Source organism: Anabas testudineus, chromosome 14, assembly GCF_900324465.2.
Source record: "Anabas testudineus chromosome 14, fAnaTes1.2, whole genome shotgun sequence".
Classification (NCBI taxonomy): domain Eukaryota; kingdom Metazoa; phylum Chordata; class Actinopteri; order Anabantiformes; family Anabantidae; genus Anabas; species Anabas testudineus.
In genome coordinates, this window is record NC_046623.1 from 13,128 (window position 1) to 118,187 (window position 105,060).

The following is a 105,060-nucleotide window of genomic DNA, read 5'->3' on the forward strand; positions in this document are numbered from 1 at the left end:
AACATAGAGTAAATGCAAGAATGTTTTATTACAAAATATATTAAACACAAAATCACAGCGAAAATGCTAACAAAGAAAGTAAATGCTGATTATCTGTGGGAGGTTAACTAGCTAACCCTGCAGAACTGTGTGTCTGTGTGTGTGTCTGTGTGTCTGACACTGTGGTCAGTAGCACAGGTGCTCCACAGGGGACAGTTCTGTCTCCTCTTTACCCTGTACACCTCAGACTTCAGGTACAACTCGGAGTCCTGTCATCTTCAGAAGTTCTCTGATGACTCTGCAGTTGTAGGATGTATTAGGGGTGGTGATGTCACAGAGTACTGTGGAGTGGTGGACAGTTTTGTTGACTGGTGTGGACTCAACCATCTGCAACTTAACATCAACAAAACAAAGGAGCTGGTAATGGACTTCAGGAAATCTGGGAGTCCTGTCATCCCTCTCTCTATACAGGGGGAGGAGGTGGAGGTTGTGTCCGAGTACAAATACCTGGGAGTGTACTTGGACAACAAACTGGACTGGACTAAAAACTCATCAGCATTGTACAGAAAGGCTCAGAGCCGGATGTACTTTCTGAGGAGACTCAGGTCCTTCAACGTCTGCAGCACCATGCTGCGGATGTTTTATGAGTCTGTGGTGGCCAGTGTCATCTTTTACGCTGTGGTCTGCTGGGGCGGCAACATGAAGGTGGCAGACACTAACAGACTAAACAAGCTGATTAGGAGGGCTGGCTCTGTTCTGGGGGTGGAGCTGGACCCTCTACATGTTGTGGCTGAGAGGAGGATGCTGTCCAAACTCCTCTCAATCTTGGACAATCTCTCCCACCCACTGCACAATGTGTTGGCTGGAAAAAGGAGCACATTCAGTCAAAGATTTATTAACATTAAATGCTCCACAGACTGCCACAGGAGATCTTTTCTACCTGTGGCAATCAATCTGTACAATTCCTCCCCCCTCTGTAAGGGGTGGGGGAAGTGAAACTGTCATATACTTGCTGTGAATATATTGACCTAATTTCATTTATCTGTTTTACATTTTCTGTGTATATATATTGAGTTTTTCGGTATTGATGTTATTGTGTATTTATGTTGGTGTTGGATCTTTCATGGTTGTGGTTCCTTTTCTTTCTGTCTGTTTTGAGAACAATGGTAATGAGGCAAAACAATTTCTGTACTGTAACACAAGTGTCATGCAAGCAAGAAAATTTCTGACCCATCCCACCATGGGCACAGTCTTGGCGCTGCTTCTCTCAGAGAATAAGCTGAGAGCGACCTCTAAGGTTTCTACCTGAACCAGGCTCAAAGAAGGGTACAACAAGACTACAACTGGTTAAAACAAAGTTTATTTTAAAAACTCAGGGAAGAGGGAGATTCAGGTCTGAAGTGGCAGGTTGTTTTGGTGTAACTGGGCCTAGACAGGAGACAAAGGGTTAGTATAGAATGTGGGTTGGGTTGAAATATCAAAGTGTAAGTAGCCAACTTACCGAAGGTGGTAAATGAGTCTGCAGACAAATTGTTACAGTTCCTCCCTGTGCCCTGGTCTGTGGGCTTTGTTTTGTTTTTGTTCTGTCTCACTCTCCTGCCACACGCCCATATCTGGACTTCCTCTGCTCTCCACTCTCACTCACCGGACTAATTGACTCATTCAGTTCAACTGTGCATCCCTCCACTTTATAAGCTCCCCTCATTCCTCTGCTCATTGCTGGTTTGTCACCCTGACTTTCACACATCACTCACTTCTGCTTCATTCATGCTCCACAATTCTGGTCAGTTTGTTCGTTCGTTCGTTCGTTTGTCCGTCCATCAGTCCATCAGGAACCTCTGTTTTGTTTGTTAGTTTGAATTGTTTGGCCTGCCTTTTGCAGTGTATTTTTTGTTGTTACTTTGTCCTGTTAGTTTTGTATGTTTGTTTCCGTCTATCCTGCCTACTGCAGCGATTTTGGTTTGTTACTTTGTACATCTGCTTTGTTCGTTAGTTTGGTCCACATTAGTGTGTAGTTTTCGTTGTTACTTTGTATGTCAGGTCTAGGGTTTTGTTTGTATCTTACCACTGTGTTTTTTGGGTCCCTTTTGGTTGATACTTTGTTAATATTTGTTAGTTCCCTGTGTCCCCTCTCCTTTTTGTTAATAAATATTTATTTTTGTTCTTACTCGTGCGTCCCATTAGTCTGTTCGTAACACTGATGGGCTGACTCAAGAGTCAATCCAGAGACAAAAAAGGTACTCTAAAGTTTTATTATTTCTTAACAATTTGCAACTAAATTTTTCATTAAGCATTTGAGAACATTATTGCTGAAAATGTAAAATGTCTGTGAACTATAATACTGTAGTACTGAATTTTAGACTTGAGACCAGGACACACCATCAGGCCAGTGGAGAGTGTATGTGGTGCTAGTACATGCGGTGTGCACACCCTTGGCAGAAGTGGGACCCCCCCCCATTTGAAGCACTTCCATTGATTCAGCATGTTGAACTAGTGGTGAACCCATCAATGAAAGAGACCACTCCAATTGATGATACGTTTAAATGTGGAAATAGAAGAGGCTAATCAGTGAGATGACCTACAGCAACAAAGTAAAGTCAGTGTTCTAGCCCTATATGGAAAGAGTTTGCAGATAATATTGAAGGTACAAAACTCTCTTCCATAAAGCTATTGCATTGGTGATATAAATTTTGTGGTGGGTGCATACCAGAAATAAAAAGGTTTGTTCCAGATTAACTTCAGCTCACCTGAAGAACAGATGAGAGCAGGTGGTGGCGCCATGGGGCAGAGACAAGATGAAAATGGACAGTTTTTAACTTTTCTAGCCGCATTCAATATGCCATTTGTGCTGAAAGTTACAAATACTCACATCCTGTTTGTTGTTAAAATGTTACCCAGGAGGTGGTGTATTTATGGTATAACCTGTAATGGAATGGCAATTAGAGACAGAGTGCTTTTGTAACTTGTTCTGCATAAATGTTACTCTAATACAGGACATTTTGCTTCTTTAAAATATGCAACAATATACAGTTAACAGTTACACTCTCTTCTTTCCCCCTCCCTGAACTGCCACCTTACTGTGGTGGAGGCGTTTGCGTGCCCGAATGACCCTAGGAGCTATGTTGCCGGGGGCTTAAGCCCCTGGTAGGGTCTCCCAAGGCAAACAGGTCCTAGCCGACGGGCCAGACTAAGAGCAGTTCATAAACCCCTTATGACGAGTGAAAAATCAAGGTCGGATACGTCGCCCGGATTGGCGTCACCGGGGCCCCACCCTGGAGCCAGGCCTGGGGTTGGGGCACGTAGACGAGCGCCTGGTGGCTGGGATCTCTCCCACGGGACCCGGCCGGGCGCAGCCCGAAGGAGCGACGTGGGGCCGCCTTCCCGTAGGCCCACCACCCGCAGGAAGGCGCATAAGGGGTCGGTGCAGTGTGGATTGGGTGGCAGCCGTGTGGAGGTGCCTCGACAACCCAATCCCTGGACAAAGAATCTGGCAATTGGGACATGGAATGTCACCTCACTGGGTGGAAAGGAGCCTGAACAAGGCACCAGGGGTGGATGAAATTCGCCCCGAGTACCTTAAGTCTCTGGATGTTGTAGGGCTGTCTTGGTTGACACGCCTTTGCAGCATCGCGTGGAGATCGGGGACAGTACCTCTGAACTGGCAGACCGGGGTGGTGGTTCCTCTTTTTAAAAAGGGGGACCGGAGGGTGTGTTCCAACTATAGGGGGATCACACTCCTCAGCCTCCCTGGGAAAGTCTATTCCAGAGTGCTGGAGAGGAGAGTTAGGCCGCTAGTCGAACCTCGGATCCAGGAGGAACAATGCGGTTTTCGTCCTGGCCGTGGAACACTGGACCAGCTCCATACTCTTGCTAGGGTGCTCGAGGGTTCATGGGAGTTCGCCCATCCAGTCTACATGTGTTTTGTAGACTTGGAGAAGGCGTTTGACCGTGTCCCTCGTGGCATCCTGTGGGGGGTACTCCGGGAATACGGGATTCGGGACCCTTTGTTAAGGGCCATTCGGTCCTTGTATGACCGGAGTAGGAGCTTGGTTCGCATTGCCGGTAGTAAGTCAGACTTGTTCCCGGTGCATGTTGGACTCTGACAGGGCTGCCCTTTGTCACCGATCCTGTTCATTACCTTTATGGACAGGATTTCTAGGCGCAGCCAGGGGTCGGAGGGAATCCGGTTTGGGAATCACAGGATTTCATCTCTGCTTTTTGCAGATGATGTTGTCCTGTTGGCCTCATCAGACCGGGACCTCCAGCAGGCACTGGGGCGGTTTGCAGCCGAGTGTGAAGGGGCTGGGATGAGAATCAGCACCTCCAAGTCCGAGGCCATGGTTCTCAACCGGAAAAAGGTGGCTTGCACCCTCCAGGTTGGGGGGGAGATCCTCCCTCAAGTGGAGGAGTTTAAGTATATTGGGGTCTTGTTCACGAGTGAGGGAAATAGGGAACGGAGATTGACAGACGGATTGGTGCATCAGCAGCAGTAATGCGGTCGGTGTACCGGTCCGTCGTGGTGAAAAAGGAGCTGAGCCGAAAGGCAAAGCTCTCGATTTACCGGTCAGTCTACGTTCCTACCCTCACCTATGGTCATGAGCTTTGGGTCATGACCGAAAGGACAAGGTCGCGGATACAAGCGGCCGAAATGAGTTTCCTCCGCAGAGTGGCTGGGCGCACCCTTAGAGATAGGGTGAGGAGCTCAGTCACCCGGGAGGAGCTCGGAGTAGAGCCGCTGCTCCTCTGCATCGAGAGGGGCCAGTTGAGGTGGCTTGGGCATCTGTTTCGGATGCCCCCGGGACGCCTCGTAGGGGAGGTTTTCCGGTCCTGTCCCACCGGGAGGAGTACCCGGAGAAAACTCACACAGACATAGAGAGAACATGCAAACTCCACACAGAAAGGCACGCTGCTAACTAGTGAATTTAAAACCGGGTCCTTGTGAACTGTCCCCTGACAGTTCTAACCAATAACCACAGCTAACCAAAATGTTTTTAAATCCTAGTATTTAGTTTTGTAGTGGCCTTTAAAGAATACTTTTTCTCATAGGCCCTAGGCATTTGTGCACTAAACCTTAGAATTCAACAGAATCGTGAGCGAGATGATGGGTTGCAATGAGTTCAGACATGGTTGCAATAACAGCAGGACAGAGACAACTAAAAACTATATTTGTATTTAGATTGCAGAAATCACAACTTTAGAGAAGAGCTTTCATGTGTTTCATGAATGTGGACAAAATGCTTCAATTATAAACTACTTTGCTGAATTTGTAGTTATATTTCACCAAGGCTGTAGATTTTCAGAAAGGTCTCAGATTCGGTCCCAGACACCCCCACATTATTTCAGAACAGAGAATACTGCAAATGTTTCAATTATTTTGAAACCTAATTTTATATACTGGTGATAAATTGATATTAAAATTTGCGGGGGGTTAACAACACATTTTCTTAAGGCATGACAATCTCAGATTATTTCAGTTATACTTTGACTTTAACAGAAACAGCACAGGATTAAGCCTATTCTAAGAGTAAATATGGCAAATGACGTTTTGCCCCTTTTAACACATAATTCCTCCTTTGGAGATGTCTGCTTGTCCTCACTAAATTTACATTTACTTTAATTATTTAGCATATGCTTTTATCCAAAGTCAATTGGATGCATGGATACCTAAATAAATTTTAACCATATTTTTATTTTGAGGCATGTTTTTCTTTTTTCAGACAAAAAGCAGCTGTGTGTTCTTAAAACGTGTTTATTTGTTTTTTTATTTCAGGTATGGTTTTCTTTTTTTCAAGACATCTTTTTAAAATATGATACCTGGTCTTATTTTTCAAGCACTATCTTAATTTGAGACATGATTTTCTCCTGTCAGGCAACCGTTTTATAAACTCATTGTCAGCATTTATTTTTCGAACAGTTTCGATATTACAGTGGAACCGTACAAGAGCTGTCTGTCATTTTTTTCCGCCTCCTTATTTTTTAGGAGTTTTTTCCTGAGTTCGTGACTCAAAAACAACAGAAGAGAGATACGTTAGAATCTGAAAACCTGACTCTTAAAGGGAAATGATCTTAGATTTTCCTGTTGTTGAAAAAACGCTGACACATTTGACAAAAAACAAGACAACCTTTGTCCTATTCAAGCCATTTGCCCTGTGGTATATTGTTCAAACCTATATACGTAGTTTGTTGTCGTAGGCTATTGGTTAGCTAGGATGGCCTGGTGCGCATATGTTTGGTAATAATTCGTTTAAAAAAAAAGAAGAAGAAGAAAGAGAAGGGGGAATTTCCCAGTGCATGGATTTTCCCTGCTCCAAAAAACTTTTTCCTCCAGTTTCCATTGGCTAGAAGAAAGTGGAGGGGGAGGGGGTATAGACATTCCTCTCATACTGCAGTCCCGGAGAAGGGGGGGGGGGCTTCCTGCAACTCCTCCTGTAACGTTTCCCTTTTCCACGGCTCAACATGAAATTTGCAGGGACGTACGAAAACTTTGTGGCCGCAAACAAGCTTCTTTTCACGGAGAAAGGCTTACAACACGCCGACACCGATGATTAGCCGGCGACCGCGTGTTCTGACATTGTAGATGGGGATTTTGTAAGGCGAAAAAAACTCGCTCTAGTATCGCAGGAAAGGAGAAAATTAACAGAAGAGGATGTTTTACCGAGCTTAATGGTCGAGAAAACGGAAGAAGCTCCCTTGAAAGGTAATACTGCATTTATTGAGGAGTAGTTACGAAGTTATAAACTTTAATGCAAGTGTTTAGGTCTAGTGTTGAACTGTTTTCTCTCTCCTGTTAGAGTTGTAGGATTGGGGTACTGGAAGAGATGGGGCAAGGTATAGCATAATCGAGGAGGACTGGTTGACGCAAAAAGTTAGGTTCATTTCAGGTCCTTTTAATGTCGCGGATAACGGACCTCGACACAACACCGATTTCCTCAATTTCTTGTTTTGCTATAATTATATAGTTAAAAAATAATGGCCGCCACAATTAAAACTCAGTTGTATGTTCCAGTATAGCTGTTCATCTTTTTCTTTTGTATCTTGAGGTCAACCAGATGAAAACCTTTAGATATGTTAAGATTCAAGATCGTGCTTTATAATCTTATCTAATACACATGCCAATCACACTGGTTTCATATGCCATTTGATGACAGTAAAATCATCACTTTGTTCACTATTCTTACAAATTCTGTAAGCTGTTCAACATGTGCTGTGTTTGTGACTGCATTCAGGTTCTAAAAGCCCTATTTCCAGATTTCCAGAATTTGATAAAATTTAGAATTTGACCCTATAAAATGTAAATAAAAGTAGAACACAGTGAATTGCAAATAATTTGAAACCCATTTTCTCTATAAATAGTAGAATGATAACATACTAAATGTGTACGTTGTTTATATATGGTCATTTTGAAAATGATGGACAAGGTCAACAGAAGACTGGGAAGTTCTATCTTCCAAACAAACAAACAAACAAAAAAAAACATATTTGAAATTTATAAAACAGGTCCACCTCTTGCAGAGAGGAAAACTGTTGTACTCTGAGAAGTCAAAATTAGATTTAAAAAAATAAATAAATAAAACTTAAGGACACTGGTTTTAAGGTTAAAGAAGAACCATCCTGCTTGATTTCAGGGAAGGCCTTCCTTCAAGACTGGAATCGCTTCAAGACTACTGCTCAAAAATCTTGTTTGTTTACTGGGTTAGCATGTTAAATGTAGCCACATCAGCGGCACAGTAATACTACAAAGCTGATGTGACTAATGTTAGCTTCTCTCAGACTTCAGAGCATGACAAGTCCAGAGCGGCACAGTCAAGATCGCCTAGAGACATTGTGTGAAACTTTTAAAACTATAACCTCAGCTCTTTCTGCTGCTACACCAGAATCTCAGTGATCCTGTTGCTGTGTCTGTGTGACTCAGTGTTTTTTTTCTGAACTTTAATTATGGCTGCTTGCTGTGATATACATGGTTTTCAGCATAAAAATGTATGAGCACATTTTAGGAACTTCAGTGCATACCTTTTAAGCCCCAAAATGGCATAATAGTGGCACAGAAGTGCTAAGCTACATTAAATAGATTTAAAATGAGTATTGACCAAAAGGAAATTGAAGAAGTAAATGAGTAAATATCTGGGTGTCACCTTGAAACTTAAACTTAATTTTGATGCCTATGTTAGAAAAGTCCTATTATTGGTAAATTATAGTAGTCCAGTCAAGAAGTAACAAATGCACTGATAAGTTTTTCAGCTTCATTTTGAGGATGTCACAGGATGCTCCTAATTTTAGCAACATTCCTTAGGTGAAAGAAAGTAGTTTTAGATATTTCTTTTATGTATGAGGTAAAAAGGAGATGGTATCTTGTCAAAGATAACTTAACAGTATTACCTGAGGCCAATGCTATGTCATCTAGACATCATGTCTCTGAGGGAATATCCTCTGTTTTGTCAAAATTGAGGAGTAGAAAATTAGGACATCCAGGTTTTTTATGTCTTTTAAGCTTGTTAGAAGTTTGACTAATTGATTTGTTTTTTATTTGGTTTAATTAATAAATATAGCTGGGTGTCATCTGCATAGCAATGGAAATTTATAGTGTTTCTTAATAATATTGTCTAAGAGAACTATATATAAAGTTAAAAGAATTGGTCCAAGCACATAACCCCGTGGGACTCTGTAAATAACCTTTGTGTGCATAGAAGACTCTTATTTAAAATGAAAAAAATGGAATTACATGTACATTTAGTCATTTGTATCAAGTGTCATTTGCAGACACTTTTAGCCAGAGGGATTTACAAGTGAGGTACAAGGCAAGCAAAATATCTAGAAAGATATCTGATGCTAAAGAAAACTGGTAGTGACTGCTGTTAGTGCTGTTTATGTACTATGATGTACTTTATGATGTATAGGTCATTCCTGCACAGGTAGTCACATAAGTGCTTTGAAATGACCTTTTTAAGGACTTTACAGATAAAAGCCAGATTAGATATTGGTCTATAATTTGCCAAAACCTTAGTCAAGATTAGGCCTTTCAGTAGAGGTTTGATTACAGCTACAAACCTGTGGTGCATAGCCTGTTTGTAAAGACCAAGATCAAAGCACCTCAAGTTTTTTATTGGGGGTGGGCAATATACTCAAAATTCATGTTTCAACCTTCAAGATTCAAAAACTTTTCAAAGGGAGATTTTTTTTCCTGTTACAGTTGCTCTCAGTCAAAAAGGAAAGGAAAGACCACAACCAGAAAATACCAAAATAACCACTGAAACACAAATACAAACCAACACCAATAGAAAAAATAAATCAATAAGGTCAAAGGGAATCTAAACTTGACATTGGTCTCTGGTTGAACATGTTTCTCTGTCCAGCCAGCACACTGTGTAGTAGGTGGGAGGGATTGTCCAGGATTAAGAAGAGTTTGGACAGCATCCTCCCCTGAGCTACAACATGTAGAGGGCCCAGCGTCACGCACAGAACATAGTGTATTTATTTAATTCAGACAGTTTGCACTGTAAAAAGAAGCAGTGTGACTATCTGTGTCTCTCTCCACTTTCCCCCGGCACACGTCACAAAAAAAAAAAAAAAGAAAAGAAAAAAAGAAAGCTGGACCAGGCTTTCAAAAACAATCAAAGGTAGAGCAGAAATCAGATTATTCATCTGTTGCATGCATACTTGGATTTCCAGTAACCTGGCTACTTAAATATATATAAACTTCCCAATCCCATAAAAACCTGGTGCTGCCTTCACAAAGCTATGTAAGCCTAAAAGTTGCTCTTAGTGATGAAATTCAACAAATTCTTAGAAATAATAAATTTCTTAGGAATACTACATTTCCCTTTAAAGTTAAGACTAACTCTTAGCAAAGATAAACATGGTTTACAAACCCCTTAAAAGAACTCCTAATGTGAAAACCTACGTAAGGAGGAGGACTTTTAGGAAGCTTGAGAGTTTCTTACACAGAGGACAAAATAGTGGAAGAACAGAAAAGAAGAAGAAATAATCTCCAAACACTGAATGACGGAATGGGCGATAACGCACAGTGTAGATCACGAAGGGGTAATGCGTGTGGTTGATCTCATTACAGATGTGCTGTCATAACACCTTTTTATGGCAATCTCCAAGACCCACATGAAGCCATTTTTGTTGTCTGCTATATATTATATGCTGATTACTGACCAGTCTATTTTAGTAGTTCTCAGTGAAAACTCACCCAAATTCTCCCCAAATGAAAGATGTTATGTTAAAATATCTTAATTTTCTGATCTTGGGGTGATGATAATAACAATAATAATGTTAACAATAAAGCAAGCACTAGGCAACGGTGGAATTGAAAAACTCCCTAGGTCTCCTAGGAAGAAACCTCCAGCAGACCCAGGATCAAGTTAGGCAGTCATCTGCCTTGACCGGTGGGGTGAGGGGAATATATAGGCAAGTAAAACTAGTAACAATAAACAAATATGACAACTATAATGAACTAAATACCCTTGGAAAATAAATGAGCTTTGTAAAGTAGCTTATCTTTACTAGGATTTAGTATTAACTTTACTTCATGAATACGTTTGACTATGGCCGCTGGAATCCCTAACTTCAGGTTTCTGACTATAGAGCTGCCAATTACAAGAGTTGGTTTCTCTGTGGTTGGAAATGTGAACCTTGGGTGAGTGTCACCCAGCTGCCCTACAGAATAACATCAATACAGAAAACTCAATATACTGTATATACAATAACAGCAATACAGAGTACATACAATACATCAATACAAAGTATGTTAAATGAATGAAAATAGGTCAAGAACTATAGTCTAGGTTGGAATGGCAGCAGTTGTCATGTTGTCAAGAAATTGTCAGTTCCCCCACCCCTTACAGAAGGAGGAGGAAAGACTGATGGTCACAGGTAGAAGGGACCTCTGGTGGAGTTCTGTGACACTTAATGTTGATCAGTCTCTGGCTAAACATGCTCCTCTGTCCAGCCAGCACACTGTGTAGTGGGTGGGAAGGATTGTCCAGGATTGAGAGGAGTTTGGACAGCATCCTCCTCTCAGCTATGACATGTAGAGGGTCCAGCACCAGCTCCACCCCCAGAACAGAGCCAGCCCTCCTGATACAACACGTGTTTACATATACTATAATTTATTGTCATTTATGTAGCATTCTTGTAATATTTTGATGTGATGTATGTAATGGAAAACTAAAACAATTTGAAGTCAAACAACTGCACCTGATGAGTGATCAACCATCTCATCACAAACTTACTATAGACCACAAGCTAAGTTGCTGACGAGCCATGCAAAGTTGGCCTAAGTAAAATTATTTTATTTTTGTCAGAATTTGTGCTTTTCATTTATGTGACCTATTTTACTTTTTACTATACTGTATAAGAAATAAAAGTGTGTGTGAATATATGTAAAAGACATAAATCAAAAAACAATTTTCTTATATAAAACTTGTGACAAAGATGCAAAATATCTGAACTGAGAAAAATGCAATGTCTCTATTGTCATACCATGTTGATACTTTAGGTGAGTTATAAGGTTAGCTGTCCTGACTATGTACTTAATAGCAGTAAACATTTTGCATCTGACTTGTAAAGTTTCTCTTCAAAAACAGAGCGTACTGTTCCCATGCTCAGCCTCATAAAACCACAGGACATGTCAACATAAAGTAGGTCTAATTCAAGAGCAATATAATATCAAAATATCAGATGTTTTATGAATTCCTCATTTGCCCCGGAAGTTGTTCAGCTCCTCCATCTTGAAGGACATCCTAAAGCCTCTTATTTCATTCTGAGGAGGGAGAAGCGATGTTTGAAGAGAGATAAGTGAGGATACACAAAACAATCCTTCGCAATTGTTTACCAGACTGTCACGCACATTTTTGGACACATGTTGGTGATTGGCTGCAGCTGATCACACAGATCTGAAACCACATCACAACACAGGCAAAGTTTTATACTGACATACAGTTACAACATTAGAACAGAACCAATATAAGAAAAACATGTTTTTTCCTAATTTTGTTTTTTAGATATTTCATCTGGATGTAGATATTTAGTTCTCTGTGACAAAAAGCTGTGAACAACTTTCTTTAGACTCTAAAATATCTCTCATTAACATCTGTAATTTACTATTATAAAACATCTGTGATTTACTATTTCCTTCCACCCCTCCATGTATCTTTAGTGGGATTGACTAAGATGCAAGGAAAAGATGCAAGTGAAGGAAACATGGAGGCAATTAAGAAAACTGGGATTCCCCCTTTAATGCATCACACAGGAGGGATTATACATTTTGGGGGGATACTGCTTGTGAGCTTAACTACAGGTCTTATTTATTTTTACCTACCTCTAATTGGTAAATGGTCTGCACTTATATAGCGCTTTTGTACCTAACTGGCACTAAAAGCGCTTAATTAAATTCTTTGAACTACAGTATATGCTATATATACTATATAGTGTTTATTTTTTGTCTCTTTCTCCTTCAATGTTATTATATATTATTATAAACACTATTGTTTTGATTGGATATTTAAGTTTTATTGATAGAGTGGTACAGATTAGCCTGAAACCTGCTTTTGACTGCTTTATCTTTTTTGTGATGTTAGCAGTTACCAGTTTGATGATCCTGAGGAGTAATGTTCTCAACAACACAACTTATACTACTGTTTGCACTAGTGTGTGTGTGTGTGTGTGTGTGTGTGTGTGTGTGTGTGTGTGTGTGTGTGTGCATGAGACGTTTTGCCATTAACCTGCATTTTCTTTATATTTAGCTCAAATTTATTTTTTATCCAAATACAGAATAGAAGATTAAAATTTACCCAACAGGACACCACCATCTTGTTAAAGTCACAAGCAGTGAGTAGGGAAGTTACAGTCTTTAGGATCCCATTGACGGTTGGCAGAGTAAATGTTGTAAAGCAGTTACACTAGCATAGAGGTATGAAGGAGTGGCTCAGTATTGAATGGTCTCTAGATCTACTTGTCTCCACCCAGCCTCACCTGTCAGAGTGAGGGAAGAGGAGTAGAAGGGGAAATGGGGTGGAAAATTGAAAGAGGGGGTGAGTTGCCTTTAACCTACAGAAAGCAGTTAGATGTTATTCTAACACAGACACTGAGTGAATCAAGACAAACATTGGATTACCTCCTTGGTTTCTCAAAACTGGATTTCAAAACGAACGAGAAACTACAGAGGTAGGAGCAATTGAAAAAGTAACACAATAATTCACTTCTATACAGTAATTGTAGAAACATGGTAGAATGTGTGATTAGAGGTATTTAGAATGCTCATGGGGAAAAAGTTGTATTTTCATGGTCGCCTGCATAATTGTCCTCTTCCAACAGAAAGAGATACCAAGAAATTATGCCTTAAGTATTGTATGTCTTTGAATAAGATTACAATGTTGTTTGATTTTGGTATATTCACTGTATTGTCCACTTTTTCTATACTTTATATATTTCTATGTCTTTCTCGCCATCATATGACAGTTTATCAATTTATAATCGCCTCTGCCTGCTCAGTAGACTGACCTAATTTTAAAAAACCTGCTGAAAACAGATCTCTTCCCATCCTTCTCTGCACTTAAATCTTAAAACAAATAATTAAATGAATCTTGCACTTACGCTTTATGAAACAGAAACAGTTCCTCATAGAGCACTTCTCTTTAAAGTTCTTCTCCTTGGCTTAGATATTTTGCTTGACTTGTACCTCATTTTTAAGTTGCTGTGGATAAAAGTCAACTGACTTAATGTAAATGTAAAAATACTAGGATTTACAGTTGCAAGAAAAAGTATGTGAACCCTTTGGGATTAGGTGGAGTTTTGCATAAATTGGTCATAAAATGTGCTCCGATCTTCATCTAACTCACAACAATACAAAAACACAGTCTACTGAAAATAATAGTACACAAACATTATATGTTTTCATGGTCCAACCAGTTGTCACAACCAAATCCTATTCATAATTAGCTGTCTCTTGCCTTAAATGTCTCTTCTATCCATCACATTTTCCACAGGTTTAGGTTGTTTATCCTTTATAATATCACATTTCTAATCTTAAAATGTGGTATGAATCAAATGTCTCACATAATGAGCAGAATAAAGTTCCATATTCCAATATTATTTTCTCCAGCAATTCCTAAACTAAAATGTTGACTAGTGTCTGTACACATCTACATCACCTTTAGGAACTGATGAGGTGGTAGGAATGCCATATCTCGTTAATGCGAAATGCATGTGTTTGCTCCACAGTGTAGGTGACTAGTTTGTACATTGTCTTGCTTGGAAATGGAAAACAGAACTATATAGAGCTCTGTAAAAGGATCCCACAGAGTCAGTCTTAGGGTGGACGGCCTTCTGCATTTGAGTTGGGTTGACTGTAGTAAATAGAGCATGTCCCATGTTTTAGGGGATTTACAGAACAAATTAATCTAGTCTAATAAGTTTTTACTAAACAAAAATTGATTGATCATTACAAATAATTACACCACTTGACCATGGGAGAAGGTGCATGACTGGGTATAAAGGAAGGAATTCACATCAACTCAGTTTTATTTATGTAGCGCCAAATCACAACAAGAGTCATCTCAAGGCACTATAATATAAAGTTATGTTTTTAGCGATGTTTTGACCTTACAAAAGGGAGCTCAGTGTACGACAGAGGTCCCCCCGCAAATCAAATAGAAAGTCTGAGAATTCAGTTAAAAACTCAGAGTAAGGGACAGGAGAACAGTACACAAGAACAAACAGAACTGTTTTTTGACTTTTCCAGTTTGGATCAACAATGAGGCTCTCAATTGAATTTAAAACTATGTTTAGATCTAAGTCTAGTTACTCCTAGCTACTCCTCCACCTAGACCTGTACTTCTAGGAACATTATAATTAATATGACTTGTGGAAGTTGATTCATTCCGACTGACTTATTCCTTCTGCTGTACCAAGGTTTCAGTAAGCCAAAACAAGTGTATTTGATGGTCACTTATCAAATCATTTATTAACAGGGCAGTGAAAACATCTTCTGCAGGGTGTCTGTGTCTATGAAATCTTTACCAGTGTGTGCATATCTACAGCACCTTTAGGGCCACAGAGACGGTAGAAAGACCATAACTTGGAACTGGATAACCTCCAGCTACAAGAATATCATCAACACTGCCTTCTCTCTTGTCAGACCTGCTGCAGCATCTCAACATGTACAGAGGATCTCCTGCCATTAATGCCCCTAGAGGAGCACAGTGAAAGCAGTCATACAGGTAGGTATATAAGGGAAGACCTCTGAGATCTGGGAAAGGCATTTAGGTAAATAGAAAAGAGGGAGGAGACGGCCTTTCCCAGAAGCAAGTAGGAAAGAGGGAAAACGGCCTTTATCATATATATATATATATATATATATATATATATATATATATATACACACACACACACACACACACACACACACACACACATATATATATATATATATACACAACTTAGATAATAGCACCTTTTTTTAGAACCCACCCATTTTAGCAAAAGTAATGGAACATGTGACTGACAGGTGTGATTTGTTGCTCAAATAAAAAACAATAAATGTCTACGCTCAGTTTCAGATTTGGGCTTTGCCTGGTCAGACCGCATTTAAAATCAGTCACGTAATGCATGAGGCATTGCACAAAGCCACATTGGCCATAGCCAGTACAAGTTGCTTAAATGATTCAGATGATCAAAAAATGTATTAGACAAATATAACCTGAATGAAATATTTTCTATATCTACACTACTGCTCAAAAGTTTTTGATCACTTAGAAATGTTATTGTTTTCCAAGGAAACACACACAAAATTAGTCTGTTCTAATTTTAAACTGTTCTCAGCTGAGCAACACAATTGCGAAAGGGTTTTCTCATAATCAGTTAGCCTTAAGATTAACTTGAAGTAGCAGCCATACCAGGAGATTAATGCAGAGAACTGACAATTGCTAATAATAGGCTTCTGTGCAAAAATGTAGATCATTCTTTAAAAATCATCTGATTAATTTTAATTGTTTGTGAAATTGTTTTTCTTTGGAAAGCAAAAAAATATGCAATTGCTCCAAACTTCAGAGCAGTAGTACATTTCTATGTATATATACTATATATACTATATATATTGCTCAAATTAGATTTTGGGAAGATAGATAGATATGTCTCTCCAGCTTGCAGAGATCTAATCATTTGTTGTCTCAAACTAAAGCTGATGATTATCTCATATGATTTTATTTACCTACAGATGTTACGGAAAAAAGCGTCTTCCTCCTTGAGAATGAGAAGAATAACAGAAAGTGCTAGATGTAACAAATTCCTTACTCTGTAATAAAAAAAAGTACAAATTAATTATCTTTTAACAATCAGTGCTGTCAAATGAAACCACAGCTCTCCCCAAACAAACTGGAAACAGCCCAAGTGTAAAACAACAAGTAATATTTATTTTTGTCAATTGTTTCTCAAGACTGGAAAGAAGATCATGTTACAGCTCTTGCTGAATTACTTGAGTTGAGTTACTTTTGGGGTTTTATTGGATCTAATAGAAGAGAGATTTCACTTACTAGGAATGTATCTTTGCAGTAAATACATCTCAAGTGGTTTCAACTTTGACAGCGCTGAATGTACTGTAACTAAAAAATTCTCCTTTCTTCTTTCTAATCAAATTTCTTAGAGCTGTTAGAAGATGAGTAGCACTTGGTTTTATTTTCTTGTCAGTTTGTGTAATTCTCTCTTTTGTGCCATAGTTAATGGGTTATCATCTAACAGATTAAAAGTAAAAATTATTTCTCTGCTCTTTGTCTCTTTGGCACTTATCCCAAGGTTCAAAAAGCATGTAATCTGCATGTTCAATACATCTATATAGCCTGACAGAAAGCTATGCTTTGTCACTAATTTGATGTCACCTTTGTGTTTAAACAACATCCAGAATTTAAGAGGACACTGAAGTATCTATGCTGGCAAAAACTCACATGCAAGAATAGAAAATGTATCATCCCGCCAACCTGTTTTTGGACTGACTTAACATGGCTGACGTTGCAAAATTTATTTTGAGTAAAATTACAAATGATTCTTTGTTTGCATCTTTTCTAAATTAAGAATTTTGTGTTGTTCTGTAGCTTCTTCCATTTATCAGACACAATTATATCCTGAATAAATAGCCAGAAGAATTTCTGTAAGCTGTTTATACAAACCTGATTTGCAGAAATTAGAATGACATCATATATTAAAAACACTGCTCAAAGAAAAGATGTTTAGTGTTTTCACTGAAAATTGATTAATCTGCTTCATTTGATCAGGTTAAGTTTGACACTGCAACACATTAAAAAAAGTTGGGACAGAGGAATGTTTACCTGTGTCTTTTAATTTTCCTTTTAGGCAGATTTTTAGATTTTTTAGGAAGTCAAGATGCTAATTGTGGTAGTTTTGCAAGTTAAATACTATTCTTGGATACAAGACTTTGACTTTGTGTCTTGACAAATGTGTCATACGTTCTTGACACTACGTGTAATATGGGATGGCTTGAAAAGCCAGGATGTTAGTGTAATATGAAAACTGGCATTGTCTTGCTGTACTGTTCACTAATGTAATAGAGCTTCCTTGCATAATATAGTTTTAAGATTGCATTTATGGATGTAGTGTTTTAAGTAGTTTTAGCTAAGTACTTAGCCTGTCTGGCTATATTCCTCATGGTAGCTTGACAAGTTTCTCGTCTTTACTTACTAAGATTTCCCTTAATCTTTTAACTTTTATGTACTGTAGATGGTATTCCTTTCAATTTGGCATAAAGTAATTTGGTTTTAACTGAAAATTTTCATTAAAAAGTCTGACCTGTCTTGGTTTGCAAAGACTCAATCTTTAGTGAGGCTCTATTATCTTTCAATTCAGTTTATTTATTTAGAAAGTCTAAGATCTTACAGAGAATAGCAGTATTTAGAATTATGTAGAAAACCTAAAAATCCCACTTTAGCAAGTACTAGGCAACAGTGGAGAGGGAGAACTTTCTTTAACGGAAGAAACTCCAAGGAGAACCAGTCTCGGGGTAGGTGGCCATCTGCCTCAACCGGTTATAGGGTGAGTAGAAAGACGAGAGACACAAGAATAACATGACTTAGATTTTGTTTGCTTGCCTTGTTCCTCACTTGTAAGTCGCTTTGGATAAAAGCATCTGCTAAATGACTAAATGTAAATGTAAACAACAACAACAAGCAGCAAAAACTCTGGGCAGGTTGGTAGGGCCTGTAACTGCACAATGAAAACATATAACTTATATAATATATAACAAGAGATCAGGGATATGTGTAAAGACGTACAGACAGGATGAATATGATTTGTCCCAAACTCTATAATTGTTCATCAGTGAAAACACTGGCAGTCTTTTCTTTGTACTTTTCACATATAAATAAAGGTTTGAGCAAATTGATACATTAAAGATTTTGGTTTACTTTTTACTTTTAGTTTAACTTTAAAAAGGGGCTTGTATTTATTCTTTCCACAGGCACTGCAGCCGTTGTTTAGTCTTCAAACCACAGAAGTCTTAGTGCAACCAAATACAAAACAGAATCAGTTCAGCATTATTTGCACTGAGACCTTTTCTTTTCAGTTTCACAAAGCTCAAGTAAATAATATTCAAGTTTAAAATGTTTTCAAGGGTTCAGGGTTGGTGGTTTGGCTCCTCTGTTTTTTTCAGAAATTGTCCTTCTTCCAGTCTTGTTCTTTTGTACCACCAAATATAACTGGATCATCCATTGCTTTGTTTGTCTGGGGGTGGTGGATGGTTCAGTATAATCTCTGATCTTATTTATTTTTGTACCTTTCCCTTTCCTCTTCACTCTTGTTTTCTGCAATAACAGTACTCTTCCTGCTGTTTCTGTCAGTATCTTAGATTGTTTCTCTGCCACTCCTTCACATTCAGTCATATAAAACAGGTTCTCATTCTTTTGATACTGCTTTTCTATCTTCTTTCTCTCCCTCTTTCTCCTACTTCTCCGGAGGAGTGTAGACCGTGGACGAAGCTTGTCCTTTCATGAGGTGCGTGGCCAACGTGAGACAGAGATGAGGGCTGCAGCTGAGGAGTCATCCAACAACAGTAACAGTGTGGGAGGTGGTGGCAGCACTGTCCTGCAGCGACTCCTTCAGGAGCAGATGAATCGGAATTATGTGCTGCAACAACAGCAACAACAACAAGGAGGGGGAACTGGAGGGGGAGGAGGTTACACAGGACAGGGACAGGTTGGCACCTCTGATGACCACTCAATGACGCCCCACATTGCGCGACAGGAGCCTCAAGGACAGGAGCTGCAGGCGGACAGTGGCCTAGAGAAGCTGGGCTCCACCAGAGTAGGGGGTGGAAGCAGTGTTGGAGGCGGGGGGTTAGGGACTGGAGGAGTAGGTAGTAGCGGAGGCGGTGGGGGTGGCCAAGGGCAATGCCCAAACCCTGAGGACCTCCCTACATATGAAGAAGCCAAAGTGCAGTCACAATACTTTCGTGGCCATGGCCCTCCTCCTCAGTCTCAGCAGCAGAGCAACCAGCCCCAGCAGCCTCCTCTTCCTTCCTCAGTGGGTACCACATTCTATGTCACTGGGGTAACCAGCACCAAGGTACGTACTGAAGGTCGCCCCACTGTGCAGCGAGTGAGTGGCGCAGGCAAGGTGCACCAGGATGATGGGCTGAAAGATCTGAAGCAAGGACATGTTAGGTCTCTTTCTGAAAGACTTATGCAGCTCTCCTTGGCTACCAGTGGCGTGAAGACCCATGCTCCTGTCACCAGTGCCCCACTCTCCCCCCAGCTTCCCTCTACAGGGTCTCCAGGTGACTACTACAAGCCGCACCATCGCGGCCCACCCCCAGACTACCCTTTCAAAGGTGTGGGCTCACCTACTAAGCAACAGGAACCTGGGGGCCATTTATACCAGGAACACAGAGGGAGGGAGCCCTCAAGGGAGGTGCCTCATGTTCGATACCAGCCCCCACCTGAATATGGCTCATTCAGGTAAGAATGCATGCATGCACACAACACATGTCATGTCATCATACATGTATATCACACCTCTGAGAACCCCTTGTGAGGTGAAATACAATGACGGTGAAGAGGCTCTGTTATCTACATCTGAAAATAAAATGCAAGTGGTTCCTGTAGTCTGCCACTTTTCTTGTTGTCCTTAATTACTCCTGCACCAGCTTTGGGGTTTCTGCCTCAAAATTGGTAGCAATATGTCGATAAAGATTCTCTGTCATCCATGTAAGGTTATCTGGAAGATGAGCCATGGACACTTGATTATCTTCTTTTTAGGTTAAAACATTGACCCTTCTTCAATCTGAAACATTTTGTTAAAGGACATATCTATCCTCCAGGTTAGTTTTATTTTACATGTGCCTGAATAGGCTCATTAGTAAATCAGGCCATTGGAGAAGTTAGTTGTTAGTTTTCTATTTTTTATATATCTATGTGTTGATAATCTTTAATGATGACTGCAAGAGATTTTTGATTGTGCTGAACTGTACTTTAATCCTTGGATAACGTTTTACTTTGACTTTACTTTTTTGTTCAGTATATTATTCTCATTTTCTATGAATATGTATTCCAGTATAAGAGGTGTAATTCGATTTTGGAGTTTAGCAGAATAGTTTTCTAGAAGACTGAAAAATTTGTACCTTTATTTGATAAAAATAGGCAAGTCAAAAGTGCAGGAACCATTCTTCAGTAATACTTGAATCCATGCCAACTGGGAGAGGAGTTGATCTCAGACCCTCAGACATAGAAGTTTCTTGATGGAGATTATTACTAAATCAGCACAGTGTTGTATAGAAATGACAAACGTATAGTACCCTAAATGTTGTGTTTAGTACCATAAATGTTAAGTCTTTAAATACATAGTTGCTAAGTAGAACTAAACAAGAACAACAAGAACTAAATTACTTAAGTAAAACTGAATTTATTTTGCAATAAGCAAGTTGAAAATAATAAAGTTGTAAAATGATACACTGCCTGGCCAAAAAAAGCCTTTTGGATAATCACAGCAATGATTAATATATTTCAACTGACGATGCAATGAGGTCAAGTCAATAACTGAATATATTGGATGACCAGGTTTTTCCATCACTGGTTAGTGTGGTGGTAAGATTACTGCCTTCCATGTGGTACTGCCTACCCTTGTAGGTTGCTTTGGATAAAAGTGTCTGCCAAATGACTAAATGTAAATGTAATGTAATTCCGTTTGTGAGTGGTGAGCGAGCATAAGATATAAATTTCACATATGGACTGGCCACCACAGTTCATTCAATTTATATAGCGCCAAATCACAACAAAAGCCATCTCAAGGCACTTTACATTGTAAAGTTTAAGACCTTACAAAATATAACTGTATATAGAATTATATAGAAAACCAAAAATCCAACTTGAGCCAGCACTTGTGCTAGTGACAGTGGAGGGTAAAACCCCCTTTAAGAAATATTTGTGTGACTTTTTTTCTTGCCAGGTAGTGTATTATGTATGAGCATTTAATGGTTTCCCAATAGCAGGTGGTGAGAACAGAGCCTGTTGGGCCTGTTTCACACAAGACTGTTTACCTCAGAGCAAATCAGATTCAAACAGACATGATTACTGCAGAATTTTGTTCATCAGAAGGGACAAGTTGGAACATGATCTGCTTGGTGTTGATTATACTGCTTTTTAGGCTAGGATGTTTGCTCTGCAAAAAGCCAGTTGATAGATGGTGTTTTTCCTGCTTACTCAAAAAGATGTGTCAAACAAACAGCAGATGAAACATACTTTGCTATAGCGTTTTTAGGTTAGGATGTGTTTATTTAACAATTTGTCACATTAATCACATTAAAATTATCGGATGTTGTCTCTTGGGAGACATGGAAACCTCATTATGATACCTATATATGCAACCAGGGTATTCTCAAGGTATTCTTCTGGTATGCCTTGGAGCTACAAAGGCTGCGTTTCAAAAAAAGCATGAATGCTTTTGGAGTTAATATTGGCATCTCTGTTTTCTGGGTAAATTACTCAAGGGATCAAGCTGACACATACAGAGGGTTATGGCCTGTTTCTTCTTTGATCTTTATTCAGCTTTGTTACTATCTGGGGTACTATAGAACATGCTTCTTAAAACGTGCTAAGGTTCATCTGTCTAATCAGAGATGTGAATTTTAGTTTGAACTGATCTAACAAAACCAACAAAAATTCTTTGTAAACAGTGGTCAAAAGGAAGAAGGACTAATATCACACTAAGACATATTGATCTAGCATGACCACTTATCCACTTCATGTGATATTGTAATAAAGGCAGATATTATAAAAAATCACGTTTCTTGACCAGAAGGTGGAACTCCATGTGTAGTCCCACCCTAACATGTACAAAATTGTGGTCCCGCCCCAAAACTTAAGGCTGCAGGCAATTGTGAAATGTTGTCTAAACAAACTTAGAATTACCACGTTGTGGTTGTATGTCTATACTAACCAGTGTAACTAGTGTAGTTTACATGTATGTCCAGACCTATATTCTAATAGTGTTATGCAGGAGCGCATGTTTGTGCGGGATGTAAAGAAATTCATTCCATGGGTTTCTGAAAGGTTGCATTGATGAAAACTTGACCTTTGACCAAAGATCTAATCAGTTTGTCCTTGACCCCAAAAGGCAATTTGTGCTAAATTTGTAGAAATTCCCTCTGGCTGTTCCTGAGACATTACATTCACAACAAGAACTGAATGAACATGAGGTGCCAGCGACCTTTTGCCATCAAAATCTAAACCGTTACTTGTGGTAAATTACATGCATTACTTAGATATTGCCTTCACAAAAATTTGGTGTCTGTTTAAATGGACAGATGAATAACCCAAAAATATAATGCATAATTTCTGTGCACATCACCTGAATAAAACAGGACAAAAGTGTTCTGGAGCACCATGCATCAAGCACACTACCATGAAGTCACGAAAGTAAAGCTTAACATGCAGATGTGATTTTATTAGTATTCTATGCTCAAATATGCTTAATGAATTGTAAATCAAATAAAAAAACACACAAAAATAAACAATAGCCCAGGAAATAGCTAGCTCTCTTAATCAGCATATTGAGTCTTTTGCTTTCTCTGTGTGCTCCCTTCTACCCAGCAGACCCTTGGGCATTTTATAACAAGCTTATTAATCAATGCATTAAGGAACAGATATACATTGATCATAAAAAAAATCTCAGTATCATGAGGTTTGAGTAGAATCATTATGAGGCTTTTCTCTCTATGAGAACAATTCATGAATTTAAGTGAAATTGATGAGAAGCAGTCAGGGTTGAGGACCATGTAACCAATTGATCTTTCCTCAGGTCCAGTAAGGAGGGTTCTGTTCACTACCAGAGGCCCATACATCAGCACAGTCCCACCTCCTCCATCACGTCTGTGGGCTCCTTGTCTCGTGCCCAGTCCTCCACACTCAGCAATATGCTCAGTGCCTCTCTCTCCTCCCATTCCTCCTTTCCTCACCAAAATCCCCATAGCCAGGGAGAATCCATCCCCAGCATGGGTCCACGCAGTCCGCAGGGTCTTGGCTCCCACCATGCAGGTGAGCCCATCTCCCCTGGGCCCATTTCATCAGCACCACAGAGAGGTCATAGTTTCCTTCATGACCCATATGGCTCCACCACAAGAATGCATCAATACCAACAACAACAACAGCCACAACAGCAGTTACAAGGACCGCCACTTTCTCAGCCCCAAGTGCCAGTCCAAGTTGGACATTTCCCCCTCCCACACTCCTATTCCCATCTGCAGGGAGAACCCTTTGCTATGATGGCACGCGCCCCCCAGATGGTAGACATGCTGTCAGAAGAGAACAAGATGCTGAGGCAGGAGATGGAGGTCTTTCGAGAAAAAGTCACCAAGCTGCACAAGGTAATATCTTCTGCAGAAGCCCTTTAAAGTATTTAAAATGTTCACTTTCATCACTAAACAAAAAGCTTATGTGTACATTGCTTTTTATTACTGTAATAGTTTCTTCTCTTCATATTAACCACAAAGAGGTTCCTTGTAAAAGTGATTTCTCTGTCCCAACATTTTTTGTTGGGACAGAGAAATCTCTACTTCTTTCTACCTAGCTGGTACTCAAAGCATTTTACACTGCATCTCATTCACCCATTCACACACACAAGCACACACACACACTCACACACCGATGGCAGAGCTGCTATGCAGCTGACCTGACTCACCAGGGGCAACTAGGGGTTCAGTATCTTGCCCAAGGACACTTTGGCATGTGACATGGCAGCCGAGAATCTAACCCCCACTCCTGTGATTGGCAGACAACTGCTCTACCTATTGAGCCACATTCCAAGTGTCCTTGGCAAGATACTGAAGCAAGTTGCCCCTGGTGAGTCAGATCAGCTGCATAGCAGCTCTGCCATCGGTGTGTGCGAATGGGTGAATGAGACAGAGTGTAAAGCGCTTTAAGTACCAGTTAGGTAAAAAAGCACTATATAAGTGCACACCATTTACCATTTTAAACCACTCTTCACTTTAGCAGTTAGCAGTTAATAGTACACTCTAGTGCTACACACAGCATAACAGCACTGCTACAAACAAGTTTGGGCAAACTCTGCATCTAATTAACAGGTTTAACACACATTTAAAACTGCACTCTTCAACATGTAACTATCAATATATTGACTTTTCTCTGTTAAGGTTCTATGATCTATTTTGTTGTATATATGATGTTAACTTCTTTGAAACAGTTAAAAGACAATCCATATGGTAAATGGTCGGCACTTATGTAGCACTTTTCTACCTAGCTGGTACTCAAAGCGCTTTACATTGCGTCGCATTTCACCCATTCACATTCACATTCACACACCGATGGCAGAGCTGCCATGCAGCTGACCTGACTCACCGGGGGCAACTAGGTATTAGAGACTTCAGTATCTTGCCCAAGGACACTTTGGCATGTGACGTGGCACCCGGGAATCAAACCACCAATCCTGTGATTGGCAGTCAACTGCTCTACCTATTGAGCCACAGCTACCCCCCTATGTTACCATTGCAGCAGAATCTTAGAAGAGGACATGTGGAATGTGGTAACTTTACAAAATAAGACAACCCCCTGTGTTTCCTAACAACCTGTCACACAGTTCCAAAGATCATTTGAAAAGTTGAAGACTGGGGCGACTTCCTTCGAGTAAGGATGGTTTACACCATCTGGATCTGGAGACTCACTGGTTTTCTGTTTTGGAAGAATCTGCTAACACCAGATGGTGAAATAAGAAAGTCAGAATACATTGTTGTTTGTTGTATGCCTTTCTGTAAGACTTGTTTTGACATATCAGTAGTATTCAATATTGAAATACAGCAGATAATATTTGCAGACATTTGCATTTAAATACGTTTGATACTTCACCTTCACCATTGTCACCCTGTTTCATTATCCTGTGTTTGTGAGCAGTTGGAAACAGAGATTCAGCTGGTATCAGAGGCCTATGAAAACCTTGCCAAGTCCTCCTCCAAGAGGGAGGCCCTGGAGAAAACCATGAGGAACAAGCTAGAGCTGGAGGTGCGTCGGCTTCATGACTTCAACAGGGATCTAAGAGGTGAGAGAGCAAGCATGTTGAAAAACATTTGGCATCCTGTATGTTTGTGTTTAAGTAGCTAGTTAAGCAGCTTCTTCTTAGTTGCAGGTTCTATTACAATTAAAGGGCTGCCCCCACAGGTTATGAGCCAAAATTAATGAATTGTAGAACCATTATTAAAAACAACTGTGCAAATGTGAATAAAGTGCACCTTTCTGTGTCTGAATGACAATAAAAATAAAACTGAAATCTTGCCAAGGCACACACATACAAGTTCATTCAAGATTCAAGATTAAAAAAACTTTATTAATCCCTGAGGGAAATAGTTTTGCCTTATAACAATTGTTCTCAACACATACAGAAAGAAAAGGAACCACAACCAGGAAAGATCCAACACCAACATAAATACACATAACCAATAACATCAATACAGAAAAAAATGTGTTCAAATGTATTTTTACTATAACTAAACTTCACTGAACTTCACTGAATTACACTTTTCAGTGTAAGGTTTAAGACCTTAAAAAATATAACTGTATCCAAAATTATATAGAAAACCCAACATCTTTGAGCAGTCTAGTTGGGATGGGGTCTAAGAGACATGGTTTAGATCAGGTGTGTCTAATCCCGGTCCTCGAGGGCCACTGTCCTGCTAGTTTTCCTACTATGTCTGCCCTACCCGCTGCTGATTACCTGAATCAGGTATGATTTTTTGTTAGGCTGGCTAAAGTGCTAAAAAGAAACCTAGGGTTATTCATATTTCCCTCTTAATTATGAAAATATGTGGTTTTAGGATTATAATGTTATGAAACTGGCTTTCCAGGCTAGTTCTCCTTTCCAGCTTTTGCAATGTCTGCTTAAAGCTATGGATTTGTGAATTGTACCATGGATTGCTCCATGAAGAGCTCCAGAGTACAGACATTTTCTACCTATTTTACTACCTTTATGGCTGTAAGGAAACTATACTGGCTCACAGAATTTTACAGTTATTGAGCAGACAGACAACATATTGAGAGAAACACAGATATGTTCCACTTTCTAAGCAGGTCGTTTTGTTAGTTTTCACTTTTGTACTACACAATCGGATATGTAACATTGTTCCTATATGTAACCAGTATTTTAGTGTATGGAACAAACTCTGAAACAGCTTTAAATCACCACAAGAATATTGGTACCTGTTGAAAAAAAGCATACTTAGCTAGTCAAGTTTTCAAATGACTAGCTGTATCAACATATATGCCATAATGTTGCTGCCGTTTTATCAGTAGTTATCCAAACATTCAAAAGTTGACAAAGAAATTCCAATAGTCAGTGATGATCAGACTCAGGTTAGTCTCTTGTGGCAAAATGTCCTCCAGACACATACAGAAAGAAAGAAAGAAAGTATGTAACTCAAGTGGTGCTCCCAGCACATATATCCCTAGCCTTATTCTGACTTTTAAAAACAAGGAGGCATTCCTCCATGATAAACAAAATAAGGATTTCTTATTTCATCCAGTCACTCCACTGATTTCCTTTCATTGTTAAAAGCTGTTAATGTGTACTGTCTACATGCCCAAAGAAATCTGTTTTCCAGGAGAAGTCTACCGGAATGAAAAAAAAAACTACTACTCTCTTTAACACTTATACTGAGCCTGCAACTAGTTGTTACTTGTTACACTACAGCAAGCTCAGTGAGGTGTCTGAACTTTATTTCTCCCGTAATGTCTGTTAATCACAGCAAAATACATATAAACACCACTTAATTTTGTCTGTGTTTTAAAGAGCGCATGGAAACAGCAAATAAGCAACTCGCGGCTAAAGAGTGCGATGGCTCAGAGGACAACCGCAAAACCATCTCCCAGCTTCTTGTACAAAGTGAGTACCCCATACAAATAGGCATGGGCTGGTTTTCAATTTCAAGGTATGCCAAGGTTTTGAAAAGCCACGGTTTCACAACCGCAAACCATTTCTGTTGTACCAGCTTTTTTATAAGATTTGTCAAAGGCAAAGTACTGTCTCTCTCAGGTTGTGTGCAGTGTACAGTGTAACATGGCCCCTGTCTATCCATTTGGTGAGAGGCGAAGGAAGAAGTGCTGCACTTTTCCCCTGTCCAAGTACACAAAATCTATGTACACATGTATGGGAATTTTTCAGGTACAAAAAAACAAAAGACAGCCACAGCATAGAAGAGGAAGGTCATCTAATAAACAAGACCATTTTGCTTAGAGTGGCTGACGTAAACATAAAAACAAGAGCAAAAGCATTATTTCTATGCATGGATTATTGTGCTTTTGTGTGTTCAGACAAAGAGACACTGCGTGAAAAGGAGAAGCTGGAGATCGAGTTAAATGCCCTGCGCTCCACCACTGAAGACCAGAGGAGACACATTGAGATCAGAGACCAAGCACTCAACAATGCCCAGGCTAAAGTGGTCAAACTGGAGGAAGAGGTATGACCTTCACCTGTGACTCCTACTGTAATTTTGTTTTTTTTTATTTGGGTATCTTGCTTGCTATATGCCATCACAGTCTGTTACTTATAAGATAAGATAAGATATGATATGATAGACTTTAGTTTATCCCACAATGGGGAAATTCTTCTGTAAAGTCTACAGCAGCAAGGTGACATTAAATAGGACAACAGTATAGAAAAGCAGTATTGAGTGGACAGCATCAATATTAGCTATACAAGAAAAAATTAAATAAATTGCAAGACATCCATCCATCCATCCATCCATTTTCTACCGCTTATCCGGGGCCAGGTCGCGGGGGGAGCAGCTTAAGCAGAGATGCCCAGAGTTCCCTCTCCCTAGACACCTCCTCCAGCTCTTCTGGAAAACCTCCCCTACCAGGCGTCCCGGAGGCATCCGAAACAGATGCCCAAGCCACCTCAACTGGCCCCTCTCGATGCAGAGGAGCAGCGCCTCTACTCCGAGCTCCTCCCGGGTGACTAAGCTCCTCACGCTATCACTAAAGGTGCGCCCAGCCACTCTACGGAGGAAACTCATTTCGGCCGCTTGTATCCGCGATCTTGTCCTTTCGGTCATGACCCAAAGCTCATGGCCATAGGTGAGGGTAGGAACGTAGACTGACTGGTAAATCGAGAGCTTTGCCTTTCGGCTCAGCTCCTTTTTTACCACCATGGACCGGTACACTGACCGCATTACTGCTGCTGATGCACCAATCCGTCTGTCAATCTGACGCTCCCTTTTTCCCTCACTCAACAGGACAACGTCATCTGCAAAAAGCAGAGATGAGATCCTGTGGTCCCCAAAGAAATCCTGTCCATAAAAGTAATGAACAGGATCGGTGACAAAGGGCAGCCCTGTCGCAGTCCAACGAGCACCGGGAACAAGTCTGACTTACTGCCGGCAATGCGAACCAAGCTCCTACTCCGGTCATACAAGGACCAAACGGCCCTTAGCAAAGGCTCCCGAATCCCGTATTCCCAGAGTACCTCCAACAGGATGCCACCAGGGACACGGTCAAACGCCTTCTCCAAGTCCACAAAACACATGTAGACTGGATAGGCGAACTCCCATGAACCCTCAAGCACCCTGGCAAGAGTATGGAGCTGGTCCAGTGTTCCACGGCCAGGACGAAAACCGCATTGTTCCTCCTGGAGCCGAGGTTCAACTAGCGGCCTAATTCTCCTCTCCAGCACTCTGGCATAGACTTTCCGAGGGAGGCTGAGGAGTGTTTTCCCCCTATAGTTGGAACACACACTCCGGTCCCCCTTTTTAAAAAGAGGAACCACTACCCTGGTCTGCCAGTCCAGAGGTACTGATCTCCACGCGATGCTGCAAAGGCGTTTCAACCAAGACAGCCCTAAAACATCCAGAGACTTAAGGTACTCAGGGCGAACTTCATCCACCCCTGGTGCCTTGCCACTGAGGAGCTTACTGACTACCTCAGTGACTTCGACCAGGGAAATGGACGAGTCAGCCTCTGAGTTCCCAGCCTCTGATTCCTCAACAGAAGGCGTGTCGACGGGGTTGAGGAGATCCTCAAAGAATTCCTTCCACCGTCCTGCAATGTCCCCAGTCGAGGTCAGCAGCTCCCCACCTCCAATGTAAACAGTGTTGGCAGGAAACTGCTTTCCTCTTCTGAGGCGCCGGACGGTTTGCCAGAATTCCTTGGGGCAGGCGATAGTCCTCCTCCATGGCCTCGCCGAACTTCTCCCAGGTCTGAGTTTTTGCCTCCGTGACCACGCGGGCTACGGCACGTTTGGCCTGCCAATACCCATCAGCTGCGTCAGGAGTCCCACTGGCCAACCAAGCCTGATAAGACTCCTTCTTCAGCTTGACGGCTTCCCTTACTTCCGGTGTCCACCACCAAGTTCGGGGGTTGCCGCCGCGACAGGCACCAGAGACCCTACGGCCACAGCTCGGAACAGCCTCATTGACAATGGAGGTGGAAAACATGGTCCACTCGGACTCAATGTCTCCAGGCTCCCTCGGGACCTGGTTGTAGCTCTCCCTGAGGTGGGAGTTGAAGACCTCTCTGACAGAGGGTTCCACCAGACGTTCCCAACAGACCCTCACAATACGTTTGGGTCTGCCAAGTCTATCCAGCTTCCTCCTCCGCCACCGGATCCAACTCAACACCAGGTGGTGATCAGTTGACAGCTCAGCCCCTCTCTTCACCCGAGTGTCCAAGACATATGGTCGGAGGTCAGATGACACAACCACAAAGTCGATCATAGACCTCCAACCTAGGGTGTCCTGGTGCCACGTGCACTGATGGACAACCTTATGCTTGAACATGATGTTCGTTATGGACAAACTGTGACTCGCACAGAAGTCCAATAACAATAACGGGTTCAGATCCGGGAGGCCGTTCCTCCCAATCACGCCCCTCCAGGTATCACTGTCATTGCCCACGTGAGCGTTGAAATCCCCCAGTAGGACGACAGGGGGATTTCCCTGTCATTGCCCACTTAAATTGCAAGACAATTAAATTAAATTACACACCGAACAACGATAATATAACCAGTTAACACCAGTATAAAAACAAATGACAGAAACAACAACAGCAACAGCAACAACGAATGAAATACACTGTGTAGGTACATAATTTGTCACTGTAGTACTGTGTTGTATAGTCTGATGGCTGTCGGGTGGAATGACCTGCGGTAGCACTCCTTTTTGCACTGTGGCCTGAGGCCATCACAGTGTCATAAAACATCCTTAGCAGCTGTCCTTCGCAGCGGTCTGCACACATCAGTAGACCTCAGTCTATCATAGGTAAAACAAATTCGGATTCAGAGGTGTGACAACCAAGCGCCAACCCTTACTGAATTTGATTAACAGAATGCATACAGTACTCCAAAATCACAGTGGTGTCTTAATTAAACAAGAGTGCCATTAGGTGCAGACATTCTGAGATGCAAAGTGAGAAACAGATAAAAGCTTCATCTCGGGTAAGGCGTACTTAGATACTACCTAAAGTTTAAGAATGATCACAACAACTTCCCCTCATTGCTGTAATTAATTTGAATTTGTGCATTGTGTTTCTATGCCTCCGCTACCCAGTGAGTTTTTAGTTTATGGTGTATAAACTGTGCAGACTTGTATTCTATTAAGTCCAAGCAGATGTTTGTGCCAGACCTTTACAGAGAAATTTCTTCCAGGCATTTCTGACGTATAGCATTACAGAAAATGACATATGGATGGTGTCCTGAGATATCTCCTCCCAGATCTAGACCCAGGGCATCACTTAGCTCCCGAACAGTGTGGGATGCAACCTGGCAGTGTTAATTTTGATCGAAATTTAAAATGTATTTCTGTCATATTTCAGTAATTTATTTTCTCTTAGTTTTAGTCAAAATTTAGTCAGTGAAAGTTAGTTTTTGTTTTAGTCATAGGTTACCTTTCATAATTTGTAGCAGGTAAAGGCATTCTTATTAAATATTATTGAGAATGAAAAATAAAAATAACAGAACCATTTTTTATCTTTACTAGCACAATTTTATCGTGCCACTTATCACTCTGTAGCCGGGCTGACAGCAGTTGGATATGCAGACAGATGATAAACACAAAGTCAGTTATTTTTGTGTCATTTTGCATTTCTAACCAGAGCTGACTGTGTAAGTTTTTTACACATCTGACTCGGCCTCATGCTACCTCTAGTGGAGATGGCACTAGCAAAGTGTAAAACTGACCAAAAATCTGCCAGAAGGGATAAGGACAGGAAAATGATCTGTCGCCACCACCTGCAGAACCATTCCTTTATAGGGGTTGTTTTACTAATAGCCTGTAAATTTCCACTTGTTGTCTGTTCCATTTGCACAACAGCAGGTGAAATTGATTGACAATCAGCGTTGCTTCCTAACTGGACAGGTTTATATCCCAGAAGTGTGATGGACTTGGACTTACATCGAAAAATTATGGGCTCTCTTTATTTTTTTGAGCAGTGTAAATTTTGTGGGGTAATTACTAATTGTGTTTTCTGTAAACAGCTTCACAAATGACAAAATATCCAATCTTGCAGTTCTACATTCAGTTTTGTGACCCAAATTTTAAACAATGTCAAAATTCAAATGTCAGTTTACACAACATCTAAATTTAATCCAAAACGCAATCTGTCTCTAACCCTAAGTACTTTTATTGCCTAAACCCAACCTGGCACCAGAATCTGGACTCGACCTTCGGGCTTCGGTTTGTCAGTCTCTGTACTGTAGCTGCAGAACTGTCAGAGAGACCATGCTGACACAGTTAATATTGTTTTGTGTTGCTGATTTTTGGATGTGTTAAACTAGATTTATCATAAACTGCACGTAAGCATTGTGGTGGGCAGTGGTGCAGATCCCGTATGTAGCTTTACAGGTTCAGGTTTGCAAAACTGGACCCAAGGGAAAGATGAGAAAGACACAGAGAAGATTTGTAGATTTAGGTAGATCCATGCAAATGATTTCTTAAAAAAGAAAACAATGTTTGGCCTTCGTCCTCAAGTGAGTTAGATAGGGGCTAGCTCCATGGTACAATTCACACATCTGTAGCTTAAAGCAGACATCAAGTAAGCTGGGAAGTAGTAATATGACTTTAATTTCTTTACAAATAGTCAAACTAATAGAGGGAAAAAAAATTATATCATCCCTGCAACTGACATGGGTGGACTCACATATACAACAGCTATAGATTTATTGCTAAGACCTCACTTGTACTTACATTTACACTTACAAAAAAAGATCCAAAACCTTAAAAAGCATCCAGTTAATCTAAAATGCTGCAGCCAAGGTTCTGACTGGAATTAGCAAGAGAGATCAGATTTCTCTTACAATAGCTTCTCTCTACTGGCTCTGTAAAAACCAGAATATATTTAAAGTCCTTCTTCTCAAATATAAAGCACTTAATAATTAAGCTCTATCATATCTTCATAAGACTTCATAGTACCATATTTTCCCAACAGCTTCTTCTCTCTGTCCCTCTTTGTACCTTTCTGCAAGTATCCCCAGCCTCAGAGCTGCAAGTTGGTCCTACCAAAATGTCCAGTGTTTGCTGCTTCTTGTCGTTCTTTTAATGCTGTTCTTTTCGCTCTCCTCTTTCCACTTACCCCAACTGGTTGCGACAGGTGGCTGCCCATCCTCAGCCTCTTTCTGCTGGAGGTTTCTTCTTTTAGAGGGAGTTTTAACATTGTCGCCAGTATTGTTCATTCAAGTGGGATTCTTGTTTTTTTTATATAATTCTGTATATGGTCATATTTAAGGTCTTAAACCTTACAAAATATTCACAGTACTTAACTTTTTCCAGATTTTGTCATGTTACAGCCTTATTCCAACAGATTTTTCTAAAAATTCTACAAACAATACCCCATAATACCACCATGAAAGATGTTAAGGTATTTTTAACTTCTTTTAAAATAAAAATAAAAAATTCAGTCTTTGCCATGACACTCAAAGGGTACAGAAAAATTTGTGCAGCATTAAAAGTACCAATGAGCACAGTTGTATCCATCTTCCAAAAATGGATGAAGTTTGGAGCCACCTGGATTCCTCCTAGAGCAGGCTGCCTGGCCAAACTGAGCAATCGAGGTCAGGGGCATGACTCACTCTAAAAGAACTCCAGTGTTTCTTTTTGAAGAGCCTCTTTCAGAAGAACAACCATCTTTTCAACACTCCACCACTCAGGCCTGTATGGTAGAGTACACGCTACGTCAGAAAACTGCGCCCACACTAATCCAAGCCATTACATAAATCATTAACACAAAACTCATAACAGGCTACTTTCCCAATTAATTTAAGCAGGACCAGATTACCCCACTCCTTAAGAAAACTACTCTTGACCCCTCCTTTGTGTAGAATTACAGACCTGTTTCTCGTCTTCCATTCCTACTCAAGACCCTTGAATTAGCAGTCTTCATCAAATGACTGACTTCCTTTCTAGTAATGACCACCTTGATGTCAACTAGTCTTGGTTCGGAGGTAGTCACTTCACAGAAACGACACTCCTGAAGGTCAGGATACATATGGAATATCAGGCTACAAAAACTGCTGTTCAGTCTTTATCTTAATTGATCTATCTGCAGCTTTTCACACTGTGAACCACCAGATCCTCCTGTCTGCACTCTCTAATTTGGACATCACTGGTTCTAGCTTAAGTCTTACTTGTCTGAATGAACCTTCAAGGTATCTTGGCAGGGCCAAATTTCAAACTCTAACTGCCTCTCCACTGGCCTGCGGCTGAGGGCAGGGAAGGGCTCAGTTCTTGGTCCTCTACTTTTTTTTCCATCTATACTTTATCTCTAGATTACATTAACCAATCTCCTCTCTCCTAGTATTTCCAATCATTGCTATGCTGATGACACACAGCTCTTCCTGTCCTTTCCATCAGATCACTCCACTGTCTCATTACAAAGTTCTGCATGTCCCTGCATGTCTCATGCTTCCTCCCCAAGATAGAAGTTCTTGACTTTCCAGCCAGACAATACAACACAACATCAGCGTCAACATTGGGTCTCCAGTAAGTCTGCCGGAAATCTGGGGGTCTGCAGCAAAGCTTACTGCTGGCAGCATCATGCTGTGGGGGATGTTTTTTGCAAATACTGTGAGACTAGTGAGGATAGAGGGAAAGATTAATGCAGAGACATTCAGAATTTACAGAGACATCCTTGACAGAAACCTGTTTCATAGTGCTCTGGACCTCAGACCAGGGTGACAGTTCATGTTTCAACAGGACAACAACCCTAAGCTTACAGCCAAGATAACAAATGAGTGACTACCGGACAACTCTGTAAATTCTTTGAGTGGCACAGCCAGAGCCTAGACTTGAACCCGATTGACATCTGTGGAGAGATCTAAAAATGACATGATGCTCCCCATCCAACCTGATAGACCTTGAGAGGTACTACAAAGAAGAATGGGAAAAACTGCCCGAAAAAAAGGGTGTCAAGCTTGTAGCATCTTACTCAAAAAGATTAGAGGCTGTAATTGTTGTTAAATTTAGCAAAGGCTGTGAATACTTATATGTCATTTTTTTCATTTTTTATTTTTATTACATTTCAAAGATTTCAAACGAACATCACGTCAATAGGGGGTATTGTTTGTAGAATTCTGAAGAAAATAATGAATTTGATCCATTTTGAAATAAGACTGCACCATAACAAAGTTTGGAAAAAGTCTTGTGAATAAGTGTGAATACTTTCTAGATGCACTGTAAAGTGGTTAACATCACTTCTGCCTTTTCCAGCTTGTGCTGATGCATTTGTCCTACACCAAACTGTCTAAAGATGGAAGAGAAACAGATGACAATACAATAAAGTACATTTACATTCATCAAAGTCAAAATTTCTTCAGCTTCTGTTCTGTCACGCCATCAGCATCATTAATTTGTAATTGTACATGCCCCTGTTATACTGTAAATACCATGCATATATGATTATATTTTAATATAACCACATAATACAACTGAACATATTCAGAAGTTTGTATAAAACATAACCTAATTGTTCATAAATCTGTATAATTTTATCATTAGCAGGCTATCGTATCATCACTTAAACATTAGTAGCAGGAAGGTCTGGATAGGATTTAGACAGATACCAATTAACCTCAGAATGAACAAACTGCCTGATTAACAGCAGTACTGTCAGCACAGCAAAGGTATGTTCACCTGCAGCTGTTATAGAACTGAAACTAAAAGCTGTTTTCTTCATGGACATTGGGCTGATTTTGAGAGCTGTAATTTCATATGCATTCATTAATGTTTATAATATCACTACCACCTGTATCAGAATGCTATTATTTGCCACCTCATGACATCTTCATGATATCTTCTTTGTTAATTCTAGTTTGTTTTAAACTGCTTATTCACTGACTATAGGACTCAGATTCAGAACATATACCAGTTATTTCTATGGATTTGGTCCATATTATAGCCTAATGTTTGCATATATAACCAGATCATATTTGACTCTTACATAATAGAGTAAATAAAACATGATCTCAAAAAAGTTTGAAAATGGCGACTTGTGTAAATATCCTTTGACAGTCTGTCCGGTGTTTGCTGAAGTGTTTAATGTAAGGGCTTTTGGTCATCAAAAGTTGTGTAACAGTGGTTTATTGGGAACCACTATGACTTCTAAAACCTTTATCTTAACAGTGCCATATTGTCCAATTATAACATTTGGCTGTCATACTGCAAGTCTACATGTGGTTTCCAGTTTCCAACAGTAGAATGGGAGGCAGGGCCTTTAGCTATCAAGCTCCTTTTGTAATCGGCACACACTTTGGGTTGTGAGATTAGCCCTGTAGTTGTGCTTCTTTATGTCTCCCTCTCTGTACATTTCTGCAGGTTTCCACTGTGGAGTAACTGCCCCTAACAACTTTGCCAGTGTTTTGTCTGTTGCAATTTATGGCGTTAGATCATTGCACTAGTGCATGCAAAAGCACAAAGTGAAAAAAATGAACACTGCAGGTTTTACATGTTGCACGCATAAATATCCCACTCAAGAGCAAAGATGTGACACTCGTGAGCACAGAATATAGAGTTGCTTGTTTATTATAATATTGTACTCAAATTGTTTTTCGCCCCTCTCAAATTTCCTTTTCCATCTCAATTAGATGTTTTTTCTTGCGCACCAAGTGGCTTACGCTCAGCTGTTCTCTGTGCTTGACTGACAGTTTTGGGCTTGTGGTTTAACAGAGAGGTGTGTATTGCAGGGGGGTGGGGGCTGGCCGCAGCCAATTTTATTGGCTGAAGGTTTTGTTGTGGGGTCTGCCTGGACACCGAAAGCTTCTCTCTGAGGACCAACACCACCTGTGTGACGATAAGAAATAACACTGCACTCTGCTACATGAAGACTATGGAAAATTACATGTTTACTGGCCTAATAATGGTAAGTGTTCAATTTGCATGACACAAAACAGATGCTCCTTAATAGTTGTGCTGCTAAACTAGCCAAGACTTCCATTTTAATGTTAAATTATGCCAAGCATTACGTTTGCTGCTTATCTCTGGATAGATCAGTTGTTAATAATGTTAAATATAAATGTGACTATGAATCTGTACATAGTAACAAAATCCAAACTTTTTGTTTGTTTGTTTCCCCTACAAGCGGAGGAGATTAGGAGTTGGTGACATGTTTGATCTTATGAATATAATACACCAAAATGTTTGCCAAATGTTTAATTGCTTACATATTACTTTATTAACATTGACATTCTGATGATGTGACCATATTGTGGACTGTGACACAGCTGGTCGGGTAGATTCAGATGCGGAAACATATTTTGAGTTTGGAACCACACACAATTTTCTGTATCACAACCCTCTTGCCACATGTTTGAGTAAACTGTACAGTATCTCCCACTAAACAACTTGCTGTAATGTTGATGAACTAGTGTTATATAAACAACGATAATTCAATTAGTTGGTGTTAGTGATTTACCTGACAGCCGTGGTCATCTCAGATCAACCTCCATGGTTTGGCACACATGAAACACAGAGTAGTTGCTGAGTTTAGCCACAGTAATGTGACATATACTTTTAGTGCCACTGTTGCTTCACAAATAGTAAATGAATAGGTAATGATCTATCTATCTATCTATACTGAGCTGCAGTAAAATGATTAAAAAGATGTAGTTGTGCAGTCACACGAATGGGTGCTGATGGTGACAGTAATTACCCTTGGTGGAACGTACTGTATCATTTAACATTTAACATTATCATATAATTATTAGTGCATTTTAAAAGAGCAGTATGTGTTAACTAATTGCTAAATGCTATAAACAAACTAAAGATAAAACTCACTCAATGCAAAAATAGACTTTAATCTCATAGTCATATTAGTAGTAGTAGTCATAATAGTCTCATTTGCTAAATGTTAAAAAATTGAGCAAGTTCTGGTGACTGTGTGTGACAGAAGCTTGTTTAAACTCCAATCAGCTCCTCCCTTTGCCAGATGCAGGCTTTCTGCTCAGCAGTGAATCGCATCGGCAGTGGAGAGGAACATTAATGAACAATAATAACTGATTTCCATTGACTTCACCCAATTCTTAATGTCAGGACTATTATATATTTTGATGTATATAGTAGTATACATCAAGTAATTATTTAACTTTATTCTAATACATTGTCAACAGAGTGTACCTAAAAATATAGTACAGTAGTTTTATTAGACATGCTCATGTTACAATTCCCCCTTCTGCCCCTGTCGGGTTGTTCTGTTTTGTTTTTGTTCTGTGTCTCACCCTCCTGCCACACACCCATATATGGACTTCCTCCACTTTCCACTGAACTCCCCGGACTAGGCTCAGTTCACCTGTGCACTCCCTCTGCTTTATAAGCACACCTCAGTCTTCAGTTCATTGCTGGTTTGTTGACATTATTCATGCTGTTCATCGCAGTTCTCTGGTTAGTTCGTTTTGTTTCTTTGCTCGCTCCATATCATCCTCCACTCTGCTCAGTTCGTGTGTTCGTTTGTGTGTCCGGAACCTCTGTTTTGTTTGTTAGTTGGAAGTGTTTGTTTGTTTGTTTGTTTGTCCGTGAGGCACCAGTCTGTTTCTGTTAGCATGTTTGAAATGTTTGGTCTGCGTTTAAGCAAAGTTTTTTAGTTGGTACTTTGTCCTGTTAGCTTTGTCTGTTTTGTTCTTGTTTTCCTGCCACGAGCAGTGATTTTCGTTTGTTACTTTGTATTTCTATTAGTGAGTTGTCGTTGGTAATTTTGTCTAGTGAATTATTAGTTGGTTCTTTTGTAGGTTTGTCAAGGTTTTGTTTGTACTTTGTAGCACCGTGTGTTCGGGTCTCTTTCTTTTGATACTTTGTTCATGTTTGTTAGTTTCCTGTGTCCACTGACGTTTTTTGTTAAAAAATATATCTTTTTTGTTCTTACTCGTTCGTCCCGTCAGTCCCTGTTCGTAACATGCTCATATCCTTATTGTCTACAAATAATATTTTAAAATGTATTTTAAAATCCTACTTATTTCTAATGTGGTGGTCATGCTCTCTAAAGATCAGCATTGGCCATGTCAGTTGACCTCTAATAATGATGACAGAGGAAGGTTGGTGGATTAAAGTCTTGTATGTACACAAGAAAGCCATATAAGCTCCTGAGCTTATCCTGCTTATCTATAACATTGCTGGATGGAAAGGAATAGAAAAAAGCCCTTTTTGAGGTGATGTTTCACCACTAGCTTAGTGATTGTGATCAGACTATTCAATAGTTTCACTCACACACACGCGCGCACACACACGCGCACACAAAACCATCAGCTTATACACACCTCAACTGTCAGTTAAGCACAGACAACAGCTGAATGTAATCCACTTGGTGCAGGAGAAAAACTATCAAGGGGTGAGGGAAAATGACATCTGAGAAGAGAAAAAGACAATTTGAGCCCAATATTATGATAAACATACATGGAATTCTATATTCTGTGCTCATGAATGTCACGTTTGTGCTCTATATTAATGCACATGTTAAAACCTGCAGTGTTATTTTTTTCACCTTGTGTTTTGCACACTCTAGCCATAAAAAGCAACAGACAAAATACTGGCCAAGTTGTAAGAGGTAGTAACTCTACATTGAAAACCTGCAGAAATGTACGGAGAGAGAGAGATACTACATTGAACAAGCTAACCGAGGAAACAAACAAGACAAAACTCTCAGTGCTGGTAACACTTACGTCTTCAAAAAGTGAGGTCTGTCCATGCTTTGCACTTTGCTGCTGCTGCTGTTTTGCTGTTTGCAGTGTGAATCTGCTGTAGCAAGGAAAAACTATATCGGACTGCTAGTTTGCCAGCTGTCATGGGCGGTGTTTGGACTGAGCCTGAGCAGAGATTGGGTCCTTGAGACTTGACAATATACAATTTGAGCGCAAACTTTGAATAGACCATTCAAGGACTGGTTTCTACTAAATCAGAAAATGTGATTTTTTTTTTTTTTGTGTGTGTGTGTGTGTGTGTGTGTGTGTGTGTGTGTGTGTGTGTGTGTGTGTGTGTACACATGCACAGCTGAAGAAGAAGCAGGTTTATGTGGAGAAGGTGGAGAGGATGCAGCAAGCTCTGACTCAGTTACAAGCAGCCTGTGAGAAAAGAGAACAACTCGAGCATAGACTGCGTACCAGATTAGAGAGAGAGCTGGAGTCACTTCGCATGCAGCAGGTAACAAACCATAAAATGTATTAAAATTAAAGACACTATGAGCATGTGGGGATGACTCTACCCATTTCAATATAATTTACAATACTGTATACTAAAGTTGTTACACTGTACCAAGTCAAGAAATGCAATACCAGCATGGAATAATTTGCAAATCATTTAAACTTTATATTTAATTAAAAAAATAATAGTGACAAAGATCTAAGAATATTTTTAGTCATCCTACTTATGGGGTGGTTCTGTGACAACTGGATTTGCTTAAAGTTCCTGAAAACCTTTACTACTTAGTTGAATCCTGCTTTTTGATTTAATTTATTTTTATTTATTAAATTTGTGAAAGTGTTATTTTCTAATTTTATTTTCTGTCCCTTCTGTTTATTCCTTTCAGCGTCAGGGAGGCTCCCAAAGCAGTGCTGCAATCCCATCCGAGTTTAATGCCACAGCGTTAATGGAGCACCTAAGGGAGAAGGAAGAGCGAATCCTAGCTCTGGAGGCTGACATGACCAAGTGGGAGCAGAAGTATTTGGAGGAAAGCGTAATGAGGCAGTTTGCCCTGGATGCTGCTGCCTCTGTTGCCACTCAGAGGTATGTGTGCATTTTGATCCAGACGACACAGCAGGGGAAAGTTGAGAAAACCTCCACTTTATCAAATATGCTATTACAATGTTTAGTAAAAACTGGGTGGGAACCATTCAGGAGCATCTCAATTCCCCCAGATACTAAAGCACAGTCTGTTTACTACATGACATCAATTACTTTTAAACAAAACAGACTTGTCCAATCTGTCACTTATATCTAAAATCCCCAAAAAAGCGGTTGTTGCGACTTGTAAAAGAAATTACTTGTATAAAGACTTCCAGTGAGGGTTTACAACATGGTATAAAAACAGCACTAGTCAAAGTCATCCTGTTAAAGCTTAAGTCTGCGGTAATATTATGAAAGACTCCATATTGAGTAGATGCACCTTTGGCGGCAATCACAGCATGGAGTCTGTGTGGATAGGTCTCAATTAGGCTTGCACATTACATGGACACTGGAATTTTATGCCATTCTTCTTTGCAAAACTGCCCGAGCTCTGTCAGATTGCATTGGGATCAGGTGTGAACAGCCCTTTTCAAGTCCAGCCACAAATTCTAATTCTAAGGTCTAGGCTTTGACTCAGCCACTTCAGAACATTCACCTTGTTGTCTCTGTGGCTTTCGCTGTATGGTATGAGTCGTTGCTAGAAAACAAATCTTCTCCCAAGCCGTAGTTGTCTTGCCAACTGAACAAGATTGTCCTCCCAGGATTATCCTGCCGCATTCATCTTACTCTCTACCTTAACAAGCCTTTCAGGGCAAACTGCCGAAAATCATCCCCACAGCATGATGCTGCCAACATCCTGGTGTATTTGTGGTGATGTGCAGTGTTTGGTGTGCACCAAACATAGCGTCTTGCTGATGGCCAAACAGCACCATTTTGGTCTCTCAAGCCTTGTAACTTCCTCAGAGTTGTCATCAGTGTGTTAGTAGCCTCTCTCACTTGCACAGTCACTCAGTTTGTGTGGACGACCTATTCTAGGCAGATTTAGACATGTGCCATATTTCTTCCATTTCTTGATGACTGATTTCATTGAACTCTGGGCGATGTTCAGTGCCTTGGAAATTTTTTCATATCCATCCCCTGACTTATGCTTTTCAATTACCTGTTCTTGCCCTGGATTAACTGCAAGTGACTTGGAGTGTTTTTTTGTCTTTATGGTGTAATGGTAGCCAGGAATACTGATTAACCAGTGACTGGACCTTCCAAACACAAGTGTCTTTACACTGCAATCACTTGAGACGCATTCAATTCAATTCAATTCAGTTTTATTTGTATAGCGCCAATTCACAACGGAAGTTATCTCAAGGCACTTTACAGTGTAAGGTTTAAGACCTTACAGAGAATATTCTTAGAAAAAAATTATACAGAAGACCCAACAATTCCATTTGAGCAAGCTTTAAGCAACAATGGAGAGGAAAAACTCCCTTTAGAGGAAGAAACCTCCAGCAGAACCAGGATCATAGTGGGTGGCGGAAAGAAGAGAGAAAAGAACAGCAGGCAATAAAAACAACAACAAGCAGCAAGAACAATGGGCAGGTCAACTGGATTCTGGAGATGGTAATCCCCATTTCACTAATTGTCGGACTACTAGCACCAAATATCTGGACCTCTGTTAATCAATCATTTTAAAGGGGGTGAATATTAATGTAAACACGGATTTCACCTTACATATTTTTATTTTTTATTTAATTTTGTTTGTCAAGGTGGCCAACTTTTATTGACCCTGATTTATTCGTAATGCCAATAAAATGATAAAAAATAACAATAGGCACTGTAACTCACCATTACAATCAGCTTCATATCATACAGTAGACTAGTTCAATGTTCCTCCCTTGCCAACAATTTTAAAATACACAAGTAATTCCTTTCTGTCATTTCCATTAACAATGGGAATGACAGTGTTTTCATTCTACTGACACTGAATAATATGAATTAGGTTGTAATAAAGTTATTACTGTGTGCTGCCATGACAGGGGTGTTATCTATGTAACTGAATGTCCTGATAAGGGTATGTACATTTTGTGGTACTGCAATCTAATAGAGACTCCATCCTGTTTTGCAGGGATACATCTGCAGCAGTGACAAGCCACTCTCCCAGCAGCAGCTATGACACGTCAGTGGAAGCTCGAATCCAAAAGGAAGAAGAAGAGATTCTCATGGCCAATAGACGCTGTCTGGACATGGAAAGCAGGTTAAGCACTTGCCATATACAGTACTTCACCTTTACTGGTCTTGGTTTTAATCATGTCACTATGACGTCTGGAACCTAACTGTAGAAAGATAATGAAATTGTCATGAAATTTCCCAGTGATTTGCTTTATGCTCTCAGGTTTTTGGTTCATCTGTGTGTCTCATGAACAATGTCCTGTTTTTTACATCATTTTGTTAAATGTTTTTTAATAGCATTAATTTACATCTACATTTACTGATTTGGCAGATGAGGAACAAGGCAAGCAAAAATCTAAGTCAAGGAGAAAAACATCAAACAAAGTGCTATCAAAGAAGTCTTTCTGTTTCATGAGATGCAAGTACAAGAGAGAGCAGAGGAAGATGCGGAAGAGTTCAGTTTAAGCAGTTTTTTAAATATTGAAAGTTAGGTCACTGAGCGTGCAGAGTTTGGCAGCTCATTCCACCATCATGGGATCATTTTTGGTCTTTGTTCTTCGTTCTTGTTCTTCTATTGAAAATGCAAGCATTTTCAATAGAAGACAATGCATACATTTTCCATAGAAGACACGACAGCCAGTCCAGCCAAGCACACACACTCTTTATCTACATGCACATGGTATGTAGCATATGCAGAATGAGGCCTTGCATTCAGCTCTAAAATGTGCCATAGTGTGCATTGAACAATGAGCAGAATGGCTTTTTAGAAACAGAGTGCGTTTGCTTGACTGGACTGATTGTCGTGAAGGGGCCATATTAATAGACATTCTTAGAATATTCTCAGAGAGCTCCTAAATTAGCCTAAAAAGTTCTAGCTAGTGGTCCTAGCTTAAGAGTGATTTGGGAAACTTCTCAGAGCAACTCTGAGCTAGAAAAGGACAAAAACCTTTATCTCAACAAGGAGGTCTGGTTGTCCCCATAGATGAATGGATGGGTGGATAGATAGATAGATTCAATTCAATTAAATTTTATTCATATAGCGCTTTTTTACAATTGACATTGTCGCAAAGCAGCTTTACACAACCAAAGAACTGTACATGAACAGTGGATGTGTATGAATCATAATAATCTGATTGTCCCTGATGAGCAAGCCGAGGGCGACGGTGGCAAGGAAAAACTCCCTGAGAAGGCAACAGAAAGAAACCTTGAGAGAAACCAGACTCAACAGGGAACCCATCCTCATATGGGTGATTATATGCTGTGTTAGGCAGCAGGCAGTCTAGTATAACAGTTAATGTCTTTTAAGTTAATGTGGAGTCCAGTTAGTTATTGCAGGCAGACTTGTTCCAGTGCTGGACTATCGAGCATTGAGTCAAGACCTCCGAGAAACAGCTTCTGATGTCTGCCGAGGCCAGGACCGACATCATAGTAGTGTGTAACCAACTTTGCAAAGGGCAAAGATAGATAGATAGAGAGAAAGAGAGAGAGAGAGATGGCTATTACCAGTTTGTAAGTCTGTATCTGGAAGTCCCACAGGATCTTAGCTCGGTCATTCTCAAGCACCTTTGGAGGTGTGTCCCACTTTGGGGCTTCCAGCCTGTACTTGGCACAGATGTTTCTGTTTCTACACTACCACTACCACTTGGTTATGGCGTTCCATGTATGCCCTGCCTGCTAGCATCTTGCATCCCGTTATGTGCTGGATTGTGTCAGGGGCATCTTTGCACAACTTGCACCTGGGGTCCTGCCTGGTATGGTAGATCCCAGCCTCTATTGATCTTGTACTCAGCTGCTAGGATTAGTGCCTCTGTGCTGTCTTTCAGTCCAGCTTTGTCCAGCCACTGGTAGGATTTGTCGACATCAGCCACTTCTTCTATCTGCCGGTGGTACATACCGTGCAGGGGTTTGTCCTTCCATGAGGGTTCCTCCTCTTTCTTCCCTTGCTCCTCTGGAGCCTGCTGCCTGAGGTATTCGCTAAGCACATCATCAGGGCTTAGTTGTTTAATCCTGGATAGTGGCTTTGACGCTCACTAATCCTCGGCCTCCTTCCTTATGCTTAGCATACAGTCTCAGGGTGCTTGGGGGTGAAACCCTCTGCGCATTGTAAGGAGCTTCCTTGTCTTCATGTCAGTGGCTTCCATCTCCTCTTTTGGTCAGCTTATTATGCCAGCGGGATACCTGATGACTTTTGAGGACTTTGTTCTTCCCATTCAGCTGACTTGTCAGGACTTGCCTTACCCTTTGGAGGTACTTAGTGGTTGCTGTTTTCCTTGCAGCCTCTTCGTGGTTACCATTTGCCTGTGGGGTATTTGTAGCTATCCTCAACATCTGCTATCTTGCCTTCTGGTTGTTCTATCCCCTCGGTTCTGACTACCTTTCCTCTCCTTGAGGTAAATGTTGTACTTTGCACTCCAACAAGATATTACAATTAAATCGACTGGACCTCTGGTTCGAGGTGGTGGTGGTTCAGCTGCCTTCGTCCGGGAAATGCCGCTTAACCTCCGACAGGCCGACAGGCAGAGCACATATACACAGGGTCACAAAGAGCCTGGACACCTCACTTATCTTTTTGTGTGTGTGCATGTGTGTGTGTGTTTGTATGTGTGTGTGTGTGTGTGTGTGTGTGTGTGTGTGTGTATTTATTAACACTGACAATATGTTCACATCAGACCACACAAGGAACCAGATCTTCTACAATGTTATGGCCATAATCAAAGGCACTAAACACACACACATATATACACACACACACATGTGATACACGTGTGTGTGTATATATTTTATTAGTTATATATATATATTAGCTTGTGTTAATATGGTTTGATGTAAAGAATTATCTTTACAGAATATATTATAAGCTGATACTGGTTGCTGGGCGGTCTATTTTGGCAGCAGAGTTGATTAGCATGTAGTCCACACTAAAAAACTGTCATTCTAATCAAATTAAAGATGTTATGTTAGACCAAAATATCATAACCTCTGATGCTGCGATGACCTGGTGCGTGTCCCATTAAATATATTTAGCACACTGGGGAAGTCTGCTTTGCAAGGTCTGAACATCCTTATACACAGCTATGGAAGTTTTATGTTAGTTTGTCTGATTACTCTTTGCTGATGGAAAGTTGAGACAGAGAAGTTATCACTGCTGCACTGTTTCATGCCACTATCATATTTTAGTTTCTGGTCTTACAGTGTTACTGTGTTTGGTGGGTGATATAAGCACATTTCTAATAAGATCAAACACAAGCATTATCCCGTCTGTCACTGTCACTCAGTGTTTGTAGAATATTTCTTTTACCTTTCTCCTTTCTGTCCTTTGATCATTTGGTCCTTCCACCAAAGTCCTTCTCTCTGCTCCTAACAGTTTTTTACCTTAGAATCTTTTTTAAAGGGTAAGATGCATTGTGTGTTATTTTTATCTTTGCTAAGATTTAGTCGTAACTTCAAGAGAAAATTCTTAGAAAACGTCATAATTCTAAGAATTTTCTTAGAACTCTTCCTGTCATTTTTACTGGAAGACTCCACTATCTCATTATGTATCACTGAATGTCTCTCTGACATCCCTGCTTGGAAAAGACAAAGGCATCTTCAACTCAACCTCTCCAAGACAGAAGTCCACGTCTTCTCAGCCAGACCTTTAATACAAGACAGCATCAGTTTTCAAAATCAGAAAGGTGAAACCATTTGGACAATGCAAAACAACTCATTGTGCATTGTCTTACTGACGGGGTTATCAGCATGCACTATCAAACCCCTCCGTGATCCAAAATGCAGCAGAATTTCTCATTTTTGATCAGCCAAAGAAGACACGTCACTACACTCTTCAAATCTCAGCACTGGCTTCCTGTAGCTGCCGGCATCAGGTTAAAAGAAAGTGGTCAGTACCTGCCTACCTGAATTCCCTCATCAAGATTCCACCATGGTGGATTGATCTGTCCGCCTCTGCATGCTCAGCAGCCTCACTCCTTACAATTTTTCAAAAATCTGCTGAAAACAGAACTATTTTGCAACTTTCTCTGCACTTAAATAAAAAAAACAATTTTGCACTTACAGCTCATGAAATAGAAACAGTTCTTCCTAGAGCAGTTAGAGCAGTTTTTCTCCTTGGCTTAGATATTTTTGCATTCCTTGTACCTCACTTGACAGAGACCCTGTTTGCGTGCTTGCCACATTAAAGACCTGGGGAATTTTAGATGCCTGTCAATACCCTGCATTCTTGCAGCATTTAATTATCAAAATCTAAATTATGCCATTATAACCAATTACTAATTGATTAACAAGTGAACTGAAGATAATATGTGTTTATAATATTAGATTTGCATTTCTAAATTAAAAATTCTAAAAATAATTTTTATTAGTTAGCACTGTTGCCTCACAGCTAGAAGTACCTAGGTTCAGATTCACTGGTCAGCCAGCTTCCATTCTGTCCTCCCACAGTCCAGAGACACACATTTAGGTCAACTGGTGACTCTTAATTACCCATAGATGCAAGTCTGAGTGTGAATGGTTGTCTGTCCCAAAGTATTTCCCCGCCTCACTATCAATGACAGCTGGGATTTGCTCCAGCACTTCTATACCTGTAACAGTCAAATTGGTTAGGATGATGGATGGATACAAGGTACAGTGTCTAGAAGGTACTGTTTTGCAGTAATTGCAGCTCCTCTCTGGTCTTCTCCTTTTGTCTGCATAATCCAGGATAAAGAATCTTCACGCCCAGATCATAGAGAAGGATGCTATGATCAAGGTGCTCCACCAGCGCTCTAGGAAGGACCCCATCAAGTCAGACCTGCCATCTGCCATGAGGCCCTCCAAGTCCCTGATGTCCATCTCCAATACTGGCTCAGGTTTGCTGTCTCACAGCCTGGGAGTCAGTAGCTCGCCCATTGCTGAAGAACGCAAGGACACCAGTTGGAAGGGCAGCCTGGGTAAGAACCAGAAAACTGGGGAAGACAGTCATTTTTAGCTGCTGTGCCTCCTTCACTCTTTTTGAGTAGTGATTTTTCTCTTTCTCTCTAGGGGTTTTGCTCGGTCCCGAATTCCGTACAGAATCTCTCAGGACAGAGTCAATTTCATCATCCCCCTCTCCAGTCCTCCCTTCCACCCCAATGACCACAGGCCATTCAAAGACGGGCAGCAGGGACAGCTGCACACAGACTGAGAAGGGCCAGAGTCAGGACACCAACAAGCCCAGCACTCCAGCACTTCAAAGCATGACACTGCCTGCCCGCCTCTCCAGTCCTAGCCCCATCTACATCCCTGACCGCATAGCAGGTCAGCTCATACTGTCTGTTAGACATGTCTGAGCTCAGATTAGTCAGTGGTTCTGCTTTCACACACACACACTGGAGCCATGAACTTCTCCAGACTTTAAATTGATGGGCTGCATGTAAGAGAGCAAATGTCCACGTTATAGAGAGATCTGAGATCATGCAAGCCCCCTAGTACAAAGTCCATGTAATATCCATGGCTGTTGCTAGCAAGTAATTGTCTGGAGTATTCACAGCAAACAGTCATACACATAACATACACAAATAATTTTCACAGTGTGCTTTTTTTAAAAATAATAATAATGGCACACTTTATTGGTCCCCTTAGGGAAATTGTTGGACAGCTGCAGTAGATGATGCTACTGTGGGGTGTCGGTGCTTTGTCCACGGACACCTCAACATGTAGCTAGGACCATAGACAACTTCCCTACTAATTGAGTTACATGTCACCCCATGTCTGTTTTTCACACAATTTCACACAATGTCCACATCTAATTCTCCAGATATAGTCTTCAGTGCAATGTGAAAACAGCTATAGAGTTTGCCTCCAGCTGGAAATTCGTATAATTTAGTATAATAATTTAATCAGTATATTGGGGTGTTAAATAACCAACTGTTCTCTGAGAGTCAACTATTTGACCACATCTAAATCAGATTTAGCAAGTGATTCTGATTAATCGGTGTGAGGTTTAATGTGACGTATAACACACTTCGGATATACAGATTAAGCCTAAAATCCGCAATGTTTGATGTGTGAATAGGCCACCTACACTGCATCTGCTCGTCAATTGTGCCACAGCACGCCATGTGTTACAGTATAATATCTGTAGCACATAGCTTCCACTCAAAGCACCCCTGTTGTAGCCCATGTCACAATGCATGGCTGTTGAGAAACAAAACAAGGTTTCAAGCTGCTGTCGACTGTGATTATTACTGTGTGTAGATATGTACTATTTTTAATTTATTATTTTTGCACCAGTAGTAGGCCTATTTAAATGTATGAATGTTCAGTATATGTGTCTCCAGCTGTTCACATTTTGCTGCTCAAAACCTAAGAACAAGGATCATTGTGACTCATAAAAAAAAAAAGTTATAATTAAATTTGGATTTTTTTTAAATCTGTCACTGCCACTTAGGCTGTGGCTCTTACAGCTCTGAGATTCTTGCTTTCTCTGCAGCCATTGTCATTATAAACATTGCTAAACTGTACAAACCAAGCTTTATGTTGCCATTTTTCAGGAAGATTTTACTGTTAGCCCTGCAAGTGAAAGCTTTCTAATGTAATATTTACAGCAACATAGACGAGTATTTGCTGTTAGATCCTGATTAATCATGTTGAAATAATAAATAAATAATTAATGAAGTTGCAGCTGATCAGGGAATATAGATGATATACTCTTATTTCTGCTGTTGTGTGATGAATCTACAGGCGTTTAATCAGAAAATAGCAGACATAGAATTAAATGCAATTAATTTATCAAGTGGAGCATTGCAATTTTTAACTTTCTTTGTCATCTCTGTGTAGATGTGGCAGTATTTCACAGCAGCACCCTGGAACGGAGGCACCCGGTCCAATTGCACACACAGCAACAGGCCCTTGCTCCAGCCCAGTCCACACAACAGGAAGTGGACAATGACATGGTGGAGATCCTCATCTGATCCAGTGACCTTTGAGGAAAAAAAAAAATTATCCGAACAAGATTGACAGCTCCGTCAGAACGACTGTTTGTGTTGACAGACACAAGAGACCTTTTACATTTTTATGTTTACATGTACATTCATTCAAACAAATGAAACAAAACAAACTGGAGTTTTCACACATTTCCTAATTTTTCTCATTGATTCACTATTTATCATTGTTTCAGGAAAACTTAAGAAACAAAAAGCAAACATTATCTCCATTTTTGCAGTTCTAAATGTATGTTAATAACTAGTGGTGACTGGAACTTATATACACATTCAGAGCCTTATATTTATTTTTCTGATGCAACCTTGTAAGATGCCTTTGGCACTTTCTCTCTCACTGTGATGGTGATGGATTTAACTTTGGCAACTTGTGTTTGAGTTTAAATGGATGTTAAGAAGCTTGATAACTTCTTGTAAAGTTGACAATAATAATGAGATGGAATTTACAAAACAACAACAAAAAACAAAACAAAAAAAGAAACAATTGAACAAATACAACCAAAATCCCATTAATGTTCCACATAACATTGAAGTCATTTATGAAACACCCCAGCTTGAGTACATCCAAACACTTGACCATGTCCATAACATAATAATAATAATGTCAGTGACAGAGAGAGCAAGATGGAGAGGATAAGTCTGTTCTTTCATCAGACTTTTGGTAAGGCTGCAGTAATTTTACACTATGCATAGTTAAGTGTGGGGTATTGACTGTGATTGCCAACTCATTATCTATTGATTTTGACCAAAGGTAAGGGAAAGGACTGTATTATGTTTTGTCGTCAAAATTCACAAAACTTCTAGTCTTTTGCAATAATCTTCAAGCGAGGTGAGGCTATTGGAATAAGTGATCATTTTTTCATTATAGCAATAATTATATTAGCATATAAATTGAGTGTACTATATAGTTTAATGCAATGTGTTGTGAATAACATATATGAGTGGTTTTATGGTGGTGACAGGTTTTGCTTGTTCAACCTGTTCCAGGTTGTGGCAGCAATCCAAAAAACTCCTATTATCAAGCCCCAAGGTCTAAAAATAGTAGACCCTTGCAAAAACAAACTAAATGAAATATGTTATGTGGTTACTTAAAGACATGGCCAAAATTATTGGCACCCTTCCCTTAAAGAAAGAAAACCAACAAAGATCACTGAGATAACTTGAAACTGACAAAAGTAATGATTAAAAAAAACTAATAAAATTAGACATTGCTTTTGAGTTGTGGTTCAACTCAAAACTGTTTAAAAACAAATGTTGTGGTGTGTTATGTAACTGGCCTGGACAAAAATGATGGATCCCCTAGAAAAGATGTTAAATAATTTGGTCATAGGGACATGTTAAACTAAGTGTTTCCTGTAGTTAGCATCACAAACTTGTAATCAGTCAGTCTGCCTATTTAAAGTCTAAAAAGTGGTTACTGTGCTGTTTGGTATCGTGATGTGAACAACACTCAACATGGACCACAGACCACTAAAGAGAGTGTTGTTTCAGGAGATTAGGAAAAAAATGACTGACAATATGTTAGTTCTACATCAAGTAGATTGATTTTCCAAGTTCAAGGACTATTGCTGAGAACTAATCATTAAAAAAAATGAAAATGGGAGAATGTGCTTTGGACAGATAAGACAAAACTGGAACTTTTTGGCAAGCTCTGTTTGGCTCAGCTCTGTGTTAACAGATGCAAAAATAAAGCATACAAAGAACAGAACATTGTACCTACTGTGAAACACAGAGGAGTCCTGGTTATGTTCTGGGGCTGCTTTGATCTATTTGGCACAGGGTCTCTTAAATCTGTGTAGGGTACAATGAAATCTTACAACTATCAAGGTTTTCTGGAGCAAAATGTGCTGCCCAGTGCCAGAAAGCTTGGTCTTTGTAGATGTATTATGGTTTATTATCCTGTTGGAGGACCATGACCTGTGACAAACACTATTCTGAAGTGGCCTTCTATGAGTCCTGATCTAAATCATACTGAATATCTGTGGAAAGACCTGAAACATGCAGTCTGGAAAAGGCACCCTTCAAACCCCAGAAAGCTGACGCAGTTTGCTCTTAAGGAATGGGCCAAAATGACTGTCAACAGGTGCAAAGTCACATTTAGAGTTACAGAAATCGCTTGCTTGCAGTAAATGCCTCAAAAGATTGTGCAACAAAATATATATATATATATATAAGTTAAGGGTGCCATCATTTCTGTCCAGGCCAGTGTCAGAAGTTTGTTTCAAAGTTATTTCCGTGACCTTTGTGGGTTTTTCTTTCTTTAAGGGAAGGGTGCCAATAATTTCAATCCACGTTTGAATTACATTTCAAGTCAGCAATATAGAATAAGTATGGGAAAAAAAAAGAAAAAATCAATCTTGTGCTTACAAGGTATTGACACCTGCCACTAGAAAGTATTTTGTGGGTCACGGCATTCAATTTCTGGTCAAGAGTCACTTTTTGGCAGGACACCTGAACAGTCTATACGAATTCAAAATTCACTTTTAGATGTCGTTCCTATACAATACACTAGCAAGCAAAGCTGCAGTGTCCTTAAATATCAATCCAAGCTTAAAATAAAACTGAACTAATTCCTGCATTGGCATTTTCACATAAGAAGATAGGAGACAGTGTGTGGAGAGCACTAGAAACTTTTTTTTCAATGTCCTTTAGGGGCTCCTTAAGTAAGAGTCCCAGTAAGAACCAAACAAATTGGACCAAAGAGCCTACTGTATGTGTCAGCTAGTGAGATAACTTACACTGACTCAGGGTCAGTGGAATTGTTTTAGTGAATAATGTCTTTCACTAGAAGAACTTAATTAGGGATGTACTGAAATGTTGTAATGTTTGAGTAAGGACTGATGACTTTGACTATTACATAAACTCAGAAGCCAAAATAATTGGCATTATTTTTCTCCACTAAATCTATGAGCATGTGAAATCACTCTAAAAAAGTGTCTTTGTTTCCTGGCATGGACATACAACACTGGTGTCCTTGGTCACATTAGTATTGATTAATTAATATGTTCAAAATTACAACTTTTTGCCATCATCAGTGCATTAAGTGCATTCTCAGTTACCAGTTACCTATACAAAATCCACTTTTTGTTCTTTTTTGTACAAATATAGGACTCTGTGGTGTATGTAGATACACACCAAGTATGTTAGAAGTGTAATCCCTCCTTTTTTAAACACTTTTCTGTTTTGTGGAAACATTTTGCACTGTTTGTGCTTGAAATTACGTTGATATAGTTTCTCCTCAGACTTGGCCCAAACACCACATATAAAAGCCTCGACCAAAAACCTGCAGTCCACCATTGTTTTCCTTCTTATAGCAGACTCACTCAGACAACAGCAAAATGGTAGCAGCAAAGCTGAAAGCACATGGCTCACTTGTTGGATGTAGGGATGAATGCAGAGGTCTCTCTTCTTACTCCCATCCTCACAGAATCTATAAAAACTTGTGTAAAGATTTGTGTGTGTGTGAAGTTCCGACTGTTCGTGGTTGCAGGATTCACTTCAAGGCTAAAGCTCAAAGATGGACTGATTCTGTCTGTGACCTTAACCTTGATGTCAGTCCAAGTTTAAAGCTGTAAGTGTTGCAACACCAAGAGTTTTGTCTTGGTTTGTTTACTTGGTCTTCTTGTTGAATGTACTATAGCTACATTAGCTGTACAGTAACACTACACAGCTAATACGGCAACCATTAACTTCTCCCATACTGCAGAGCAGGAGAAATATTTGGGCTAATTACACAGCAGGACAGTCAAGATGTCTTGTGAAACGTTTGTGAAACTATTTTTATGGCAGTAGTAGATTGGATGATAGTAAATTAGTATCTGTTTATCTGACATCATCATGACTTTGTATAGCTCAGCTTTGTCTGCTGCTAACTCATAGTGCGTTTGCATATGTCATGGATGTGTCTGCAAAGATGCAGGGCAGGAGGAAGCTCCTTCTCAAAAAGTTGTTTTTAAGAGGTTTTGTCCACACACATATTTAAACTTGCCGCTAACTATAATGTACAGGCACATTTTGGGACTCGGACTTGGGGACCTGTTTTTGAAAATAGGTTCTTTAAAATATATCTGAGCATTGTCATGTGCCTGGTTGAGCTCTGCTGAAATTTTGAAGATGATGGACCATGTGGGAAATATAAGACTTCTGGTGGGATCACTGCAGGTTTCTTGTAAACTGCAACCCTCACTAAATCCTTTCAAATTTTTCAGATTGAATACAATATGTTTTGCTTAGGTTTGTAATGGGTGTTATCAGCCATTACCATATGAATTAAGTCCTTTCAAGTAATTAGTATGTATGTTTGTAGGCATTTGTGAAAAATCTTGTAAAGAAATATTTTCACACTGGCACATAAATGAAGTGCTTTGTGACATTTTAGTATTTATCATTATAAAGTGCTGTTAGCATGACAGTAGTGTCAACAAGTAATTGCCTTTCAAAATGTTTTTCAGATAGAAGTGACCTTTTCTTGACAGTGCTGATGAGGTTTTTGAAACAGTTGGAGAGAATATTTTTGTAACAGATACATCTCTGATTTCATGAAACCATCTCTGAGCTAAAAAGGCCTCAGTTCTGCAACACCCAATCACAAACTTTTTTTTTTTTTTTGCAAATAAATAAAAAACTCTGCAGTCCTATTTGCTTTTTCATTTGTGGCATTAAAATATAATTGCCTCCACACCTGTCATGATTTAGATTGCCATTGTTTTGGACATGTTGAAACATTTGGTTTAGATTTCTTTAAAAAATTAAAAAAATGCCTTTAAAATTTAAACTGTGTTTATCATCTATGCACAAAGAGTAACCTTCAACATCAATATTGTGGTAATTCTTCTTTCACAGTGTGTTTCCTGTTCATATACATGCTACTAAATTTTGTCATTGCTGTACTATTTGTTTTTCATTGATCACATAGTTTCTTTTATTTAGTCATTGAGCTTTCATTCTGTATACCTTTTTTGACAAACTGGCATAATTACCAAATAATTGTGTCATAAATAAGTTAGTATTAATATAATTATTTTGTTAAATAAATTAATGCTACATACATAAGTTATTCATGTTTTAATTAACACTAATTAACATTAACATCACTGGAAAGTTTAACTGGATGTATCAGAGTCACCTGATCCGTTTGACTATAAGCTTAATAAATAAGGAAAGTTTTAGTTGGGTGTGGCTGTGGCTCAAAAGGTAGGGTAGGATTGGTGGTTTGATTCCCGGCTGCCATGCCAAAGTGTCCTTGGGCAATATACTCCAAGTTACCCTTGGTGAGTCAGCTCTGCCATCGGTGTGTATGTGTGCTTGTGTGCGCGAATGGGTGAATGAGACGCAGTGTAAAGCACTTTGAGTACCAATTAGGTAGAAAAGCGTTATATAAGTGCAGACCATTTACCTTTTAACTGTATGATCATACTGGAGGGTGTACAGTTGCATCTTTGGGATACAGAGATGTTGTACTGGATTCAGGACACCTGTTCCACAGCTGTTGTCCAGCTGTAGGACAGCAGCAGGTTTGGCCCTGGAGTTTAGGTATATTATTTAAACAAAAGCAATTAATTAATAAATGGTATAAAATTTAAATTCAATTCAACTTTATTTGTATAGAGCTTTTTACAATTGACATTGTCACAAAGCAGCTTTACACAACAAAGTAACTATGGAACTTTACATGAACAGTGAATGTGTATGAATCATAATAATCAGATTGTCTCTGATGAGCAAGCCGAGGGTGACGGTGGCAAGGAAAAACTCCCTGAGAAGGCAACCGGAAGAAACCTTGAGAGGAACCAGACTCAACAGGGAACCCATCCTCAGTTCAGTATAACAGTTCATGTCTTTTAAGTTAATATGGAGTCCAGTTAGTTATTGGAGGCTCTGATAGACTTGTAGGAAATTCCAGTTTAATGCAGATCCTATAATTTTATTTTTGTTGTATTTATCCGCCACACCTCAAAGACCGGTCCGTGAAAATATTGTCTGACATTAAACCCTTCCATGGCGCAAAAAAGGTTGGGGACCATTGCTCTACAGTCCTCACATATAATTGGTAGGAAATCTTTGGGAAGTCTTGAAACAACAAGTAAAATAACAAACAAACAAGTAAATAAATCCTGCTGAGGACAAAAGCTTTGTGTCAAAGAAAAGAACTTGGTAGATGCCCAAGTACACATTTATAATTAATAGTGTGTTTTGACTGTTTATTTTTTTTATAAATGTTAGTGTATGCATGCCTTTTATGCGTATGCATAATTCCAAGGTCACCTGCTTGACAAAAAATGTTTTTACAGTGGGTGCAATATCTTGGATCTTTCATTCTTTTTAAATAGGGTGGCAAAAATATAATCACATCAATACAGTTAAAAATAAACTGAGTAGTTATTGTCATGATTCCATCCTCCTTGCTGCCTGTCTTTCCCACATGCCCTTATTTTGACAACTTCCTGTTTCCTCCTCCCAGCCTAATTACCCTCACTCACCTGATTGACTGCACCTGGTTTCCCCCAGATTGCATATAAAGACCTGCTCACCTTCCTCCCCTGCCAGATAGTCTGACCTCAGTCCCTAAATAGACCTATCCAGCATTTCATTCGGACTCCCATTTTTGATATTTGGACTCTGCCTGCCCTGGGTCTTGCCTTCTTGCCTGGCCCTCTGGAACTGTGAGTTTTTCCCTCCTGCTCTGCGTTCTTCTTTCCTCCTTCCCCTGCTCACAGTACTGGACCTGTTCCTGCTCCTGCCTGTTTCCCCTTCCTGGACCTGGACCCCTCCTACTCAGTCTCTACCTGATTCCCCTCACTGACTGACCCTGCCTGACCTGATCCTGTTTCGTCCTTACCGTGAGTGTTTTTCCCTAATCTGTTCTCTCCCTCATTGTTCCCTTCCCTGCTCAAGCTGTTTGGATCTCCTTAGTGTTTTGATCTGGACTGTGTTTGCTATTGTGGATTTTGCCTGCCAGATCTATCACTGCCCTATAGTGTTGACCTGGATTGCTCCTGACCACGAATTTTAGCCTGCTGGATTTAATGTTGTTCTGCCCCTGTACTAATCATCAGACTTCGTTAGCACCCTGTGCATTGGACTGTGGATTCTGTCATCATAATCTTTATTTGGATTTGGACCGTTTTCCCCCAGCATACTTCTGCAAACTGTTATCTCCTGGACTCATTACACTGTTGCCAGCCGCCATTCCCGGCATTCACTGGCTCCATCTGCTCCACGTGCTCTCTGTTGGTTGGCCATATTGGCCGTGACGTCACATCACCAACTACTTCCGGTTAACCCAGACCTCCACACTCACCCTGCACTGACAAGTTTCCTACAAGTACTCATCTGACTGTTTCCCTTGTACCCTTGTTATTAATAAAACCTTAAACTCTTTCCTGTACTCTGTTATCTCTGGCCATGGAGTCCTTCATCCAGCTCCTGACAAGTTATAACCTTGTAAAAGAAAAATTCTGAGCAGAGCTGCTTAGATTTTTATCTAATAAAGGGGCCAGTGAGTGCAAGTGTCAATCCTGAATTGAAGTGAGGTTATAATCATTAATGAGCTGGTAAATTTCAAGATATTCTAAAGTGTGAGTTAGGGTGTTTTTTTTTTTTTTTTTTTTTTTTTTTTTTTTTTTTTTTTCCCCCAATCTGAAAGTCAAGTCATCCACACCTGGTTTCCATCACTTTCAATTGATCAAGCACTTCATCCATCTCTACATTAGGGGTGGCTGTGGCTCAAGGTAGAGCAGTTGTCTGCCAATCACGGGACTGGTGGTTTGAGTCCCGGCTGCCATGTCACATGCCAAAGTATCCTTGGGCAAGATACTGAACTCCAAGTTGCCCCCGGTAATTCAGGTCAGTGCCATCAAGGTGTGCTTGTGTTTGTGAATGAGATGCAGTGTAAAGCGCTTTGATTACCAGCTAGATAGAAAATACCATTTAAATTCTCTTTTAACCACTTACTATGTAATCTGATTTGGATGCTAGTTTAACCTTGACATTGTCAGATTCCATGGCCAGAGAAAACACTAAAGACAGAGTAGAGTTAAAAATGGTTTTATTGACAATAATATAATGCAATTGATAATTCAGGTGTCCAATGAGGCGGACGCTGGCTGGGAACAACAACAAGAGGGAATGGCAGTCTATGAAAGGAGAAAGAGTTAGCGTGAGGCTTGGATGAATGTTGATAGAGGGGACTCGAGGGGTGAGTTGAAAGTGAGGGATGAAGATGTCAGTGAGAGTGATGACCAGGAAAATACGTGCCACAGTAGTGGAGTGTTTCCGGTGCGGCTTCCATAGCAAAAAATTCAGAATCCAGGGACAGTCCAGGTCATAAACAAAGGGAGGTTCCAACAGGCAAAGGTTGCAAGACAATCCTGATCATACACAGAGACAGTTCAGTGAAAAGGTTCTGCAGAGTAGCAGAGGTTGAGAACACACTCCAGGTCATACACAGAACACAGATCCGAGAGAATTCCAGTAAGCAAAATCCACAGTAGATAACACAGTCTGGGTCAAAACACTAGGAGGTCCACACAGAATCAGAACAGGGAAGGGAACAATGAGGTAGGGGTCAGATCAGGAGATGCTTTATTTGCAATTCTAAATCACATTTCTGGTTAACATGTATTTGCCCATTAATGTTTAACATAGTATGGTTTAAAGCTGAACCATCAAGAGACTGTTCTGTCTCACATTCCCTTCCATTCCATCTCCGTTTTGTTTTATTTGTTTCTTTTGTTCCATGTTCTTCTTGTTCTTCATTTATTCAAATTGTTAAGAGAAACAGATGTCCTTGATAATTATTTACTAATGAACTTGCATTGTTCCTCATCAGAGAAGCGTGTCTTGATCTGTCACCTGGACCATGGGCCGAATTTATTGCCAATGATGTTAAGGGGAGAGAAGTGGCCAATCCTGGTCCTTGAAGGCCATTTTCCTGTTTTTTTCCAACCATCCCTGCGCTTACAACTTCTGATTGACTGAACACGCCTGATCCAGGTAATCAGCGGTGTTATACCCAAGTTATAGTTTTTTCTTGTTATGATATATAGCCAATCAACCAATCAATTTTCTTTTTTTTTTTTTTTTTTTAATTTACTACAGTGTCATATTTCTTAACATTTTTTGTGTGCCACTGGGATTGCCTAAACAAGGACTGTCTAACAACTGTGGAATGTTTGTAGTAATGGTAACACAGTCACTTCAATTGTCTGGGTTGTATTGATATAATCACTAGATTTTTCTCAACAGTATGCATTCTACTTTGTGATGGGAGTACCCTTTTGCTTCACAGAGGTAAAGTCACAAATAGAAGTCATTTCCATATCATGCTTCATGGTGGAGTTTATTTCACTAAATTTGATCTTGTGATATTCACAGATGGACATGATCAGGATCCACCAGCCAAAAGGATAATATAATATAAAATTATGTGTAAGTGAGTTTGAATTTCTTTTTTTTTTTTGCCAAGCTTCATGTGGTGATGACCACACCTATGCCAAGGGAGATAGGCAGATAGTGTTCCTGAGGTTAGACTCACTATTCATTGTTACTTTCATTTAGTTTTCATTGTTGTTGTTCTGTGTGCATAGATCTGTGTAAACTGAAAACTGTTTTTCCAAATGCTGCCTTACCATATACTTGAAGCTGTGCTCCAGGAGGTGGTCTTACAAACAGGGAGATCCAGGAAGTTTAATAAAAGGTAACTGTGGTTTTGAAACACGCCTAATTTTAAGTATGGTGTGGTCCATGAATACATTTTGGGAGTAGGGGGTTGTAGATAGGGGATATTTTCCATAATATGTATAACATTAGCTGAGATTGAATGAGCCCTTATTCACTCATGTTAAATTAGTTAAGCAGCTAAAACTAAATGTTCAAACTAATTTATGTTTAAATCCAAGACATTTTCTAAGGAGTAATTTAGCACACAGTGCAGCATTTACCCACATTCTACAGGTCCCCTGAAGAACAATTATGAGGTACTTGAAAACCAAATCCAAAAACCCAAAATCCATCCTTTCGACTATGCCTTTGGTGTGGTCTTGATAATATATTTACTATTATTATTGCATGACAATGACCAAGTTTCACAATGTAGCATAGTGTATAAAATGTTTAAATTGATTTGTTTGACATTAAAATTCATGTTGTAATCATCTGGACAGTTATTATTGTGTTTCTCTGTTATTGGAGTTATGAATTGCACCTGAGTTTGCATGTCTTTACAGCCTATAAAAAAATGCAACTCCTTTACATAACTCCTCTACATAACATCTCCATTGGCTTTCTGTCTTCACTATGTGTCAACTTATGTTGTCACACATGACATGTAAAAATAAATTGTATTATTATATACAATATATTATTATATATTGCTTTTGCAAAAGTAAAAACTTTTGGAAAGTTGTGCATTTCTCAAGTAGCTAAAATCAGCAGTTAAATTATTACTTTTACTATTTTGATCACACACCTGCATGGTGACAAACCTTGGGGGAAATCATCTAATTGTATATTTTCACCAGACAGAAGGGTTAGAGTTAAGGTCAGACAGGAGCAAAATGATGATGATTTTGTCTTGCTAAACCATACACATTTTTGGATAATTTTTTCCCACAGTACATATTTGTTGAGATCTTGTTGAAACTTTTCTGTATATTTATATTGTAATATACACTGGTTTTACTTTTACTGACTGGCTTTTCCAACAGTTTTACATAATTACTCAGCTGTCTTCTTCTTCTCTTTCGGCTTTTCCCATCAGGGGTCGCCACAGCGAATCATCCTTTTCCACCTAACTCTATCATGGGCATCTTCTACCCTAACACCAGCCAACCTCATGTTCTCTGTTAACACGTCCATATATCTCCTCCTTGGTCGTCCTCTTGCCCTCCTGCCTGGCAGCTCAATCTCCAACATCCTTCTACCAATATATTCACTATCCCTCCTCTGCACATGTCCAAACCATCTCAGTCTGGCCTCTCTGACTTTGTTGCTAACACAGGCCACGTGAGCCGTTCTAACCTGGTCACTCCTAAGGAGAACCTCAACATCTTCATCTCTGCTACCTCCATCTCAGCCTCTTGTCTCTTTCTGACTGCTACTGTCTCTAACCCATAAAGCAGAGCTGGTCTCACCACTGTCTTGTAGACCTTTCCTTTGAGTCTTGCTGACACTCTTCTGTCACACAACCATCCTGACACTTTCCTCCACCCGCTCCAACCTGCCTGCACTCGCCTCTTCAGCTCTTTTCTACACTCCCCATCACACTGAACTGTTGACCCCAAGTACTTAAACTCCTGCACCTTCTTCACCTCAGCCCCCTGTAACCTAACGTTTCTACCTTGCTCCCTCTCGTCTAGACACATATATTACATGTATTCTGTCTTACTACGACTGACTTTCATGTCTCTTCTTTCCAGAGCAAACCTCCACCTCTCTAGCTTCCTCTACCTGCTCTCTACTCTCACTGCAAATCACAATGTCATCCGCAAACATCATTGTCCAGGGAGATTCCTGTCTGACCTCATCTGTCAACCTGTCCATCAGCATAGCAAACAAGAAGGGACTCAAAGCTGATCCTTGGTGTAGTCCCACCTCCACCTTGAACTCCTCTGTCTGACCTACAGCACATCTCACCGCTGTCATACTTCTCTCATACATGTCCAGGACTACTCTGACGTACCGTATTTTCCGCACTATAAGGCACAATGCACACATAAGCAGCACCTTCAATGAATGGCCTATTTTAAAACTTTTTTTTTATATATAAGGCGCACGGCATTATAAGGCGCATAGAATAGACGCTACAGTAGAGGCTGGTGTTACTTTATGCAACATAAGATGGAGCTGCGCTAAAGGGTATGTCAACAAAACAGTCAGATAGGTCGGTCAACCTTTATTAATAGATTACAAACCAGCCTTCTGACAACTCCGTTCACTCCCAAAATGATGTTGATGATGTGCTCTGGCCGTGTCAGGCCTTTCAGTTCAAGTGATAAATGAATAACAATAAGTTGTGACAAAGGCAGCTAAAAAGTATTATAGTATTGTTCTTAAAATTTGTCAGAGTGAGAGTTGTGTATTTTAGTTGATCTTTGTTAAGATAATTAGTTACAGAGTGAGCGCTCTTTCCACTGTGTTCAATAGTACAGCTTTGACTTATTTTCTCCATCGGTAAATTAAGCTAGTTTCCACAGTAAAACCAACTGGTTCATGTATTTGCCGAGTGTGCTTTATACGGTTGTGCCTTGGAAAGCATTTGTCCTTGTAAGTATTAACATGTTTATTGTCATTAGAAGTATGTTAGTTGTTACCTGTTACATGTGACAAATTACGTGTGCGTGTTATTGTAATTAGCTTCATTCAAGTCAAGCTAGCGTGTGCGAGTGCAACCTGGCTTCCACTACTCTTTCCCACAGCTTCATTGTGTGGCTCATCAACTTTATTCCTCTGTAGTTGCTGCAGTTCTGTGTGTCACCCTTGTTCTTAAAGATCGGAACCAGAACGCTTCTCCTCCATTCCTCAGGCATCTTCTCACTCTCTAGAATCCTATTGAACAAACTCCACTGTTGTCTCTCCTAAGCACTTCCACACCTACGTCATCAAGACCAACAGCCTTTCCACTCTTCATCCTTTTCAGAGCCTTCCTCACCTCATCCTTTCCAATCTCTGCTATTTCTTGCTCCACAACATCCACATCTTCCTCCCTTCTTTCCCTGTCATTTTCCTCATTCATCAGTTCCTCAAAATACTCCTTCCATCTTTTCTGCACACTCTCCTAGGTTGTTAGCACCTTTCCATCTTTGTCCTTAATCACTCTTATCTGTTTTACATCCTTCCCATCTCTATCTCTCTGTCTGGCTAGTCTGTACAAGTCCTTCTCTCCTTCCTTTCTGTCTAACCTGTCATACAGCTCATCGTAAGCCTTCTTTTTGGCCTTTGCCACCTCCCTCTTCACTCTGCGCTGCACTTCCTTGTACTCCTACAGAGGGGGGAGGAATTGTACAGATTTATTGCCACAGGTAGAAAGGATCTTCTGTGGCGCTCTGTGGAGCATTTAATGTTTAGTCTTTGGCTGAACGTGCTCCTCTGTCCAGCCAACACATTGTGCAGTGGGTGGGAGGGATTGTCCAGGATGGAGAGGAGTTTCCACCACCAAGTGTCTTTACCTTCCTTCACATTTCCAGATGACACACCTAGCACCTTCCTACCTGTTTCCCTGATAACTTTTGCTGTGGTTTCCCAGTCATCTGGAAGCTCATCCTGACCACCCAGAACCTGTCTCAACTTCTGCCTGAATTCCTCACAAGTTTCTTCATTCTTTAGCTTCCACCACTTGGTCTTCTTTTCTGTCTTCCCTCTCTTCTTCTTCCTGACCTCCAGAGTCATCTTACACACCACCATGGGGTGCTGTCTGGCTATACTCTCTCCTACCACCACTTTGCAGTCACTAACCTCTCTCAAATGACCTCGTCTACATAGGATGTAGTCCACCTGCGTACTCCTACCTCCACTCTTGTATGTCACTCTGTGTTCCTCTCTCTTCTGGAAGTAAGTGTTGACTACAGCCATTTCCATCCTCTTAGCAAAGTCCACCACCATCTGTCCTTCCAGATTCCTTTCCTTTACACCAAACCTGCCCATCACCACCTCATCACCTCTGTTGCCCTCACCAACATGCCTATTGAAGTCTGCTCCAACAACAACTCCCTCTCCTCTGGGGATACTCTCTATGACCTCATCAAACTCACTCCAGAATCTCTCCTTCTCTTCTAACTCACAGCCAACTTGTGGAGCATACCCACTGACTACATTCACCATCACCCCTTCAATTTCTAGCTTAAGGCTCATCACCTTGTCTGAGACTCCACCTCTAGGACATTGTTCACAAACTCCCCCTTCAGGATCACTCCTACCCCGTTTCTCTTCCTATCCACACCATGGTAGAACAGTTTATATCCTCCTCCAATACTACGTGCCTTGCTGCCCTTCCACCTTGTCTCCTGCACACAGTACATCTACCTTCTTCTCTCCATCATGTCTGCCAGCTCTCTGCCTTTCCCTGTCATTGTGCCAATGTTAAGAGTCCCTATTCTCAAACCTATGCTCCTGCCTTTTCCCTTCTCTCTCTGACCACAAACCCTTCTGCCACCCCTCTTTCTTCGACCAACAGTAGTCAAATTTCACTGCTCCATTCCAACTTCAACAGCCAGGTATATTTGAATTGCATCACAAAACCAAAATGGCAGCTCCCACAAGCAGAGGCGGGGACATGTCATCCATCTTTATATACATGATGGGTGTGACTTTTAGATCTACTCAAAACTTGCCCTTCCATTGTTTGACCCAATGAGCCTATTCAGGCCAAAGGTGGAGGATACATTTTTAGTCTCTAACCAACTATCTGACAAAGCTACTTAGATGAGTAGTGAAACACTTCAACCTAACAACAGGGATGTCCAGTCGCCATGACTCAACTTCCAGGTTTATCACATTATATGTGTTACTTTTTCAGAGCTCTGTACATAAAAATATGGGCAGAAACGATTAACAGTTAGATTAACATTAACTGTAGCAATGTTCCAATTTAGAAATTCTGTAATTTACACCACCTAATGGTACAGTATGATGTTCTTGATTCTGGAGAACACTCCGCCAACTGTTGGCAGAGTTATTTTTTGACTTTTGTGACAATTTTGATGGTTCATGATCCATGCTCAATGATAGGGCAGTGTTTCCCATACATAGATTTTACATGGGTGAACTGCCTTTTTTAAAAACCTGCAAGACTGATGCCATCCATGATCAGTTATCTAGAGGATTTTTCCCCCCACGCTCTAACATGCCTGTTGGTTAGTTATTTGCTAACTGACTTTTATCTTAGATCTTTAGATCCAATTTTCCTTTAAACAATCATTCCTGTGTAGAAGAAGGATTGACATAACACAGACCTGCCTCCTGCCTCATCCAACACATACATAGTATAATTGTTTTGTGTTAGTTTCAAATGCTATTATTTCTCATAATTTACATCTTCATCACCATCTGACTCAAACTTTTTACAAGTACCACCTCAGAAAATATTTGGCTCTCCAAGTATCCCCATAATGACAGACATTAAAATACAGCAGCATAGTAGGCCTATGACTATGCACAGTTTAAAAAACGATTAATGCTGCAATGCTGAGTTCAGTGCATCTCAGGGGCTACCTGGATGCAAGCTGTACACTGTTGAAAACTTTTGTTTTCAACAGTGTAGGCACAAGGTGGAGTAGCAGCTTGCATCCACGTAGCCAAAACAAAAGTGTCCATGGAAAATGTGCCTTACTTACAAAGATGTGTAATCAACAATATTCACTCAATTCTGCCCTATGGCATATACTGTATATGTCTCATTCACAAGAATATAAGTGTGTAAAATGTTGCAAAAGTGTGCAATCTCTCTTATTAACTATCTTTAAAACATTGGGTAATAAAAGGCATGCAAATAATTGTGTCAAGAAAGCAGCACACAGCTGCATGAGGCCCGAGTGTCGAATCAAAGTGTAGGTTGTAAATAATGGTGACATCTTTTTGGAAGTAGCATCATATTTCTCCTACGTTAGCTTCTCTCCATTGGCTCCCTGTTAAATCCAGAATTGAATTTAAAATTCTTCTCCTCACTTATAAATCCCTTAATAATCAGGCTCCATCTTATCTTAAAGACCTCATAGTTCCATATCTTCCAAGCAGAACTCTACGTTCTCAGACTGCAGGTTTACTTGTGGTTCCTAGAGTTTCCAAATGTAGAATGGGAGGCAGAGCCTTTAGCTACCAAGCCCCTCTCCTGTGGAACCAGCTCCCAGTTCAGGTTCGGGAGGCAGACCCCCTCTCTACATTTAAGACTAAACTTAAAACTTTTCTTTTTTATAAAGCTTACAGTTAGAGATGGATCAGGTGACTCTGAACCATCTCTTAGTTATGCTGATATAGCTTAGTCTACTTGGGGACCTCTACTGATAAATTGAGCTCCTCTCTCCTTTCTCCTGTATCAATGCAAATGCCACCATTGCATGTCATTAACTTTGTGTCTTCTCTCTCTTTTAGTTGTGTTTCCTCCTCTCTGTCTCCTTTTCTCTGTACTTTTCTGCAGGTATCCTCGGCCTGGAGCTGTACATCTCCAGAATCCAGTTGACCTGCCCAATGTTCTTGCTGCTTGTAGTTGTTTTTGTTGCATGCTGTTCTTTTCTCTCTTCTCTTTCCACTCACCACAACCGGTCGAGGCAGATGGCCACCCACTATGAGCCTGGTTCTGCTGGAGGTTTCTTCCTCTAAAGGGAGTTTTTCCTCTCCACTGTTGCCTAAAGCTTGCACAAATGGGATTGTTGGGTTTTCTCTATAATTTTTTGTATAATTATTTTCTGTAAGGTCTTAAACCTTACACTGTAAAGTGCCTTGAGATAACGTCTGTTGTAAATTGGTGCTATACAAATAAAATTGAAAAAAATAAATAAATAAATAAATTGAATTGAATCTAAGAAAAACTTAACTCTGCTTGGGAGGAGCTCTGGGCAAACCAGAAGTATATTTAAATGCCTCTATGTCTGATTTTTAGGAAGAACTTCACAATTTTTGGCAATGTTAAGAAGAGAATTTTATCTTGTCCATTTCAGTCTGTTCTCTTGGATAAACGCATCTAGTATGTGGAAAATGTGCTTTACTGTAGGTCTGGTCAAGTGACAAGTGACTTGCAGAACATAGACTCCTCCTAAACCATCATTTTCATGTTCTCACATAACCCACTAAATAAAATAAAGATGAAAATTAAAAATTTCTATTAAATTCAATTAAAGTTTATTTGTAAATTGTCAAATGAAAAATATTACAGTATACAGAATTATATAGAAAACTGAACAACCCCACTTGAGCAACAACTAGGTGGCAGTGGAGAGGAATAACTATCTTTAGAGGAGGAAACCTCCAGTAGAACCAGACTCAGGTTGGGCAGCCATCTGCCTCAACTAGTAGGGGTGAGTGGAATGAGACTGATGTACAGCTCAGAGGCCGAAGATACAGAGAGAGGGAGACAAAGAGTAAGGAAGCACAACTAAAGGAGAGAGAAGACACAAAGGTGGCATTTGAGAGAAGAGAAGAGGGGAAGAGCTCAGTGTATCAGTAGAGGTCCCCCAGCAGACTAATCTATCTCAGCATTCAACTCAATTTTAATATTCTATATTTCATTGGGATTAAAGGAGAAGCTGGTCATTATACGTTTGTTTGTTTTCATTCCCCGAATTCCAGTTTATCTGTCATTTATAGAGAAATTGAATATAGTTTAAGGCAAACACAGTTAAATTGGTGGACATGGTTTGTATCTTAAATGACCATATTGATATTAAACTCTTTTGTTGACGACACTTGATGTTTTTGTAAGGTCATAAGTTGGTTTGTTTTGACTCTCTCTAGTTTTAAAAGAATGAATTTAAAAATTACTAAAAAGCTCTTCTAATGCAATTTTGCAATTTGTTTTTTGTCATTTAAAGAGTAGATTGAATATAATTTAGTGTGACTGAAACTGCCAGGGCAGCTTTAATGAATACCTGAAAGCCGAAGGATTTGCAAAATATTGCAACACTGAGTCATCAAACAGTGTCTTTTGCTGGATTAAGTCCTGTGTCAAAACCATGACATGATAACCTTTGATACCACAGTAAAGGCATCTCATTTGCTTTTGTAGATGGGTCTTGATAAGCTGTGGGATAGCAATGAATTAAACTCAACTTAATTAAACAGCTTATGTTAAAATATCTCTTACAAAAATCTGCAGCGTAAGTTGAACACCGACATGTGCACAAGAGAGTGTGTTGATGTACAGCAACATTTAGGCACACATAATTTGTTATCATTTTTAACCAGTCATTATAAAGGTAATGTGTATTGATTTCTGCCATAGCAGCCTCTCTGTTTTGTCTGCCTGCTGCTGCATGTCTGAAACATATGGAGAAAGGGTTGGGAGAGTAGTTACACAGTTAGGACAGAACATATAGAGTAACAGGAAATGGGGATCATGTCTCAATTGCATTGGCTAGAGAGAGAGACTACATCAGTCATAGTCAGAAGGTTGTGTATCTCAGTTTGTCACCTCTACAATGTCCCAGGTCTCCCAACTTGATTGGCTTAGTCAGCAACAGGTGTGGCTGTTCTGCTTTAAACAAGTAGGTAAATAAAAACTAAACAAATAAAACAATCATGTAATGAGATGCAACACAACTTTATATTCTGGATTTATTCAGTTCTAGTAATTAAACAGATTTTACTTACCTGAGGTATCAATAAAGTGCCGTCAGTTAGTCAATTAGTCATAACACAAATGTAGTATTCACATGTAGATTTTATGCAATTTTATGAGATACAAATGGAATACATTTCTTTTTTTGAAATACAAACTTGCTGGAATGTTTCTCAATTCCAGTGTGCTAGTCGATTCTGATCTTTTATCTAATGTAGAGTTAACTTTGCAGTATGCAAATTAATTAAATTCTACTCCAAAGTGTAAAATCAAACCACATTTATAAAACACTGTTTTATTTGACAAAATAGCAAAAAGCTAGTAAATTGAACGCTTAAATAATGCTTTGTAAAAGAAAAAGGTGAAAAAAAAAAAAAAAAACATTTAGATCCATTAAAAAACTTTGTTAAAAAAACTCTCTAACTTTGTTTTATATCGGTGAAGATTCTCAGTCGCCCAGGTGAAGTTATCTGAAAGTTGAGTCATGGCAACTGGACTTCCTTTAGTTAGTTGAAACGTTTCGCTACTCATCCAAGTAGCTTCTTCAGTCTGAAGATAGTTGGTTGGAGGCCACAAATGTATGCTCCAAGACTAGTTTCACTCCACCCCTTGCCCTGAATAGGCTCGTTAGGTGAAACAAAAGATGGGGGAGATGTGAAGGATGTAATGGTCACACCTCTGCCCATCCCCTCTTAACACCTACATGGGTCGTTAAGTGTGTCCAACCTGGTGCAGGTGTGAACTGGTTCTGGCCTTTTTCGGGATAGATGAAAGGGCAGCATGATAAATAGAAGACAGGTTGTGTCTAAGTCCTCCACCTCTGTTAAGAGAGGGAGTGTTGATTTGCACATGCAAAGCTTCCATCACCCCTCTCCCAAACCACTTGTCCTCTCTGTCCAAAATTTGAACATCACAGTCCTTAAATGAGTGTCCTTTGTCCTTAAGATGAAGGTACACAGCTGATTCAGGACCTGAGGTGTTACTCCTCCTGTGCTGTGCCACCCTCCTGTGTAGCGGCTGTTTAGGTTCTCCAATGTACAGTTCAGAACATTCTTCACTGCATTGGACCGCATACACTATATTGTTCATCTTGTGTTTTGGAGTCCGGTCTTTGGGATGTACAAGTTTCTGTCTGTGTGTTAGTGGGTTTGAAGTAGAAAGGTATGTTGGGTTTTCTGAAAATCCTTTTTAGCTTCTCTGAAATCCCAGCCATGTAAGGTATGACCAGGTTTTTGCATAGGACCTGCGACTTCGACTGTTCCCTTGTTCTTTTCCTGGAAAAGGTTGCAGCCTTGTTGAAGACCCACTTGGGATATCCACAGGTCCTGAGCGCTGTCAGATGCCTGTCTTCCTTCTTTTGGGCTTCTATGGAGGTGGGGACGTTTTGAGCTCTATGGTTCAAAGTCCTGATGACTCCTATTTTGTGTTGTAATGGATGATGTGAGTCGAACAACAGGTACTGGTCCGTGTGGGTGGGTTTCCTGTAAACCTCTATTTCCTGTCTTCTGCCTGTCCCAATGATGATCACACAGTCCAGGAAGGCCAAACGGTTATCTTTGGTGTCCTCTCTAGTGAAACTGATGTTGGTGTCCACTGAGTTTATGTGGTCTGTGAAAGACTGTACCTCCTGGATCTTGATCCTCACCCAAGTGTCATCCACATATCTGAACCAGTGGGTCGGTGTCGTCCCTGGGAAGGAGTTTAGAGCTTTCTTCTCCACCTCTTCCATGTATAGGTTTGCTACAATGGGTGACACTGGGGAACCCATGGCACAGCTGTGTCTCTGTTTGTAGAAGTCCCCTCTGTATGTGAAGTACGTGGTGTAGAGACACAGGTCTAACAGGTCCAACTATCTTCAGACTGAAGAAGCTACTTGGATGAGTAGCGAAACGTTTCAACTAACTAAAGGAAGTCCAGTTGCCATGACTCAACTTTCAGATAATTTGTTCTATGGTACATTTGTACAACAGCATTGCAGCAACATGCACTAGAACCCTGAACATATCTAGACATTACTCAAGTGGGCTGCATGTAAAAATGGTGAGTCAGATAGCTCTAAAGTTACCCAGACTAACCTGTAAGTCCCCCTATAAGCAAAGTCCAGGTAATGTGATTTCTGGTGTTTTCTTGTCATTTCTCCTAAATGTTCTATACAGGTATTGCTGCCCCTCATTAAATAAAGCTGAGTGTCTCCCCATGTGAGATATACAAGACATATGGATTCCCACTGCTGTCTCACCACAGTGATTTAATACTGCTATTTAAGCTGCATTCCACATTTCAGTGTACAGTCACAATGTGAAAGCCACCATGGGAACATGGTTGTGGTTAGATTCTGAAACAGCAATTTTACTTTATGAGACAACAAGCAAAATTGGCAGTGAATAAGCAACTACATTTAAGATACATTCCAAAAATCTGCAACCTTATAAGTGGCTTCTTTTAACATTGTTATTTCAAACCAGTTTTGATTGTTCAACTCATTCTATTGTCAAAGTAAATGTATTAAGCCCTGGTTCCATTGGTTTTTCAGGAGTCAGAATCTTTCAGAATCAGTCTTACCTTTCTCCTTGATTGGTTGGGCATTTTCTACCCTTTTATACAGAAAAAACCCTAATTATATTGACTCCTACAGTGAGGGAATTCCCGCTCTGTTATACTGTGAAGGCATTTTGTTGTCCCCTTAAAGGAAATATCTGTGTTGTGGACAGTATGGTACATATCACTCCAAATCCTCACACAGGTGTTTAACCTACTATACATATGAAACATAGGGTAATCCCACAGAAGAATTTTGCTTTTTGATTTCCAAACCTCATGTCAAAATGTACGTCACCTGCATTTCAGAGGCAAGTATACACAGTCACTTGCTTACTGTAAATGTTGGTGTAACAGATGATCAGTTGATGAGATGATCAGTTTATCAGTTTATACATGATCCGTTCAGATCACCCCCCATGGTTTGGCCTGCATATGTTTTACTTTTTGTATTGGTGGTTGATATGAAATGGATACAGAACTGGATATAGAAATAAATCTATTTCTTTGCTGCTTGGATACAGTTTTTTTTTTTTCTTTGCTGATTGATAGGAAAATTCTTGAATAAACCTTGCAGAACCACCAACAAGATTCAATGGGGCAATTTATTTTCTCTTGCACAAGGGAGCGTGCACACATCAGCAAAAGAAGTGGCAAAGAAACTCAAAGTATCTAAAACATACAGCCATCTTTATAGACTTTAGGTGGAAGGGAGATGTTTTTCTGGTTATGTTAAAGAAGTAACAAATGACAGTTGTGACATCTTGATTGTGGTTAGATTCTAGGTGAAATACCATGCTGGAATATTCTGTCTGTTCCCTAAGACAAGAATCCAGGTGCACTATCTTACAAGTGCATGCACAGTCACTTCATGTTATGCAGCCTCTCAGGAAGCAAGAATGTAAAAGGATAATTCTAATAATTTAAAAAGGTAATTTAAGTAACATTTAATTTAGCTTTTTTCTAATATTTTCCTTGTGTTTATACAAAAAAATCAAATAAGCAATGTATGAATATCAAATAATATATATATATATATATATATATAAACAAACTAAATGCAATATATATATTTTTGACTTTCTTCTTCTTCTTTTTAAAAAGGACAAAAAAAACAATTGTAAATCATAACATGATACTGTGTACTTCCACATTGCTATTAACATATTACACTCCTTATAGGTTTTCATAATACACGTCATCAGGTATTCATTTCAGGCTTGGCACTTATACAATAATAATAATAATAATAATGTCTATCGTTTTGTGCTTCTCTCCCTCAGGGAAAGCGTTTGAGAGTATAATAAGGATTTTGAATGGTTGGAAAAGCCTTAGTTGCTGCACAGATTCAGAAGCAGTTAGAAAGGAGTTTCCTGCTTATATTTAGTCTAAATGCAACATATTTGATGGCAAATAACCTTTTGTTTATAAACATTGCTTGTACACTACACTACACACATGTCTATGCTGAAGTGCTTCTCTTGACGAGAGAAAGCGTTTGCGAGCATAATAAGGATTTTGTATTGGAGAAAAGCAATAGTTGCTGCAGAGATACAAAAGGAGTTAGAAAGGAGTTTCCTGCTTATATTTAGTCTAAATGCAACATATTTGATGGCAAATAACCTTTTGTTTATAAACATTGCTTGTACACTACACTACACACATGTCTATGCTGAAGTGCTGCTCTTGACGAGAGAAAGCGTTTGCGACCATAAAAATAGCTTTAGTTGCTGCAGAGATACAAAAGGAGTTAGAAAGGAGTTTCCTGCTTATATTTAGTCTAAATGCAACATATTTGATGGCAAATAACCTTTTGTTTATAAACATTGCTTGTACACTACACTACACACATGTCTATGCTGAAGTGGTTCTCTTGACGAGAGAAAGCGTTTGCGAGCATAATAAGGATTTTGTATTGGAGAAAAGCAATAGTTGCTGCAGAGATACAAAAGGAGTTAGAAAGGAGTTTCCTGCTTATATTTAGTCTAAATGCAACATATTTGATGGCAAATAACCTTTTGTTTATAAACATTGCTTGTACACTACACTACACACATGTCTATGCTGAAGTGCTTCTCTTGACGAGAGAAAGCGTTTGCGAGCATAATAAGGATTTTGTATTGGAGAAAAGCAATAGTTGCTGCAGAGATACAAAAGGAGTTAGAAAGGAGTTTCCTGCCTATATTTAGTCTAAATGCAACATATTTGATGGCAAATAACCTTTTGTTTATAAACATTGCTTGTACACTACACTACACACATGTCTATGCTGAAGAGCTTCTCTTGACGAGAGAAAGCGTTTGCGAGCATAATAAGGATTTTGTATTGGAGAAAAGCAATAGTTGCTGCAGAGATACAAAAGGAGTTAGAAAGGAGTTTCCTGCTTATATTTAGTCTAAATGCAACATATTTGATGGCAAATAACCTTTTGTTTATAAACATTGCTTGTACACTACACTACACACATGTCTATGCTGAAGTGCTGCTCTTGACGAGAGAAAGCGTTTGCGACCATAAAAATAGCTTTAGTTGCTGCAGAGATACAAAAGGAGTTAGAAAGGAGTTTCCTGCTTATATTTAGTCTAAATGCAACATATTTGATGGCAAATAACCTTTTGTTTATAAACATTGCTTGTACACTACACTACACACATGTCTATGCTGAAGTGCTTCTCTTGACGAGAGAAAGCGTTTGCGACCATAAAAATAGCTTTAGTTGCTGCAGAGATACAAAAGGAGTTAGAAAGGAGTTTCCTGCTTATATTTAGTCTAAATGCAACATATTTGATGGCAAATAACCTTTTGTTTATAAACATTGCTTGTACACTACACTACACACATGTCTATGCTGAAGTGCTTCTCTTGACGAGAGAAAGCGTTTGCGAGCATAATAAGGATTTTGTATTGGAGAAAAGCAATAGTTGCTGCAGAGATACAAAAGGAGTTAGAAAGGAGTTTCCTGCTTATATTTAGTCTAAATGCAACATATTTGATGGCAAATAACCTTTTGTTTATAAACATTGCTTGTACACTACACTACACACATGTCTATGCTGAAGTGCTTCTCTTGACGAGAGAAAGCGTTTGCGAGCATAATAAGGATTTTGTATTGGAGAAAAGCAATAGTTGCTGCAGAGATACAAAAGGAGTTAGAAAGGAGTTTCCTGCTTATATTTAGTCTAAATGCAACATATTTGATGGCAAATAACCTTTTGTTTATAAACATTGCTTGTACACTACACTACACACATGTCTATGCTGAAGTGCTTCTCTTGACGAGAGAAAGCGTTTGCGACCATAAAAATAGCTTTAGTTGCTGCAGAGATACAAAAGGAGTTAGAAAGGAGTTTCCTGCTTATATTTAGTCTAAATGCAACATATTTGATGGCAAATAACCTTTTGTTTATAAACATTGCTTGTACACTACACTACACACATGTCTATGCTGAAGTGCTTCTCTTGACGAGAGAAAGCGTTTGCGAGCATAATAAGGATTTTGTATTGGAGAAAAGCAATAGTTGCTGCAGAGATACAAAAGGAGTTAGAAAGGAGTTTCCTGCTTATATTTAGTCTAAATGCAACATATTTGATGGCAAATAACCTTTTGTTTATAAACATTGCTTGTACACTACACTACACACATGTCTATGCTGAAGAGGTTCTCTTGACGAGAGAAAGCGTTTGCGAGCATAATAAGGATTTTGTATTGGAGAAAAGCAATAGTTGCTGCAGAGATACAAAAGGAGTTAGAAAGGAGTTTCCTGCTTATATTTAGTCTAAATGCAACATATTTGATGGCAAATAACCTTTTGTTTATAAACATTGCTTGTACACTACACTACACACATGTCTATGCTGAAGTGCTTCTCTTGACGAGAGAAAGCGTTTGCGACCATAAGGATTTTTGTATTGGAGAAAAGCAATAGTTGCTGCAGAGATACAAAAGGAGTTAGAAAGGAGTTTCCTGCTTAAATTTAGTCTAAATGCAACATATTTGATGGCAAATACCTTTTGTTTATAAACATTGCTTGTACACTACACTACACACATGTCTATGCTGAAGTGCTTCTCTTGACGAGAGAAAGCGTTTTGCGACCATAAAAATAGCTTTAGTTGCTGCAGAGATACAAAAGGAGTTAGAAAGGAGTTTCCTGCTTATATTTAGTCTAAATGCAACATATTTGATGGCAAATAACCTTTTGTTTATAAACATTGCTCGTACACTACACTACACACATGTCTTTGCTGAAGTGCTTCTCTTGACGAGAGAAAGCGTTTGCGACCATAAAAATAGCTTTAGTTGCTGCAGAGATACAAAAGGAGTTAGAAAGGAGTTTCCTGCTTATATTTAGTCTAAATGCAACATATTTGATGGCAAATAACCTTTTGTTTATAAACATTGCTTGTACACTACACTACACACATGTCTATGCTGAAGTGGTTCTCTTGACGAGAGAAAGCGTTTGCGAGCATAATAAGGATTTTGTATTGGAGAAAAGCAATAGTTGCTGCAGAGATACAAAAGGAGTTAGAAAGGAGTTTCCTGCTTATATTTAGTCTAAATGAACATATTTGATGGCAAATAACCTTTTGTTTATAAACATTGCTTGTACACTACACTACACACATGTCTATGCTGAAGTGGTTCTCTTGACGAGAGAAAGCGTTTGCGAGCATAATAAGGATTTGTATTGGAGAAAAGCAATAGTTGCTGCAGAGATACAAAAGGAGTTAGAAAGGAGTTTCCTGCTTATATTTAGTCTAAATGCAACATATTTGATGGCAAATAACCTTTTGTTTATAAACATTGCTTGTACACTAAACTATAACACATGTCTATGCTGAAGTGCTTCTCTTGACGAGAGAAAGCGTTTGCGAGCCATAATAAGGATTTTGTATTGGAAAAGCAAAGTTGCTGCAGAGATACAAAAGATAGAAAGGAGTTTCTGTTATTTGCTAATGCAAATGATGGCAAAAAGTAGAAAAGTGCTGCCGCGGGGTGGGGGGGGGAGAAGGAGCAAAGGGTACAAAGGAACATAGGGAGAAAAGAACTCCTATTTTTATGGCAGCACACACTACCGTTGTAGTGGTGCACACCAGCAAAAAGCGAACTCCGTTCTAACTCCTTGTGCTCGACTAGCAGTTTCTCAGACAAAACTATAGGTCGCAAACGCAAGCACACTTCAGCAAACATTTTTAGTGTAGTTACGCAATGTTTAAAACAAAAGGTTATTTGCCATCAAATATGTTGCATTTAGACTAAATATAAGCAGGAAACTCCTTTCTAACTCCTTTTGTATCTCTGCAGCAACTAAAGCTATTTTTATGGTCGCAAACGCTTCTCTCGTCAAGAGAAGCACTTCAGAATAGACATGTGTGTAGTGTAGTGTACAAGCAATGTTTATAAACAAAAGGTTATTTGCCATCAAATATGTTTGCATTTAGACTAAATATAAGCAGGAAACTCCTTTCTAACTCCTTTTGTATCTCTGCAGCAACTATTGCTTTTCTCCAATACAAAATCCTTATTATGCTCGCAAACGCTTTCTCTCGTCAAGAGAAGCACTTCAGCATAGACATGTGTGTAGTGTAGTGTACAAGCAATGTTTATAAACAAAAGGTTATTTGCCATCAAATATGTTGCATTTAGACTAAATATAAGCAGGAAACTCCTTTCTAACTCCTTTTGTATCTCTGCAGCAACTATTGCTTTTCTCCAATACAAAATCCTTATTATGCTCGCAAACGCTTTCTCTCGTCAAGAGAAGCACTTCAGCATAGACCTGTGTGTAGTGTAGTGTACAAGCAATGTTTATAAACAAAAGGTTATTTGCCATCAAATATGTTGCATTTAGACTAAATATAAGCAGGAAACTCCTTTCTAACTCCTTTTGTATCTCTGCAGCAACTAAAGCTATTTTTATGGTCGCAAACGCTTTCTCTCGTCAAGAGAAGCACTTCAGCATAGACATGTGTGTAGTGTAGTGTACAAGCAATGTTTATAAACAAAAGGTTATTTGCCATCAAATATGTTGCATTTAGACTAAATATAAGCAGGAAACTCCTTTCTAACTCCTTTTGTATCTCTGCAGCAACTATTGCTTTTCTCCAATACAAAATCCTTATTATGCTCGCAAACGCTTTCTCTCGTCAAGAGAAGCTCTTCAGCATAGACATGTGTGTAGTGTAGTGTACAAGCAATGTTTATAAACAAAAGGTTATTTGCCATCAAATATGTTGCATTTAGACTAAATATAAGCAGGAAACTCCTTTCTAACTCCTTTTGTATCTCTGCAGCAACTATTGCTTTTCTCCAATACAAAATCCTTATTATGCTCGCAAACGCTTTCTCTCGTCAAGAGAAGCACTTCAGAATAGACATGTGTGTAGTGTAGTGTACAAGCAATGTTTATAAACAAAAGGTTATTTGCCATCAAATATGTTGCATTTAGACTAAATATAAGCAGGAAACTCCTTTCTAACTCCTTTTGTATCTCTGCAGCAACTATTGCTTTTCTCCAATACAAAATCCTTATTATGCTCGCAAACGCTTTCTCTCGTCAAGAGAAGCACTTCAGAATAGACATGTGTGTAGTGTAGTGTACAAGCAATGTTTATAAACAAAAGGTTATTTGCCATCAAATATGTTGCATTTAGACTAAATATAAGCAGGAAACTCCTTTCTAACTCCTTTTGTATCTCTGCAGCAACTATTGCTTTTTTTCCAATACAAAATCCTTATTATGCTCGCAAACGCTTTCTCTCGTCAAGAGAAGCACTTCAGAATAGACATGTGTGTAGTGTAGTGTACAAGCAATGTTTATAAACAAAAGGTTATTTGCCATCAAATATGTTGCATTTAGACTAAATATAAGCAGGAAACTCCTTTCTAACTCCTTTTGTATCTCTGCAGCAACTATTGCTTTTCTCCAATACAAAATCCTTATTATGGTCGCAAACGCTTTCTCTCGTCAAGAGAAGCACTTCAGAATAGACATGTGTGTAGTGTAGTGTACAAGCAATGTTTATAAACAAAAGGTTATTTGCCATCAAATATGTTGCATTTAGACTAAATATAAGCAGGAAACTCCTTTCTAACTCCTTTGTATCTCTGCAGCAACTAAAGCTATTTTTATGGTCGCAAACGCTTTCTCTCGTCAAGAGAAGCACTTCAGAATAGACATGTGTGTAGTGTAGTGTACAAGCAATGTTTATAAACAAAAGGTTATTTGCCATCAAATATGTTGCATTTAGACTAAATATAAGCAGGAAACTCCTTTCTAACTCCTTTTGTATCTCTGCAGCAACTATTGCTTTTCTCCAATACAAAATCCTTATTATGCTCGCAAACGCTTTCTCTCGTCAAGAGAAGCACTTCAGAATAGACATGTGTGTAGTGTAGTGTACAAGCAATGTTTATAAACAAAAGGTTATTTGCCATCAAATATGTTGCATTTAGACTAAATATAAGCAGGAAACTCCTTTCTAACTCCTTTTGTATCTCTGCAGCAACTTCATAAAGCTATTTTATGGTCGCAAACGCTTTCTCTCGTCAAGAGAAGCACTTCAGAATAGACATGTGTGTAGTGTAGTGTACAAGCAATGTTTATAAACAAAAGGTTATTTGCCATCAAATATGTTGCATTTAGACTAAATATAAGCAGGAAACTCCTTTCTAACTCCTTTTGTATCTCTGCAGCAACTATTGCTTTTCTCCAATACAAAATCCTTATTATGCTCGCAAACGCTTTCTCTCGTCAAGAGAAGCACTTCAGAATAGACATGTGTGTAGTGTAGTGTACAAGCAATGTTTATAAACAAAAGGTTATTTGCCATCAAATATGTTGCATTTAGACTAAATATAAGCAGGAAACTCCTTTCTAACTCCTTTTGTATCTCTGCAGCAACTAAAGCTATTTTTATGGTCGCAAACGCTTTCTCTCGTCAAGAGAAGCACTTCAGAATAGACATGTGTGTAGTGTAGTGTACAAGCAATGTTTATAAACAAAAGGTTATTTGCCATCAAATATGTTGCATTTAGACTAAATATAAGCAGGAAACTCCTTTCTAACTCCTTTTGTATCTCTGCAGCAACTATTGCTTTTCTCCAATACAAAATCCTTATTATGCTCGCAAACGCTTTCTCTCGTCAAGAGAAGCACTTCAGAATAGACATGTGTGTAGTGTAGTGTACAAGCAATGTTTATAAACAAAAGGTTATTTGCCATCAAATATGTTGCATTTAGACTAAATATAAGCAGGAAACTCCTTTCTAACTCCTTTTGTATCTCTGCAGCAACTAAAGCTATTATTATGGTCGCAAACGCTTTCTCTCGTCAAGAGAAGCACTTCAGCATAGACATGTGTGTAGTGTAGTGTACAAGCAATGTTTATAAACAAAAGGTTATTTGCCATCAAATATGTTGCATTTAGACTAAATATAAGCAGGAAACTCCTTTCTAACTCCTTTTGTATCTCTGCAGCAACTATTGCTTTTCTCCAATACAAAATCCTTATTATGCTCGCAAACGCTTTCTCTCGTCAAGAGAAGCACTTCAGCATAGACATGTGTGTAGTGTAGTGTACAAGCAATGTTTATAAACAAAAGGTTATTTGCCATCAAATATGTTGCATTTAGACTAAATATAAGCAGGAAACTCCTTTCTAACTCCTTTTGTATCTCTGCAGCAACTATTGCTTTTCTCCAATACAAAATCCTTATTATGCTCGCAAACGCTTTCTCTCGTCAAGAGAAGCACTTCAGAATAGACATGTGTGTAGTGTAGTGTACAAGCAATGTTTATAAACAAAAGGTTATTTGCCATCAAATATGTTGCATTTAGACTAAATATAAGCAGGAAACTCCTTTCTAACTCCTTTTGTATCTCTGCAGCAACTAAAGCTATTTTTATGGTCGCAAACGCTTTCTCTCGTCAAGAGAAGCACTTCAGCATAGACATGTGTGTAGTGTAGTGTACAAGCAATGTTTATAAACAAAAGGTTATTTGCCATCAAATATGTTGCATTTAGACTAAATATAAGCAGGAAACTCCTTTCTAACTCCTTTTGTATCTCTGCAGCAACTATTGCTTTTCTCCAATACAAAATCCTTATTATGCTCGCAAACGCTTTCTCTCGTCAAGAGAAGCACTTCAGCATAGACATGTGTGTAGTGTAGTGTACAAGCAATGTTTATAAACAAAAGGTTATTTGCCATCAAATATGTTGCATTTAGACTAAATATAAGCAGGAAACTCCTTTCTAACTCCTTTTGTATCTCTGCAGCAACTATTGCTTTTCTCCAATACAAAATCCTTATTATGGTCGCAAACGCTTTCTCTCGTCAAGAGAAGCACTTCAGCATAGACATGTGTGTAGTGTAGTGTACAAGCAATGTTTATAAACAAAAGGTTATTTGCCATCAAATATGTTGCATTTAGACTAAATATAAGCAGGAAACTCCTTTCTAACTCCTTTTGTATCTCTGCAGCAACTATTGCTTTTCTCCAATACAAAATCCTTATTATGCTCGCAAACGCTTTCTCTCGTCAAGAGAAGCACTTCAGAATAGACATGTGTGTAGTGTAGTGTACAAGCAATGTTTATAAACAAAAGGTTATTTGCCATCAAATATGTTGCATTTAGACTAAATATAAGCAGGAAACTCCTTTCTAACTCCTTTTGTATCTCTGCAGCAACTAAAGCTATTATTATGGTCGCAAACGCTTTCTCTCGTCAAGAGAAGCACTTCAGCATAGACATGTGTGTAGTGTAGTGTACAAGCAATGTTTATAAACAAAAGGTTATTTGCCATCAAATATGTTGCATTTAGACTAAATATAAGCAGGAAACTCCTTTCTAACTCCTTTTGTATCTCTGCAGCAACTATTGCTTTTCTCCAATACAAAATCCTTATTATGCTCGCAAACGCTTTCTCTCGTCAAGAGAAGCACTTCAGCATAGACATGTGTGTAGTGTAGTGTACAAGCAATGTTTATAAACAAAAGGTTATTTGCCATCAAATATGTTGCATTTAGACTAAATATAAGCAGGAAACTCCTTTCTAACTCCTTTTGTATCTCTGCAGCAACTATTGCTTTTCTCCAATACAAAATCCTTATTATGCTCGCAAACGCTTTCTCTCGTCAAGAGAAGCACTTCAGAATAGACATGTGTGTAGTGTAGTGTACAAGCAATGTTTATAAACAAAAGGTTATTTGCCATCAAATATGTTGCATTTAGACTAAATATAAGCAGGAAACTCCTTTCTAACTCCTTTTGTATCTCTGCAGCAACTATTGCTTTTCTCCAATACAAATTCCTTATTATGGCTCGCAAACGCTTTCTCTCGTCAAGAGAAGCACTTCAGCATAGACATGTGTGTAGTGTAGTGTACAAGCAATGTTTATAAACAAAAGGTTATTTGCCATCAAATATGTTGCATTTAGACTAAATATAAGCAGGAAACTCCTTTCTAACTCCTTTGTATCTCTGCAGCAACTAAAGCTATTTTTATGTCGCAAACGCTTTCTCTCGTCAAGAGAAGCACTTCAGCATAGACATGTGTGTAGTGTAGTGTACAAGCAATGTTTATAAACAAAAGGTTATTTGCCATCAAATATGTTGCATTTAGACTAAATATAAGCAGGAAACTCCTTTCTAACTCCTTTTGTATCTCTGCAGCAACTAAAGCTATTTTTATGGTCGCAAACGCTTTCTCTCGTCAAGAGAAGCACTTCAGCATAGACATGTGTGTAGTGTAGTGTACAAGCAATGTTTATAAACAAAAGGTTATTTGCCATCAAATATGTTGCATTTAGACTAAATATAAGCAGGAAACTCCTTTCTAACTCCTTTTGTATCTCTGCAGCAACTAAAGCTATTTTATGGTCGCAAACGCTTTCTCTCGTCAAGAGAAGCACTTCAGCATAGACATGTGTGTAGTGTAGTGTACAAGCAATGTTTATAAACAAAAGGTTATTTGCCATCAAATATGTTGCATTTAGACTAAATATAAGCAGGAAACTCCTTTCTAACTCCTTTTGTATCTCTGCAGCAACTAAAGCTATTTTTATGGTCGCAAACGCTTTCTCTCGTCAAGAGAAGCACTTCAGAATAGACATGTGTGTAGTGTAGTGTACAAGCAATGTTTATAAACAAAAGGTTATTTGCCATCAAATATGTTGCATTTAGACTAAATATAAGCAGGAAACTCCTTTCTAACTCCTTTTGTATCTCTGCAGCAACTATTGCTTTTCTCCAATACAAAATCCTTATTATGCTCGCAAACGCTTTCTCTCGTCAAGAGAAGCTCTTCAGCATAGACATGTGTGTAGTGTAGTGTACAAGCAATGTTTATAAACAAAAGGTTATTTGCCATCAAATATGTTGCATTTAGACTAAATATAAGCAGGAAACTCCTTTCTAACTCCTTTTGTATCTCTGCAGCAACTAAAGCTATTTTATGGTCGCAACGCTTTCTTCTGCAAGAGAAGCACTTCAGCCAAGACATGTGTGTGTGTAGTTTACGAGCAATGTTTATAAACAAAGGTTATTTGCCCATCAAAGTGTTGCCTTTCAGTGTACAAGCAATGTTTATAAAACAAAAGGTTATTTGCCATCAATTTGTTTGCATTTAGACTAAATATAAGCAGGAAACTCCTTTCTAACTCCTTTGTATCTCTGCAGCAACTATTGCTTTTCTCCAATACAAAATCCTTATTATGCTCGCAAACGCTTTCTCTCGTCAAGAGAAGCTCTTCAGCATAGACATGTGTGTAGTGTAGTGTACAAGCAATGTTTATAAACAAAAGGTTATTGCCATCAAATATGTTGCATTTAGACTAAATATAAGCAAGAAACTCCTTTCTAACTCCTTTGTATCTCTGCAGCAACTATTGCTTTTCTCCAATACAAAATCCTTATTATGCTCGCAAACGCTTTCTCTCGTCAAGAGAAGCACTTCAGCATAGACATGTGTGTAGTGTAGTGTACAAGCAATGTTTATAAACAAAAGGTTATTTGCCATCAAATATGTTGCATTTAGACTAAATATAAGCAGGAAACTCCTTTCTAACTCCTTTTGTATCTCTGCAGCAACTATTGCTTTTCTCCAATACAAAATCCTTATTATGCTCGCAAACGCTTTCTCTCGTCAAGAGAAGCACTTCAGCATAGACATGTGTGTAGTGTAGTGTACAAGCAATGTTTATAAACAAAAGGTTATTTGCCATCAAATATGTTGCATTTAGACTAAATATAAGCAGGAAACTCCTTTCTAACTCCTTTTGTATCTCTGCAGCAACTATAGCTATTTTTATGGTCGCAAACGCTTTCTCTCGTCAAGAGAAGCACTTCAGCATAGACATGTGTGTAGTGTAGTGTACAAGCAATGTTTATAAACAAAAGGTTATTTGCCATCAAATATGTTGCATTTAGACTAAATATAAGCAGGAAACTCCTTTCTAACTCCTTTTGTATCTCTGCAGCAACTATTGCTTTTCTCCAATACAAAATCCTTATTATGCTCGCAAACGCTTTCTCTCGTCAAGAGAAGCACTTCAGCATAGACATGTGTGTAGTGTAGTGTACAAGCAATGTTTATAAACAAAAGGTTATTTGCCATCAAATATGTTGCATTTAGACTAAATATAAGCAGGAAACTCCTTTCTAACTCCTTTTGTATCTCTGCAGCAACTAAAGCTATTTTTATGGTCGCAAACGCTTTCTCTCGTCAAGAGCAGCACTTCAGAATAGACATGTGTGTAGTGTAGTGTACAAGCAATGTTTATAAACAAAAGGTTATTTGCCATCAAATATGTTGCATTTAGACTAAATATAAGCAGGAAACTCCTTTCTAACTCCTTTTGTATCTCTGCAGCAACTATTGCTTTTCTCCAATACAAAATCCTTATTATGCTCGCAAACGCTTTCTCTCGTCAAGAGAAGCATCTTCAGAATAGACATGTGTGTAGTGTAGTGTACAAGCAATGTTATAAACAAAAGGTTATTTGCCATCAAATATGTTGCATTTAGACTAAATATAAGCAGGAAACTCCTTTCTAACTGCTTCTGAATCTGTGCAGCAAATAAGGCTTTTCTAGCCATTCAAAATCCTTATTGTACTCTCAAACGCTTTCCCTGAGGGAGAGAAGCACAAAACGATAGACATTATTATTATTATTATTATTGTATAAGTGCCAAGCCTGAAATGAATACCTGATGACGTGTATTATGAAAAACCTATAAGGAGTGTAATATGTTAATAGCAATGTGGAAGTACACAGTATCATGTTATGATTTACAATTGTTTTTTTTGTCCTTTTTAAAAAGAAGAAGAAGAAAGTCAAAAATATATATATTGCATTTAGTTTGTTTATATATATATATATATATATATATTATTTGATATTCATACATTGCTGATTTGATTTTTTTGTATAAACACAAGGAAAATATTAGAAAAAAGCTAAATTAAATGTTACTTAAATTACCTTTTTAAATTATTAGAATTATCCTTTTACATTCTTGCTTCCTGAGAGGCTGCATAACATGAAGTGACTGTGCATGCACTTGTAAGATAGTGCACCTGGATTCTTGTCTTAGGGAACAGACAGAATATTCCAGCATGGTATTTCACCTAGAATCTAACCACAATCAAGATGTCACAACTGTCATTTGTTACTTCTTTAACATGAACAGAAAAACATCTCCCTTCCACCTAAAGTCTATAAAGATGGCTGTATGTTTTAGATACTTTGAGTTTCTTTGCCACTTCTTTTGCTGATGTGTGCACGCTCCCTTGTGCAAGAGAAAATAAATTGCCCCATTGAATCTTGTTGGTGGTTCTGCAAGGTTTATTCAAGAATTTTCCTATCAATCAGCAAAGAAAAAAAAAAAAACTGTATCCAAGCAGCAAAGAAATAGATTTATTTCTATATCCAGTTCTGCATCCATTTCATATCAACCACCAATACAAAAAGTAAAACATATGCAGGCCAAACCATGGGGGGTGATCTGAACGGATCATGTATAAACTGATAAACTGATCATCTCATCAACTGATCATCTGTTACACCAACATTTACAGTAAGCAAGTGACTGTGTATACTTGCCTCTGAAATGCAGGTGACGTACATTTTGACATGAGGTTTGGAAATCAAAAAGCAAAATTCTTCTGTGGGATTACCCTATGTTTCATATGTATAGTAGGTTAAACACCTGTGTGAGGATTTGGAGTGATATGTACCATACTGTCCACAACACAGATATTTCCTTTAAGGGGACAACAAAATGCCTTCACAGTATAACAGAGCGGGAATTCCCTCACTGTAGGAGTCAATATAATTAGGGTTTTTTCTGTATAAAAGGGTAGAAAATGAAAGACAACCAATCAAGGAGAAAGGTAAGACTGATTCTGAAAGATTCTGACTCCTGAAAAACCAATGGAACCAGGGCTTAATACATTTACTTTGACAATAGAATGAGTTGAACAATCAAAACTGGTTTGAAATAACAATGTTAAAAGAAGCCACTTATAAGGTTGCAGATTTTTGGAATGTATCTTAAATGTAGTTGCTTATTCACTGCCAATTTTGCTTGTTGTCTCATAAAGTAAAATTGCTGTTTCAGAATCTAACCACAACCATGTTCCCATGGTGGCTTTCACATTGTGACTGTACACTGAAATGTGGAATGCAGCTTAAATAGCAGTATTAAATCACTGTGGTGAGACAGCAGTGGGAATCCATATGTCTTGTATATCTCACATGGGGAGACACTCAGCTTTATTTAATGAGGGGCAGCAATACCTGTATAGAACATTTAGGAGAAATGACAAGAAAACACCAGAAATCACATTACCTGGACTTTGCTTATAGGGGGACTTACAGGTTAGTCTGGGTAACTTTAGAGCTATCTGACTCACCATTTTTACATGCAGCCCACTTGAGTAATGTCTAGATATGTTCAGGGTTCTAGTGCATGTTGCTGCAATGCTGTTGTACAAATGTACCATAGAACAAATTATCTGAAAGTTGAGTCATGGCAACTGGACTTCCTTTAGTTAGTTGAAACGTTTCGCTACTCATCCAAGTAGCTTCTTCAGTCTGAAGATAGTTGGACCTGTTAGACCTGTGTCTCTACACCACGTACTTCACATACAGAGGGGACTTCTACAAACAGAGACACAGCTGTGCCATGGGTTCCCCAGTGTCACCCATTGTAGCAAACCTATACATGGAAGAGGTGGAGAAGAAAGCTCTAAACTCCTTCCCAGGGACGACACCGACCCACTGGTTCAGATATGTGGATGACACTTGGGTGAGGATCAAGATCCAGGAGGTACAGTCTTTCACAGACCACATAAACTCAGTGGACACCAACATCAGTTTCACTAGAGAGGACACCAAAGATAACCGTTTGGCCTTCCTGGACTGTGTGATCATCATTGGGACAGGCAGAAGACAGGAAATAGAGGTTTACAGGAAACCCACCCACACGGACCAGTACCTGTTGTTCGACTCACATCATCCATTACAACACAAAATAGGAGTCATCAGGACTTTGAACCATAGAGCTCAAAACGTCCCCACCTCCATAGAAGCCCAAAAGAAGGAAGACAGGCATCTGACAGCGCTCAGGACCTGTGGATATCCCAAGTGGGTCTTCAACAAGGCTGCAACCTTTTCCAGGAAAAGAACAAGGGAACAGTCGAAGTCGCAGGTCCTATGCAAAAACCTGGTCATACCTTACATGGCTGGGATTTCAGAGAAGCTAAAAAGGATTTTCAGAAAACCCAACATACCTTTCTACTTCAAACCCACTAACACACAGACAGAAACTTGTACATCCCAAAGACCGGACTCCAAAACACAAGATGAACAATATAGTGTATGCGGTCCAATGCAGTGAAGAATGTTCTGAACTGTACATTGGAGAACCTAAACAGCCGCTACACAGGAGGGTGGCACAGCACAGGAGGAGTAACACCTCAGGTCCTGAATCAGCTGTGTACCTTCATCTTAAGGACAAAGGACACTCATTTAAGGACTGTGATGTTCAAATTTTGGACAGAGAGGACAAGTGGTTTGGGAGAGGGGTGATGGAAGCTTTGCATGTGCAAATCAACACTCCCTCTCTTAACAGAGGTGGAGGACTTAGACACAACCTGTCTTCTATTTATCATGCTGCCCTTTCATCTATCCCGAAAAAGGCCAGAACCAGTTCACACCTGCACCAGGTTGGACACACTTAACGACCCATGTAGGTGTTAAGAGGGGATGGGCAGAGGTGTGACCATTACATCCTTCACATCTCCCCCATCTTTTGTTTCACCTAACGAGCCTATTCAGGGCAAGGGGTGGAGTGAAACTAGTCTTGGAGCATACATTGTGGCCTCCAACCAACTATCTTCAGACTGAAGAAGCTACTTGGATGAGTAGCGAAACGTTTCAACTAACTAAAGGAAGTCCAGTTGCCATGACTCAACTTTCAGATAACTTCACCTGGGCGACTGAGAATCTTCACCGATATAAAACAAAGTTAGAGAGTTTTTTTAACAAAGTTTTTTAATGGATCTAAATGTTTTTGTTTTTTTTTTCACCTTTTTCTTTTACAAAGCATTATTTAAGCGTTCAATTTACTAGCTTTTTGCTATTTTGTCAAATAAAACAGTGTTTTATAAATGTGGTTTGATTTTACACTTTGGAGTAGAATTTAATTAATTTGCATACTGCAAAGTTAACTCTACATTAGATAAAAGATCAGAATCGACTAGCACACTGGAATTGAGAAACATTCCAGCAAGTTTGTATTTCAAAAAAAGAAATGTATTCCATTTGTATCTCATAAAATTGCATAAAATCTACATGTGAATACTACATTTGTGTTATGACTAATTGACTAACTGACGGCACTTTATTGATACCTCAGGTAAGTAAAATCTGTTTAATTACTAGAACTGAATAAATCCAGAATATAAAGTTGTGTTGCATCTCATTACATGATTGTTTTATTTGTTTAGTTTTTATTTACCTATTTGTTTAAAGCAGAACAGCCACACCTGTTGCTGACTAAGCCAATCAAGTTGGGAGACCTGGGACATTGTAGAGGTGACAAACTGAGATACACAACCTTCTGACTATGACTGATGTAGTCTCTCTCTCTAGCCAATGCAATTGAGACATGATCCCCATTTCCTGTTACTCTATATGTTCTGTCCTAACTGTGTAACTACTCTCCCAACCCTTTCTCCATATGTTTCAGACATGCAGCAGCAGGCAGACAAAACAGAGAGGCTGCTATGGCAGAAATCAATACACATTACCTTTATAATGACTGGTTAAAAATGATAACAAATTATGTGTGCCTAAATGTTGCTGTACATCAACACACTCTTGTGCACATGTCGGTGTTCAACTTACGCTGCAGATTTTTGTAAGAGATATTTTAACATAAGCTGTTTAATTAAGTTGAGTTTAATTCATTGCTATCCCACAGCTTATCAAGACCCATCTACAAAAGCAAATGAGATGCCTTTACTGTGGTATCAAAGGTTATCATGTCATGGTTTTGACACAGGACTTAATCCAGCAAAAGACACTGTTTGATGACTCAGTGTTGCAATATTTTGCAAATCCTTCGGCTTTCAGGTATTCATTAAAGCTGCCCTGGCAGTTTCAGTCACACTAAATTATATTCAATCTACTCTTTAAATGACAAAAAACAAATTGCAAAATTGCATTAGAAGAGCTTTTTAGTAATTTTTAATTCATTCTTTTAAAACTAGAGAGAGTCAAAACAAACCAACTTATGACCTTACAAAACATCAAGTGTCGTCAACAAAAGAGTTTAATATCAATATGGTCCATTTAAGATACAAAACCATGTCCACCAATTTAACTGTGTTTGCCTTAAACTATATTCAATTTCTCTATAAATGACAGATAAACTGGAATTCGGGGAATGAAAACAAACAAACGTATAATGACCAGCTTCTCCTTTAATCCCAATGAAATATAGAATATTAAAATTGAGTTGAATGCTGAGATAGATTAGTCTGCTGGGGACCTCTACTGATACACTGAGCTCTTCCCCTCTTCTCTTCTCTCAAATGCCACCTTTGTGTCTTCTCTCTCCTTTAGTTGTGCTTCCTTACTCTTTGTCTCCCTCTCTCTGTATCTTCGGCCTCTGAGCTGTACATCAGTCTCATTCCACTCACCCCTACTAGTTGAGGCAGATGGCTGCCCAACCTGAGTCTGGTTCTACTGGAGGTTTCCTCCTCTAAAGATAGTTATTCCTCTCCACTGCCACCTAGTTGTTGCTCAAGTGGGGTTGTTCAGTTTTCTATATAATTCTGTATACTGTAATATTTTTCATTTGACAATTTACAAATAAACTTTAATTGAATTTAATAGAAATTTTTAATTTTCATCTTTATTTTATTTAGTGGGTTATGTGAGAACATGAAAATGATGGTGTAGGAGGAGTCTATGTTCTGCAAGTCACTTGTCACTTGACCAGACCTACAGTAAAGCACATTTTCCACATACTAGATGCGTTTATCCAAGAGAACAGACTGAAATGGACAAGATAAAATTCTCTTCTTAACATTGCCAAAAATTGTGAAGTTCTTCCTAAAAATCAGACATAGAGGCATTTAAATATACTTCTGGTTTGCCCAGAGCTCCTCCCAAGCAGAGTTAAGTTTTTCTTAGATTCAATTCAATTTATTTATTTATTTATTTTTTTCAATTTTATTTGTATAGCACCAATTTACAACAGACGTTATCTCAAGGCACTTTACAGTGTAAGGTTTAAGACCTTACAGAAAATAATTATACAAAAAATTATAGAGAAAACCCAACAATCCCATTTGTGCAAGCTTTAGGCAACAGTGGAGAGGAAAAACTCCCTTTAGAGGAAGAAACCTCCAGCAGAACCAGGCTCATAGTGGGTGGCCATCTGCCTCGACCGGTTGTGGTGAGTGGAAAGAGAAGAGAGAAAAGAACAGCATGCAACAAAAACAACTACAAGCAGCAAGAACATTGGGCAGGTCAACTGGATTCTGGAGATGTACAGCTCCAGGCCGAGGATACCTGCAGAAAAGTACAGAGAAAAGGAGACAGAGAGGAGGAAACACAACTAAAAGAGAGAGAAGACACAAAGTTAATGACATGCAATGGTGGCATTTGCATTGATACAGGAGAAAGGAGAGAGGAGCTCAATTTATCAGTAGAGGTCCCCAAGTAGACTAAGCTATATCAGCATAACTAAGAGATGGTTCAGAGTCACCTGATCCATCTCTAACTGTAAGCTTTATAAAAAAGAAAAGTTTTAAGTTTAGTCTTAAATGTAGAGAGGGGGTCTGCCTCCCGAACCTGAACTGGGAGCTGGTTCCACAGGAGAGGGGCTTGGTAGCTAAAGGCTCTGCCTCCCATTCTACATTTGGAAACTCTAGGAACCACAAGTAAACCTGCAGTCTGAGAACGTAGAGTTCTGCTTGGAAGATATGGAACTATGAGGTCTTTAAGATAAGATGGAGCCTGATTATTAAGGGATTTATAAGTGAGGAGAAGAATTTTAAATTCAATTCTGGATTTAACAGGGAGCCAATGGAGAGAAGCTAACGTAGGAGAAATATGATGCTACTTCCAAAAAGATGTCACCATTATTTACAACCTACACTTTGATTCGACACTCGGGCCTCATGCAGCTGTGTGCTGCTTTCTTGACACAATTATTTGCATGGCTTTTATTACCCAATGTTTTAAAGATAGTTAATAAGAGAGATTGCACACTTTTGCAACATTTTACACACTTATATTCTTGTGAATGAGACATATACAGTATATGCCATAGGGCAGAATTGAGTGAATATTGTTGATTACACATCTTTGTAAGTAAGGCACATTTTCCATGGACACTTTTGTTTTGGCTACCTGGATGCAAGCTGCTACTCCACCTTGTGCCTACACTGTTGAAAACAAAAGTTTTCAACAGTGTACAGCTTGCATCCAGGTAGCCCCTGAGATGCACTGAACTCAGCATTGCAGCATTAATCGTTTTTTAAACTGTGCATAGTCATAGGCCTACTATGCTGCTGTATTTTATGTCTGTCATTATGGGGATACTTGGAGAGCCAAATATTTTCTGAGGTGGTACTTGTAAAAAGTTTGAGTCAGATGGTGATGAAGATGTAAATTATGAGAAATAATAGCATTTGAAACTAACACAAAACAATTATACTATGTATGTGTTGGATGAGGCAGGAGGCAGGTCTGTGTTATGTCAATCCTTCTTCTACACAGGAATGATTGTTTAAAGGAAAATTGGATCTAAAGATCTAAGATAAAAGTCAGTTAGCAAATAACTAACCAACAGGCATGTTAGAGCGTGGGGGGAAAAATCCTCTAGATAACTGATCATGGATGGCATCAGTCTTGCAGGTTTTTAAAAAAGGCAGTTCACCCATGTAAAATCTATGTATGGGAAACACTGCCCTATCATTGAGCATGGATCATGAACCATCAAAATTGTCAAAAAAGTCAAAAAATAACTCTGCCAACAGTTGGCGGAGTGTTCTCCAGAATCAAGAACATCATACTGTACCATTAGGTGGTGTAAATTACAGAATTTCTAAATTGGAACATTGCTACAGTTAATGTTAATCTAACTGTTAATCGTTTCTGCCCATATTTTTATGTACAGAGCTCTGAAAAAGTAACACATATAATGTGATAAACCTGGAAGTTGAGTCATGGCGACTGGACATCCCTGTTGTTAGGTTGAAGTGTTTCACTACTCATCTAAGTAGCTTTGTCAGATAGTTGGTTAGAGACTAAAAATGTATCCTCCACCTTTGGCCTGAATAGGCTCATTGGGTCAAACAATGGAAGGGCAAGTTGTGAGTAGATCTAAAAGTCACACCCATCATGTATATAAAGATGGATGACATGTCCCCGCCTCTGCTTATGGGAGCTGCCATTTTGGTTTTGTGATGCAATTCAAATATACCTGGCTGTTGAAGTTGGAATGGAGCAGTGAAATTTGACTACTGTTGGTCGAAGAAAGAGGGGTGGCAGAAGGGTTTGTGGTCAGAGAGAGAAGGGAAAAGGCAGGAGCATAGGTTTGAGAATAGGGACTCTTAACATTGGCACAATGACAGGGAAAGGCAGAGAGCTGGCAGACATGATGGAGAGAAGAAGGTAGATGTACTGTGTGCAGGAGACAAGGTGGAAGGGCAGCAAGGCACGTAGTATTGGAGGAGGATATAAACTGTTCTACCATGGTGTGGATAGGAAGAGAAACGGGGTAGGAGTGATCCTGAAGGGGGAGTTTGTGAACAATGTCCTAGAGGTGAAAAGAGTCTCAGACAAGGTGATGAGCCTTAAGCTAGAAATTGAAGGGGTGATGGTGAATGTAGTCAGTGGGTATGCTCCACAAGTTGGCTGTGAGTTAGAAGAGAAGGAGAGATTCTGGAGTGAGTTTGATGAGGTCATAGAGAGTATCCCCAGAGGAGAGGGAGTTGTTGTTGGAGCAGACTTCAATAGGCATGTTGGTGAGGGCAACAGAGGTGATGAGGTGGTGATGGGCAGGTTTGGTGTAAAGGAAAGGAATCTGGAAGGACAGATGGTGGTGGACTTTGCTAAGAGGATGGAAATGGCTGTAGTCAACACTTACTTCCAGAAGAGAGAGGAACACAGAGTGACATACAAGAGTGGAGGTAGGAGTACGCAGGTGGACTACATCCTATGTAGACGAGGTCATTTGAGAGAGGTTAGTGACTGCAAAGTGGTGGTAGGAGAGAGTATAGCCAGACAGCACCCCATGGTGGTGTGTAAGATGACTCTGGAGGTCAGGAAGAAGAAGAGAGGGAAGACAGAAAAGAAGACCAAGTGGTGGAAGCTAAAGAATGAAGAAACTTGTGAGGAATTCAGGCAGAAGTTGAGACAGGTTCTGGGTGGTCAGGATGAGCTTCCAGATGACTGGGAAACCACAGCAAAAGTTATCAGGGAAACAGGTAGGAAGGTGCTAGGTGTGTCATCTGGAAATGTGAAGGAAGGTAAAGACACTTGGTGGTGGAAACTCCTCTCCATCCTGGACAATCCCTCCCACCCACTGCACAATGTGTTGGCTGGACAGAGGAGCACGTTCAGCCAAAGACTAAACATTAAATGCTCCACAGAGCGCCACAGAAGATCCTTTCTACCTGTGGCAATAAATCTGTACAATTCCTCCCCCCTCTGTAGGAGTACAAGGAAGTGCAGCGCAGAGTGAAGAGGGAGGTGGCAAAGGCCAAAAAGAAGGCTTACGATGAGCTGTATGACAGGTTAGACAGAAAGGAAGGAGAGAAGGACTTGTACAGACTAGCCAGACAGAGAGATAGAGATGGGAAGGATGTAAAACAGATAAGAGTGATTAAGGACAAAGATGGAAAGGTGCTAACAACCTAGGAGAGTGTGCAGAAAAGATGGAAGGAGTATTTTGAGGAACTGATGAATGAGGAAAATGACAGGGAAAGAAGGGAGGAAGATGTGGATGTTGTGGAGCAAGAAATAGCAGAGATTGGAAAGGATGAGGTGAGGAAGGCTCTGAAAAGGATGAAGAGTGGAAAGGCTGTTGGTCTTGATGACGTAGGTGTGGAAGTGCTTAGGAGAGACAACAGTGGAGTTTGTTCAATAGGATTCTAGAGAGTGAGAAGATGCCTGAGGAATGGAGGAGAAGCGTTCTGGTTCCGATCTTTAAGAACAAGGGTGACACACAGAACTGCAGCAACTACAGAGGAATAAAGTTGATGAGCCACACAATGAAGCTGTGGGAAAGAGTAGTGGAAGCCAGGTTGCACTCGCACACGCTAGCTTGACTTGAATGAAGCTAATTACAATAACACGCACACGTAATTTGTCACATGTAACAGGTAACAACTAACATACTTCTAATGACAATAAACATGTTAATACTTACAAGGACAAATGCTTTCCAAGGCACAACCGTATAAAGCACACTCGGCAAATACATGAACCAGTTGGTTTTACTGTGGAAACTAGCTTAATTTACCGATGGAGAAAATAAGTCAAAGCTGTACTATTGAACACAGTGGAAAGAGCGCTCACTCTGTAACTAATTATCTTAACAAAGATCAACTAAAATACACAACTCTCACTCTGACAAATTTTAAGAACAATACTATAATACTTTTTAGCTGCCTTTGTCACAACTTATTGTTATTCATTTATCACTTGAACTGAAAGGCCTGACACGGCCAGAGCACATCATCAACATCATTTTGGGAGTGAACGGAGTTGTCAGAAGGCTGGTTTGTAATCTATTAATAAAGGTTGACCGACCTATCTGACTGTTTTGTTGACATACCCTTTAGCGCAGCTCCATCTTATGTTGCATAAAGTAACACCAGCCTCTACTGTAGCGTCTATTCTATGCGCCTTATAATGCCGTGCGCCTTATATATATAAAAAAAGTTTTAAAATAGGCCATTCATTGAAGGTGCTGCTTATGTGTGCGTTGTGCCTTATAGTGCGGAAAATACGGTACGTCAGAGTAGTCCTGGACATGTATGAGAGAAGTATGACAGCGGTGAGATGTGCTGTAGGTCAGACAGAGGAGTTCAAGGTGGAGGTGGGACAACACCAAGGATCAGCTTTGAGTCCCTTCTTGTTTGCTATGCTGATGGACAGGTTGACAGATGAGGTCAGACAGGAATCTCCCTGGACAATGATGTTTGCGGATGACATTGTGATTTGCAGTGAAAGTAGAGAGCAGGTAGAGAAGCTAGAGAGGTGGAGGTTTGCTCTGGAAAGAAGAGACATGAAAGTCAGTCGTAGTAAGACAGAATACATGTAATATATGTGTCTAAACGAGAGGGAGCAAGGTAGAAACGTTAGGTTACAGGGGGCTGAGGTGAAGAAGGTGCAGGAGTTTAAGTACTTGGGGTCAACAGTTCAGTGTGATGGGGAGTGTAGAAAAGAGCTGAAGAGGCGAGTGCAGGCAGGTTGGAGCGGGTGGAGGAAAGTGTCAGGATGGTTGTGTGACAGAAGAGTGTCAGCAAGACTCAAAGGAAAGGTCTACAAGACAGTGGTGAGACCAGCTCTGCTTTATGGGTTAGAGACAGTAGCAGTCAGAAAGAGACAAGAGGCTGAGATGGAGGTAGCAGAGATGAAGATGTTGAGGTTCTCCTTAGGAGTGACCAGGTTAGAACGGCTCACGTGGCCTGTGTTAGCAACAAAGTCAGAGAGGCCAGACTGAGATGGTTTGGACATGTGCAGAGGAGGGATAGTGAATATATTGGTAGAAGGATGTTGGAGATTGAGCTGCCAGGCAGGAGGGCAAGAGGACGACCAAGGAGGAGATATATGGACGTGTTAACAGAGAACATGAGGTTGGCTGGTGTTAGGGTAGAAGATGCCCATGATAGAGTTAGGTGGAAAAGGATGATTCGCTGTGGCGACCCCTGATGGGAAAAGCCGAAAGAGAAGAAGAAGACAGCTGAGTAATTATGTAAAACTGTTGGAAAAGCCAGTCAGTAAAAGTAAAACCAGTGTATATTACAATATAAATATACAGAAAAGTTTCAACAAGATCTCAACAAATATGTACTGTGGGAAAAAATTATCCAAAAATGTGTATGGTTTAGCAAGACAAAATCATCATCATTTTGCTCCTGTCTGACCTTAACTCTAACCCTTCTGTCTGGTGAAAATATACAATTAGATGATTTCCCCCAAGGTTTGTCACCATGCAGGTGTGTGATCAAAATAGTAAAAGTAATAATTTAACTGCTGATTTTAGCTACTTGAGAAATGCACAACTTTCCAAAAGTTTTTACTTTTGCAAAAGCAATATATAATAATATATTGTATATAATAATACAATTTATTTTTACATGTCATGTGTGACAACATAAGTTGACACATAGTGAAGACAGAAAGCCAATGGAGATGTTATGTAGAGGAGTTATGTAAAGGAGTTGCATTTTTTTATAGGCTGTAAAGACATGCAAACTCAGGTGCAATTCATAACTCCAATAACAGAGAAACACAATAATAACTGTCCAGATGATTACAACATGAATTTTAATGTCAAACAAATCAATTTAAACATTTTATACACTATGCTACATTGTGAAACTTGGTCATTGTCATGCAATAATAATAGTAAATATATTATCAAGACCACACCAAAGGCATAGTCGAAAGGATGGATTTTGGGTTTTTGGATTTGGTTTTCAAGTACCTCATAATTGTTCTTCAGGGGACCTGTAGAATGTGGGTAAATGCTGCACTGTGTGCTAAATTACTCCTTAGAAAATGTCTTGGATTTAAACATAAATTAGTTTGAACATTTAGTTTTAGCTGCTTAACTAATTTAACATGAGTGAATAAGGGCTCATTCAATCTCAGCTAATGTTATACATATTATGGAAAATATCCCCTATCTACAACCCCCTACTCCCAAAATGTATTCATGGACCACACCATACTTAAAATTAGGCGTGTTTCAAAACCACAGTTACCTTTTATTAAACTTCCTGGATCTCCCTGTTTGTAAGACCACCTCCTGGAGCACAGCTTCAAGTATATGGTAAGGCAGCATTTGGAAAAACAGCTAGAAACTAATTACAATTTTCAGTTTACACAGATCTATGCACACAGAACAACAACAATGAAAACTAAATGAAAGTAACAATGAATAGTGAGTCTAACCTCAGGAACACTATCTGCCTATCTCCCTTGGCATAGGTGTGGTCATCACCACATGAAGCTTGGCAAAAAAAAAAAAGAAATTCAAACTCACTTACACATAATTTTATATTATATTATCCTTTTGGCTGGTGGATCCTGATCATGTCCATCTGTGAATATCACAAGATCAAATTTAGTGAAATAAACTCCACCATGAAGCATGATATGGAAATGACTTCTATTTGTGACTTTACCTCTGTGAAGCAAAAGGGTACTCCCATCACAAAGTAGAATGCATACTGTTGAGAAAAATCTAGTGATTATATCAATACAACCCAGACAATTGAAGTGACTGTGTTACCATTACTACAAACATTCCACAGTTGTTAGACAGTCCTTGTTTAGGCAATCCCAGTGGCACACAAAAAATGTTAAGAAATATGACACTGTAGTAAATTAAAAAAAAAAACAAAAGAAAAGAAAATTGATTGGTTGATTGGCTATATATCATAACAAGAAAAAACTATAACTTGGGTATAACACCGCTGATTACCTGGATCAGGCGTGTTCAGTCAATCAGAAGTTGTAAGCGCAGGGATGGTTGGAAAAAAACAGGAAAATGGCCTTCAAGGACCAGGATTGGCCACTTCTCTCCCCTTAACATCATTGGCAATAAATTCGGCCCATGGTCCAGGTGACAGATCAAGACACGCTTCTCTGATGAGGAACAATGCAAGTTCATTAGTAAATAATTATCAAGGACATCTGTTTCTCTTAACAATTTGAATAAATGAAGAACAAGAAGAACATGGAACAAAAGAAACAAATAAAACAAAACGGAGATGGAATGGAAGGGAATGTGAGACAGAACAGTCTCTTGATGGTTCAGCTTTAAACCATACTATGTTAAACATTAATGGGCAAATACATGTTAACCAGAAATGTGATTTAGAATTGCAAATAAAGCATCTCCTGATCTGACCCCTACCTCATTGTTCCCTTCCCTGTTCTGATTCTGTGTGGACCTCCTAGTGTTTTGACCCAGACTGTTATCTACTGTGGATTTTGCTTACTGGAATTCTCTCGGATCTGTGTTCTGTGTATGACCTGGAGTGTGTTCTCAACCTCTGCTACTCTGCAGAACCTTTTCACTGAACTGTCTCTGTGTATGATCAGGATTGTCTTGCGACCTTTGCCTGTTGGAACCTCCCTTTGTTTATGACCTGGACTGTCCCTGGATTCTGAATTTTTTGCTATGGAAGCCGCACCGGAAACACTCCACTACTGTGGCACGTATTTTCCTGGTCATCACTCTCACTGACATCTTCATCCCTCACTTTCAACTCACCCCTCGAGTCCCCTCTATCAACATTCATCCAAGCCTCACGCTAACTCTTTCTCCTTTCATAGACTGCCATTCCCTCTTGTTGTTGTTCCCAGCCAGCGTCCGCCTCATTGGACACCTGAATTATCAATTGCATTATATTATTGTCAATAAAACCATTTTTAACTCTACTCTGTCTTTAGTGTTTTCTCTGGCCATGGAATCTGACAATGTCAAGGTTAAACTAGCATCCAAATCAGATTACATAGTAAGTGGTTAAAAGAGAATTTAAATGGTATTTTCTATCTAGCTGGTAATCAAAGCGCTTTACACTGCATCTCATTCACAAACACAAGCACACCTTGATGGCACTGACCTGAATTACCGGGGGCAACTTGGAGTTCAGTATCTTGCCCAAGGATACTTTGGCATGTGACATGGCAGCCGGGACTCAAACCACCAGTCCCGTGATTGGCAGACAACTGCTCTACCTTGAGCCACAGCCACCCCTAATGTAGAGATGGATGAAGTGCTTGATCAATTGAAAGTGATGGAAACCAGGTGTGGATGACTTGACTTTCCCCTGCAATAACATTAAAGCCCTGGAGAGCTATGAAATCATTCAGTAAACATTTATTTTCATTATATTAAGATCAGGTGACTATCATTTAGGTACTTGGTATTGTTTTGAGAGTGTAGATTCTAGTCACTGTCAATTTGCTGTGCTTCAGTATGTACTCTTAACAAAAATGCTACCTACTATTCACATTGTATATGTCATTGTTGTTTCTTCCAATTTATCAAACTTGTCATGGGACATTTTTTCCCCAATAACTTTCAGATTGGGGAAAAAAAAAAAAAAAAAAAAAAAAAAAAAACACCCTAACTCACACTTTAGAATATCTTGAAATTTACCAGCTCATTAATGATTATAACCTCACTTCAATTCAGGATTGACACTTGCACTCACTGGCCCCTTTATTAGATAAAAATCTAAGCAGCTCTGCTCAGAATTTTTCTTTTACAAGGTTATAACTTGTCAGGAGCTGGATGAAGGACTCCATGGCCAGAGATAACAGAGTACAGGAAAGAGTTTAAGGTTTTATTAATAACAAGGGTACAAGGGAATAAGTCAGATGAGTTCTTGTAGGAAACTTGTCAGTGCAGGGTGAGTGTGGAGGTCTGGGTTAACCGGAAGTAGTTGGTGATGTGACGTCACGGCCAATATGGCCAACCAACAGAGAGCACGTGGAGCAGATGGAGCCAGTGAATGCCGGGAATGGCGGCTGGCAACAGTGTAATGAGTCCAGGAGATAACAGTTTGCAGAAGTATGCTGGGGGAAAACGGTCCAAATCCAAATAAAGATTATGATGACAGAATCCACAGTCCAATGCACAGGGTGCTAACGAAGTCTGATGATTAGTACAGGGGCAGAACAACATTAAATCCAGCAGGCTAAAATTCGTGGTCAGGAGCAATCCAGGTCAACACTATAGGGCAGTGATAGATCTGGCAGGCAAAATCCACAATAGCAAACACAGTCCAGATCAAAACACTAAGGAGATCCAAACAGCTTGAGCAGGGAAGGGAACAATGAGGGAGAGAACAGATTAGGGAAAAACACTCACGGTAAGGACGAAACAGGATCAGGTCAGGCAGGGTCAGTCAGTGAGGGGAATCAGGTAGAGACTGAGTAGGAGGGGTCCAGGTCCAGGAAGGGGAAACAGGCAGGAGCAGGAACAGGTCCAGTACTGTGAGCAGGGGAAGGAGGAAAGAAGAACGCAGAGCAGGAGGGAAAAACTCACAGTTCCAGAGGGCCAGGCAAGAAGGCAAGACCCAGGGCAGGCAGAGTCCAAATATCAAAAATGGGAGTCCGAATGAAATGCTGGATAGGTCTATTTAGGGACTGAGGTCAGACTATCTGGCAGGGGAGGAAGGTGAGCAGGTCTTTATATGCAATCTGGGGGAAACCAGGTGCAGTCAATCAGGTGAGTGAGGGTAATTAGGCTGGGAGGAGGAAACAGGAAGTTGTCAAAATAAGGGCATGTGGGAAAGACAGGCAGCAAGGAGGATGGAATCATGACAATAACTACTCAGTTTATTTTTAACTGTATTGATGTGATTATATTTTTGCCACCCTATTTAAAAAGAATGAAAGATCCAAGATATTGCACCCACTGTAAAAACATTTTTTGTCAAGCAGGTGACCTTGGAATTATGCATACGCATAAAAGGCATGCATACACTAACATTTATAAAAAAATAAACAGTCAAAACACACTATTAATTATAAATGTGTACTTGGGCATCTACCAAGTTCTTTTCTTTGACACAAAGCTTTTGTCCTCAGCAGGATTTATTTACTTGTTTGTTTGTTATTTTACTTGTTGTTTCAAGACTTCCCAAAGATTTCCTACCAATTATATGTGAGGACTGTAGAGCAATGGTCCCCAACCTTTTTTGCGCCATGGAAGGGTTTAATGTCAGACAATATTTTCACGGACCGGTCTTTGAGGTGTGGCGGATAAATACAACAAAAATAAAATTATAGGATCTGCATTAAACTGGAATTTCCTACAAGTCTATCAGAGCCTCCAATAACTAACTGGACTCCATATTAACTTAAAAGACATGAACTGTTATACTGAACTGAGGATGGGTTCCCTGTTGAGTCTGGTTCCTCTCAAGGTTTCTTCCGGTTGCCTTCTCAGGGAGTTTTTCCTTGCCACCGTCACCCTCGGCTTGCTCATCAGAGACAATCTGATTATTATGATTCATACACATTCACTGTTCATGTAAAGTTCCATAGTTACTTTGTTGTGTAAAGCTGCTTTGTGACAATGTCAATTGTAAAAAGCTCTATACAAATAAAGTTGAATTGAATTTAAATTTTATACCATTTATTAATTAATTGCTTTTGTTTAAATAATATACCTAAACTCCAGGGCCAAACCTGCTGCTGTCCTACAGCTGGACAACAGCTGTGGAACAGGTGTCCTGAATCCAGTACAACATCTCTGTATCCCAAAGATGCAACTGTACACCCTCCAGTATGATCATACAGTTAAAAGGTAAATGGTCTGCACTTATATAACGCTTTTCTACCTAATTGGTACTCAAAGTGCTTTACACTGCGTCTCATTCACCCATTCGCGCACACAAGCACACATACACACCGATGGCAGAGCTGACTCACCAAGGGTAACTTGGAGTATATTGCCCAAGGACACTTTGGCATGGCAGCCGGGAATCAAACCACCAATCCTACCCTACCTTTTGATCCACAGCCACACCCAACTAAAACTTTCCTTATTTATTAAGCTTATAGTCAAACGGATCAGGTGACTCTGATACATCCAGTTAAACTTTCCAGTGATGTTAATGTTAATTAGTGTTAATTAAAACATGAATAACTTATGTATGTAGCATTAATTTATTTAACAAAATAATTATATTAATACTAACTTATTTATGACACAATTATTTGGTAATTATGCCAGTTTGTCAAAAAAGGTATACAGAATGAAAGCTCAATGACTAAATAAAAGAAACTATGTGATCAATGAAAAACAAATAGTACAGCAATGACAAAATTTAGTAGCATGTATATGAACAGGAAACACACTGTGAAAGAAGAATTACCACAATATTGATGTTGAAGGTTACTCTTTGTGCATAGATGATAAACACAGTTTAAATTTTAAAGGCATTTTTTTAATTTTTTAAAGAAATCTAAACCAAATGTTTCAACATGTCCAAAACAATGGCAATCTAAATCATGACAGGTGTGGAGGCAATTATATTTTAATGCCACAAATGAAAAAGCAAATAGGACTGCAGAGTTTTTTATTTATTTGCAAAAAAAAAAAAAAAAGTTTGTGATTGGGTGTTGCAGAACTGAGGCCTTTTTAGCTCAGAGATGGTTTCATGAAATCAGAGATGTATCTGTTACAAAAATATTCTCTCCAACTGTTTCAAAAACCTCATCAGCACTGTCAAGAAAAGGTCACTTCTATCTGAAAAACATTTTGAAAGGCAATTACTTGTTGACACTACTGTCATGCTAACAGCACTTTATAATGATAAATACTAAAATGTCACAAAGCACTTCATTTATGTGCCAGTGTGAAAATATTTCTTTACAAGATTTTTCACAAATGCCTACAAACATACATACTAATTACTTGAAAGGACTTAATTCATATGGTAATGGCTGATAACACCCATTACAAACCTAAGCAAAACATATTGTATTCAATCTGAAAAATTTGAAAGGATTTAGTGAGGGTTGCAGTTTACAAGAAACCTGCAGTGATCCCACCAGAAGTCTTATATTTCCCACATGGTCCATCATCTTCAAAATTTCAGCAGAGCTCAACCAGGCACATGACAATGCTCAGATATATTTTAAAGAACCTATTTTCAAAAACAGGTCCCCAAGTCAGAGTCCCAAAATGTGCCTGTACATTATAGTTAGCGGCAAGTTTAAATATGTGTGTGGACAAAACCTCTTAAAAACAACTTTTTGAGAAGGAGCTTCCTCCTGCCCTGCATCTTTGCAGACACATCCATGACATATGCAAACGCACTATGAGTTAGCAGCAGACAAAGCTGAGCTATACAAAGTCATGATGATGTCAGATAAACAGATACTAATTTACTATCATCCAATCTACTACTGCCATAAAAATAGTTTCACAAACGTTTCACAAGACATCTTGACTGTCCTGCTGTGTAATTAGCCCAAATATTTCTCCTGCTCTGCAGTATGGGAGAAGTTAATGGTTGCCGTATTAGCTGTGTAGTGTTACTGTACAGCTAATGTAGCTATAGTACATTCAACAAGAAGACCAAGTAAACAAACCAAGACAAAACTCTTGGTGTTGCAACACTTACAGCTTTAAACTTGGACTGACGTCAAGGTTAAGGTCACAGACAGAATCAGTCCATCTTTGAGCTTTAGCCTTGAAGTGAATCCTGCAACCACGAACAGTCGGAACTTCACACACACACAAATCTTTACACAAGTTTTTATAGATTCTGTGAGGATGGGAGTAAGAAGAGAGACCTCTGCATTCATCCCTACATCCAACAAGTGAGCCATGTGCTTTCAGCTTTGCTGCTACCATTTTGCTGTTGTCTGAGTGAGTCTGCTATAAGAAGGAAAACAATGGTGGACTGCAGGTTTTTGGTCGAGGCTTTTATATGTGGTGTTTGGGCCAAGTCTGAGGAGAAACTATATCAACGTAATTTCAAGCACAAACAGTGCAAAATGTTTCCACAAAACAGAAAAGTGTTTAAAAAAGGAGGGATTACACTTCTAACATACTTGGTGTGTATCTACATACACCACAGAGTCCTATATTTGTACAAAAAAGAACAAAAAGTGGATTTTGTATAGGTAACTGGTAACTGAGAATGCACTTAATGCACTGATGATGGCAAAAAGTTGTAATTTTGAACATATTAATTAATCAATACTAATGTGACCAAGGACACCAGTGTTGTATGTCCATGCCAGGAAACAAAGACACTTTTTTAGAGTGATTTCACATGCTCATAGATTTAGTGGAGAAAAATAATGCCAATTATTTTGGCTTCTGAGTTTATGTAATAGTCAAAGTCATCAGTCCTTACTCAAACATTACAACATTTCAGTACATCCCTAATTAAGTTCTTCTAGTGAAAGACATTATTCACTAAAACAATTCCACTGACCCTGAGTCAGTGTAAGTTATCTCACTAGCTGACACATACAGTAGGCTCTTTGGTCCAATTTGTTTGGTTCTTACTGGGACTCTTACTTAAGGAGCCCCTAAAGGACATTGAAAAAAAAGTTTCTAGTGCTCTCCACACACTGTCTCCTATCTTCTTATGTGAAAATGCCAATGCAGGAATTAGTTCAGTTTTATTTTAAGCTTGGATTGATATTTAAGGACACTGCAGCTTTGCTTGCTAGTGTATTGTATAGGAACGACATCTAAAAGTGAATTTTGAATTCGTAAGACTGTTCAGGTGTCCTGCCAAAAAGTGACTCTTGACCAGAAATTGAATGCCGTGACCCACAAAATACTTTCTAGTGGCAGGTGTCAATACCTTGTAAGCACAAGATTGATTTTTTCTTTTTTTTCCCATACTTATTCTATATTGCTGACTTGAAATGTAATTCAAACGTGGATTGAAATTATTGGCACCCTTCCCTTAAAGAAAGAAAAACCCACAAAGGTCACGGAAATAACTTTGAAACAAACTTCTGACACTGGCCTGGACAGAAATGATGGCACCCTTAACTTATATATATATATATATATTTTGTTGCACAATCTTTTGAGGCATTTACTGCAAGCAAGCGATTTCTGTAACTCTAAATGTGACTTTGCACCTGTTGACAGTCATTTTGGCCCATTCCTTAAGAGCAAACTGCGTCAGCTTTCTGGGGTTTGAAGGGTGCCTTTTCCAGACTGCATGTTTCAGGTCTTTCCACAGATATTCAGTATGATTTAGATCAGGACTCATAGAAGGCCACTTCAGAATAGTGTTTGTCACAGGTCATGGTCCTCCAACAGGATAATAAACCATAATACATCTACAAAGACCAAGCTTTCTGGCACTGGGCAGCACATTTTGCTCCAGAAAACCTTGATAGTTGTAAGATTTCATTGTACCCTACACAGATTTAAGAGACCCTGTGCCAAATAGATCAAAGCAGCCCCAGAACATAACCAGGACTCCTCTGTGTTTCACAGTAGGTACAATGTTCTGTTCTTTGTATGCTTTATTTTTGCATCTGTTAACACAGAGCTGAGCCAAACAGAGCTTGCCAAAAAGTTCCAGTTTTGTCTTATCTGTCCAAAGCACATTCTCCCATTTTCATTTTTTTTAATGATTAGTTCTCAGCAATAGTCCTTGAACTTGGAAAATCAATCTACTTGATGTAGAACTAACATATTGTCAGTCATTTTTTTCCTAATCTCCTGAAACAACACTCTCTTTAGTGGTCTGTGGTCCATGTTGAGTGTTGTTCACATCACGATACCAAACAGCACAGTAACCACTTTTTAGACTTTAAATAGGCAGACTGACTGATTACAAGTTTGTGATGCTAACTACAGGAAACACTTAGTTTAACATGTCCCTATGACCAAATTATTTAACATCTTTTCTAGGGGATCCATCATTTTTGTCCAGGCCAGTTACATAACACACCACAACATTTGTTTTTAAACAGTTTTGAGTTGAACCACAACTCAAAAGCAATGTCTAATTTTATTAGTTTTTTTTAATCATTACTTTTGTCAGTTTCAAGTTATCTCAGTGATCTTTGTTGGTTTTCTTTCTTTAAGGGAAGGGTGCCAATAATTTTGGCCATGTCTTTAAGTAACCACATAACATATTTCATTTAGTTTGTTTTTGCAAGGGTCTACTATTTTTAGACCTTGTGGCTTGATAATAGGAGTTTTTTGGATTGCTGCCACAACCTGGAACAGGTTGAACAAGCAAAACCTGT

The 105,060-nt window shown here is 39.3% G+C and overlaps 1 protein-coding gene across 5 annotated transcripts; it reads left to right on the forward strand.

Moving 5' to 3' along the window:
* The first annotated feature begins 6,390 nt into the window (after positions 1-6,390).
* On the forward strand, positions 6,391-50,891 carry LOC113169397 (angiomotin-like). 5 transcript variants are annotated; one of them, XM_026370769.1, is made up of 14 exons: positions 6,391-6,676; positions 15,021-15,200; positions 16,196-16,256; positions 18,950-19,940; positions 23,278-23,842; positions 25,383-25,527; positions 27,271-27,363; positions 27,792-27,937; positions 39,938-40,087; positions 40,473-40,669; positions 42,729-42,857; positions 47,468-47,697; positions 47,789-48,043; positions 49,565-50,891. In XM_026370769.1, exons 3-14 carry the CDS (start codon positions 16,196-16,198, stop codon positions 49,696-49,698), a joined length of 3,096 nt encoding a protein of 1,031 aa, XP_026226554.1. In that variant the 5' UTR covers positions 6,391-6,676; positions 15,021-15,200; the 3' UTR covers positions 49,699-50,891. The 5 variants fall into 5 exon arrangements, with proteins under 5 accessions (XP_026226554.1, XP_026226557.1, XP_026226558.1 ...); XM_026370772.1 differs by lacking the exon at positions 16,196-16,256 and having other exon boundaries at positions 18,942-19,940; XM_026370773.1 differs by lacking the exon at positions 16,196-16,256 and having other exon boundaries at positions 18,945-19,940.
* The last annotated feature ends 54,169 nt before the right edge of the window (positions 50,892-105,060 follow it).

What these genes read in the sequence shown, in the direction of transcription:
- LOC113169397 (XM_026370769.1), top strand. Translation starts at nt 16,196, where the DNA reads ATGTTACGGAAAAAAGCGTCTTCCTCCTTGAGAATGAGAAGAATAACA. An exon ending in CAGTTGGAAGGGCAGCCTGG is followed by an intron (nt 47,698 to 47,788) that starts GTAAGAACCAGA and finishes CTTTCTCTCTAG; the next exon opens with GGGTTTTGCTCGGTCCCGAA. An exon ending in CATCCCTGACCGCATAGCAG is followed by an intron (nt 48,044 to 49,564) that starts GTCAGCTCATAC and finishes ATCTCTGTGTAG; the next exon opens with ATGTGGCAGTATTTCACAGC.